At 42.3% G+C, this 121,742-nt stretch overlaps 9 protein-coding genes and 1 non-coding gene across 15 annotated transcripts; 4 read left to right on the forward strand and 6 right to left on the reverse strand.

The window, feature by feature from the left end:
• Positions 1-880: 880 nt before the first annotated feature.
• ubiad1 (UbiA prenyltransferase domain containing 1) lies at positions 881-7,566 on the reverse strand. The gene is made up of 4 exons (XM_053424796.1): positions 7,322-7,566; positions 3,961-4,212; positions 2,524-3,143; positions 881-1,807 (listed from the first exon to the last, which is right to left on the reverse strand). The coding sequence occupies exons 3-4, from the start codon at positions 3,083-3,085 to the stop codon at positions 1,320-1,322; spliced, it is 1,050 nt and encodes a 349-aa protein (XP_053280771.1). The 5' UTR covers positions 3,086-3,143; positions 3,961-4,212; positions 7,322-7,566; the 3' UTR covers positions 881-1,319.
• Positions 7,567-9,681: 2,115 nt separating this feature from the next.
• On the forward strand, positions 9,682-17,111 carry mmp23ba (matrix metallopeptidase 23ba). The gene is made up of 8 exons (XM_053425013.1): positions 9,682-9,972; positions 12,854-12,990; positions 13,640-13,779; positions 14,219-14,386; positions 14,538-14,702; positions 15,464-15,574; positions 16,548-16,674; positions 16,767-17,111. The coding sequence occupies exons 1-8, from the start codon at positions 9,838-9,840 to the stop codon at positions 16,939-16,941; spliced, it is 1,158 nt and encodes a 385-aa protein (XP_053280988.1). The 5' UTR covers positions 9,682-9,837; the 3' UTR covers positions 16,942-17,111.
• A 1,018-nt stretch (positions 17,112-18,129) lies between these two features.
• On the reverse strand, positions 18,130-31,933 carry cdk11b (cyclin-dependent kinase 11B). 3 transcript variants are annotated; one of them, XM_053425011.1, is made up of 21 exons: positions 31,872-31,888; positions 31,161-31,273; positions 30,901-31,031; positions 30,358-30,497; positions 30,039-30,166; positions 29,788-29,932; positions 29,431-29,567; positions 29,019-29,144; positions 28,783-28,881; positions 28,366-28,497; positions 28,186-28,263; positions 27,680-27,903; positions 27,476-27,566; positions 27,265-27,386; positions 27,068-27,173; positions 26,806-26,927; positions 22,383-22,490; positions 21,982-22,098; positions 21,386-21,534; positions 19,106-19,295; positions 18,130-18,651 (listed from the first exon to the last, which is right to left on the reverse strand). In XM_053425011.1, the coding sequence occupies exons 3-21, from the start codon at positions 31,015-31,017 to the stop codon at positions 18,559-18,561; spliced, it is 2,424 nt and encodes an 807-aa protein (XP_053280986.1). In that variant the 5' UTR covers positions 31,018-31,031; positions 31,161-31,273; positions 31,872-31,888; the 3' UTR covers positions 18,130-18,558. The 3 variants fall into 3 exon arrangements, with proteins under 3 accessions (XP_053280986.1, XP_053280984.1, XP_053280985.1); XM_053425009.1 differs by having other exon boundaries at positions 29,431-29,606; XM_053425010.1 differs by lacking the exon at positions 31,161-31,273 and having other exon boundaries at positions 29,431-29,606; positions 31,872-31,933.
• Positions 31,934-32,685: 752 nt separating this feature from the next.
• Positions 32,686-33,950, forward strand: smim1 (small integral membrane protein 1). Of its 2 annotated transcripts, none has more exons than XM_053425792.1 (3): positions 32,686-32,886; positions 33,266-33,444; positions 33,689-33,950. In XM_053425792.1, the coding sequence occupies exons 2-3, from the start codon at positions 33,341-33,343 to the stop codon at positions 33,810-33,812; spliced, it is 228 nt and encodes a 75-aa protein (XP_053281767.1). In that variant the 5' UTR covers positions 32,686-32,886; positions 33,266-33,340; the 3' UTR covers positions 33,813-33,950. The 2 variants fall into 2 exon arrangements, with proteins under 2 accessions (XP_053281767.1, XP_053281769.1); XM_053425794.1 differs by having other exon boundaries at positions 33,281-33,444.
• Positions 33,951-37,156: 3,206 nt separating this feature from the next.
• On the forward strand, positions 37,157-42,974 carry szrd1 (SUZ RNA binding domain containing 1). The gene is made up of 4 exons (XM_053424340.1): positions 37,157-37,306; positions 38,601-38,650; positions 39,561-39,821; positions 41,427-42,974. Exons 1-4 carry the CDS (start codon positions 37,259-37,261, stop codon positions 41,536-41,538), a joined length of 471 nt encoding a protein of 156 aa, XP_053280315.1. The 5' UTR covers positions 37,157-37,258; the 3' UTR covers positions 41,539-42,974.
• An 823-nt stretch (positions 42,975-43,797) lies between these two features.
• On the reverse strand, positions 43,798-62,407 carry atp13a2 (ATPase cation transporting 13A2). Of its 2 annotated transcripts, XM_053424337.1 has the most exons (30): positions 62,322-62,407; positions 60,450-60,578; positions 57,311-57,387; positions 56,405-56,572; positions 55,753-55,811; positions 55,569-55,635; positions 55,405-55,484; positions 55,192-55,269; positions 55,033-55,102; positions 54,793-54,927; positions 54,632-54,698; positions 53,307-53,438; positions 52,808-52,969; positions 51,572-51,682; positions 51,346-51,392; positions 51,045-51,233; positions 50,757-50,963; positions 49,799-49,909; positions 49,374-49,530; positions 49,009-49,120; positions 48,789-48,913; positions 48,426-48,604; positions 47,952-48,044; positions 47,740-47,819; positions 47,193-47,345; positions 46,983-47,079; positions 46,162-46,385; positions 45,858-46,009; positions 45,543-45,712; positions 43,798-44,566 (listed from the first exon to the last, which is right to left on the reverse strand). In XM_053424337.1, the coding sequence occupies exons 2-30, from the start codon at positions 60,460-60,462 to the stop codon at positions 44,399-44,401; spliced, it is 3,483 nt and encodes a 1,160-aa protein (XP_053280312.1). In that variant the 5' UTR covers positions 60,463-60,578; positions 62,322-62,407; the 3' UTR covers positions 43,798-44,398. The 2 variants fall into 2 exon arrangements, with proteins under 2 accessions (XP_053280312.1, XP_053280313.1); XM_053424338.1 differs by lacking the exons at positions 60,450-60,578; positions 62,322-62,407 and adding an exon at positions 58,235-58,463.
• Positions 62,408-63,240: 833 nt separating this feature from the next.
• On the reverse strand, positions 63,241-67,343 carry LOC128442104 (succinate dehydrogenase [ubiquinone] iron-sulfur subunit, mitochondrial). The gene is made up of 8 exons (XM_053424339.1): positions 67,150-67,343; positions 65,614-65,747; positions 65,420-65,505; positions 65,173-65,309; positions 64,867-64,983; positions 64,547-64,648; positions 63,722-63,844; positions 63,241-63,620 (listed from the first exon to the last, which is right to left on the reverse strand). The coding sequence occupies exons 1-8, from the start codon at positions 67,213-67,215 to the stop codon at positions 63,540-63,542; spliced, it is 846 nt and encodes a 281-aa protein (XP_053280314.1). The 5' UTR covers positions 67,216-67,343; the 3' UTR covers positions 63,241-63,539.
• Positions 67,344-75,019: 7,676 nt separating this feature from the next.
• tmem240a (transmembrane protein 240a) lies at positions 75,020-88,454 on the reverse strand. Its single transcript, XM_053424536.1, has 4 exons — positions 88,398-88,454; positions 87,881-87,987; positions 83,531-83,739; positions 75,020-75,174 (listed from the first exon to the last, which is right to left on the reverse strand). The coding sequence occupies exons 1-4, from the start codon at positions 88,452-88,454 to the stop codon at positions 75,020-75,022; spliced, it is 528 nt and encodes a 175-aa protein (XP_053280511.1).
• trnaq-uug (transfer RNA glutamine (anticodon UUG)) lies at positions 81,239-81,310 on the reverse strand. Its single transcript has one exon. It is a non-coding gene; the product is annotated as a tRNA-Gln (tRNA).
• A 4,054-nt stretch (positions 88,455-92,508) lies between the features above and the next one.
• On the forward strand, positions 92,509-97,039 carry otud3 (OTU deubiquitinase 3). 2 transcript variants are annotated; one of them, XM_053424538.1, is made up of 8 exons: positions 92,509-92,650; positions 93,428-93,713; positions 94,162-94,310; positions 94,627-94,739; positions 94,848-94,970; positions 95,185-95,317; positions 95,577-95,764; positions 96,324-97,039. In XM_053424538.1, the coding sequence occupies exons 2-8, from the start codon at positions 93,508-93,510 to the stop codon at positions 96,486-96,488; spliced, it is 1,077 nt and encodes a 358-aa protein (XP_053280513.1). In that variant the 5' UTR covers positions 92,509-92,650; positions 93,428-93,507; the 3' UTR covers positions 96,489-97,039. The 2 variants fall into 2 exon arrangements, with proteins under 2 accessions (XP_053280513.1, XP_053280512.1); XM_053424537.1 differs by having other exon boundaries at positions 92,523-92,650; positions 93,410-93,713.
• The last annotated feature ends 24,703 nt before the right edge of the window (positions 97,040-121,742 follow it).

The raw sequence follows: 121,742 nt of genomic DNA on the forward strand, positions 1-121,742 counted from the left end.
CCTGACAGAGACACAGACAAGACAGTGGAGAACCAAATAAATCAACATCAAACCCACCAGTTACATTAGGGTGCATAAATGGACGTTAACAATAATTCCCTAAAGCACACAACAGCTGTCCGTGTGGATTTAACGGCTGTCAAATATCGCCTCCTGCTGACAAAAACGGCACTATACATATCACATTTTTTATATTATTTATAATTAGAAATTAGAAATGCTGCAACTTTGATGGATATTTATATCATCATTCTCATGAGATATTTGACATATCCTAGCAATATAGGCCATGTCATCCATAGAAAGTAAATTAAAGACAACTTTTCAGTGCAAAATGAATATTTTTAATATTATATGAGTAATAAATTGTCAATTGCATGTCATCTCACAGGGAACTTGCAATGAAAAAATAAAATACTATTATATCTACTCTATTCTACTAATATATTTGTAGTGTTTGCTCTCAGATTTGGACACACATGAAACTATGGAGTGTTTTCTAGCAATGTGTCGTAACTATGTATTCTGCCAATGGTCAAAGACAACTTTGTATTTCTCACTTCACAAACAGGATTTTTCTTTTGGAGAATGTGTGCTGCTCTGATAGTGTCCACAGCTGCAGGTAACAACTTGATGACCTGGCCTTAATCTTTGTTAAAATGATACAGTTCTCCCCATTAATGGATTTCACCCTGCAATTCATATTCCATCAAACATTTTGAATGGAGATAATGGTGTAATATGACAATTCTATAGCTTTAAGATATATATTCTGGTCTTCTTGAATGTAACCTCATGTCAATATTCCAAAGAAACTGTCATATGGGTTTTGTTTTAAAGAAACACGAACTTCCTTGAGCCAGAATGATGACATGGAACATCAGCAGCAGTGAGTTTTATTACAATCTCATAAAAGGTATATTTGGCTCCTAGAAAGAAAATGTCAATGAACAGTATGTCCCGTACAGAGTACAATGATAAAAATAGTGTTTTACTGAGGAAGTATCAATATTACATATTGTGTCTTTAAAATGATGGCAACTGTTGGTTTATTGTCTGTCCTTACTTATGAAAATGTTGCCCACCTCAAAAAATAACACCACCATTTTTTTTACTTTACCAACATGTGGCTTAATACTGAAAAAAAAGAAGCATTTCAGTGTCACAGAGGAGGACCTAAACTCAATCTCTGCTTGACGTATATATTAGACAATAAATTAAAGCCAGTGAAATTCTTCGGATAGCTTTGTACCAATACAAGGAGATACATAAACTAGTCTGTGTTAAAACAACAAAATCGAAATATCAAACCTAGCGAATCACAGTAATGGCAAGCTACCAGGAGGTGCCAGAATGATTCCAAACACATAGAAAAGTCCCATGAGGAGGTTGAGCTTGGCCGTCTTCTGGGGGATCTTGGCGTAGTATCGGCTGCGGAACTGCCTCTCCAAGGGGAAGGCCATTGGCAGCGTGAGCAGAGGCAGCGCCATGCTGATGGTGTAACGGGTGGCGAGGATGCAGAAAAGCACATAGGGGACGAAGAGCAGGAAGTTGTAGAGGACATAGGAGAGCGTAGGACCTATGAGGATGGCCAGGGTGACGATGCCTGCCTGCTTGTCAGAGTCCATGTCTCTGGTGTTGTTGCTGTGGAGGATGGCTTCTGTGTTGAGCGCCAGCGGGACGGCGTACACTAGTGGCAGCACTGAAAGGTATCCGACCTGTACTGCGTGGGCAAACATGACGGCCAGAGGGCCGAAGGTAATGAGGATTACCACGTCCCCTAGTGCCACGTACTTGAGGCCGATGCCTGGGGAAAAGAGAAAACAGAGGTGATATTTGATTATTTGATTAGTGGTCGTTCACACCTTATCATTAAATACCCAAGAGGGTTAGCATCTGTTTTCATCAAATTATTGATTAGCATCGGACGTCATCAGATGATGATGATAAAATGTTGTCATCAGGGTTATTTACTCAGACTTGCAAAAGCTCCTCCAGCGCTACAATAGACAAGTGTTTTCATAGGGTTAGAATTACTTCCCATGTTAACTAAACCAACATTTGTTTCACTTCTTGGATGAAATCTAGTAAACTGAAGTATGAATCACAAAGTGAGCATTAAAACAAGAAGCACAGTTCTGCATTTTGGAAAGTCAAATGTTGACGCTGATGAAAGGTGTGCACTATACACCTCTGAACTACCCGTGTTGACATTTCAAATCAAAGGGTCAAAACTAGACAATTTTTTGTATACATTGCATTTTTGTACCTACACATTGTGTGTACGTCACACATGCAACAAAAATATTAACTTTTTGAGCATCAAACTCAAGTTGTTGTTTTTTTTAAAGAGCAACATTTTTCTGGCACAAGTAACCATTATCATCCAATCTTGCAGAGTGTATTGTAAGTTTAAGATGTATGCCTTTCCATGTGTGAGTTAATGTGTGTGTGCTTTTGGTGACTGAGGTGGCCTATCAACTAAGGCAGCAATCCAAGAGATGCAAGTTTTGATTTACTCACCTCCAGTGTATAAAAAAGAGCTGGATAGTCCCCCAAAGTAAATAAGAGCTAGATGCTCCAGTCTGAGTGTGGACAGGAAGTAGAGCAAGGTGGCACACAGACACCCCAAAGAATATAACAACATTCCAAACATGACAACATCCTGCGGTGCCAGAATTTCGTCCACTAGAGTCCTATCGTCACTCTTCTTGTGGTCAATCCCTTTGGAGAAGTCATAGTAGGTGTTCACAAGGTTGCCTGCCCCGTGGACTACCAGGACGGCCACCGCACACACCATCAGGATGACCAAGTCCACAGAGCCATCAAGTTTGTACGCCAGGACGCTGCCAAGGGCCACTGGCGTGAGCGAGGCACTGAAACTCCACGGTCTCAGCGCCAGCACGTATGCGGCACACTTAAGCCTGACATGTGAGGCGACGCGGGCCATCTTCGACTTGTGGTCGGCTCCTGGGGGGTGATTGGTCATGTTATTCATGCCAGCCTGCCATTGTTGGCCATTGTGACCATTAGATCCAGCCAGAGATAATGTCTCTGCTCTGCTTTCTATCTGCTCTTTGGCCATTTCTGTGCAAAGTGTCTACGGAAGCAGTGATGTTCCCAGATGCCAGAGTTAGATGTTCCTGCAGGAATAAAAACAAATTAGAGCAGCTAGGTTAGGAACTAGAATTAAGACATATGATCACATCACACCTGTTTATCATTTTCACATTGGCTCCCAGTTTATTTTTGGGATGGATTTTAAGATTGTATTGATAACTTTTAAGCCTTTTCTAGGCTGAAAACTAGTGGGACAGACCAAATCAGAAATTCCCTGAGGAAATAAAGATGTCAGCGAGGGTGTGTTCTTTTCAGTCTTTATTAAAAAACTAAATATTTTCAGACAAAAGGTACTTTGACCTGAAAAGTGCTCTATAAATAAAGTTATCATTGTTATTATATAATCAGAAGAAACACGAGATGGTTGACAGTGCATTGGAAACACAAAGCATGCCACACAAACTCTTACTGCACATTGAAGAGAGGACTACTTTTCTGGCCACTGACCAATTCACTCAAACACAAAGTACGCAGTTTAATAGTTACATGTCCACTTGCTGCAGCAGAAGTGGTAATCAGGTGGTCCCCAGCAGACCCAGGGGTTATAGAGAGCAGACCGTTTCTAACAGAGAAAGTCACCAACACTATTACTCCAACGTCATGTGGGTGATTTCTGAGCTAACCTGACATTGGCTCGTTGGTGATCGTATTATTACACACGTGGGATTAAACCGTTATACACCTCCCACTCTCACTCAGAGGGAAATACTCGGTGGAGGCACCGGATAACGACACCGAGAGGTGCAAACAACCCCTGGCTAGCTAGTGAGATTATGGGATTAGAGCTAACGCGCTAACCGCAGAGCTAATGTTCTCTGTGCGGGGACAGCAGCTACTCACCAGCTATGTCCTCAGTGTCCGACACTGCCCGGGCTCCTCTGTGCTTGAAAACATGTTTATGTGACCCGCAGAGTCCGTTCCGTGTGTCAGCGTACGTGTCAACTTGGAGGATACTTGACTGGTTGGCCACTGCTGTACATGACGGGCGCCATTTCCTCCGCTGGAAGTGCAACGTCGCACATGGGTCGAAGACAACGCATCATCGCTCGCACAAGGTTCCGGCTTGTGTTTTACTCCGGGAAATAAAAATAACTAAACAAGGAAACATTAGATATAACGATAGAAAGTGTATAATAATCAGAGTACAGTCATGTTTCATACCACATTGGACTTTATAGACCACAGAACGATAAAATGAAGGCTAAATTAAATAAACCACAGGAGACGGAATATAAAGAAACGGGGGAACTGGTCCGTTGTAACACTTGCTACAAATACAAAAAGGAATGCATATCATCAACATTTTTTGGTAAATCCAGTCAAGTACAGGTACACAAAGCAACAACAAATAAAAATCAATATATAAATACAAATGAGATATCCCAAGTAACCCAAGAGTCCTCACATTTGCATTGACGTAATTTGGTTGCAGTTTCTCAATGTGTATGACTGAGACACATTCATGCAGCCACTTACCAAAGCACGTTGGAGCTGATGGCTTACAGACTGAATATAATATTTCTTGCTATTATTTTGTAATTAAACATTGGAGTGGACAGAAATAACATGTGGGGTTCCGCAAGGCTCCACACATGGAATCTCTTCTTTTTTTATTGAATCAAGTATTTACTCATTACTTAAACTATTTAGTTTATATTAAATTGCATTCATGTATTGTGTTATATTAATTCTACAATCTGTCCTGATGCCCTTTAGACATTATGTAAAGTACTAAGAATTGCCTGGTTGTGGAAATTTGCGATACAAATAAACCACCTCATCTTGCCTTACAATAGGAATTTGTTTTAACAAAAATCCCGCTGTAGTAAATCCAATACAAGGAGTCAAATAAAATAATGAGATAGGGCTTGTGGAATCAGCTTATAATTAAATCTTGTTTACCACATTGTTCAAAGTCCAACGTAGGGTTGAGGGTGGCAGGGTCAGTGGACAGATGATGTATGTTGCTGTGGACAATGGTGGAATACAGCTATGTCATTTAAAAGATGATCTGGACCTTTCAAGAAGAGCTGCATAGTACCATGGGAATAGAGAGGACTATTTGGGATTAGGGCACAGTTCTGGATACAACCCAATTTCCTATGCCTGTAATTAAACAAGCTATTGACCAGTATTGAGAATAAATGTATTTGGCCAAAGCTGAACCATGACATGGCCACATGGCTACCAAAAGTGAATCTGTTGAGAGTGTCTGAGGCAGAATTGCTTTGCTTGAAAACATGCCGTTTGATGCCTGAAGTTTAGAAGTTTCATGCAATAGTTCTTCTGGGATTCTTTAAATGAACATGAAACCACCCATTTCTGAAATGTTGCTAGAGATATTGATCTAATTTTAGAGCAAACATTTGGATTCCATAGCCTTTGTAAGAAAGGATTTGTGTTACTGAGAACATTATCTATGACTTTGTTTTGATGCATCATGACTGCATTACTACTTCACACTATTGTGTTGATCATGCATTCTTAATAATCAGAATAAATATGTGTGATGAGAATGAACAAGACCACACATTGTCCCACACATCAGTCTCTCTGTGCAGGCAAAATTTTAATACATCTATATGCAAGTAGATTTCACAAAATTCGACACATTGAACCTTTAATTAGGGCCCGAGCACCGAATGGTGAGAGGTCCTATTGAAATTGTAAGGATTATTCTAAGCGTAGTGAATGGGCTTTTTGAGGGCTTCAACGTGCTCAAAAATCTTTGAAAGTTTGCAGTAAATTAGAAAGTGGTGAAAATGTCATCACAACAAGATGGAGAACTAAAATTGCTCGGATCGTCATACCGTGTGACCATGGCGTGGCGTCAAAGTTTGATTACACGCCAAATCTATACAGAAATCGTGACTTAAAATCACAGCGCCCCCTGGTGGTAACAGGGAATGTCTTGTTATTGGTACGTCTACCACTTCGATGTGTTCCTCCTCATCCACTTTGCGAAACCATGTCAATCTTTGTCAAATGGGTCTCAAGACATTGATAATGTAGGCATAAGATTAGAGACTTTTCATGTCTCAGATAATTAATGGCGTGGCATCAAAGTTCATCAGCTCGCCATGACACACGAAATTGCTGTAACTTCAGTGTTCATGGGTCCATCTCCCTCAAACTACATGTGTGAGTGGTGTCGCTGGATGCTGAAAAAGGTTTTAATAGGGTAGAATGGGACTTTCTATTTGAGGTGATGGAGAAGTTTGGTTTAGGTTCAGGTTTTATTTCATGGGTGAATTTGCTCTACTCCACACAAAGTAGCTTCTATGCAAACAAACAATACAGTATCCCCCCCCCCCCTCCAGCTCCACCGCGGCACAAGGCAGGGGTGTCCACTATCCCCTTTATTATTTGCCATAGCTATTGAGCCCCTGGCCGTCCGGCTGAGATTTGAGAATGGATTTGAGGGCGTCTCCCGCCAAGGTTCAGTACACCAGCTGTCACTGTATGCAGATGATTTACTTCTCTATATATCAAATCCATCCACTACTCTCCCGATAGTTTTGGACATCCTAAAGCAATTTGGCCAACTCACTGGCTACAAACTCAACTTCGGAAAGTGTGAGTTATTTGCAATTAATAACTTAGTTGGTGACTTGTCAGACAACAAAGTTCCCTTTAAAAGAGTGGATAACTGTTCTAAATATCTGGGTACACTTATAACCAGGGGCCTTTCTAGGATTGAAAGAAATGGGGGGCTTAGCCCCTAAGGATGCTGAATGTTGCTCATTTGGGGCTGCGGATATCCATGTTTCAAACAGTTCATAGATTGGCTCAATCAGAAAGAGTGTGAGTTTTTCCTGTATCTTTAATTGCATTCATTCAGTATAAGATAACAGAAAAGACATAATTTCAGGGTCATTGTGAAATTTGACAACACAAATATGAACTGATTATAAACAACAACATTCTGTAGGCACTGATATTATTGTTTTAAAATACTAGAGATAGATATTAATGCAAAGAATAGAGAGCTGTCGATAGTTATTTCTTACATTTCAAATTTGCTCGTTCACACTCTTGCTCACTGGAGACATTTTCTAACAAAATAGCTAGCTAGCTAGCTTAATGTTAACATAGCTCATTACAATGTTCCCTTTCATTTGCCTCAAGTAAACCTAAATCTAAGCAGGTAACAATCGTTAACAACTACAGATAGCCACATTCTGTAACTTCCTGTACTTACAATTTCACTCCGTGCATCATTTACTATGAGCTAAACTCCTTGGCTGTAACCCTGCTGTCTTGATGAGAGACGTTACTTGGCAGAGTGAGAAAGCCAGCGCAGCAGCGATGCAGACTCCCCAAGGTCCTAGTGCCCGGTCTTTTATTGTTAAGTATGATGAGAGGCTATTGGATTGTAATTTGAAGGGGGAGAAAACATACAAACCAGAAACGCACTTACATATGTAGCATGTTAGAGTTATAAATAACTTGTCCATGTCTAAAACAATAGTTTAATTAAAAAATTTAAAATTACAAAAATAGCTATCTATTATAGTATATTATATTCTATTTGTATTTTTAAATTGTTTTTATATTTCATTGCATTAGTAGAAAGTATTACATGTTCACTTATTATTACTTTTCTGGTGTCTATTTCTGACTGTCCCCTTTACTGCTGTAACAAGGCAGAGGGTGTCGCTCCTTGTACAGTTTGTTGAGCCCTATGAGGCAAAATGTGATTTGTGAATACTGACTATGCAAATAAAAGAAAGTATTGATTTGATTCTGGGTCCCCATCAACTAAGATGCTAAATGGGAAAGACAGTTTAGAAAATTGATGGAATTATTACTCTGATTTATTACTCGCACGTATATAAAACAAGAAACAGTACAAATTTTTCTCAAAATGTTTATTTACAATTAGGACTCAGTAGTAGGAGATTTCTCTATGAACAAAACTCTCCACAGCTCACAAACCCCTATCGTGCACAACAGAACAGATCATTTATAAAGTGGATAGAAGTTTTATATAAAGAGTTAAAGCCTGAAAATAACTTTATTATCTGGATTTCAACTTGAGAAATTTGTAAAGTTAGAGTTTAAATGTGTTATATCATCTTAAATAAAACCTCTATTTAGTTCTCAAGTAAACAAATGAAGAGGACAACATGATCAGATTAACTCAACTTGGAGCTGCACTATCAGAAAATGTATGAATATCAGTCTGTTATCAGGATTTGTTATGTTTCCTTCTCTTCCTTCATAATTACTGGATGCAGCAGTTTTTCAGAAGCACATATTACGGCGATAAGACATCACAAACCAAAATCACACTCTGTGTAATATCATGTCATATCCTTTATTTAGAATAGAAAAAAGCACAAGTGTATTTACATTCACATGTACTGTGGTATACAATAGAATACAACTTTACAATAACAGCGTTCTCCAAAGTCTGTACAGGGTTAAAGTGACAAATGTTGAGTTTTCAGTGTGGATTGATGAAGACGAGGTGGAAACTTTACAAACCGCTGACTGAAGAGACTGTTCACCTGAGCTGGTGAGGATCAGAAACATGACGTAAAAGTTTTGACAACTCCTCCCTTTTAAGGCCTTCAATGTCCTTGCACCACGATACCTTTCGGAACTTTCAGATCTATTGACCTGCCCTCTTGACAACTTAGATCCATGGATGGATTCATTTTTCTTCTTTGTAAAGCAGTCTGTAAAATTGTTAAGAAAAGTGCAGCATAAATAAAAGTTTGTTATCAAAGTTAATTAATGAAATGGTAAATTGAAACACTTGTCTTTGCGTGTATAAATTGCAGAACGAGACTGCACCTAAATTACCAAATTTGTGCTTTCGTAATAAAATGTTTACTGTTTGTACTTTGTTCAACCCATCATCCAACCATGGACCCAGTGTCACTTCTGCATATGGCATAACTCCAAAACCATAATTCAGCATTTCCATTCCAGGGAGAGTCATCCGTATGTACCTGCAATGTCCCTGTCACCCTGTCCTCACTGAACAAAATAAACACTAACAAATCACAGAGGGAGGCTATGCAACTCGAGCGCTTTGACATTTCACAAAACTCTAAACAATAAATTGTTTGGAAAAACGCTGAAGCTGAATTTCCATTTAGATGAAGACCTGGAATGTAAAAAGGGGATTTTTTTTGGAGCCGTGGGTTGTTTGGAGTTTGGGGAGATGGTTCACACACTGACCAATCTCCCTCCATCCAAAGGCCTCTTTCTTTGTGTTCTTCCCTCCTGCAGAAAATGTGTGCGCATGCCATATACTGAAGTACCTTTCCCTTTCCCGCAGCAGCGCTATTACATAAACCTTTGAAAGCCATGTTCAAAATGAGCCATCTGATTCCGCTTGAGCTCTTCTCCAGCGGTTGCAGCAAGTGGTTTTGATCGACAGAGCGCGTTTGGTTTTCATTAGAATGTCTCGACGCTGACCCCCTGCCCCCTCTGGAGTAATGTGAAACCAGCCCTCTGGCAGACGCGCTGTGCGGCCGGAAAGGAGCCGAGTGGAGCTGCTGCAGACTGCGCTGCCTCCACCGCCCGGTCCGCAGGCTGCGCCGCTGCCGCACAGCCCCGCACATTGGTCCGCGCAGCGACACACTGCCGAGACGTGCGATGGCAGAGAAGTAGTGTTCCTACATGCTGAACCTGTGCAGTCTTCCCTGAGGAGATCATTTTTTTTATTGTTATTACTTTTGCTGGAGGTGTGATACCGCAGCCATGGGGAGCTGTCAGACTCCTAGAAGTTTACGCAGAGGCGTCCGGGGCTCCGCTCCTCTACTGGCCGCGGCGCTGCTCACTCTTCTGTCCGCGGGGATGCAACAAACCACAGCCTTTCCCTCCTGGAGGTCCGAGGTATGACCACTCCATCACATGCATGTCATCGCAGCTCCAACACCACAACGTGCACTTTCTTATCAAGTTGTGTAGGTTAGATGCCGTTTTCTTGATCATCTCACCACAAAACTCCATTGGAAATGTTATGACTTATGATTTATTATTTATTTTCTACAAAACGACACACCAGTGATGCTTCTAGTTGAAATGCTTTCGATTAAACAAAGGCCACTTTCCAATTCGGCTTACACAGTATTGTTACCTCATTAGGTAACAGTTATCTAAAAGGGGAAGTGATTTTTTAAACGAGTTAACGAGTTAATACGAGTTAATAACGTTTCTTAATTACTAGTTTATACTCATAAGAATGATTATAATGGCATTATATAATATAAACTTGTAATTTAAAACTATGTATACAGTTGATAACTTCCTGTCCACTATCCCTCCCTAATACACCAATAGGATACTATATCATTTAAGTTTTATGTAAGATAAAGGTAGTGGATCCGTTACACCCCAAATTCTCCAAAGTAGGTACAGATTAATAACCTGCTTCATCATATGCAAACTGTGCATATGTTACAGTGAGTACAATTTAATTAAATTATAAAAAGTGTGGTCTTCCGTATAGAAATAAAAACAGGTTTCAGGATATTCACAGGTAAAACGAGAATAATTCATTCACTCCCATTATTTTTCTTTTGCTGTTATTGAGTAAAAGTCTCAATCTTTTAAAGACTATTAATAAGAACCCACGAAATATCCAATTTACATCACTTCTCTGGTTTCCTTAAACGTATTTTCAGATTCAATCACTCACACTTGAGCAAACGCATTACATTAAATTAACGTTGGTTCTCTTTAAGAAGTTGGATGAATCACATAATTAGGTTAGGAATGGAATGGATCCCGGTGCACTGATGTCTTTGGTGAATTGGATAAGCGTGTTAACTCCACACGACTTCAATCACTGCCACCCACCACTCTCTCACTTTATATGTCAATCAAGCGAGGCTGCTTGTGAAGATTATATAACTGACTTAGATAAGCTTGTGGCAGGCTGGTGAATAAAGAGGTCAAAATGCAGCCAAAGAGCATTTTAATGAGCTCTCTTTTATCCGTACTGAAACTCATGCACTGATATATAGGAATCCGCAGGGTCAGCACTTACTGGTTTTAAAGTTTGGTTTAGCACCCCCGTTTCTGCCTTCATGGCTTATTCATCTGTATTTGTGCCACAGTGTGAGATGAGATTTGCAGTCAAAGACACAGGAAGAACTGAGCTGGCTTTACTGCAGTAAACACCTCATGAATCACTGCACACAAAACAGTGGCAGCTGAGGTCAGGAAAGCAGCTTCTGCCTAAAATAATGACCGTTACGTACAATGCAATATAGAAGCATTATGTCAGCAAGAGGCAAGAGACGTCATCCAGTGCAGCAGCAGTGTCGGAGCGTCTGCCAGACGGCCGGCCCCTGCTTCTCTATTTTGGTAAGGAAATGAAGGAAGTACGGCATCTACTTGTCTTGACTGGGAAAAGCAGGATCAGGAACCACACCAAGATATGGTGTAGAATACAAAGTGGTTGGGGTGGCTTCGATATTTTCTCTACACGTACAGGATCTTTTGCCCCCATGCAGTAGGAAAATGCTGGGGCGTGGGTTTTAAGGGCTTTGCTTCTTCTCCTGTTTATCAGATTTATCTTAGGACGCCTAGGCTCTGAACCACTGCCTTAAAAGTACCTCTGCATTGTTTTTCATACCAGTGTTTTAGTCAGACAGCAATACACCTGAGCAAAAGCTCTGTACACTGGGGGGAGTTTAATTTTTCATCACGAAAAACTTTGTGGTACATGAACCTCACAAATCCACTGTCCAAATGGGTTTTGGGAGGGAGTTTTAGAGGCCGTTGTGAAGTCTGAGACACTTTTCTGAAACATGGCCAACTCTTGGATGTGTCCTGAATTCTAAAAGGACATTTTCAACACGGTTAAGACAATTCAGCAAGTGTAGTTTGAAGCATATTGAGGCTTTTACTCTTGCTGAACCCTGTGTGTCATTGGCAGGCTCTGTATAGACATGTATTCTCATCAGTCTCAAGTACATGATGTTAGGATGAAGTAGTAAATGTGCTCATTTCAGAGAAATCTGGATTCAGGGTATGTGCATATAGCAGTTTTTCACTTTTGATGTAGTTGTCTTTGAATTGATCACTGAGGACAGACGGTCTTCCTGCACGAGCACACAATGGGTTCCTTGGTTTGAATCAGGGCTCGACTTCAAGTGTTGGAAAGTGGATTTACTACTTAAACCCATCTCCATAAAGAGTTATAGATTGTATCAACTGGTGCGAGCAATATTATGGAGTTTTGCAGCCAAGACAAACCACATCTTTACTTCAGTCACAGAAAATTTATGAAAGCCTTTCAAAGCTATGAAAACAGTGCAGAATCCAGGTGTGATTATTTTGAGTCACTGTCGCCCATTCCCAAAGGGTCAGCCGGTACAACCTATCCGTGAAAAGGATCGTATTTAACGTTTGGAAAGTTCTTTTACTGCCGATCACTTCCCTTTTCCAAGAGATGGAATGCCCTTGCATGAAAATAACCTTCACAAGCAAAATGCTGAAATTAAAGCAGTTGAGCACAGTTTTAGCTGTCAAGATAACAAATGTAGTCTAATGCCTGCAGCTACAAAAGTCATACTTTTTCCAAGACATGTAATAAGCAAAGAATTCAATGCATCTCATTGGATTCCTTCAAAAGCCTAACCAAGGAGTAAGACTGCATCCTCTTTCAATTAGAGCACAGAACCAGTTTCAGATGTCACAGATGTCCAGTTCCTAAACTCCACTTTACGGTGCAAGCTGATTAATTAAAGGTTTCTCTTTGTCCAAGGAAGAAGCTTACACCACTGCCTTACTCATCGGGATCCGCAAAGAGGCCCGGTCACAAGTGCTTCACCTCTCCAGGAACAAGCGCTACACCCTCACGCCGGAGCAGCTCAAATGGGACAAGTTTAAGCTGACATACAAGTATTGGTTTGAAACTCTTTCTGTAGTCAGCAAAGCAGGAAAGTGCAGCTTTAGGGAGAGGGTAACAAAAGGTAGACAAATACTTCTGGGACAAACAAACAAACGTAATGCTCCACTGAAGGTTGTCCGACCACCACAAGTTCGGATTGCATCTTCTGACATTGTTTACCTAACAGAACCCTACTTGCATTTGAAAGAGAGGGAGTTATAAAGCCCAACCTTTGGATGGTGCACCAGCTATTTGGAGCAGTTCCAGTGACATTTAATTCTTTCTGGAGCGGTAAAAAAGATGACCGTACAAACCTAAAAGTCCTTTAGAAGAGTTTAGACTGAGCTATAGAGTTTTGATCATGGTGTCCTGCAATCTTAATGGAAGATTCAACTGACAGATCAGCAGATAAAAAGTAAATAGATTCTGAATGAATTAGTCGTCTTCATCTCCTCCATATTACAAACAAATCCATATTAGTCTAACTCTATCCGATACATCAGTGAGTATGAAGCCACACAAATGGAGCTGTACTTACAATACTTGTGGGATTTCTGGTCTGTCTGAACAGTAGCCATTGCGTTTTGGCAGATTGCTCTGCTGTAGAGGGATGTGTGTCGAGACCAGTAATAACTACCCCATGCTGTTGTGTCTGAGCAGGTTGCTCTCATTCCCAACAAACCTGATAAATGCCAGCGACACGCGTCGAGGGATAGCAAGGGCTTTTGGCATGTGGAGCGACGTCTCTCCGTTCAGCTTCAGAGAGGTGCCAGCTGACCAAGAAGCAGACATTAAGATTGGTGGGTACCCCGCATGTGGCTGTATCAGCCCGCAACAGATGTTCCTTGGCTTCGAGTTCCAGACTTCTGCTTTGTCGTTACTGTTTTTCTGTCTGCGCTGTCCTCACTGAAATGCCTTGGCCTCCAAATTCATTAAATCAAGCCACCGCAACTATATTACCAGGCTTATATTTAGCTTGATTCATTATTCTAAATGAAAAAAACACTTCTATGCACGTCAACCCATGGGGAAGATGTCTAAATTAAGTTTATCTGTCCCGTTGGGTGCTAACGCTGTAGTCCTGCATAAATTCTCAGCGACAGTGAAAGAAATGGTCGTCATAAACCTCTGCCTTCAGTAATTCATCATCCCCCTGCTGTAGTCCACACACAGCAGAAGTAATGGAGTGAGGGTTTCCCTCCACGGCTCTGAGGTATGCGTCTGTCTCTGTTTTGGCAGGCTTCTACCCCGTCAACCACACAGACTGTCTGCAGTCCTACTTGCACCATTGTTTCGACGGCATCACAGGAGAATTGGCTCACGCATTCTTCCCGCCAACAGGCGAGATCCACTTTGACGACCATGAATACTGGATTCTTGGAAACATGCGTTTCAGCTGGAAGAAAGGTATGTGTCTTTATCATGTTTGTTGAAACCGCTGATATTTAATCCAGAAGGTGATGGAGGCAGCAGACCCTGAACTGGACATTTCGTGGGGGGGGGGGGGGGGGGGGATGGGTCAACATGAAGAGAAAATAATCACATATCTCTGTTGCAGGAGTCTGGCTCACAGATCTTGTCCACGTGGCAAGTCATGAAATTGGACATGCCCTGGGACTCATGCACTCCTTGGACTCCAAAGCGATAATGCACCTGAATGCAACTCTGACAGGGCGCAAGCTCATCACACAGGATGAGGTGTGGGGTGTGCACCGTCTCTACGGTATGTTCATATCCGATGTTTCTTACAGAGGATAAATGAGGAAGTTCTTTGTAGATAATTGTAAACAACTTTTAGGCCGTAGTCAGTCATCCAAGATATAGATCTAGAGGTAGTCAGTCAAAGGCAAAGTTATTGGGTCTCTTAATATATTAAGCAATTCCTCCAAAAGGTGAATAACTAAAACCTCATTATACCAAGTCCTGTGCAGGGATCAGGCGACTGCTTGTTTTATCCATAGTCTGGTGTCGATGCAGCACCAGGGAAGCTTCATCACATTCGGACTAAAGAACCAGTGCCCAGTGTGACAACGTCCACAACACTTCAACAGAGAAAAACAATAGAAGAACATTGGTGCTGTCATGAGGGACCCTTTACACCATCTTCACCTGTTTGTTATAAAAGATTTCCAACCAAGAGAAGTCAGAGTCCGTCATCTAGTCAGCGAAGTCTGGTCCCAACATTCGAAGAATTCATCTAGATCCTCTTATGACGAACTAGTGGTACAAAACCAGCGATCCATCTTTGGTCACAACCAACCAGAATGTCGACCACAGTCTTTGACAACTGACACTTAGAGCCAACGTGGCATAAATGTATACTATATAAACTACTCATGAGTCATGATTAGTGTGTATTAATAGGGAGTCATTTTCATTGGAATAAAAAGCAGAGCAGGGATCCAGATTCTTTAGCTGCTTACTGAGAGCTGCTGTCTGATACTCCTCCTCCTCTGCCTGAGTCAATCTCCTCCTTTCTTCCAGGTTGTTTGGACCGGTTATTTATCTGTCCAGCCTGGGCTCGGAAAGGCTATTGCGACAGCAAGCGCAGGCTGATGCAGAAGCACTGCCCCTCCAGCTGTGATTTCTGTTACGGTAAGACACAGCAGCAGCAAAAAACAGCAGCGGTCCAAGGGGAAAAAAAGAGAACTTTTTCTCTCAAGTGAGCAGCACAAGGAGCTGCTGTGAACCGTTTGCCAATGGAGCAACGGGAGCCAACAGGTCCAGCCATGCAGAGCTGTGATGGGGGCTTTCAAGAATTTCATTTGAAAGGAAATTGCTCTTACTACTGAAGGAGTGTGCGTTTAGTTCTGGAGAATAGCAGCAGCCCAGAACACAAACAGAGCAGAGAGGGTACCTGTTTTTTCCTGCGTCTCTAGGGGTACTGATAACACATCTGCAATTTAACAGCCTAAGCGTCTTCAGGCTTATTTGCGGTGTTCTGGTGCTGAGCCCTCTGCTGCACAACAGGAAGTGGCTCCTTTAAACCGTCACAGCTCACGGATTGTTGTGGCTGTCTGCGATTTTTGTCAGCAACAAGGGACAGTGTGGAGAGAGGCAAGAGGATACGATTCCTGGCTCGCAGTAATCTGTTCCTCATTGTTGATTGGGAGATGTTGTACGGCTGTGGAAAATTCCTGAGTCAGTCCAAACCCGCTGGAATTTCAGACTGTGGCTTGAGGGTTAGAGACACACAAGGTCAATTTGGATTTTTGTGGCATTAACGAGAGCGACTGCTTTTAAGCAGAATTTGAGTTGATCAGAAGGCAGACTGTTGTGATTATGACAATAAGGCAGTCACTGCATCAGCAGGTCAGGGGTTGTGATAAGTAAACGTGATAAGGTTTGCATAGAAATTTTGACCATAATCGATTTCCGTGGTGTTTTTAAGAGCGTGACAATTTCAGATTTTTTGATGCACTGAGATACATAGTAAAATATCTGTTTTCGCTATTTTACTTCAGCACAGTCGTATTAGATGCTCTATGCCTGGACAGGAACATTGTTAGATCAATAAAGTTAGGATTTGTTTGTATTTTTTGAGGATTTCCTCTCAATCTTCTTCCAGAATTCCCGTTCCCCACAGTGGCTCCCACACCGACTCCACCAAGGACCAAACACAAGTTAGTTGTTGAAGGCAAGAAGCTGACTTTTCGTTGCGGGAAGAAAATAGCATCTAAGAAAGGCAAAGTATAGTGAGTATTCCTCCAGGATCTTCGTCTTCTTGCAGCAATGCTACAGGACAATTTCTCTCTGCACTGTCTGATGTCTCAAACCCTCATTCCAGCTGGTACAAAGATGGGGAGCAGCTGGAATTCTCTCACCCAAACTACATCTCGCTGACAGACGACCACATCACCATTGTGGCCAACGCCATCAACGAAGGCACATACACCTGCATTGTGAAGAAAAAAGACAAAGTCCTCACCAACTACTCGTGGAGGGTACGCGTGCGCTTCTGAACAGGACACATTCACACACGTGGTCACCAGGAGACCTCATTCTCTAAGGCACATAGTTCTTTTCATTTTTTAAGAAAACGTTTTCCTGAATCTACCACACACACGACTGTCTTGTCATTTGTGTAAATGTGTTTTCATTTGTTCAAATAATAAATGATCCATGACCTGTAGTCTTTTTGTGAAAATACTACCTGGCGGGGAAAAGCCAGTAATGACGGACCTTTTATTTGGGGATGAATAATACTTGTTGGACGATGTCCGCTCTGCCTTCGTCGAGCCTGGACCTCTTCAAAGATCTTCCTTCTAAGACAGTCATGACGTGCAAAGCCAACCAGGGGTTCGTGGGGTCTCCTTTAAGAAAAAGGGGGCTAATTTGCTGGATAGAGCTTAATTTAAAATCAAGATCAGATTCTAGAAATAGGTTAGAAGAAAAAACAAACAAAAAGAGTGCCTATGTACCTAATGTGTTTGTTTTCAGCGTTACAGAAGCCCTCTGCGTCGAGGCATGCCATCTGAGTAATTTACACGCTAACCAAACTAAGCTAATAAAGCCAGAATAAGCAATGTTGTCTACGACCGCATATGGAACACCTCAGATGTCTAGCTTACTTTACCAGCCTCGCAGTGAAGCCAGCAGTCTGTCTCCAGAGGCCCAGCAGTCAGCTCCACTAGCAGCTCCCCTTCCAAGCTTATTCAACACATCAGGTGTAATAATCTGCAGAAGGGCTCCGCTGGGGTCTGGGGATAGGTAAAACTGATTAATGAACATTTCCATTCACTGCTGGCTCTAGGAGTCCCAAGACGAGGGTGTTTTTGCGCGTGTATTCAAGCGAAAGCAGCGCGCAGTCTTGCAGGCAACGAAACTGTGCTGTTTATTTTTCTTCGGCCCGAAATCAATGAATTTATTGGTTTAATACCGAAGCTGCAGAGCCATTTAAAAACAAAGGCAGAGCAAATTTTGGGCCTCCTTTCCCCTGAAAGAACAAAGTACTGAGACAAAGTGTGCAGTGCAAAGAATGACATCACTTTTGGACAGCGACTATTAAATTGGGTTCAAGGCTTCTTTTTCTTTTCTTTTCTTTTTAAAAGCTCGACATCCCTTGATTTTTTTTCCTCCCGTGGCAGTGTGCGGTTGTGTTTACATAGCTTGTAGAGAGTTTATAAATACGGGGAAAATGGCAGACCAAACAAAGTTTCAAGCTTTATTTCTAACAAAAACATCGTCCTGCTGTCATCAAGTGAGCTGACAGGCCCAAGTCAATTTTTAACATTATGCTGGAGGGAAAACACAGCCAATTCTGCATCATTATACAGTAGCTCAGGCAGCCAGGAAATGCCAGCCATTTATAAAATCAGCTCCTCTCTCATGAAGTATAAAATGGAAAATAAAAATAAAAGTCAAGCATGAGAGTTGAAGCTCTGACAGATTTATGACAGAGAAGTGGGTTAAAAGTGGAGGGGGAAATTCTAAATTTTTCGGGCCACCAGTCTTGCTGTGAGACAGTCCTGACTACTTGGTGAGAGTTGTAATGGATCAGACATTAATCCAAAAAGTCCCAGAACTCTTTGCTCCCCCTCTTCCTCAGTTCAACAGCCAGGTGTTGTGCAATCCTGGGCTCAGAATTTGAGGCTGAATCCGGGACCGACCGCTGACACGCCCTGGTTGCTGGTCGTCAGGTGAAAGCCTGTGTCTTTTAGATCATCGTCACCCTGAAGAGACAAAGTGGATACAAAGTTAACTTTCATCACATGTGTATTGTTCAACTGATAAATACAATACTGATTAACTTTGGATCACCGGAATAGACCCTAATTAGACATTTTGATTGTATTCCACTGTATGCACGAACAACTTTATCAGGAATATTGTTGTTATTCTTCCTTGGTTTTCAGTGTAAATTTATTGATAAGGCAAAAAATATCACCTGTTACTTCCACTGAAAAAATATCAGCATCATCAGGCTTTATAAAAACAAACTTCAGGGTGGGTAGGACCACTGCTGAAAACATTAAGATCTAAAGTGTGCTCATCATGGAAAACACAAGGAGGAAATACGCGGACACAAAGCAGAAGCCTGTAGGTCTGTAATCTATTTAACACAGGCGGCGTTCGGAAAGCCTGGTAGCTGTATGTAATGGAGAAAGTGGAGCCTAATGTCCTTACCAGTTGACTGTAGCCCAGGCCTCCCTCGGGTGGACGGGGACTGGTGCCTCTCTTCACCCTCTGCTGCTCGCTCTTGGCCGGCCAGGTGGGGAACATGGACGGTTCAATGGGCAGTGGCGACTCTCTGAAGTACTCGTGCTTCAGTGCCTCATCGGACACAATCCTCTTACTGGGGCAGTAAGTAAGGAATCTGGAAAACAGCAGGTGATCAGGTTGAGATTCTTATACACTTAAGAAACATTTCAGTAAAGAAATCACATGCCACCAGGAAGCTCAGACTGTCTGCACATCGTAGGTGGGCTCAAGCGTGGAGGTGATGTCTACCCGAGCCACAGGGCACATGGGGCCGATGCTGGCATTCGAAGGGGATAATCTTCCACTTGTGTCTGACTTATTGTTTGTTTTGAAATTCCAAGAATGTCTGCCTCTTCCTGCACCTGTGGGTTTGATCCTCCCCAGAGCCCTGCTGATTTTTATCTGAAGCATACAGACTTGTTTATACCTAAATAAGGCGATGAATCACTTAGAAGAAGGGAAAACAAGTTATATTCAGCATCTTTAGGCTCAGGATTAAAATCTAAATCTCTTTTCTATCAAATCTTATAAGAATTTGAAGAAGATCAGACAGGCTCAGGCAGAATACTCAATGCCTTGACCTTCAAACACTGCTACACAGAGGGGTGTGATATTCCAAACAGCTCTGTGATGTCTACCTGCCCACCTAAACCTCCAAGCGCCTTTTACACAGTTGTCTGAGGTTTTTCAAAGAGTAATTTTACGTGTTGACCTCCTGCAATGTGAATGTGTCCCTGAGTAAATGCTTCATGAGTCTTCTGACAGCTGGAAAGCGTTGGCCATGCGCCAAACTTCCACTGAACCATGATCCCTCTAGCAGCACAGTGGACATGTTGTTACCATCCTCTGCAGCTGTGAGGAGAAGCCAGCGGTACGGTTTTGTCATTTACAGGTGCAGGCAGAAAAGGCTCTGTGGGTGGGTTAAGATCTGAGAGAGGCAAATGTGGAGAAACGCGTCTCTGCTCTTTGGAGCTGTTAAACTATGCTGATCTCTGGAATGTGCAAGATAGAATTATATTTTCCCCATTAAATGTGAGCTTTCAAAAACATTTTCCTGTAGCGTGGAGCCTCACCATGGTGAGTGTGTATGTGTGTGCTTGTTGGAGAAACAGAACAGGAGGATGGAAAGGGACTGCTGCTATGGTATGCTGATAAATTACCAGTCCACTACAATTGTCATGTTTGAAGTCAACTTGCCAGAAATGCACTGACTGAATGAGAAGCTCTGGAAAGACTGAGAGAATGCGACAGAGTAGCACCACGCTCATCCAAGTAAGGCAACTTCCAGTGTAGGCATGATGCTGCTTGTTACTGATATTAGTGGGTGATATTTGCTTTTCACTAACCTGTGATCATATTAGATTCTAATAGACTGAAAATACTGCCATAAAATATTTTTTATATAATGCATACATGGCAATTTTTTTTTCTTTAATGATCATTGAAAGAGCAGACTCTTAACGCATTTAGAACCCTAAACTCCTTGAAATTTGTTTATTTAAACCAAAAGTCTATAAACTTGCAAGACCCCGCCCCTCTTCTTCCTCTACCTCAAACCAGTCTCCTAAGATGCTTTCAGACATGCCCTGAAACTCTGGAGATTCTCTCCACTTTCTCCTGAGGAGGATCATGTGTGAACGCAAATGTCAGAGTGAGAGCCTCCAGATGTTACTTCCCGGCTCTGCCTGCTGCACCTGACTGTTCCACCTCTCAACTTTATAATGCAGAGGATTTGTTTCTGATGTGATCGCGTCTGTGCAGAGAACCTCCCGCTATGTTGTGTGTGTGAAAGGCAAACTGCAGGTGAAGTCCAGACCCGATTCTCCAGACTTCACCCACAAACCATGTCTAAAAACGGTTTTATCTGAAACGCGGCATTAAAAACTTGTTTGCAGGCTAAGAGCGCTAATAAACAAACTACATTACTCATTATGCATTTTGCCTTTCCTACGAGTATTTCAACAAAAGATGCATTTCATTTGTCACAATTCTTAAAAACAATGACATTATGATGAGACGCGCGCATCATTCGTCATTCACAACCGTCTTAAAAAGATATACACACACATGTCTCATCTGGTCTTAGTCATTAGTTGCTGTCAATTGTTTTAAACACTGGCAGCAACTGCCACACAGCTGGAATACCATGCTGAGCCTCATTGTGGTGCTGTAAAGATGCAGTGCTGTGTGTCTTTAAGAACCTACTTGTTCATTAGGTCAAAGCCCTGGTCTGAGAGCAGTGCTCCAAATCGCTTTCGCAGGTTGTTGTAGGGATACTCTGTGAAAGTCATCTTCTTCACAGCGGGCAGCTCGTTGTAGCCGGGCCAGATCTTCTCACTCGGTGACCCCAAATCCTACAGGCAACACAAACGAGTCAGCAGAAAAACTATGAGTGCGAGGACACATGCATTTCAGATATTTCCATTTTGGGAGAGTAGTTCATCAACCACAGACATGTGGTAATCTACCAGTCCCAAGTACATTTCAATACGTTAATTCATCACCGGTGATGACTGTAAGATGACATAATCTCAGTGACATCAGTCCTCACACAGGGCTGTCACGCCTAATGCAGATCTACTGTAAACTATTCAGCTAACTCTGATGAGCTTCTTGGTTAAATAACTTCATCAGCTGCACTGACATTTACCAACAGCTCTACCATGTGGTGCAGTGCAGAACTGCAGGCTGGTATGCAGACATGGGACACACAAAAGTTCAACCGGCAGTTAACAGAAGAGCTACATATAATTTATGGTGAGGATTTAATTCATTTTATGATGGAAAATGACGACATTTACCTTAAAGATCTTGTTAATTTGGTCAATTTCAGATTTTCCAGGGAACAGAGGCTTCTGGGTCAGGAGCTCGCCAAATATGCAGCCCACTGACCACATGTCCACAGCTGTTGAGTACTCCTGCGGAGAGAAGAACAAACACAGTGGCAGTCCACAGAAACATAAAATCGACAGCCTTCCTGGCAGATTTCTATGTTTGAGATCGTGTAAAAGTGAATGTGCTCTGACAGGCTGCTGGACTTCTGTCACCTGGGTTTGTAAATGATACACCATAAAACTCACATGGTGTTTCTCAGTATTTGGCCTCTTGAAATCAAATGCTTAATGTCTCTAGCTTAAACCGATGCATAGGTATTTCCTCTGCTCCTGTGATGTGGGGAGGTAGTGTGAACTTGAATTCTCACCTTGGCTCCAAGCAGCAAATCTGGTGACCGGTACCACAGGGTCACCACTACAGGCGTGTACGGCTTCAGGGGGGAACCGTACTCCCGCGCCAAACCAAAGTCGCCAATCTACAGTAGAATACAGACGGAGGTAAAAAAGAATTTAAAACATTTTATGTTGAGTCGAGGATCAAGACCTCTGCTTTATTGATGTTCCTCTAGAGGGGTGGATTTTGTTAAAGGGATTCTTCACCGAAATATGTACTCATTATCTTCTTACCACTCTGCCGATGGAGGGGTGGGTGAAGGGTTTGAGTCCACAAAACACATTAGGATTCTCAGAGGCTAAAAACATAGAGTAAATGACCTTGTTTCGGATCGAATATGAATGTCGGGACTTGCGGACACTTTGATGACACCACATAAGCAGTATGGAGAAATGTTATGTTTTTTCTGTGATTTTATTAACTCTGAAGTGTAAGTCACCATTGACTTCAATTGTTTGGCATCCTGCTGCAAAAAGGTTAATTTCTGAGACTCCAGGAGTGCTTTGTGGACTCATATACTTCACTCACCCCTCCATCGGCATAGTAGTTAGTAGATGAGTGAATTTCATTTTTCGGTGAACTATCCCTGTAAGCCCTCAACATTTCATAGAAAATGAAATGACAGCGCCACACATGATACGTGTTGGATTTGAAAAGATGTATCATGGATTGTGATTTTAATTTGCTACTGTCATCTTCCATTAAATTCACACTGTCTGTATGAACCTAGTTTATTTATACATGGAGCCAGCCTGTTGGACATTTTGTAAGAAGTTCATGCTCTAATTGACTTTTAGTAATCATAGGCTGTTTGTGCACCTGGACAGCGGCGCGACTAGCTTGGAGGAAAGTTGTGCACCCTTGACAGACGAATTAAAGGAACCCTTTTTTTAAGGGAAAAACTTTTTCCCCCCATTACTTTTTTTCAAGGTAATATTTATTCAAACTATGATTCCCTTGCTGGACAGGGGGAAATGTCCTAACTACCCCAAAAATTCTATCTATATCTCTATTTAGTACTGTGGGATCCAATACTCAAACTGTAAATTTCATTTTCAGACTTACTTACTGCCCTTTCACAGCAATAAATAAACTAAAATATTAGGGCTGTGAAATGATTAAAATTTTTAATCAAATTAATCACAGGTTTCTATGGATTAATCATGATTAATCACATTACCGATTTTCTCGGAATATTTTTGTGAAAACAAGATTTATGACATTTAACTTTTCTTTTGTGCTGCAACTCAGCAGTTCTTCAGCAGTTATTTTTCCATATGGAACATTAATATAATCTTCATCCTAAACAATATTCGGGCTCCTTAGCCATTGTGTGGTTGAATAAAACTTTTTTTTTTTTAAATCAAACAGAAATTATTTGAGCTTCTTAGCCATAGGATGGTTGACATTTTTTATATTTTTTGTCACACAACCATTAACCACACCATGATACAATCTAATGCCTCTAAAGGCCCTCTTAGCTACTCGGTCTTTAGCCAGTTGGTGAGGCAAACTAACTTGTTCAAATTCTCTGACAGTAAAGCTGACCGCTTCTTTTGCACAATGTGTCCGGCGAGTGAGTCTGGTTTGGCGCATTCCACTTGAACGCCCCTCGCCGACCAACACATGCTTCGCGTTGCGGTGGTTAGGCGGGTATTGCTACGGTGAAACGATAACGTCTTCTCGCAGAGTGTGCATATCACCTTGGTTTTACTGAATGTTCGATCTTTGTTTTTTTGGAACACGATCTTCCCGTCCAGAAGGTCCTCAGGTTCATCAGAATTATCAGAGCTGCCAACTTTTCAAAAAACCTTGGAGTGAGATTTTTTCGGGGGTGACCAACATTTTGCCGCGCACACAGCCACACACGTTGGTGGCTCAAATATCAGGGAATTGTTGGAATTTGGCGTTGTATCCATGTTGTTCGCTGCATTCTGGTGGCCTTTGGGGCCCAAAGTCGTTGATAGGAGCGGCCGACTGGAGATGGACAACATTGGTTACATTCTGTGACGCAAAGACATAGCTGAAGGTCCACCCCCAGGAAATGTTGGTTTAAGTAGATGTTGTTTCCTGCATTCTAGTGGATTTTTGGGTGGTATGCTAAAGATGTGCAATACCTGAACTTCTTCTGATTCATGTTCCTCTGATCATGACTTGTAGGGCCTTCTAGCCTTGAGCTGAACATTCAACCAGAAAACTATTGTTGTGCCTCAATGACCACAATATAGCCTAATTAATAGACCTTTGTTTAAGATTTGACCAAGGTAGGTTGATTTGACATTTTGATTACAATGGTTTTTAACTAATTCTGAACTGAAACCTAACCTATATTTTAAATAATTGTATTCTTAAGAGCAGTTAATGATTTATGTTCGCCTCCCACCACACTTTCCATCAGACAAAAAAGTGCAACAAATAAAGTGCTTAAACAGTAGCCTTTTTAAGCAACACAATGGACCCTCTTCCCCAAAATAAAATTTGTCTGGAGCCGCAAAACATATTTGATAACAAAGCTAATAAAGTTTTATATAAAGTTATACTATACTAAACTATGGTTTGTTGCATTTATGAAATTATCGAACAACAATAAAGAAAACTGTTGACATTTGATTGATATTTTTACCTGTTACAACAAAGGAAAAACCAAACGCTTATGAAGAGAAGAAAATACACAGGCAAGTGTCGGCCTACTTTGAAATAAATTAAACACAGACCTTTGTAGGGTTATTTGAGTCCTCCCCGTATTTGTGGAAAATGTATGAAATAAGAAGTACCCTATTTTTAAATAAATAAAAACATATAGCTGCAGCCTAATAGCTTAAAAATATATATTTTAGTTGGCGAAATATTTAAACGAAAAGTGAGAGCAGGTCAGGCTGGAGGCGGACACAGAAACTGCAGCTCGGTAGAAACCAACTGCAGCTTCTGCTCTGATCAAGACGCTGAGCTCTGATCAGCTGAGACCAGAGAAACTCTGTGTTTTCACTGTTTCCACTGAGCAGCCGGTGAGTCAGTGACCAGCTCCTTCACGTGAAGGAGCTCTGGTCTTGTGTCTCTGAGCGAGTGCGCGGGGCGGGGGGCGGAGCCTCGGGACCGGTGCGCTATCTGGGGCACACACACACACACACACACACTCGCCCGCTCCTGGTACTTCATGATGGCCTGATACGATGATGTTTTAAAAAATGATCGTGACTTAGTCAACCACCAACATTTTCGTCTCGTCTCGTCAACAAGTTAAAATAGATTTAGTCATGCGCTTCACTTAAAAGATCCAGGTTTTTTTTGGCGTGAGAAATTGGATGTGTGGCGTGAGTGCGTGTGAAAACATGCAAAAGCGTGTGTCACACGGCGGAAGCGTGAGAGTTGGCAGCTCTGGAATTATCCATGTTGTTTGTTTGTTTGAATGGCAGCTGCCGTCTGACTGCATTAGAGCGGCAACTAGTGCAGAGGCGGCGGAATTGGAAGGTCCTTCTGCGCATGCGTTAAATGCGTTAAAAAAAAAAACGAATTAATCCTGTAATTTAATCATAACGCGTTAACGCGTTATTTTTCACAGCTCTATAAAATATGTGTTTGGATAGGATAGTCCAATTCGCTTTATGATCATGAACCTAAAATCATGTTGATGCTTTAGATTTTACGTGACAGCTGAATCCAAGAATGAAAAAAAGTTACTACTACAATAACAGATATTGGATAAACCAAAATTCCACATCAAACTTTAAGAACATTTAGGTCTTCTTTCTGAAGTGGAAAAGGAAAAAGGTAACATGTGATATCAAGAGGGATTAGCACAGCACTTGTGCATCCAAAGCACTAGAGCATATAAGTAGAGGTGTTTTATCTGCAACCCTAGATCTACTCAAGGTTTCCTGATGAAATTATTCTACAGTTAGTATACAGTAGGTGTAAAGTACATGTCTTATACATTTTAATTTGTCGTCTATTAATTGCAACAGTGAGGATTAAGAAATGTAACTATAATGTCTAAACTCAAGGTAGTTGAACTTATTGATGCTTTACACAGTATATTAATCTGTAATGTTTACTGTATTCCAAGGCAATCAGCAGTCTGCCTGATCTCACACCATTTCCTACTTGAAATTTGAAGTCTAATCAAACGTGGAGGAGGGGTCATATGATTCTAAGTTGATAACCTAACTATCCCAGACAACTGTGAGAAAGACTAAAACCAATGATGTAAACTTGAACCAAAAGAAATTGGCAGTGAATGTAAAACTACTTCACTTTAAATTACATAATTTCAGGATTAGATTTTGCTGCAGACCCTTTAGATGCTCTCTAGGATCTCAGGAAAGGTATATGTTGACAAGTTAACAGCTAAAGGAGATTTAATTAAACCAAATCAATGGGATCCACAGTCCCAAACATACCTTGAGGATTCCCTTGTGGCTCAGCAGCAGATTTGACGTCTTCAGGTCACGGTGCAGAATCCAGTTGTCGTGGAGATGTCGGACACCTCGAAGCAGCTGAATCATCAGAGTCTTTACTTCACCTTAAAAAAAAAGGGTCATGATTTAAAATAACTTTTTTGAGATGCAAGAGAGACCTTCACTGATAAAGGACACATCTACATCTGCAAGTGAGAACATAGTTCTATCAAATGGACCACAGCTCAATCTTGTCTAAAATCACCTGGTAGGAAGGGCTGCTTCATGGTTTCCATCAGACTCTTCAGGTCATGTTCTACATAGTTCATCACGATGTAGATCTTGTCCATATTGCTTCCAACAACTATTTCCTAGTGTAGGGAAAGAGCAGGTACGATTATTTTCTTGAACACCATCAATAAAAGCATTGGGTTCTATATAAGCATTTCTAAGTCTTCTCACCCTCACGGTGACGATGTTTGGATGTTGAGCTTTTAGAATGGTATTGATTTCTCTTAAAGAGGTTATGGGGAAGCCCTCCTTCTCCTTCTCCATCTTCAACCGTTTCAGGGCTACAATCTCATCTGCAAACATTAGACCGCATTTACTATCTCTTCAAACACCAAGACTGATAATCGTTAATGCAAATCTATCTGGTCAGTTCTTCTCATACCAGTCTTTTTGTCCTTGGCTCTGTACACTACACCATAGGTCCCCTCCTCTATTCGGTTAAGACACTGGAACTCCTCAACACTGCGACAACCCTGAACACAAACAAACCAACAATATGACTGACGGAAGACTTCTACATACAATCACTTGTATTAGGGGACTACATACACATGGGGGATGTAGTTTGTGCTAATGTGGTGCTGACCTGTAAAGCAGGCAGATACTTTGGCAGCTCCTTCTTCAGCTCCACAGGAGAAATTGGGGGAGAGTCTGGGATGTAATTCTCTTCAGGAGTGGGGGAGCGTGAGTGGGTCTGAGACGTAGGAGTGGGGTCACCGTCACCTGCTTCATCCTCATCCTCCTCATCATCATCATCCTGCATGTCTTCTCCACTTTCCTCGGAGTCGTGGTCGAAACGGGACTCAGGCACTGCAACGTGAAGGATTAAGCTAGTTAGTTTTTTTCCCCACTTATATACTGAAAGCAACTAATCACAATTCAAAATGTACGTGTGACTGTAAAATTCAATTGGAAAAAAAGTCTTATATTTTTCCCTGTTGTAATCCAAAAATATTTTGGGCTTTCTAGTGTAAACCTCAGATTTAAAAGACCTGTCAACATGTCTTTCCCACAGAAGACATTGGGCAAATTACAGAAAGTTGTGGACATCGCTGTTTCAGCCACAGAATCATTTCCCAGCTTCAAACCCACCTGCAGGGATGGGATTTCCATTTTCCCTCTCCACTTCACTCAAGTCTTCCTCCGACTGCTCGTCCTCACTCACATCCTCTGAAAAGGAGGAAGATGCTGTGTTAAACCTGAGAGGCAGCAAAACTGAACTTGTCAAAGTAACAGAAGTCATAATAGTGGAGCAGTTTAAAAATGTTCTACCTGCACTCTGCTCAGACCTTTCCGAGCATGTGACTGACTCTCCTTCCTCGCCCTCTTCTTCTGCACCCTCACTCTGGCTGCTGGACTCCTCTTCATCTTCGTCATCCTCTTCATCAGAGCCTGATCCTGACGCTAAACAACAATGAGATGATTGGAGCACAACCGTATTAAATAATCTGAAGAAATGTAACTGTAAATTTGCCATGTCATTATGATATTGGTTCTGTTGGTTATTTATCGACACCTTCTTGTACAGTTAAAAATGTTGCTCCCATCACATTTTGCATTCTAAAGAAGTAGCCATGTCACTACAGATATTGAACATTAACTACTGTGAGATTGCTGTAGTAGTAAAATTGGTCTTTGCATGTGCTGTCATTTGTTTGCTGTAGAAGTGTAGATTAGATGGTCCGTTACCTATGGAGGAATCTGCAGTGCTGGTTCTCCTTTCACTGTCACTGATGTCCTGAAGGTCTGCAAGCAGGTCTTTGATATCCGGCTTCTCATCCTTCGATGCTGCAGAGAAAACCTAGTGTCAGCTATGCTGAAATATGATTTCACACTAGCAAACAATTGAAAGGGTACATTTACAGCCAAGAAATATGAGGAAATAGAGGGTTTCTTAACAGACTGAGATATAACGGTAAACTCACCTGCACTCGTCCGTGGTTCGCTGTGTTCAGATCTGTTTTGGGGAAGGCGGGTAGGACTGCGGCTGCGGTGAATTAGTTTTGTCTTATCATCATAGTCATCGGGGAGCATCCTGTGGTGAGACGGCACTGTGGAAAAGAAAGTCTCTATTATTCACTGCTGTAGACAACACCTTGGAGTCCATGTGTTTGGTGTTCGGTAAACTGACTGAATGCTCTAGGTTGTGCTTAAATGAACTTTTCATCATTTTGGGAAATATGCCAATTTGATTTCTTTCCCTGGGCATATTATTATATAATAAAATCAATGTGATGAGTGTGTGTATTAGCTACAGAGTGGGACAGCTAGCTTGGCTCTATGCAAAGTTGAAAAAAGCCCCTGTTGTCCAGCACGTGTCCGGGTTCGCTCACTGACCTTCTCGTCGACCCCCTCTTTCTTTGCGTCGCTCCTCTGCCCTCCTCTCTCGATCCTTGAGCTCTCGTTGCTCTTTCTGCTGTTCTCGCAGCTTTCTATCCCGTTCACGCTGGCGCTCCTGCTGCTCCAGGCGGTCCCTGTGGTCCAAAAAAAACCCAGGAGATTCCACTCGAGGTCTGTTCAGATAACCAAAGGTCCAGTTTTGTCATTGTTTGCTGTAATTTTTGTTTGGGTTGATAAAGTTTGACACAATTAGTTCATGGTCGTGAAATTGCTCTGGTGGCTTCACAGCTATAGTCAGTGATTGACATATAGACCCATGTGAATTTGTGGTTCCTCTCTGAGGTCAACACTCACCTCTCTCTGCGAGAATGAGCTCTGGCCTGTTCCCTTCGTTTCTGCCTCTCCCAGTCTCGCCGGGCTTTGTCCTCCTCCCACTGACGCTTCCTGCGCTCACTCTCTCGCTCTTTTTCTTTGTCTTTCGGTCGGACATGTTTAACTACTGTAGAAGCAAAAATCATGAGTCGAAAAACACCCACCGAACAACTCCAAAATGTCTTTCATTCAGCTTCAAAACAATGTGTTTTTATTAAAACCATATCTCATACCTCCTTCCTCAGAGTGACTGCGGTGACGTCTCTTATCTTTTCTCTTTTCCTCCTTTCTGTGGTGAGATTTGTCTTTCCTCGCTATCTGCTGTGGAGGCTTGATAGCTAATGAGTCATCTTCCTCTCCTCTGCAAATAAATGAAATACTGTGAGACTCTGACAAGCTTCTATATCATTACCAAAGGATGACAAAACATTAAATGATTACGCTAAATTATCACATGTATACTTGCCTACACCATAAAAATACAATTTCCTGACATTTTATTCAACAACAACTAGTTTAATCATGTTAAGTTTTCAAAAAAATGTCCAGCACCTGTCCTCTGTTGAGTCTTCCCGTGTATACGGGGAATTACGAATTGTTATTTCCATTCTTTGATCCTGTAGTTCTCCTTCCTCCGGAGTGTCTCGTTTGGATTCCCGATCATCCGCCTGTGGAACAAGGCTCTGTGTGGACTGTGCGAAAACCAAAAGAGCACAAGTTCAGGCTGCAGCTACAGATAATTATTAAATATATCCTTAGATAACGATTATGTTGCAAAAGCTTAGTTAATTATCCAATAGAGTATTTATAATCATTTTTATTAAAACTCATCACATTGCCCTGTAACATTACACTACAACAATAATAATCCGTATGTGATTTATGTATGTATGTCAGTGATGTGTTTAAGTGTACAAGCTACTGGGTGATCTGAATATTCCACGGGATTAATAAAGTATCCATCTATATAATAAGTTACAGCTTATAATAAGTTACAGCTTATAATAAGTTACAGCTATGATAAAAGATCATTTTCAACATTGCCTCAACGTGTAGGTGTCATATGGGTGTTAGATTGACTTTGAATTACTTTACATTTTTCTGGCGCTTGGGGTCTGCTTTCTCTTCTAATTCTCTTCTACGTTTCTTCTCAAGTAGGATTTCGTCAAGAGTTTTAACTTTCCAGGTCTCCTTTTCGTCCCCCATCAGCATCCACTCTGCACCGCCTGGTCCACATCAAATACACACAAACACAACACAAGTTTTCTTTACATGTGGTCTCAGCTCAGTTACATGTGAATAGTCAATAAAGAAATGTGGTAATAACAGATCGAGGACAGAGAAGAAGCATCTACCTGTCAGTCATTGCTATGTTTGTCTTTTCACCTGGTGTACTCGGATCGTTTGACTAACTAGATCAACTGTTTATATTCCATTTCACTCTGTTAGTCGTGCATGTTCCAATCACCTTTACGGACCAAAGATCATTTCAGATTCACACGACGCAGACAACCAGTCCAGACGACAGCCAAACGATTTATTAAAACTTCACTTCGACTCACATATTTATGTCTTATTTATATCACAGTTTCACCAATGCATTGTTGCACCGACAACGAAATGGGGCTCGAAGCTCACGACGTGATTCTGGCGGCTATTTGTGTTTATCTGCAGTGCAGCAAAACACTACAGCGCGCGTTAGCTGACAGGCTAATCAACAAGACATGTAGAGGCTGCTAACGTTATACATCTGTTTACATTTACGTGATGGCTCAGTTTAAACCAGCACATGAAGCAAAATGGTCGGTAGTTAATTTTAAACCCGCTGTGTGTTGTGAAGTTCAGCCCGATGCTAACACATTAGCTAACGAGCGGCTAAAGCTAGCACGGGGTACAGTTGCTAAACAGCTCCCGCAGCTAACTAGACGGGTTTAAAAAGAATCATTAGAGTAGCGGTTTGGGGAGTGAGCTACAGAACATATATCCGTTTCCGTAAGTCTCATCAAAAGCCCAGATACAGTAAAAGGTGAAGTTATCCACGGCGCATTGAAAACGGTTCAACAAACCTGAAGTATGCGCAGCGGTATTATGGCACACACCGGAAGTATTTAAGCGATGGTAACGTTTAGAAAACTTCCGGTGTGAAACAACGACGTCCTATAATGTGATATAATATAATTTTATTACCAAATATGTTATATCATATAACATATGTTATATGATATAATATAATATATTTGTGTTTTTCCCATTTGAACCAAAATTGTTATTTTATGTTCAAGAGCATTGCTAATTTAAATTGAAGTATTTTGATTTGGCAGGAGACATTTGATCTGCTGTGAACACTTCTGATTACTTCTTAACTACCATGTGTAACCAACGCTGTTTCCATGGTGATGTGGGATAATGATGCCGCAGAGTTACACAGGATATTTTTTCTGTCATTCTTAATATCTTTTATTTAGTTCATAATTTTTTGCCACGTGTTTTGTGAAGTCCTTTGAAACCTTTTTTAGATAAGTGCTATACAAAAAAAAGTTATATGTAAAAAAATGCTATATTATATTATGTATAGCAACTCTCAAGGCCCTAAGCCCTGGAGGAAGCCTCCTACTCCCCTAACACTGGTGGACAAGTTAATATGTAAACTGCAACAGTATGTTTGATGTTTATCACAGTCATTATTTTGTCCTGATAGTTAAAAGTTAAAAAAAAGAGACAGTTTGTCGCTTCATATTCTCTGCAGGACATTTAAACATATAATAGTGCAGAGGAAGAAGAACTGTGAAATGTATGAAATTGCTTTACACTCCACTATCTGCACAGGATGTGATGAAACTGGAGACTAACCACTGATTGAGTTTCTCTTTATCACTGAGTAGGAGTCATATAAGCCGGTGGAAGTCAACAGTTGGAAAACTACCAATGAATTTATGACAGAGTGACCTTAGTAAACACATGTACTAAGGCCAAGGTCTCTTACCGAGCAGGAGGAATGTCTCTCACCGTCTCAGTGTAAGTCGTGGGTTTAAAGAGCTGGAGACCAGAGCTTTATAGTGGTGTTGACTGGTTCTGACTGAGGTGAGTACAAACTGAGTTTATTTTCATGTGGGGACATGAACTGAACTCTTATTTGAGTGGGAATCATCAAATTGCTGCCTTTTGAATCTGATAATTTCAGTGACATGGTCTGATTAAACAATGTAAATACTGACTGACATGATTTTCTCTAAATATTTTAAATATAAGGGTAATAAACACATGTGATAGAGCTTCTAATACAATATGATGTATATAAAGGAGATGATTAATACACTTGTAAAAGATGTAATATGTTGCCTTTACTTTGTAAAATTACCTAATATTTTAATTAAATATTCGGCCTAAAAAACACTTTATTTTCCACAGAGTTGTCAATGTTTTGTTGCACACAATTCACTCGTCATTCTCACTGTGTCAGAGTTCATGTGTCCAGGCTGAGCAGTGAAGCAGTGAGTGAACAGTGATTCCAGCATTAACCAGCAAGAGAGGCAGGATGTCCAACCTGTACTCCAACGGAGCCGGCAGCGTGCAGTATGATCGCTGGAACGAGGACAACGTCAACATGAATGTGGAGGCATCACAGTCCACTGGGATGAGGTGAAACATGAGGACGTCTGACATGAAGATCCAAAAGTTTCTGTATTGGGGAGAATATTCTGATGCCATTGAGGAACAAATATATACAGTTATAGGAAGATGTATGTGAGATAAATCAGATACTGCATGCCTGGGACATGTCAGGACTTAACTGGCTGGGCGGGGTTCTGGAAAACTTTTATAGTCAAACTTTAGTCAGAAAAGTTACTCTTTGACTCTTCCTCCACTTCTCTTACACTCACAGGATCTACAACAGAGTGTGTGTCGGCAGCACTGGGGTAGCAGTGAAGACAGCAGGAGCTCTGGCTGCACTGGTGTCCATCTACATCATAGGATATGTGACAGGGTACTACATCCATAGGTGCTGATGGTGGAGCTCAGCAAGGAGAGAAAAGCACTCGAACGATGTAGACTAACGATGACGATAAGGCATCTTTCGTCAGAAGAGCACTCAATCCGAGTGTGTTCAAAAATCTGTGATCATTTCATTCTTATTGGTAATACACAAACTCAAGCTTCCCTTGGAACTCTTCAAATTAAATCTTCATCAGTTCAGTCTTTCACTATCCTCATGTAATTTTTTAAATACAGTTAAAGTAATGTAAACATTATTTTTGTAATAATGTCTATTCTGAAAATAAGTTTATTAATTAAGCTGCAGTGGTGCAACCATGAATCCACGAACTGTCAAATGGATTTTCAAAATCAAAAAAAACAAATTGGGTCTTTCTGGTTTTGTGTCATAATTGAATTGCATTCAGAGGATGTGTTGTATTATCTGTTTCACAAAGAGTCAGTGCAGTGACAGCAGCAGTGATGGCGGAGGAGAATCTGAGCTGATCTTTACCCTAACTGACGTCAGCCCACTGCAGCTTTAAGGATCTTTTCTGTCATATTTCTTTGGTCATACTGAAGGGGCCACCTGCTGCAAGAGCAACACTGATTCTATTATATGTGGCTGTACGACTTCTCATTTGCTTCCTCACATTATGTCACTCTTTAATTTATTTTATTCCCTTCCAAATGATATCCCTCTGGTAAGGCGGACTTTTTCTTGTGCAGCGATAGAGCAGCAGTTTCCCTCTCTCAGAGAAACCTCTTCATCCACTGATAACTGGTGGAAGGATGTAGCTGTTGGCCGAATGTCATAGATTACCCTGGTTTACGGACTTGGAGTAATTCCCTAGTTATTTATTAACTCATGGATGTCAGTTCAGTTTTCTGAGGCTCTCAATCCAGGTCATTAAAAGTTCATCAATCTACTTCTCCAAACTCTCTTTTTATTGCGTCAGACAAATCCTCTGCTGCTCATAAAGTGATACCAACACGTCTGATTGATGAAACTGATTTGTTCTGCAATGAAAGCTCAAGTTTGGATTTCAAATAAATCTACTACTTTTCTTTGATGCCTTTTATTTTTCCACAGCAGAGACTGATCTATATTTGCCGCTAAGGGTGTCCACTGACATTCTGGACAAATGGAGCTGGATCTTCAGAGTTTGTTCTCTACCTTCTGGCCTTAATGTGAGTCATTATACAACTTATTACAAAGAAAACTTTAAAGGATAATTCAAATGTTCTATGTAATGGACCTATGACCTGTGAGGAGGATTTCCTGTCTCTGTGCACCCTGAAAGTAGAACTGTGTCCTATAAAATCAGCTGCATACACTTCCATTCAAACTTAAAATTAACATTCATTCTCTGCGGAAGAATCCAAGTATTTATATTTTTGTCATAAGTAGAAAAGGGCAGCTACACCCCAGATATTTCCCGAGCTGAGTCCTGATTCTTTACCACAGTGCCACAGTAATACAATAGTATTCTTATAATCGCCTTAACTTGCTAACGTATATATCCTTCGATGGGTCACTGGGGAGTGGCTGCCATTCCCAGCTGATATTGGGTGAGACACAGGGTACACCACTGACACAAAGAGACACACAATCACACATTAACACCTATGGTCCATTTAGTGTCCCAAATAATCCAACCCCAAACTGCATGTCCTTGGACCGTAGGAGGATGTGGCCCTTGTTTTATGTAAAATAGGGAAATCATACAATAAATACAAGTGTTATTAACTCTACTGGCAATGTGCCTATAGGCAAATTATATATTAATTGTAGAAATAGTCTTTCTAGCAGTCACTGAACATCTAACAGACGTGGTGTTTTCATGTACGTTATTTTGTACAGGTTAAGGTCTATTCCAGGATGGCAGAGGAACGGGAGCGGAGGTGAAGCTTACTATAATCAGTGTCCATGTCTTCTTTAAAGACCAGCTCACTGATCTGTACAGTGTAACCAGCATTAAATGATGAAACAGATTCATCTCTGAAATGATTATCACTTAGGTCTTTGAGTACATTTTGATATCATTCAGCATCAGCTCCTGTGTCTGGTTTTAGTTTATTTCTCAAGTTTTTAAAAGATAAAATAATCTATATCCGTAGAAAAAATAATCTATATTGATATTTGCAACATACGTGAAGGGAAAATATAACAACCTAAATATTCAGAAACATAGATGAACATTTCATTTTCCATCCCAAAAGGAGAAGTTAGTTTCAACAGGTTTGTCTTGTTCTAACCTTATTCTTTACCACCCTGGATCTGCCCCGTACATCTAAATTTACCCATACTGCATCCTTCCATCAAGTTACATGAAATCTGTTCTTGTGCAATCTTGCTCCAAAACACAATCAAATCTGAATGAGAGGGTTTAATTTAAAAGCACACATAATTACAGTAGTAATAAAGTCTGAAGGAGCTATACTGTGCTGCCCTCATGTGTCCAAACAGAAAAAGTATTTCCTCAAAAGAGCTAACACAGAAACTGCTTGAGACAACATACGGCAGTGATGCTCCAGAAGCTGCCATCAGGTCACTGATATGGTGGTTACGGTACAAAGAGAGAGAACGTGCAGACCCATAATGCGCAACACAGGCACATGTGTTGTTTGAAGAGCTTCTGTATGCCCATTCAGACATTTCTCCACTGATGTAAAACTGAGAAGAAAGTTAAGAAATAAATAATTTCCTGACCTGATCTTAATATTGTCATCCTGAAAATGACTTAAAAGATAATAATCCATAAAGCTCAACCCAAGCTAAGATGAATAAGTTCTCAGTACTAAAAACTACAATAGCACTAGTGTCGAAATAGCTCCGCCAAGGAACAGCAGTCTCCCCCTTGGATCAATTGAGCTGCAGTTCTCACACTCACAGAAAACAGTTCCCTAATCATGCCTGTTTTCTTTTCAAGATCAAAACACACCCACAAATGACTGATATGCACTTTGTCTATAAAGCTGAGCCCTAACCCCAAACCAAAATATGCCTATAAAAGAAAAAATACATGAACTATATAAAGTAAACACCAATAATAATCAAATATTGAAAACAAATCACGATAATTAACTCAAACTAATAAATATCTCCCAAATCTGCTCTGCCCAGTTAAGGTAAAATGTTAGTGACACATTACTTTTGCAAAGTTTTTTCTTCATTCTTCTCATTTGAACATTCTATTATAATTATTTGTGTCGTGATGTTTGGTCAAAATAAATCCCCTTTTTGCTGTGTTGCAGATCACTCCGCTGATTCCGTGACGTGCACGCGAGGTCCCTCCGTGATCAGCTGAATGGATAGGAGGAGGGGGGGAAATCCGTCAGTGTGACGTCACGGGCCGCAGACAGCCGGGGGGCGGGTCGCTGCGAGCAGTAGCAGCCCAGGAGGAGTGAGGGGGACTCGGGAGGAGTCAGGGGCGAGCGGCCGCCTCTTCCACCACAGCGTGTCTGAGCAAAATGAAACATGGATGAGGAGGTCGCAGAAAGTTGGGAGGAAGCTGCGGCCAGTCGGGTAAATACCGAAGCGCTCCGTGCAGCTCCACCGCGAAGCTGCCGATCGCGTTGTTGTCCACTTTGTTTCCGCTCTGGTGCTTCCAGAAGTTCTCATTACGTTTATTTTCCGCGTTCACGACTCCCACGGGCCAACAATGTGGCTAATGCTAATGCTAGCGCTGCGAAACTTGGCGAGCTAACGTCAAGTAGCTGCCGAGCGAGACGGGTCTAACACAAGCAAGCCGCGGGACGATTGTTATTTCTCCCTGACTTCACATGGGGTGGCGTTGATGTGCCCGTTTAATGGCTGAGCAACACGCACGAGCTGAGCCAAGTGAAGTTAGCGTCTGGCTAGTGGAGATGCTAAGGCGTCAGCTAATGCTAGGCTAACTGTGGAGTACAGGGCTAACATGGAAAAACGTTCAATTGGATATTGATTTTGTAACCTCCCAACACAGGATCACCCACTACAGCCTCATTCAGTTGTGAGAACATTAATATGTAGAACTGTTATTTGAAGAAAATGTCAACTGGAACACTGTTTCCTAGAAATCCGACCAAGCGGCTGACGACGACTCTTCGCCCCGTGGATCACTTTGAGATGTCCACATTTTGTGAGGAAGATGAGTAACTTCACAGGATCGTTAGCCCTCACTTATCAGATTTGAACATGGACCCTGACTCAACCTGCTCAAATATAGAAACGCTAGCAGGCGGGATGTCGGCGTGCTGAACTAACTTGTTGGCTTCCTGTTAGGTTACAAGGCCATGTAGTTGGTGGACCACATGATCGGCCCTGTTAACAACTCGTACCCGGGCAGCGAGGTAGTTCTCTGGCCACACAGGCGAGCGGTTACCCCCTCCCAGGTTACATTCCTTTAGGCACTAGCAGTCTTGGCGGTGGTCTGGCAGACCATCACCAGCTCACGACGTCAAACAACGTGGCCATGAGAAGAAGTGAACGTCATCAGCTAGTTCCCCCCCCCCCCCCCCCCCCCCATCGAGGTCCAGATCACTAATCTGTGACTTTGGTAGGTTAGTGGCAAACGTGAATAAAAAGCAGCCTCAGCGAGCCCCTTCTTAGAAATTTTCAGTGTCAACATCTGCAGGCTAATGTTGGCTAGCTGAGCGGGTCTCTCCTGACTTGGCAGCTCCCCGACACATGTATAAATAGCCCGTAACTGAATCCTGCTCTTCCAGCCGCTCAACTACTTGCCTAATACCTGCAGAACTTTTCTTCGCATCCACACTCAACGTGAGCCGGTTGTTTGTTTCCACGAATACATGTCTGAGTAATATTCTCACTCCCACAGGAAATGGAAAAACGGTTAGAAGAGAAGCTAAGGATCAGCCAGACAGAAAGGTAAACCTAAAGTTGTAATGCCTTTTTAAAGGTTTATTTGAAAACTACTGTGTTACTTATGATTGGTTTATTTCTCAAGTTTTTAAACGATGTGTAGATGGATAGATAATCCGCATCGTCACACAAAATCATATAACTCCACTCTCCCTGTAGTGTCCATCCAGCCACTTCATCGCTGTAGTCTCTGTGTCTTATGTCCATCATAAAGCTTTCCATTCATCTTGTACCTCTCATAAAAGACGTCTTTGTACGTCTTAACAAACTGGGGTTTCCTCTGTTTGATTTCTTCCCTCGGCCCATTCCATAAAATGTTTCTTACTTGTCTTTAGAAGTACCTACCCGACCACAAGACTTTTTACAAACTACTATGAGCCACTCTTCAGTTCACTATGCATGTGATCTCTGAGGAACTAATAATGCACTGGTTCATTCATATTGCTGGTACTGACTTTATTAGGTAGATAGGATATTAGTCTGACTAGTTTGATGGATGTTGCAGTCTCCAGTTACTTTCATGCATTCCCAGTTTTAGCCTCACAGTAATTCCTGTCCTCATAACTTAAAATGTACACAAAAAAGTTCCATGCAGAGTAAAATGCAGCTTTTTCATCAATGAAAACACTGTTTAATGATTCTGTATTGATACTGTACCTTTAGCTGAGGTGTTTGTATCAGGAGGGTTATAAATTGGATTGTTGCATCCCCATTCTTCATAAACATATTTGTCTCAATTGTTAAACTAAGCTTACTTGAAGAACACATACTAACTATTCCTTTACCACATGTTATATTGATGAGCAAGAAAATACAGAATCACTCCTGTGTGTTGGGGTTTCTTTCACATGTCTTTTGGTCATGTATGTATCTTCTAAGCTGCTGACTTAATGATATGATCTTGTCCTCCCTCCAGGGAGTCCAGTAACAATTCTCCGCTAAAGACAACCATGATGATACAGGACGACTCTCCGCCAGCGGGGCCCCCACCTCAGATACGCATTTTGAAGCGGCCGACAAACAACGGGGCACTGGGATCCCCCTCGAATCAGAACAGACCTACACAGCAGGTCAAGTCTCTGGCTCAGCGAGAAGCGGAGTACGCAGAGGCAAGGAAGAGAATCCTGGGCAGCGCCTGCCCAGAGGAGACAACTCAAGACAAGCCCAACACTGACAGGTAACATTCCACAAATATTGACAGGCTGAGAACTGAGAACTTGCTAGGTGGCAGTTGTAAACACCTGTGGTTGTTAAGTATACAATTATTATAAAAATAGCTGTTTCCTAAGTGAAAAAACTGTATGTAAACACCTATGGGCTTAAATAACGCCAAAATATGTTAACAACCAGAGGTGTCAAGTAACGAAGTACAAATACTTCGTTACCTTACTTAAGTAGAAATTTTGGGTATCTATACTTTACGCGAGTATTTATTTTTCAGTCGACTTTTTACTTCTACTCCTTACATTTTAAAAATAGCCTCGTTACTCCTATTTGGCTTGTTTTCATTCCGGTTTGTCATCGTTCAAAAACACACACTTTTTGTGTGAGACAGTAAACCCCCCTCCTCCCTCCGGAGGAGAGTTTGAGTTGGGTGGCTGCCGCAGACCGAGGCCGCCACATATGCGCACCAGAGGGTTCCGAAAAGGAGGAGAGCAAAGCCAGAGCTGCGTGCGGCACCGTCCTCGCAGCATCAGCCATCCTCCCGCCTCCGCTGACGCGCCTCGCTGTCAGGTCCGTCGGCCATCGGAGCAGGCCGGCAAAGGCGCACAGAGGTGGGGGGGGTGAAAGAACGGAGAAGGAGGCACTGCACGGTAGTGGACAGGGCTCAGACGAAGTGGAGGAGACAGAAAAATAGAAGTAGCGGGGGGGTAGGTGGGAGATCAGTCGCGTGCCACACCAACACAACCCCGGCCTCGGGAGACACACGCTGGCCCTTGACTATCCTCTAGATAGTCAAGTTTGATCGTCTTCTCGGCGCTCCGCCAGGGCCGTTACCGACTCCGGCGGAGCCGATCCGAGGACCTCACTAAACCATCCGATCGGTAGTAGCGACGGGCGGTGTGTACAAAGGGCAGGGCCTCAGCAGCCTGTGAAAGACTGTTTAGTGTTGCAGGGCTCATCTTCAGGCCAGGTAGAGCATGCATAGGCTCAAATAACTTTGAGAACCTGCTGCTTTTGCGGCTGAACAAAGCCTATCGGTAGTGTTGTTGTACATACAGGAATTAGTCCAAAGGTCTCTTGCAATAAAGGTTATTGATAACATTACACTGAAGTTTGACTTTTTGCACGATTACACTACTTATTGGCAACTAGTTATCATGTCTTACGCTCCATGAAACGCATGTTAATGCTCAGTAGTACAAATATGGTACTTTAATGTATTTACATTAAAAAATTCCCCTTACATTACTTTTACTTTTATACTTTAAGTAGTTCTGAAACCAGTACTTTTACACTTTTACTTAAGTAAAAAGCTTGAGTTGATACTTCAACTTCTACAGAAGTATTTTTTAACCCTAGTATCTATACTTCTACTTGAGTAATGAATGGGAATAATTTTGACACCTCTGTTAACAACACATGCTAACATTCAGCTAAAATTCTTTAAAATGTGTCTAAATGCAGTTCTGAAGCTAACTGTCCTAAAACCAAGATGGAGCTCCATAACTAATGAGAGACTGCAGGGATCCTTTAATTCGTGAGACCTTTCTCTCTGGCTGCTGGCATTTGGAAAAGCCTGCTGTCTCTAATTAACTCCTGTTTCCTCTCTTTCTGACAGGCCAGGACGCAATAACTCTACAATGCCTTTAGAGGACACCCGATCAACCAATCACACTGTCCGACAGCCAGCCGGTCCAGACGGCACCCATGGCTTCCGACAGCACAGATAAGTGGGCCGCAGCCATCGAGAGGAGAAGAATCAGGGGCCTCCTGCGAGCAAAGACACATTTTATTCTTAAACTTCCTTCAGTTCTATGATATCAGAGGAGCAGTGAATTACAGAGGAGCACTGCTGCTCCACTCCTCCCACCAGCAGTCGTGTGGAACTGCCAGGGAGCGAGGAACTCCAGGAGGAAGTCAAACATGCTCTTTTCTCTCTCTCCCAATCCCCTATTTGACACTGTGATTATGGACACCTTCTGGACTCACTGTGATGATCCCTTTAAGAGACGCCTCTCACCTCCATCTCGCTCCTCCTTCAGTGCCCGGCGGCTCCTTCTCAGGATGCCTGCAAGGCAGAAGCAAAGACTTTACAGGAGACGTGATGGGCCATAGCAAAATGAGATGAGCTGGTACTTGTGCAGCAGCTTCTCCCCAGCAATAATACCACACACCCCATCTCAAACTATTAGTGTTTTTAGTTTTTCAGATGTTGGTTCGTTATTTTTTTTAGAGTCTTTTTAAGGATGACCAAGTGCAGATTTAAGTATTTAATTATTATTCACCACAAAAACAGCAATTATGAAGATTTTGGGATAATAAACAGCAGTAGCTGCAGTTCGTATTGAATAGACAGCATTCAAAGTTTCACAATTTGTGTTAAAATGGTGTAAAATGCCACATATAGGTTTTTACACAGTTTGAACACAGACCCCAGGGCTGCAACTTGTGGTGTCAGATCTCCCACAGTGAACTCCCCCCTAATGCTGAGTATTTAATTGCTACCTATTCAGTAACTGAGCTGTTAGCATTACCAGTGCACCCCTTATGTGTATATTGCCATTTGTTTTAAAAAACACTGAGGGTAAGGGTGTCTAGTTGTATGTCTGACATGTTATGTTTACGGTGTTTGTTTTTTAATTAAGCTTTACAGCTGTCTTCTTTTGACTGTCACTTCATTATTTCTATTTAAAAGTAAAAGCAACAAAAAAAAAGATTGTGGATGTAGGTCCATTTTTAAGTAGCTTTTCTGCCCTTTTGTATGAGATTGCAGCAATGTCAGCAGTATTTTAATCAAAATGAACCAAAAGCCCATTTAAAACTCAACCTGTACATGCTCCAGGTAAATCGGATGTCATTATTTGAAGGTGTTGTTGGCAGCAAGTCAAGGGAGGTTCAGGCGGGGGAAATGAACTCACTGCTGTACTTCAATGGCCGATTCGTCGCGTCTGAACCTTGTCGTCGGCACGCCCGTCCTTCACTGACGTACAGCATGTAGGAACTCAGGTGCAAGTGATTGAGACTGAATGAATGAAATGAACGAAGATTGTATTTTTCCAGCAGGTTTGATTGCGCAAAAAGCAAATGTCCATATTTGAGTTTGGGTCGGCACTTTGTTGGAAGAAGTGCTTGTGAACTGGAAACAATGTTCACGTCCCAAGATGAATGTTTTATTTTTGTCTGAAGTGTTGGCATCTTGGTCACAACATGAAACGGTAACACTCACTTTGCTCTCGTGTTCAGCACCTGATGGTCCACTCCTCAAATGTAGACACAGCTGGATGTGAACCAGAGAAGTAGCAGTTGGCTCACTCTCCGCTGTGCCCCGATTGACATGACAAGGTTTTACACATTTACTTGTTCAAATGGAGAGATCTCTATAAAGCCATATTCAACGATGCACATCATCATTAGGAAAGTAATAAGAATGGTTGAATTCAGCGTGTGCCTCCTGTATCATGTCTTTACTTTGCAGTTGTTTTTTTTATTAGGGTAGTAGAAAGTGAATATATTTGAGGGAGAATTCACGATCCTGTTCAAGAGATTTTTAGTTGAGGAAGTCTAGCAGGAGACCGACTTAGAACACAAACTGCCTGTAAATACTGATTTAATAAAATGATTTGCCAAAAAAAAATATCTGCTGCATGTTGTGATGCTTGCTCTTTAAAGGAGTTTCCTTTCTGTAGTTAAAAGTAGTTGTAGTTAATATAGTGAATCCATGCCTGGTGTGATTGCTGATAGAATCCATTTTACGGATTTACGAAAGTCTTTTTAAAAACTACTCACCAAGTAGTCTGGGAATGAAACAGAAATCTCATCCCACACAACTAAAACCAGAACTATACCCGGACAGGAGAGGTGAGAGAAAATGTATATGGTTTTGATAGCATGACCCTTTATTTACAACATGCAAACCAATCAGTGAAGTCTACTCATAATCACAACGATCATTGATTGAAAATATGAACACAATTCAACACACACTATGGTATAAATACATAAAAATAGTTTTTATTAAGAGGTAGACACAACTTTGCATTGTTGGGGAAATTGTAGTTGCAGCTCAGACATCTGCATCGTTGATTGACAGTCAACCCGCTCCTGTAGATACATGCTGCACAATATGAGGAGAAAACGCCCCGTTCTCACTCAGGAGGTGGTGTAGGTTCTGGTCCAGGCTCTTGTCATCTCACACTCCCTCCATCCTGGCAGGTCTGCCTGCTCGTACCATCAGACCTCTGCAGCTCATCCCGGATGCAGCAGCTTGACTGGTCTTTAACCTAAATTCACTCATGCTCCTCCGCTCCCTTCACTGGTTACCAGTGGCTGCCCGCATCCATTGCTCCCTCACTGCGAGCTAGCCACTCAACAAAATCACGGCTGTTTGCTGTTCTGGCTCCTAAATGGTGGAACGAAAGAAATCTCTTCCGACTACATTGTGGTTAGAATTGTGTTTTGATTCTTGTTGTTCTGGGTTTGTACTCTCATGGATGAATGCACTTATTGTAACTTGCTTTGGATACAAGCATCAGCTAAATGAAATGTTAAATTGTAATGACTGTCAAGTGTCCGTCAGAGGGGAAGCGGATGCTAGGACAAGCGGATGAGTGTGTCATCTGTGGGAAACAGAGTCTGATTGAGGGGCGGCCATGATGTCGAGTTAGACAGGAGGCTGTTCAGACGTTTGTAAGATTTCTTGGACGGACGCCTCCCACGCAGCAACCGAAGACAGTTCAGGAGACCCAAGTCAACCAGCACCTGGATGAAGATAAACAGAGAAATGTACAGTTAGGAAGGGCTTCGATACCATAGACATCCATCATGAGTTTATTTGTTACTGGTGCATATAAACAATTAACCTTTTTACAGATATTTTAACTTGTCAGAGCCTGGACTTATCGAGCCGATACCAATGTAAAACAAAAACATGCTTGATACCAATAAATATTAAAACGAATATTAAGAAATGTTGCCTAAGATGTTGCTATGTAACCTTAATGACTAAAATGTAATTGAGGCTTGATATTTTATAGTTTAGCCTTAAACTGATTTGCAGAATTTTTATAAATAGGCTCTGCTCTTTGAGGTGATGCTAGAAAACTCATACGGAACATGCCGTGGGTGGGGGGGGGGTCTCTATTGGAAACAATGTGACAATAGGAACATTTATATGCAAATGATGTTACCTCAGCGCATACTTGGCTCCATCACATAAATACATTTTCTTTAAAAAGTAGAAATTTCCTTAGAGAGATAAGACACGACCAGGGCTGAAACACTGAATCCGGCCAAGACACAATTTTATGAGAAAAAGAGGAGCGCATGTTGAGAGTCCAGGATTGACACTTTATTGATCCCCTTTCCTCCATTCTTAAAGAGGTTCAGGATATTATCCATTTAATTATTTAACTTTCAAAATGTAAAGTGTTTTGTTGCCAGGTACGCTACCAATCGCTAAACACAGAAACTCTAAATGTCTAAACACTGAACAAACATGAACATTAGAGTGTATCAAGTAAAAATTACAAGAAAAAGTGTCATAGATCTTAATGTTCAGGAGGATAGAAGCTCACTCATGGAAAAAGCAAGCAGCACCGTAACCTTAAAACGGTATCTATAAATGTGTATCTGGAATGATGAACTCTGGGGAAGTTCTAACTGGGGGAAGCAGAATACAGTGGCAGACACGGTGTTGAAGACAACAATCGTCAAAAAGTTTCACGACCACACTCACCTCCACAATGAAACAGATGAGGAAGTTGAGAGCAGCCACAGCGACGATAAGCATTTTGTAGTTCATATCAGGGATGTCGTACAGTGACAGGAGGGAAACCGCAGGCCCAGGGTGCAACACCAGCCAAGTCATTACGCAGAAAAGGGTGATCAGCAGACAGAGGAAGATCACTGCAAATATGAGATGAAAAAAAAATTGTTACATTTTTCATTATATTCACATTATATTTGATTAACCCATTTTTTGGCACTGCTCTGAACACACACCCTTCCTCGCCCCCCAAAACCCTCCTGATGCTTATTACTGATGACTCACCATTGTAGTAGAGCGGTTTTTTGTGGGGGTAGCTCTTTGTGACCACCACAGCCATGATGATGTACTGGAAACCAGACAAAGCAAACACACTGGTGTCCTCCATGTTGGGTAGATTGTCTACTCCGATCACTGTTGAGTTGAGTGGGATATACCTAAAATGATAAAACAGATTTGTATACAGATTTGTATAAACATAATTTGTAAACAGGATTCTAATTAGTCCCTAGAACTGAGACGGTTGATAAGGAAAAATGTTTTGTTCGAATGTTCTGATGGGAAATAAAAACAACCTCTTTTTACTGACCAGTCCTGTGAGGTGGTGATGAAGAGTGCAGCTAGCTGGCCCAGGATGATCAGGCAGCTGTGGATGAAGAGGCTGCCGAGGACAGGCAGGGCCATAAGGTTGGCTGTGGGTCTGATGGGATGCAGCTGGTTGCTGGGGCCCCCTTTTCCCATCACGATGGCCAGAGTGGTCACCAAAACAATGTCAAAGTACAGGAACTGCAGGTCAGCCACAGTTGTGTTCATCTGGACAAACACAATAAGAAGTTACATGTTAAAAGGTCTGCTAACCCTGCCTGTCGAAAACTGCATGCCTGTCGTGGGAACGTGCACAGTTACAGCTGAAATCACCAATATTATGACAAGGTTTGATAGAAAAATGTGGCCATGTCTACTCTGCTGCTGATATTTGTCTGAACAAGTATTTTTCCCTCAGTTTCCCCCCAAAAAATTCTCTGCCCACACAACCTTTGATTTACTTAATATTTATGTCTAGACTAGAACACAAAAATTACTACAAACGCTCAGGCAAGCATGCCAGACCAGTAGGTGACGTCTTGGTGAAAAATCTGACACCCAAAACCACTTGCTCTAACAAGTCCTCACCTTTGGTAGTTCCATTCCTCCCTCATATCAAACTGGGCAGTGGGCCAACACACTAAACTGTATTTTTTATGCCTGCTGTTTTTTTCCGCAGGTCAAATCAGAATTTTTCTGGTAGTGTGGTGTTTTTTCAGTGTCTTGTGTCAGATCAGTAATCTGCTGATCCAAGTTGTGGCGGACCCACCAGGACCTGAGCAGACAAACATGGCTGCTTCGACAGTGAGGGTTGCTGCTACTCACTGTGTGAAGGATGAGGACGGAGCAGAACTGAATGAGGCTGTACAGGGCCATGTATCTGAAGAGACCGAAGGAGGTGACCAGAGAACACCGGCCCTCTCTGCAGAGACAAGAAGCCAAAGTGTGTTGTTATTTCTTACACTAAAGATACTGTACCACAAACCTCAAGAGTTATGTTGGGTTTCAAAGAAGTCATCACCCATACTTCCTCACCTGATGAGCAGCGGCACACAGCTGATGTTTTGGTTTCTGGAAGTGAAAGGTGAAGCAATCGAAGCTTCGGCTTCAGACAAGGAAACCCCCATATCAGCAGCTCTCAGGGCTCCACAGTCATTGGCCCCATCCCCACACATGCCCACCCGGTAGCTGCAGTAACAGAAGAGGAGCATTATAAATTCACAAAGAGCTTGTGTCTTATTTAAAGTCAGGTAATAGGGCATTAGTGATTGCCACAGTGGCATGTCACTGACATAATGGAGCCGGATTGTTTTTCTAGTGGCTTTAGTATTCAGAAAAAAGAAATGTGTAAATACTGTGTTGTAAATTCAGATTTAAATTAATACAATTTCAATTTTTGCTCATCAATCAATACCTTTCTAAACATGACAGAGTAAAACATGTTTTTACACTATTTTTTTTATTAAAAAAAAAATCATAAATAAATACTGCAATAGCTTGTGATCATCTTGCTAGCTTAAATTACTCTTAGGGGTTGTCTATGACTTGATTGGAGTAAACTGTTCATGATGTTTGAACTCACTCTAGATTCTGCAGCTCCTTCACCAGCTGGGTTTTCTGGTCAGGAGTCATGCGTGCAAATACTGTGGTTCGCATCAAAACCTGAAAAGCCGGAACATCAAGAGAAAGTAGAGTAATGTGTTTGTTTTGACCAAACTATAATGTTACTTCATAATTCTTCAGGTCACAGCTTGGCCCATTCTCAGAATATTTCTGCTAGGATTCTTACATTACCTTTGGCAAATGCTCCGGGAAGTGATCACGAAGCGCAGCAAAGGACTTGCCATTAATTGCCAAGTGATAACCAGACCCCCCTTGGTACAGACCCTGGGAGGAGAGGTAAGAACGTCAGCAACCGCAACCTTAATTCATCCTGACAGTATAAAAACACAAGCCATGATTGTGATTTTATGTGCTAATGCGAAAACTCCTTAATTATCCAATATGAAAAAAGCGGATTAGTAAAAACTGATTTCCACAGATTGGCCACTGAGGAAAAGACAACGATTCCTACTCAGTCTGATATGATGAAGGTCAGCCAATCTAACATTCATCACAGAGAAGCATAGTTGTGGCTACAGTCAAAACTGCCAGGGACAAAATGGCTCAAGAGAGACCTATGATCCGTGATTCTTCCCAGATGTTGACAGCTGTCTTGAACAGCGTGAGGACCAGTGCATCGCAGTGTTGTGTCTGAGCAGGACTAACCCACGTGTTGATCTCTACTGAGATTTCTGAAGCAGCTGTCACATCGTCTTCCAGGGTGAACCTTAGCGTGGGCATGGACTGGGCAGTTTGGGGGGTGGCATGGACGAATATCACCCTCTCATCAGATCCCACCATCCGGCAGCTTTTTGCTACATTTACTGCTGTCAAAATATTGTCACCTGTGTGGACAAAACATAATGATCAATTAAAAATAAATCATATTTTTATGATTATGATTTATATCATCACCCATGATCAATTAAAAATAAATCATATGTAATCGGGAGACAATAGTAAATATGTATAGTAATAACCCTCATATCTTAAAAATTAGTATCCTCTGAGTAACAGAATTTCTCTCACCAGTGACCATGACGCTGCGAAGTTGTGCCTGTCTCAGGATGTTGATTGCATCGGCACTATCTGGCTTCACCAAGTTCTTCATCATTAGTAAACCCAAGAACTGCATGTCCTTCTCTACCTCCTCTCTGTGGACAGACACAAGGGCATCAACCCACAGCTCATCTTTTATTGCTTAAAGAAAGCAAATAAAAATGTCTAGACATACAGACTGGGTTCTCACCGTTTAATGGTCCTGGGGTCAGTGTTGTTATCTAAGGGTTTATAGCCAAGTGCAAGAACCCTGAGGCCTTCACTGGAGAAGCTGCGTAGTTTGCTGGAGAACTGCGCCGGCACTATAAACAGAAAGAATTGCATTGAATATAAATGTCAAAGAAAAATAAAGACACAAAGAAAGTGTATTGCTATACTCTACATTTAGAGAAAGCCTGTTTGCTATTGATGATAAATGATTAAAATGCTGTACTACAGTCTTCTATATATATTTACGCTTTAAAATGACTAGTTCACTTAAACATGAGAAGTAAAACATTTAGTAAGGATCTCACTTAAAGCCTATTTAGTTATTATTATGATAAAGTTTCTGACCCGTTTCTGCTCGACAGAGGCTCGCCACCATCTCAGGGGATCCTTTGATGAAAGCGAATGCTGAGTGACCCCCGCCAACCACAGTGACCACACTCATCCTCTGCAGCGCCGAGGAGAAGGGAAATCTCTGAACAAGAGCCACCGCCTCACTGGCGGACTGAAAAGGAAAAATAAAAAGGAAAGAAAAGAGAAGAGAATAAGCTTTGCATAACTGAAAACTTTTAGTTTTAAATATTTCCTTGGACCATGAATAATACACATGCCAAGTGTGAAGCTGATAAGATGAACAGTTATTGAGATATGCAAACTAATCATACAGAGATTTCTGGAATTATTAGATGGACGGAACAATCAATGCAGGTTCAACAGTGTTAGTTCACTTCAGCAACACATAACTCCCAATTGTTGATGCCAGGGACACTCACTGATCCTTGAGCTTGGAGCTGTTGAGTCGGAGGTCTCATAACAGCTAAAACTTTGTAGCCTCCAAACTCTGCATCCAGCACCTTCCCATCTCCCTCAGGCTCCTGGAGGTTCTGGAAATTATACAAAAATATGGATGTTTAATAAATAATATAATGGAAATTAGCTGTGAGAAGAAATCACACAGTAGGAGAGGGGAAATTAATCGCTTGAAGGGATTTGTGAGATTTCAATTTGTGTAAAATTCTTATTTTGGAGTAGAATAGAAAAATAACAATTGTCAAGTATCAAACCTCAATTCTGTTGTAGCACTGACAAAATGTGTTTGTTGCACCGACTATGCAAAATGAACAATTGCGCAAAAGCTGGCATTAAAGAAACACTATGCGTTGTTTTACATTAAAATAGCCGTTTCAATATTGGTTTAATGGTAAATCAACTTAAAATAGGGTGAATGATGCTGCTCCTCACCCTAAACACTTGTTCTTGCATGTTTATGTAGCTTTAACGATCAGGTTCAATCTCCAGTGGGACTTTACACAGAGCTCATGGCGACAGATTGAGTTTTTTCTCTCTATGAAAACTGCATTATCAGACACGGAGCCTGACAGAATCAGTCACTATGTGGGGCTGCAGAGGGCATGCTGCTGAGTAAAAGTTTACAGAGCGTTTGTTTATATGTCTGGTTAGATTCAATGTCTTCATGGCCACTAAATGGTTTTCAAGTTATACATTTAGGCAACATTCTGGAACTGCTCCTCATCTTTAGACCCTAACATTTACTCCTTTCATTAAATCATGAATTTGTTTCACTAAATGAAACTTTTATTTTTTAATTGTAACCAAAATGTATAGTTCATTACTGGAGTATTACTAGTAAAGACAGATATTGTATGCAAACTGTTATCTAAAGCCTTCAAATTATATCCAGTAAATAATAGGAGCTTTGCACTATCATACCCAACCAGTGGACTCAATCATCTTGAGCTCCAGAGGGTCTCCAATGGGCTGACCTTGCATCAGTGTCACAGTATGACAGCAGGCCAGGCCTGAGAGCATGGGCCCTGGGGCCAGGAATCTGGGTTCTGGAACCAGCTCTGAGAAACTGGATGGTCCCCCCTCCATCACTCCCCACACATCCAGACCTTCTTCTGTGAGAGTTCCTGTCTGATATAAAGAAAAATCTCACTGATGCCATGACTGTTCTCCACATACACAGTAAACTCCAGTTGATGGATTCATCCTCACCTTGTCAAAGCAAAAGAGGGAGACCTTGCCACAGACATTAATGCGAGGTGGACTAATGCAGAAGATGCCCTGTTTCTTCAGTCTTTGCTGGGCGTAGATGGTGCCTGTGGTGATGGCAGCAGGAAGAGCAGGAGGCACTGCAATGGTCACGATATCCAGGCACCTGATCACTAAATACCCCCAAGACACCTAAACACGGATCACAAGTCAGTGACATCACATAATTTGTTGTTGTCGTCCAGTAAAAAAATAAATCACAAGAAAAGAAAACTGTGTACAGTCCATTCAAGCTAATACTTACATTGGCTTTGTAGAGGACAACAAAGTTGTAAATGGTGCCAATAAAAGCTGAAACAGAGGGGCACAATTTTTTTAATTAATGTTCAATAAACGTTTGGTCAAAGGATTGAAATAAATAAACTGGGAAATTCAGCTGCAGAGTTGCTTGTTCTTTTAATTGCAGTTACATTTAACTCTTTCCTTCATGCTTGAAACCAAATTAATCAAGTTGCTATTAAAGTTCTTACCCAAAAAGCCCAAAATGAGCAAGAATTTAATAGCATCTTGGTAGAAACGGAAGTTGATTGGCTGAGGATATAAAATGGAGCTGACCAGGTTTCCCTTGGCAGTGAAAAACCCTGAGGATGAGAAAGAAGACAGAAAACTCGATTTTACTTCTAGTAGAGGTCCTACGAAACAAGGAGGCTGGGGCCGTGGCCACAGAAGATGTGAAACTGGCTGAGACTACTGTTAAGAAACATCAGGCAAATTTTAGTGGAGAGGAAGTAATACTATATTAAATGCAGTCTCCCATGGAAACGATTCAACAGCTTTTACGAAAATTGAAACTAAGATTGATAGTCTGTTCGGTCAGAACCTGTTGAGAAACATCTGTCCCGAGTTATCCGATCACAAGTGGTCAGCGCAAAGCACAGGTCTCAGATGTTCTGGGACACATGTGGCCACATTCTTTTCACTGCATGAATGCAAATGTATCCTTGGCCAATATGAGGAACAGCCTACCCAGCTGGTGACCTCTGACCCAGTACAGGGTCATAATCAATTAAAACGGTTTTACGCTTCGCAGAGTCCATCGTCATGTTTTGTTGCCACAATACCAACACTGATCCCCACATAAGGATTGATACTTTATTCCAATTCTTAGCAGAACTCAAGCTTTGTATTTCTCACTCTCTCACTCATGACACACCAGTAAACTCAGACTGGTTGAAAAGCACAATTGGTCTTCGTGAACCCATACAGAAATGGGGAAAGTCAGAAAGTGAGAAGTGATCACAACAGACACAATTTATTGCCAAGTGTTAACAAACTACTTTTTTTGTAATCTGATCTCAGCAGACAACTGTTAATACCAGGTCTGATTTGGCCTTCCAAAGCTCAAAGTGTGTAATATAGTGTTCTGAAAGCCATTTCGATTATAGTTCCTTCCTTATAAATCATTTGCCAAGCTGATTTTTTAGAACATCTTGAAACAACAATTGTTCTCATTAATGCTTCTTTAATCAATATCCCCCCTCGTTTCCTGCCTTTTTTTTAAGCATATTACTCTGACTTTATGTGTAAGAGATGACAAAATAATGCCCCACTCATTAAACATTGCTCCATAGCGTTACTAGTGGCCAAACACTCACCAAAGGTCATTTAACCTAATGAACAATGGCCACTAAATTATATACGGTTTGACCAGTAACTGATATCTCACTAAGACGTTACTGCCTCAGGTCATCAGTTTCAGTACTCACCAGTGCTCGTCACCACAGCAATAGCACCGCCACTTCCCGCCCCGCCACCTTTGGCCTGAATGAGCTGGGTACCACAGAAGAGTGTGTGTCTGCGCTCAGTCTCTGAGCTGTACCTTCCCTCACCAGCCGGCAGTGGGGTTTTCAGCACCGGGACACTTTCACCTTGACACAGAGACAGGTGACAGGTTCATACACCAGTAGATTTTGCAACAGTTAATGTATGTTTTTACTTTTGCTGCAGGAAAGAACAAGACATTTCTAAATAAATCCCAGGTACAGAATGAAAACTGACAACACTTAAGCAAAGTGAAACTATTCTATAAACCGATTTTACTTTTTTTTTTAGTTACTGTGTGATTTCTGAAAGAGTTTCAAGGGCCTAGTTGTTAGAGGAGAAAATTAACACAAAGAGGAGAAAATGATCTTATATCTGAAGTTATAAAACATAGTGGCTCCAGTTCTATTCTGCCTGGTGGTGGCGTTGAGGGTTGATGATCACCTGTGAGCATGCTCTCGTTCACCAGACACTCCCCAGCCAGCAGGGCAGCATCACATGGAAGCAGCAAACCTTCCTGAGGGATGATTAAACAGTCGCCGGGGACCAGCTCCACCGAGCTCACACACTCCTCCACTGAGAAACACACAATAGAGATAATGTCCTTGTAGACAGTGGATTTAATCCAGAATGACTTGGCAGACACCGGATTCATCCCCTGGCTCAGCTCAGGTTGAAAAGAGCGCTAGAACAAATATGGATGCGTTGATATAACTGTACTTTTGTTTTTGAGGATAAAGTTTGTTGTGCTGTTAAGCATCATGTTAAACATATCTCATACCAAAACTGACAACTGTATCTCAGAGATAATTCTGATAGAACACCTGAAGTTTTACTTCAAGCTTTAAGTACTGAGGAAAGAGGAACTAAAACATTAGCGAGTCAAGGTACAACTAAATTACAGCTACTACTGTCTAACATCTAAAACAACACCTGGTACAGTGTCAGTTAACAAATCAAAGCAAATTATGGTTATTATTATATGAAGCCAGGTTTCCAACAGAATTCCTTAAATCTTTGGTAGTAGCATGGGTGTATGTGCACACATACAAAAGGTCTGAACCTATTGAGAAACTTGAGTTTAATCATCGAGAGGTCAGCAAACCTGGCATTGACATCTGTCCTGAGTAATATGATCACAAGTGGTCAGCGCAAAGTACAGGTCTCAGATGGTCTGGGACACATGTGGCCACATTCTTTTCACTGTATGAATGCAGATGTATACTGGGCAGATATGAGGAACAGCCTACCCAGCTGGAGACCTCTGACCCAGTACAGGGTCACAATCACTTAAAACATTTTTTTTTTTTTCAGTACTGAGGAAAGGGGAACTAAAACATTAGTGGTTCAAGGTGCAACTACATACCAGCTATTACTGTCGAACATCTAAGACAACACCTGGTACAGTGTCAGTTAACAAATCAAAGCAAATTATGGTTATTATTATATGAAGCCAGGTTTCCAACAGAATTCCTTAAATAGTTGGTACTAGCAAGGGTGTATGTGCACACGTACAAAAGGTCCCCCTCATATGCGATAGATTCTGAGGGACAGGTACACAGACTAGAGAGTGAAAGACAAGTTCTCGCACACGAGAGAAAACTACATTGATACCTCTTGCAGGTTCGCACTGCAGCTGAAACTGAGGTCTGACTGTCTGCATGCCAAGTCACTTTATGGACGACAGCACAATGACCCGAAATAAAACAGCCAAATCCACACGCATCATTTTCTGAAACAAGAATTTGACATGCAAGATTTTCACTCACCTCCGGAGCTTCTGCGTATCTTAACATTTGTGACTAACTGGGCCATGTTGTGAAGAGTGAGGCTTTGCTGTGGGGTCAGGTAGCATAACATTCATATACTTCATATTAACAATAAAAACATATAAATAATAATCATATTAAGTATTCCACAGGAGACTCACCTTACGTATCTCATAAAGAGAGATGCTTATAGAGAGAATGGATAACAATAAAATACACGTGGCGTAGTAATAATAATCGTCAATCATCCACAGGGTGATACTGAAGAACTGGAACACATAGAAAGGGTTGAGGACCTGAAGAAGCAGATAGAGAGAGACAGAGAGCGAGAGATAATACTTATATTTTGAATAAAATACTTTGCAACAAAACATCTGTAAAAGAAGAGATTGCCATCTCACCTCCTCAAACAGCAATTTTATATAAGGTTTCACAGGCACATCAATAAGGTTGGACCCATAAATACGTCTCCTGAAAGAATTCATGTTGTGTCACTACTCAGCAGTGTCCAATGAGATTAAACAACCCGCCGATTTCTCCATTTGTGCCATTCTTCCTACCTGAAGCTCTGCTCCAAGTGGCTCAGGCCCTTTTGGAAGCCATACAGGTCCTTGCAGGTCCAGTCCTCATTGAGGACACTGCAGACAAAGATGGAAATGCTGTTAAATATATTCTAGAGTTGAATTTTGAATTGTCCAGCATTTGAGAATTTTCATCCTAATATGCGGCATGAATCCAGTTGCTCTTTCGCTCTGTGTTTCCTCTTTCAATACCTAACACGAAGGAAAGCTCCCTTCCTGTCCAGCCAGACGTAGCGAAGCCCTTCAAACAGGTAGTAGCGTAGCAGCGTTTTCTGTAACATGAAAGAGGGAAATATCAGTCTGGGAGAGAAGAACACGCTGCACTTTATTCTGAAAAAAACACGCTTGTTCCTTACCTCCTCCTGGTACAGCTGAGCTGTATCTCTCCAGTCAGTGACCTCGTGCTCTACCAACAACTCAAAACTAAATGGAAAAAAAAATGACGTAATTAACAGTTAAACCTGTTACTCAGATTCAGTCAATGCATTGTGATGAGATGCTGAAGATGATGCTGTCAGAGAATAGAAACATGGAGCTAACCTGCCGTCCTCCAGCTCCTCTGTAAGGACATCCACGACATGCTGCTTACCAAAAATGTCCTGAGGGGATAAGGGTACATAAATGTGTCTGTGAGAGCTGGAAACAAGGCACTGACCAAACAAGATATCAAGCATCTCATGCAGCTTGTGCTGTAGTTAGAAAAAAACCTGCTACAGACACACTGCCTTTTTCCTTCTGGTACTAACATCTATGTTGGGTGATTAGACGTCATAAGAGATAAAGAGATCTAAAGCATAGTGTAAAACTAAGTCACAGATCAAATATATTCTTCATATATATCCAAAAATTACAAGTACACATTGTTTTCTGTGTAATTTAAATCTACAACAGCATTTCTGGAAACTGAAACTCATCTTCTTCTTTCAAGGTTGGAGCAGCACTTAAAATGAAGATGATATTCACCCACAAAATTGAATTATATTACTACACAGACTGGACTGAGAAACTAACAATTCAGAGCATGTTTTATAACAGATAGGAAAGCTCAGTCTAATAATTTATGACCAGGCTTCATCCACCAGGGGCCTAAATGCACAACAATGTGGGACAAAGTGACTCGCAGGTGAGGTGCAAGTCAAATCTAGACAAACGTAGGATCTGTAGTATTAACAGAAGTATTATATTTACTCACTCTTATTAGCAGAACATGTGCTAAAGCAAGAGGGCAGGAGCTGCAGCGTGCGAGGATGCCGAGCCGTGGGCGCCAGTGGATCAATATATAGAGGAAACCCAAGGTCAGCACGGCAGCCAGGTGAAACATCCACACGCGCCAGCGCACAAACTTATACCCCTGGACGTCCTGGTGAGGAAAAGGAGTCAGACAGTCCATTCAGATTCAAACAGCGTTTCAGTTCAGAGTTAAAAAGGTAAATTTCCATAGACCTGTTAGCATATCAGCTCACATGTTACATGATAAAAAAAAACTACTGCCTCAAGCCAGATTTGAGCAGTGGCTCGGTTTAACAGCTTAGAATTAGTGATGTCTTGTTCACGAATAATCCGATCTCTTTTGTAAGAAGAGAGGAAGCCAAGTCACGGGCTGTTCCTTTTATAACTGTACAAACATTCTGCTGCCCTAAAGCCACACCACTGCCTCTGGTGTGAGCAGTGAGAACCAAGATTTCTGTTGTTGAGAAGGGAACGGGGGAGTTCTCATTAATTACACTGACATGGCATCACCCTGTGTAATATTTACAATGCAGATAATTGACATTCGGTCTAGCAATGAAAGTAAGTGTGCTGTTGAACCTAGTCCACACATGCAAAAAGATTGATGGGATATCGAACATCTCTTAGCACCAAAATTAGATGTATAAGTTTTATAAATGCAGTTAAATCCACAAAAAAAAGTCAATACTCAGAAATGATTGTCATCCAAATCTTACCCTATCATATCATCATGAAAATGATTATATCACACATAAACCAGCCCCCTCCAAAAAAGAATGATGAGCCGTTCCTTTGAGCGGCTCTTGGAAAGGAATGAAGTCATAGGATCCAACTCCTTTAAAAAGCCGAATCTCCCATCACTACTTACCATGTGCGAGTCAGGGGAGAGAAGGGGGTCTCGTGGACTGGGTGAGGGGAGTCCGCTCTGCGGCTCCAACACACTACCTACAAAACAGGTTTACAGGTCATTAACATCAATCTCATACAACACTTACATAAACCAGGAAGCCCAACACACCTACTGAGTCAATATTGACACGGATGGCTAAGCTCTAGTTGATCAAAGTTGCAAGCTTCTGTAGGACGTTTCGGATCATGTCAATTATATGAACTTTATGTTGAAGGAAAATGGAGGTGAACTCCATTATTTATGTTGTCTGTGTTGTCAGACCAACATTAAACTTCACATCACTGCATTGATACTCTGTCAGTCTGGTAAAAACATTAGTGTCATTAAAAAGCTTCATGTAAAAAAAAAAGACATGCAATGAAAGAATGTACTGCTGTACAGATGGTTCATATTTGGATTCTTCAGAATAATTCACCTTTATCAAATTGATGATGTGTTATGCAGAGCTGTTGTATTTATCTCAAAACCTTGAACAAGTGATTATTTTCATTGCATATTATTATTTTGTGTCTGGTTGGTTTATTTTCAACATATAAATAAAAGACTGAGAAGTTTAAAAAAAAACATCGATCTGCTTGTGAGCTCATACAGAAGTGTCCAGAGTAACTCTGGTGGATTAAAAGAGGAACGCGCGCGCGAACGCGCACACACACACACACACACAGACACACGCACACGCAGCTGATTACAACACGTACTCTTTCAGCTCCAATAAAACATTATCTTTACAGGGTTATAAGGACAGTATATATGTCCTGAAGTGTTGTTCATTTGCCTTAGGTTATTTTTAATGCTTCTCATTAACTGTGTTGATAACTCAGGAGATAAAAGGACGTAAAGTCCGGTGGTAAAGCCCGTTGTTCACCTAAATCTAATACTCACTTCCGGTTTCGAAGAAAGTACAAAAACTGCACAAAACCAACTTCGTGCATGTCCGACCACTCAGGAGGAAAAACCTTAACTCAACATCAGCACGACACCGCCAGTTTAAAATAAGTATATCCCAGAAAGGTTGACGTTATCTGGGAGGATAAATGTCAGGGCAGCACTTTTATCTACCGCTGCGGGTAGGAATCAACCTGCGGTTCTTCTACTGCTCCTCCAACTTCTGTCGATCACCTGAGAACAGCGCCCCCTGCGTCTCATACCCGACACATGCCTGATGCCAAATCGTGCTCCACCACTAACTGATGAGCAGTGGAAAACTGACTTCAGTGAGCTGCGTTGTCACCTTAAAGATTTTAAACTGATGGAAGGGCCTGGATTAGTTACAATCTAGGAGATGAGGTATCGTGATGAAAATGCTTATTTGGAAAGTCAAGATAACAGTATAACATCCAAATATTAAAAAGTATAATTAGTCAGACACAAATCATAAACCATAAGAGTGCTTATAATCAAGTAGTTTAAATGTCATGGTGATTACCCTCAAACACTCCTTTGTGATTATGCTATTGTTCAACAACATTACAATTTCATAAACACATGGATTTATAATATCCACAGACAAAGTTCAGTGTGTGTACAAGTTGTGATCAGCTGTAGACATATATACAACTGTGTAATGCAGCTTTAAAAGGCTGCAGTATCACTTTTCGACACAAGTAGCACAAAAAACTCTGACAATGAATAAACCAACGTACACGGCTTGTCAACAAAGAAGCGTGGAAAGAAAAGGCATTTACTGTCCTAAAATGTACAAGATGTATAAAACAGAGATGGATGGTGATGGTATAAGATCCATGTCAGTAGCCACTCAGTATAGTTCAATACACTCTTTATCATCAATAAATACTTTAATATAAGAGTTCGATTTTTTGTAAAGGACACCATGTTTGTTCATATGCTTCACTTTTGTATGGATGTCATAACCTGCTGGTACTTGTTGACATGCACACATATTTGCTTTTGTATTGATAATACTGTTGCTTCTTTGTTCTTGTTATTATTATTTGGCTTAACACTTTATTGTTAATATGATGACACTCATAGGTAGTCATATTATTTTCTTTTCATCAATTTTGAAAATATGCCTGCTGGGTTTTCTGCCTCCCCCTGCACTATTTATTGTTATTTGTAATTTTGTCTGTGTTTATTTATTTAATATTAATTTTAAAAAACTGACTTGGAATGAAACCACTTGTATTTGACAGTAATCAACCCCATGCACAACAGCAGTGTATTGTTAATGTATTTAAAATTTCAACTGGTTTCAAGTAACCAATTCATTCACATACCACACCTAAATAGACCCAGAGTCAAGGCATCAGCATTATGGAACTTTAAGTTACCCTTTGTCCCAGGCATCGATCAATAGCCCTGTGGAAATCCACAAGTACTTATTATGCATTTCAAAATAAGACTTTATGAGCCCTGCTCTGTTCCAAGCGCAGAACTGATCAAGCTGGAGAAAATCTGTTTCAGTTTCATCCTAAATATAACACTATTAAACCAAGTAAACTGTCTGGGTCGTCAAAAAAGGGAAATGACTTGGAACAGATGTGAAGACACAAGATAGTCATATGAGCTGAGGATGCAAAACAACAAGTCCCTTACAAACTCATCTGTTTCTCTGTGCGGCTCTGTTAAATCCTAGTGTGTGTGACTGTGTTGCATTTGTCATGGCAGCAAAAAGCAAGATAACTAAGAGAAGCACTGAAACAAGTAGTGACAGCTGCAACATACATGTACTGGCTGCAGACTGATGGATCCTGGACACTTCTCAGACAGATATACTCACGTAGGACATTTGAGATCTGCTCTCCTATCAATACTTCTATATTGAGAATATATCACATGACTTTGTGTGGACAGCCTGATCTGTTGTGAGGGGTTTGAAGCATCAGTTCAGCCTCAGCTCTTAAACAAATCTCTATATATGTTAACACTGGAGGTTGCTGAGTAATAAAGAAGAGTAGCCAGAGGAAGTGGAACATTTAGTTTCTCCTCTGTGAGCTGACATCAACACGAACCCAGGACAGGTTGTTCAGAGCCTTTTTTAAGCCAAATGTTAGCAAACACATCTGTGTAGCTTAAAGGTTATTCAGCGTTTTTTGTGGATGAAACGGCTCGTGAGCAGAGATTTGAGCGCTCTTACCACGTCTGTCCATGTTTGTGGTCACGACGGCAGCCTCCACATTATCTTTTTGTGTGAATGAGAAGCTTCCTCTTCACACTGAGCTTCTGAGAAACAATGTATCTGCCCCGGTCTGCGAACAGTTCCTCTCTACGGAAAGACAGGGAGACCAAAACAGTCACAAGCGCGCCCACGTGTGGAGACACCACCAGGCTGATCAACGTTTAGTTCAGTCACTGATCAATTCAGCTGACCGGCCCACACAGCTGTGTGTTGCAGGCATAGATTGCAGGCTTGTTGTGCATCGCGGGAAGGATAAATACGTCACTTACTTTGCCACAGTATAAGACATTAAAGGAATCTGTGACAACTGACACTTCGACATTAAAGCAAATTAGCATAAAAGTATAACATGTCAATTCCATGAGACAAACTTTTTATTAACTTTTAATCTCCATAGAGTTGAGATGACAATCACTGAATTTAAAGTTGATCTGATGAAAGTCTAGGAGAACCCAAAAATGGCCACTTAATTTAAAATGGCCGACTTCCCGTTCGGTCTAGCATATCGATCCAAGTGGGTTTATTGTTCGTGATAAAATGCACATTTCACCACAAATGTTTGTACATGTCGTTCAATCATGGTGCTAGGGCTGCTCATTAGGTGGCGCTATTCCGCTAAGTGGCCACAGCTCTTCCTTAAAACCATATGAATGTCTTCATTGAAAGTTGAAGCCACGCCACTGACACATTGTTTGAAAAAAAGTCACAGTTGCCGTAAGACTTCATCATCAATGTCTTGAGGCCTTCTGGTAACATTTGAGATGTTGTAGTCAAAGGACGAGGAGTTGTACTTCAAAGTGCAAGAAGTCCGGAAAAACAAGACATTTCCTGTTGCCACGTGATGGCGCTGGGATTTTAAGTCATGATTTCTGAGTAGATGTCATCACGCCAGAACTCTTGTCATGTAGCCTATGTCCTGTTTGGAGTCAATTGGACCAGGTATGTCAAAGATACAACCTCATGTTTTGATGTTGATTCATCCAAATTTGAGGCAACGCCAGGATCACACCGTGCGACGAAGACCAAAAATTTGAGTTAGTTTTAATCTCCAGGGAGACAAGATGACACTCACGGAATCTGAAGTTGATCTGATGAAAGCTTTATGAGGAGTTCATTAAAATACACGTGTAAAACGGCCAAAATGGCCACAAAATCCATAACGACCGACTTCCTGTTGCATTTATCAAATTTTGTAAAGATGGGTTAAACCAGACAGAATTGCTGCATTTCAGGGGGAGCTGTTGAGCCATTTTGCCGCGCCCATTTCGAATTACTCCAGAATACGTGGATTTTCATTGGGCCTGACGCACCGGCGAGGTTTGGTGAGTTTTCAAGTGAGTTTTTTCAAGTACGTTCAAGCCGTCAATAATGCGATTAATTTTCCTGAATAATCAAACGAAAAGCAATAGAAATCCTGGTCTTCCCCATCTCTACTACCATGTATGTATTTTTTTTTATCTAGCATATTTTTTTATGTTACTAATGAATGTTGATACTCAGGAATTCAGGATGAGGGGATCAGATTTATATTTGATACTAAATCCAGTCAACTCAGCCAGCCTTTGTGTTTAGACTTTGGAAATTTGTGTGGGAAGCTGGGAAGACTTTTTTTGTTGTGTGCCAGATATCATGTTTCAAATGGAGGCTCTATTTCCAATTCAGTATATTTAAGAAAAGATTAGAAACATTATCGCTAAAAGTATATAAAATAGTGACAACCTTCCAGTGGACCCTCCTTCCAGCCTTCATAACAATATTAAAGAAGGCTCCTTTTCACTTAGTAAACCATGGAGCCATGTCAGTGAGTGAGCATGAAACAGGACGGCTCACCTGAATGGAATGCAGCCAGCATTTTTGTCTTGGTGTGCTTTTCTTACCGTCAGAAAATAGAGACAGCCGCTCTTTGAAGCTGCTGAACAAAACATGTTATTCATTCACAGGCTGGGGAAAGAGGGCTCTCACATATAAAGTCATTGATAGCTCAATTTCATTTAGCTGCTCTGGCTAAGTGTCACGCTTGAACTTAGCAATTGTTAATGTATTTAGCAATGCCTGTATTTTGTCTCCACTATTAAAACCATAATTTGCGCTGGGAAGGCAGCCTGTAAGCACACATGCTACATCTTGTCTTAAGGCTATATCATTGTATTTTGTTCACGTTGTAACAACATTATTGCTATGACGCAATCACATTGACTTGCAATAACGAAGAAAGGTTTGTGGTCTGATGTTGTAATTAGACAGCCCATTCATAATCTTTGAGATGCGTTGTCTTATTATGATAGCTTTTAATTTTCATGTGGGTCCATTTTCAACTTTTTACAGTTTGCACTGGTGGCTGGTTGAAGGAGGGTAATCCAGATAACAACATATTTCCCCCCAGGGACCCCATGGTGGTTCAAGGGCTCTCACCTGGAGGCTGTACCCAGAAAACCTCCAATAGGAAAATCAGCTCAACCTGCTGAGCTCCTTATTAATTTACTCTTTTATCTCTTTTAAGTGTAAACCCATCCAACTTATTGAGGAAACAGATTTCTGCTGTATGTATTCACAATCCCATTCCATCACAGATCATGACCATAGGCAGGGGGTTTATAGAAGCACTGGTACACTAGTGGGGCCTTTTGGACATAGAAACTGTCTCATTACATCCTTCAGTTTTTTTTTTTTATTGTAATGTAAGTTGCAAAGACAATTGAAAAGTACTGTGTTCTTTCCTCATTCAAAAACATAGGTTTGACATCCATAATGAGCTCAGCACATCTTTAATGAACACATATACAAATATGTACAGCCTTAATAAGATATTTGTGAGTAATAACAGTAATATCTTTTTCACAAATGCACACAAATAGCAGATATGTGGTCCATGCTCCATCACTCAAAAATATTTAGCTTGAGGCTCCATCACATTTTTCTAACATTAACACATTCCTGTTTCCTTCTGCCTCACAATCACACTCATTAAATGATGAAAGGTGCTTCTCTGCTCTTCGCCTGTTAACTTATATTGAGGTATTCTTCATGGATATTTAGTGAGCATGGTTTTCACGATGCTGCTGCTTTCTTCTCTTGGTAAGTCGCCATCATTTTCTTGATCTCTGCAATGGCCTTTCCTGGGTTGAGTCCCTGTGGAGGAGTGTGACAAACAGACTGTGAGAAACTGAAATTCTATTAACTCTGTATTACTGTGTGTGTGTGCGTGTGTGTGTGTGTCTTTCTATATATACCTTGGGACAAGTCTTCGTGCAGTTCATGATGGTGTGGCAGCGGTAGAGCGAGAAGGGGTCCTGAAGTTTAGACAGACGTTCCTCAGTGAATTCATCACGGGAGTCAATCATCCAACGATACGCCTGTAGGACAGTAAACAGTGTGTTCTTTACTGCATCAGGAAAATATTAATGTTCACAGTGATAGAAATGCTGGTAAACTACAAAAAAAAGAAGAAGAAACTTTGTCCATTATCAGTTAAAATTAACAACATATCTAATATTCAATTCATGACACAATATCATGTTGAACTCGTTACTAAAGTTGTGTTTGCCTGGACTGTAAATTGTGAAAACATTGCCAATGTTAACTTATATAATATTTGATATGACAAATAACAACTCTGGGTCAGCACTGGTAAAACTAATGAAAGCTGAGTAGTATTTTTTCTAAACTGGTATTTTATTCTTGTTAACACATATAAATAGTCTATTATTGGGACACAAATCTCATAGTTAAATGTGTTTTATGCTGCTTGCTGACATGCACTATTCTCCTGCAATGATGCAGAGTCGGTAGCTCGGGCATTCTCCGGCGATTTTGGTGCCAGCTCCCTAGTGAATGTGCGGAGAATGTCCTAGTGAGCTCCTGTAAGAATGCAGCAGGAAAATGGGAAGAATTCTCTTCGGGCGAGTGGTTGATGATGTTTCCAACAAACGATATGAAATAAAAAGCCCCTAAAAACCTCACAAATGACCTTACAAAATAAACAGGATGTAAAAGAGTGCGTGAAATGCAGAATTGTCAATTGTTGCACATTTTCCGGAGTTAGTGTCTGAACCCACCTGCATCAGGACGGCAGGTCCCAGGTATTTGTCTCCGTTCCACCAGTAGCTGGGACAGCTGGTGCTGCAGCAAGCACAGAGGATGCATTCGTAGAGGCCGTCCTGTTGGGTAAAGTACCACAGGTTACTCTGAGTCACTGTGGTGTTTTACAACACGCCATAATGCTATCGTAACAAATGTGGTTCTGCTACATTTCCTTGTGAATGTAACACACCAGAAAAGTGAATGAAAGACAGGTCCGCACATCTGTTATTTGCCAGGGCCAAGATATGACGACACAATGGCTGCCCACTGGTGTGTAACAAGCTGGTTTATTTACCAGTTTTTGTCTGTCCTCCACCGACTGGAAATACTGCTCCTTCCCTTCTTGAGCTTCATCCTTCTTTTTCAGGTAGGGCTCAATGGATTTGTATTGTGCATAAAAGTTGCTCATATCCTGTTGGGAAATTTACAAACAAAAGTCATGACCGACATTCAAACATACAATGTTCTAAATATGAAATATTCCGTTTAAAATGCATAACATTTTTATCGTCATCATGCTCTGATGTTAATGACAATCTGCTAGAGCAATTTCAAATATGGCCATTGCGTATAACTCTTTTTCTCCTTTTGCAGTACTTACAGGCACCAGATCTTTGACCACATACATGTGTGGAAGTGGGTAAATCTTGGTTGGTTTGTTGGTGTTTGTGTCGATCTTATTAAGACACGCCAGCGTGTTGCCTCCATTAATGTTCATGGCACATGAGCCGCAAATACCTGAGGAAACAACACAGTCAGTGGGTCACTGACAACTGAAACAAAGGCTCATGTCTCCATGTTTCATTTGCTTTGTTAAAAGTTGAATGCAGGTGATTTTAGTTTCTTACCCTCACGGCATGAGCGTCTGAATGTGAGCGTGGGGTCCATCTCATTCTTAATCTTAATGAGGGCATCCAGAACCATTGGGCCACATCTGTATTAAGAGGAAGAGGTCAATAAGTTAGGACCAGTGCTACACTATCATAAAAAAACTAGGCTCCAGCTTAGTAATGTTTTAATAATAGACCTGGTCATGATTTACCTGTCTAAATCAATTTCATAAGTCTGCATTCGGGGTTTGTCTCCGGCGCTGTCGGGGTCCCAGCGGTAAACCTGGAACTTCTTGATTCTGGGTTCAGTAACCGGAGCAGCTGCTGTCTGAACTGACCGCCCCATCTAGATCACAGATAAGGAACAGAAGCCATACATAAGACTCAAACCCAAGTATCAATTGAGAGTTACGTACAAAAAACATCACAATGTTACCCAGCGGCAGGTCATACAAACTATCTGCACATCGACACAGCACCTACAGTCAAACACGAATATCAATTTACTCTATACGGCTGCACATGTTGTATAATGTAAGAATTTTGACAAATTGCACAACATTTATAATAAAAAGTCTTGTAAAAAGAACCTCCATTTTTATTTTATATAGTATAAATATGTTATATTTTATTGTAGCTTTTATTACTATAAATATACAATTATTTATAATATTGTGGGTATTTTCTTATTATCACTCTACCTATTTTTTCTCCTCTCCCTGCTACTTTCTTGTGCTGCTCTGTAAATGTCTTCCTCTATAGAGGATAAATACATTATATCTTATTCTAGGGCTAAAATTAAGCACAGACTATTTTACTTGTAGTGTTACTTCAAATAATTTACACAACAATGACACTAAATTTGTATTGCTCATTTCTAAAAGAACCCACAATGAAGTGACAAACGCAAAAGAACAGCATGAGATCTGAATACCAAGATAATAAAATCTTTCTTTTGAAAGCCTTACAAAAAAACACATACAATCATTATTAAAGATCATGATTTTCAAAACGTCTGAAAATAAAACAAATGGAGGCTCACTGTGATGATATTACTAGGTATTATTACACGAGATCATCTGGCCAGTTATTGAGAAGAATCAGACAATTTATATACACCGAATCCTCGTGTATATAATACTGTCTGCTCTGTTTGCATAAGAAGGTATTGAGTCTCCCCCTAGTGGTAGGTTGGGTGAACTGGCATGGCGGTGTTACATCACTGGGATATCTCTGATTACTTAACTGACTTTACAGGACAATGAAAGACGTACTTTAACACAACAAGATCGACATTTCTGCTCAAATCAAAGAAGTATTAAGATATCTATGAGGCTTAACTGCTTAAATAAAGGTCCAGACCTGCTTTATCAGTCTTTAACATGAGGTAGGATCTGCACCACAGCTCGGCTCATGCCCAATGGAGAGGTTAGCTCCTCAACAAGCATTGTGATGTGTTCAGTGTGGAATGTAAACACTTCTACTACATTACTTCCCAGATCAGCGTGTTGCTGTATGTCCTCTGACATTCACACAGAGATACACACACACAAACGGGGTGTGGGAGCAAGGTGAGTAACCACAGGTCGTTCACATCGTCACACACTCTTTTAGATGATGATAGAGTGCCGGGTAGCCTACAATAGGATACATGTTGCATACGTTACCACTAGAACCCCAGTTGTTAACACAACATTTGTCAGAGTTGCCATCAGGAATGTGTGTGTTGTGAATGATGTTGTACTCACCACCATGACGCCACAGCTCCTGGCAACCAGAAGATTCCGACTCAGGGAGACACAGATCGCCGACATGTTGAAGACTGGATGTGTTTGTGTGACTAAAACTGCCACAGGAACACAATAAAGACACACGCACACACACACTCAGCTGCCTGTTGTCTATACTAACCTCTGAGGTGACGCCCCGCCCTCTGCCTGCGTCACCAACGTTGCCTTCACGATCTACCGCTGAACTAACAACTAACACACATGTGTCCCGTAAACAACAGTTCCGCCGCCGGAGTGGAGCGACAGCTAAATGAGATTTGGTCATCAACATGGTACCAGTCATATGTTTTATCATCATTATGATCAAAGTATTTTATAAATGAATGCGTCGTCTATACGCGCACAGTTTTAGTTACCGACAGCACTTGAAGGCACCATATGTAAGAGACTCTTTCACAACTCTCCTTGCTGTGAACCAGGGTCAGTTACATACACCTATACACAACTTAACCTACAGTGACATGCTGTAAGTGACATTCAGTAGCTGGGAAATTATCACACAAATAGTTTTTCATTTACCAGTTGTTCTTATTTGATGACTGAACTTAATAAATAGTGATAGTAATAATAATACTAATATGCTGGCATGTTCCATATTTCTTATACTCTACAATGACCTCTGAGTTAAACTTGTACTCTAATTTCTTTGGAAAGCACTTCTTGTGTAAAGGGAAAGATCAGCCAAAAATGAAGATTAACTCATTATCTACTCAAACACTCCACCCACCCCTTCATCAGCATAGTGGTGAGTAGATAATCAGTGAATTGGGTTAACTATCCCTTTGAGCCAAAGAAATTCTGATTCTGATACTGTTTAGTACTACTAGTAGTAGTTTATTTTTTCAAAATCAGTCATAATGTCTTCATTCACCTTCTCATCTCACCTAATAGCGTTGGTCCAAGTGATAGGTCTCTGATGTGATTTTATGATCATCTGCTGCTGTGTTCAGACAAACTTGCCAGATATACAGTATATGTGATGATGAACCCAGGTAACAGATAAACAGTTGAACACACACCTGAAACTTATATCTGAATTGAGCATTTAATAAATATTTTTAATAATAATCAATTTCTCCATGAGGACAAACAAGGAATCTGTTCAGAAGGAAAAGTATAAATAAGCCCAAATGCACCCTTGTATGCAGATAACTCGTCCACTCATGATGCCGTGTAAAAACTATTTTATTATCCTACTTAAAAATGCAGTAGGATTTGTGCTGCTCCATAGTAAAGAACGACCGCTATATATCTGCAGGGATCAATAAGGTTGCTGACCGGTACCAGTGACTCAGTGATTACATGACTCTCTGTGAGATTTGTGGCCCACAGCACAGAGGCCCAATCCAGCAGAGTTTCAAGACATTCAGAAAATAATACTGTTATTGTTCTTAGGATTGCATATAACAATTATTGTAAATATCAATTCATTATCAATGAATATCAGTTATTTATTATTTCTTGATTAATCAATTATTCATTATGTCTATAAAATACAAGAAATGGTGCAAATGTGTTCCTCAGCCAAAGGTGACATCTTCGATAGTCTATTTTATTTCCAATAAAATGTCATAGTGAAGGATATTAAGTTTACAATCATGTACGATAAAGGAAAAACATTACTGCCTCACCGATGGGAAGCTGCTACCAGCAACTATTTGGAATTACTAGAACCTGCACCAAGGCCCAACAGTCCCATTAAATTCAATTAGGCTGCATCAAATTTCACACTCCCCAAAAATGCTTTATTTGAAAAAAAAAAAAAAGTATCAAGATCCATGGGAAAATGCTGAAAATTTTGCAGTAGTAGGGCTAGAAAGTGTGAAAGTGGAGTTAATTGTTAAATCTTTCTACTCCACAAAAATGACAAAATATCTAAATACTATCTTTAGATAGACAGTATAAGTACACAGAATGTGCTTAACAACACTCTTCAGCTACACAGAGGAAACATTGAGGAAAAAACAGGAGCAGATGCAAAAACATTTAAGGGGCTACATGTACGTTTTTGCTATTGCTCCACAAACAACGTAGGTTTTTACTAGCTGATTAGTTAGGAATCCAGTAGAAATTCCACATCAAATTAAATTATTCTTTTATTACTTTAAAGATTTTTCACAGGGTTGGAAAGCAGCGACAGTGGTCACCCTTGGTTTGCTTCTTCTTTCCTCCAACTGAACTTAGCATGCTAACTGGCTAGCCCCAACCCAGTCAACTCATCTCTTCACTTTTTAATTGGGGTGTCCAGTTTACCCTGAAGGTGAAGTGCTCAAAGGGAATATTATAACTTTTAATATTGTAAAGGAAACAGTGGCTCAAGCTTTTGGCATGTGACCATCCCCACCATCTGCTCAAGAAATTACACACGAAACAATAAACAAGGTACAATTAATAATTACTTTTCCATTTGATTAATATGTATCTCTATACAGAAAATGTTGATCATACGGTAATTATATTTTTACGCATTAATGCATAGGGTTTACATAATTACAAATGTACTGTATCTTTGAATCATTTGAATCCAGTTTTAGCTTGGTGTGATAATAAACCAAGCTGATTTAAAGTAGGCCAAATCCACAGTGCAGTCAGGCATGATAATAACCACATAGTTATTAATATCTGCTTCTTTTCCTCCCAGCTACAACGGAACATGAAATGGAGATGTGACGATGAGTGATTGGGTTGACGCGGAGGCCAAAGTTTGTGACCCGTCGGAGCAGGAGGATGTGAACCTGATCCCGAAACAGATCTGCCTGAAAGCTGTTGAACGCAGGCGAACTATCCTTGAATCTATAAGGTGAAGGCGGAATGACTTTCCACTCTCCTTAATCCTCAGGGTAACTGGCATGTTATCGTCTGAGATCGCTCTTAGCTGTAAGTAGCTGTTAAACAAAAACCCCAGAGGGCGGCAGTGAGTGTCGCTGCCACGGTCGAGGTGTTAACTGTGTTTTTATTTTCCTGGCAGGACGACAGGAGCAGTGTTTGGAGGGAAGGATTCTGAGCTTTCATCTCTGACTGGATCAAGCTCACAGCCACAGGTAAACCCATATCAGACCAGTCACACTTTGACCACAGGAGGAATGCAGAGGATTGTGGGAGATGGTGGTCTTCATAATTGATATAATGTTCATTAGGTCTGAAAATGTCATTTTTTTTCCCCCCCACAAAGGTCACTGGGTTGGCCCTGTTGACAGTAGGAGTGTACTCTGCCAGGAAGGCCACAGCGGCCACAGGGCGCTTCTTCAAGGCTCGTCTCTGTAAGGCCACACCAGTCTGAGAGGCCTCCAGGTGGTCAACAGCTGCAATGGTCATGAAACAGCCAATCAAGGTCAACCTAAGGGGCGGATCCAAGCTTGGAGCCAGGGTTTTTGCCCTTTCCTTATAATAAATATGAAAATTAGTTAAGAATTCTTTGTCAAAGCTATTTGCAGTAGACAATGGGATTGAACACAATTTATTAAATTATGTGTGTCTTTGCTCAAAGCTATAGAGTTAACAGCAAACATTTTATGGCCCAGATAACACCACAATAAACGAGGGACTCTCACAGAATCTTTTGAGCATCTTATGAACTGCCCCTCCTGTGTTCCTCCTTAACGTTTGTGCATTTCCTTTTTAAATTCTTTGTTTCTTTTCTGACCAAGTCTTTTCTCATTACCTTTCAGAAACTCTTCCCTTTTTTTCCAGGGTGGACTATGTTATCATGGCAGGTGGAGATGAGGCACCCATGGGGCATTATGCTGTTACTGTGATGCACAATCTGTTTGAGTGCACTAGCACCAACAGGCGAGGGTCCAGGGCACTTTAGATTGCTCCTTTAACACTCACTGAATTACCACTCTAATTCTAGCTATTAAATGTGGACTCTGACCGTTCAGTAATGTAGACATGTTACATTACATTACATACAGCAAACAATTTCACTTAACCCTTACATTATAGGCCTCAGATAAAATGGCAGTTTTTACGGTAATTGGCTTTGCTCTTTTCAACTGCAGCCTCTTGCTGTTTGCAGATGGAGCCACTGCGTTCCTGCTTAAGCGAGCCACAGTGAGTTCAGCTGCATTGCCATCCATATGGTGATGATGCCCTGTGGTTTCAGCACATATCCATGAGTCATGAGTTTTGCATCGCAGGAGGAAGTCTGCGAGGACCTCGGAGCTACACCTTCGATGCAGTCCTCTACCGCTCCGGGGAACAGAGCAACAAGTTGATGTCTTTCATTATTCACTGTGCATGGCTGCGCTTGTAAAGGTCATCGCCATGACTGAAAAGGTCACCGGCCAGGTCCTAGTAGTCTCATGCTGATTTTGGCCAGTAACCAGAAAGAAAAGTTCAGCTGAACCATTAAAAAATTGCATTTATGACATATTAAACTACGCATTACCAGGTCTGGAGAAGAGGGGAAACTTTTCTGCACAAATTTGCAAACATGTGCTGGGTCCTACCAACACAGGGAGACCTGTATAACCTATTGCTTTCATGAAAAGCTATTTTAGTCCTAATGTAGTAGTAAACACCCAAGCAGAGTGCACCAACGAGTTCATACCACATAATCAATGATAGGAAGCGATTTAGGCAGAAGGCTCACTTACTGTACAGCGGTACCGGGCTGGAGGCTGGACAGAGGTGTGCATAAATTGAAAAATGAGCTGAGTGAATAGTTAGCCATGAAATATCCAATAGGTTGTGGAATGACAGGTGAAGTAGAACAGCCTGTTGACTCAAAATATGAATCTACTCTATGTGGAGCTTTGATCGACTCAAAGGCTGATGATGCCATCAAGCAGCATGCACAGAAAATAGATGATGGAAGCAGGTGTAAGGAGGTTGACAAGGTCAGTGCTCCTCCCTAAGGAAATGGCTACAGGACTCATAACCCGGGAGACTATAAGTCCTTCCACAGCTCAGAGCAATGTTGCCAGGGCAAAAGCAGCAGTGATGTACATATTATTCACAAAGAGGCTGCTGCTTTCAAGGGAAGTTGTAGGAAGTTCAACCTTCAACAGAACCATCGTTGAGATGATTGTCCCATTGGAGCAGGAGGTTGAGGCCATAAAGGACCCAACTGAGAAGACTCTAGGCACAGCAGTGAGCTATAGGGAACTGTTGTACCTGAGGTGATATCGTCACTGTCACGGTTGCTCTTCAGTCGGTAGTCAGGGATTGCATCCTTGCAGAGACCAACCTGAAGTATATTTTTAACATGCCTGTCAAGGCTAATAACTCGCTCCTTGCCAAGGGCATTGCTACAAGGCTCCATTAGGCTAAACAGGATACCAGAATCCACCACACAAGAAAAATAAGAAACTAATGCAAGAGACATAGGCCATAGAAGTAGTCAAGAAGGAAATTTAGGTGGCCCACTTAGATAAGACAGTCTCTGCTGCTGTTCTGGAGAAGGAATAAGAGACGTGGTCTTGAAGTCAGACTCTAGTCAGATTCCCCAGGAAACTGTCAGCAGCAGCCTCTGTTGACTTTTTAGAAGCTGAAGACTGTAGAAGAAGTAGCGAGTAATGTTGCAGAGATGGTGGAAACCACAAATGATGAAGCTGAGATGACTCATTGATAAAGGTTGTAAAAGAAGATAAACAAAAGCAGCTGATGTGACTGCTGTGGCGAAGCAACCATCGCAGAGGAGATGGAGGACAAGCAGTGATGGAAAGTGAAGACATAAATGAGGCTGTAGCGGAAAATGAGTCTGAAACATCTGAGGTGAAAAAAGACAAAAATATTAACTTACTGTAACTCTGTCCACTTGCTATTGGATCTCTCAGGACGGATGTTAATTCCATCTCTGAACAGGGTCTCAGACTCCCAAGACCGAAGAAGCTGAACCAAGTCAGAATAAAATGCCTCTTTCAATAAATAATCTGTAGTGATACCAACTACAAACCTCAAGCCATGTCTCTTCCCTAAAATGTTTCACTCAGGATTTTGACGAAATGTATTTGTCAAAGTGTTTTCTTTTTAACTTTTTCATAACTCTTTGAAAGTGAGAGTTTTAAGGTATATTGTTTAACAACCTGTGTTCATTTTTGAATTACAGAAATTTATAAATGGCAATTTTGGTTCTCAATTATTCCCTGAAGTAATTGTTTGTGCTCAAATTCCAAAATATTCACAGGTTTGATCAGGTCAAAGGTCAAGATTTAAATACAAAAACTCTCTTAAATGTTATATACGGTTTTCACACTGCTGGTCTGACAAGAGAAGCGATTCAAAGCTGTCACCTCACTTTATAAGTAAAAAATGCTTTTTACTAATCGTTCTTTATCGGTAATGTAGCTTACATATCATGAGAATAAGAATACAATTTTCAAACCATGGCGGACAATTTCTTCGGAATGGCCTCTCTGCCTCTGGGACATGTCACCACCGGGTGATAACAGTAGAGGGCTTTACTCAGCAGCATTAGAATGTCATTGGCATTGTTAGTCATTTCAGAAGTGTTGTTACTCAGCGCTCATGAAATTTCTATTTTAATGGATAACAAACAGAGCAGGAGTTATCGGCAGGACCTCGCTGTCTAATCCGTCTGTTGTCGATGCTCTGAAATGACCCCTCTCTGTGAGAATGTGCTCTTGTCTTCACTCATGTGACTGGAATGACACAATCAAACATCAGAGGTCACTGTTGTGCTTCAATGGCACTTTTAATAAAACAGACATTTCATCCTCACAACAGCAATGTCTGGACAGAGAGGGCGAGGGGGGGGCGGTGAGGGTTCCCTCTGCTGATAGGCTGGTTGCTCCCGATAAGTGAGAGGGAATTGGATAAACAAAATTGAACTGTGCTGCTGAGCTCAGTGTGGGGGAAGATGGAGAGGGCTGTCTGTGTGTTTGTGTGAGTGCGTGCGTGTGTGCTTGTGTGCGTGTGTGTGTTGAACTGACTCCTCTCGGCTGGCATTTATTTCTCCCTCGTTTCTTCCATAGCATGGTGATACAGCGAAGAGAACCCTGACCACAGCTGTACACACTCCCCTCCCCCTCACATATTTACAGAAAAAATTAATACATTCAGTTAATTCACTAAGTAACAAAGCTAATTAATCTGTGTTTTTAGCAGAAATCACATGGTTTCACATCCAAGTTCCCAAACAGACTCTGTCTTACCATCCCATTTCTACAATCTTTACCCACGCAAAGGTCTTCTACTGATGACCGACTCACACAAACGCCCACCCCCCACCCCCTTCATGAAGACTGACAAATCCCCCTTTTTTTTCTCCATTATTTATAACTATTTACAGAAGCATCAATCTAACTATCACAAAAACCCGCCCACCCGTCAGTCGCATTCGCCCCTCCCCACACCAACAAAGTCCCCGTCCCACCCATCAGAAAAAAAAAATATCATGACACCAGTCTCGCCACCCGGTTCCATACACTGCCCACATCTTACCCTGTTCTAAAAGAGCATGCCAAGTTTAACAATGAACACAGAAAATGTCTCTATACAGAAAAAATACCCTTAAAAATGTTTTTTTTTTCTTCCTTCCTCCTCCCACAATGGTGGACATGGACATAAGACAAGATTTCAGTGGCAACAAATAAATCGTCATCTTGCTCCATTTGGGGATTTTTTGAGTGCTGACAGGGACCAGGTTTAGTCCTAAGAAAGTCCTGTCATGGGGGTTTAAGGGGGCCATGTAATGAACAGTGGGAGGGCAGTTTTCCAGATGTCTCTGAGGCAATAGCTGGCCAATAGGCTGTTTGGGGAAGGGAGGTGAGGGGTGTCAGAGGGGAAAAGGAGAAGGTGTGCTGGGGAGAAGGATCTAGTTTAAATTTTTTTGTTGTTGGTTTTGTTGTTCAGTTTTTCAGATTCAAAGGTGGCGGGGACTGGGGTGGCCATTGTGGTAGAGCTTCTGCTTGATGTGGACCATGTTGCCAGTGGAGTCCTCCATATTCCGGAGCTGGGCCCGGCGACGGAGGTCTCGGAGGTTGCAGAACTGAGGCAGCCATGACCAGGACGGGGTATCTGGAGGAAAACATTGAAAGGCAAAATAGCTGTCAGGAGGAGGCCAATGATACAATAATTTGTTGTATGTTTAAAATGAACACAATAAAATTCTTCAAAATAGGGATAAGAATCACAAGGTCACCCCAGGCAAACATGAGGGGACCCCAAGCCAATTGTTTCCAAACTTGTTCTGTCGATAAACTTAAGAATCTGCACAAAGCTTCCAAAAAATCAACTGAAAAATAATTGTTATTTAAGATATTAAAATTATATTTTGTTACACTTTACATTCTCACTTTCCAGCCTTGGATAATACACATCTAAAAAGAAGTGTTGTCTCTCAGTTTGAGACCAGAACTTGATTTCACATTCAGATTTTGTAATGCTTTCACTCCAAGCCCTGAGCTAACCCTGCTTGTACTTAGATTTGCTGCACTCCAAATTCAGCTGTTCTCCTCGCACTCGTTAAACATCTGCTCTTGGATTTATCCTCTCCTCTGCTCTTATCACATGATAACCAAGCACAAGCAGGGTATGATTGAGTGCAAGCACAGGGTTTTGAGTGAGAGCATTACAAAATCTGAAGGGGAAATCCAAAAGTCCTGCTCACAGGACATCCCAAGATTGAGTATTATCCCATATTGACGGTATTTACTAAACCAGCAGAAAGCAGAATTTCAGACTTCAAATGTGGGTATATCGTTATTTTGTCAAAATCAAAACACATAACACTAATGATCATTTCTTTTTCTGTTTCCCTAATTCTACTCACAACTAAACACGAGGATGTGCCACCATAGTATGTATGGGTTACTGTTCAACAATCTTGTCTCACTTGTGCAGATGAGCAAAGTCCACTGAACGCAGGCTTTCACAGACACGAGAGTTGAGCAGCTTTAAAACACACTCATGAGATCAGGAAACACAATAGAGTAAAATCCTTCTTTGGCTGATTTTATACATCTAAATCCAGTTAAAAGTAACAAAGAGACGGCAACAAATAATGTCTGCGCTCTGAACTGTCCTTTTCCAAGCCCCAATACCCCTTTTTGGCTCAGTTTATTTTGGAATATGAATGAATTATTTAGGGCTACGCAGATATTGGGTTGTCATTCTCTGATATGATGCTTTTTATATGATATGCTCTGTTTCAGTGGAGAGATGGAAAATTTCCTGACGGCCTAAATACCAAGTTTCTACTTTAACAAGGGTTCTGAGCAAAAATGGTCTAGTGTAAATTTAAAAGTTGCTCCCAAGCTTTGCAGATTGTGCAACCAAACTTGGAATAGTTTTTCTTTTTTGCTTTCCCCTGACATTTTCCTCTCAATATTCAAGTAATATTTTATTAATGCTTTTTGAATTTTTTAAATGGTGATACTCTTAAAGACAATTTAAAGACCCAAACATTTTCAGAATCAGATGCCTAAATCATTTTGTACAGTCGTTTTGAATTAAAGTGAGTGCGCGCTCCATACAAACCCGAGACTCAATCAAGCTGATGTTTAATTTGCCTTTTAGCCACCAGCTCTATCATAGATGAGACAACCTTTAATCCTGGGATGTAGGGGTAACTTTTTACAGTAAGGACAGAGTGACAGAGACAACATAAAAGCTCAGGGCGTTGAAACATTGGATGATAATGGTTAACGACACCAATCTCTTCAAGTGCACCGCGGCCTTGTCCTTGATTCTTCTACATTCATGTTTAGCTGTTGCACATGTAACTACACATTATTTCTGTACAGTCAAAAGGAGGTGAGATTAAGGCAGAACATTCATTTTTAAGAGTGTTTAATTTTGTATTCAAACAGACTGCACAATAGAAAGGCTGGCCTGCTCAGAAATCAGTGGCTGTCTGGAAACGAAGTGGCCTTTCATGAATGTGTGGCATATAGTGGGAGGAGGGGGAACGGAAGAGCAGACATTCGTGCTTGTTGGGTTATAAACTGGAGCCGTCGAGGCGGAGCGAGGTCCACAGAGACAGCAGAGAGAGAGAGAGAGAGAGAGAGAGAGAGAGAGAGAGAGAGAGAGAGAGAGAGAGAGAGAGAGAGAGAGAGAAATGAGTGGAGAGCCCCAGCTGCAAAACCCAGTGGCAAATGGCCCCTGCGTGGAGGTGTGGTGGTGTTGGTGGTGGTAGTGAAAGAGCGGGCGAGATGTTGGGAGGAGAGGAGGAGAGATAGGAGAGTTATTTATAGCTGTGAGTGAGTATGCTGTCCACAAGGACTGCTCTGAAGGGTATCCAAAGGAAAGGGGGCAATGAAGAAAGGTTTCTCTCATTTGAATAAAAGGATGGAGATAAAGTCGGAAGAAATGATAATGAGCGGCAGAAAATGGGAGGCGAAGACGCGACTATTTAGAGATGAGGGAAAGGAGAGGCGGGGCTTAATGCTGAACGCCAAGTCATCATTTGCTCTGTTTTTTGACATACTTTATTCCTTTACGTTTCCAGTGTGTCTTTGCTAAATGAGAGATGTGGGACTCACAACAGGAAGCACTGTGAAGGAAATGACCAGGGTAGATTCAATAAGTGAGAGAGGGGGCGCTAGAGATGAAATTAGGAGAGGAAAAAAAAGCATAAACGTACATCTCAATGTGTGTGTGTATGTGTGTGTGTGTGTGTGTGTGTGTGTGTGTGGGTGGGTGTGCTTCTCACTTGCCATTCCAGCTGCTCTCTCTCAATCTATTTATAGCTCCAGTGAAGAGAATGTGTGTAAGTGGGGGTTGGGGATATGACAGCATCTCCACCCTGCACCCCCAACACACACTCACACACACACACACACACCCTTCCTCTTGCTCTGTCAGCCTCACCTTCACTCCTCATCTCAGGGTAGGCTAAACGACTCTGACCTAGCATCGTCAGATCCGAACACACACACATACACACACACAGGGGATATTCCCTCACAGTACAAAAGAATAATCCCACATCCACTGCTTTATAGCTGCTGCTAATGAATATGGATGTTACCTCCTCTCTGAGGTTTTTTTTTATGATGATGCATTTTACACTGTTATACTAAAGCACTGGAGAAAACAGCGGTGTCTCACCCGCTGCTGTAAAAACCTTCCACACCTCTGTGCAAAGCAGATGCCAGCAGCTATCAAACCTTCTACATTTCCGGCCCCTTGTTTATTGTAGCAGCATCTAAAAAAACACCCTGAAAAACACTGATATATGTTCTGTTGTGAAAAACCCATGTTTGTGAACCTTCAGATGATGTAGAAATAATAACCATCATTCTCTGATTGCTGCTGGAGACTTTCCCATCCTTGCCCGAGGAGCTTTTCCATGGCACTCCAAGTATCCAGGTCACATATCACCTACTTTCGCTCTTTAAAAACTGAGGATCCAGGCCACCACCGCAGTACATGCCTGAATCTGAGCACCTAACAGCCTAGAGCATATACAATATTCAGGCTCCAAATCCAATTATTTGCTTCTATTCAGTATCTCTGAATTAAGCTAATTTGTGTCAGCAGAAACCAACTAACTTCTAAAATGTAATGCTGGCAGGGTCAAGAAGCTTGTGGCACTAAAACAGTGAAATCCATGATGCTCATACACAATTCAATCAAAGAGCATCTTGCCAATCCTCTGCATTGTCTATAGTTGATGTCTCTTCAGCACATGCACCTATTATCTGATTAGCTTTAACTTGTGCAATGGCAGTTCTAATCCTGGCTGCTTTATCCACAGTCTGTGGTGCAGAGGGAAGTTAGACAACTTTCTGTTCATCCTACCTGGTTTGTCTGCAGTGAACATTTTATAGTTAATGTTAGTCATAAAATGATTTTCCTTTATTACTGTTAACGTGTTTCGCTTATATACAAGCTTGATAGATTTGCTTAACTTGTGCTATGTTTTCATTCATTGCATTTCAGCAATGAATTAAACACAATCTTATCTGCTCTATATAACGGTTCTTACTTGAAAGATTATTCGCTAAAGAGGTAGTGATGCTCTGAATGTTGTTGCTATGACAGAGATTAGCACCATCGACACCGGTGTCTGTCAGTGTCAGTTTGATATGGTGAAAAAAATAATAATGTTGAAATGATGTGGCGAGGATTTTGACCCACGGTTTGACCCAGTTGCTGATCGCTGCTGTGGTTTATCTGAGGACTAAGAAGACATGTCCAACTCGGTCCACAGACTGAAATCATGTACTGTCCTGCCCACACCGGCTGCTACAGAGCGCTGGTCGCCTGTTCAAACAATTATTATTGAACAGCATGTCCAAATCCCACGAAAATCTGCACTACACTTTCTCAGGCAATTCAGAATAGACATACCAAGTGAGTGTGGAATTGCTAGGTAGATGTCACTTTTAATCTCAAATTGTATTTATTTACTTTTCTTTCGTCTGCATCAGCCACACAAGCCAAAGACATGGGTGAACATTACACCCTTTGTTCTGCCTCATTAAATCTGCTGGGAGTCCTTTTTTTTTCTACAAAAGTAACATGCATCCTTCATCTGTCAGGAGGAGATGGTACGAGAAATGAAAAAGATTTTTTCAGAGAGAGAGGAGAGAGAGGTTGCTGACAATAGACAGGAAATTAAGGAGCAACTTTCACACTCAGTTGGATTTAAACACATGGTATGTGGGAATGTAGCTTTCACCAAAGCACAGCAGATGGTGGCAGTGCAGTCATTTCTCAATCTCTGTGTCTCAGGCCTGGTTTTGAACAAGTCTCAAGTAACTGCTACTATCACACAAAAGCAATGTTTGTTTTGTACAAATGACAGCTTGGCCAGACTTTCACAATCCGACGACTAATTTTCTATAACAGGATTTGCACTGTGGTAATATACGTTTATATTTACATACATCTATAATCTAAGACACTTGATGTATCAGTGGATCTGGTTTTCTACCAACACTATGATTAAGGTTTAAATCCCAACATGGCTCCACCCACCGTCAACCGGGGAGGAGGTATAATCGGCACGAGTGATGATGTGCAAGCTGTGTCAGAGAAAAGGCCTTTTTTTCCCAACAAAAGATATTTTGACAATTCACAGTATAAAAACCACAGGCGTAAATAATACAATTAATTATGGCTGAATTCCATTTAGCTGCCTCAGTTTCAGGGTCCAGATGTTCCCTGTCACTGTCAGGACTTACTGTAACACTTATAGAACTACTAGAAGAGATTCAGGGTGAGTGTCTGTAACGCCTGAGCTCTTCATACCATGACAAGTAAAAAATGTCTCCAGTGAAAAGGTTATGTGTAACACACTATAAGACGATCTCTGATTTAAGCAAGGGCTCAAAATCCAAGTTAGCTGTCTGTGTAAAATTGGGTCAGCACATCGTCCTGGCTCCTCGGTTCCAGTGCATGTTTTACACACGTCAGCTCTAGGGCCCAATGATGAAATCTGGTTTCTGAAATATAGGATTTCACTAGGATATGGGTTGACATTTTTGAAAATATGCTTAATTGTTTTCTAAAAAAAGAAAAGATGGATGCCACTCTCTGTCCAAAGCTCAAAAAGATAAATGTTAGGGATATAAACCTGTCATAAATAAGACAGTGTTCCAAATTGTTATCCCATTTTTTGTGATGTATTCAAGAAACAAAAATATGCATTGAGCTGTTCGAAATGTTTTTTAGTTTTTTATAATTAGTTTTTATCCACTTTATCAAACATGATTGATAATGTGGGACAGCGTGCTTTAGATAATCTGGGAAAGTCCATTATGTTTATAGATGGGGGAAATATACATTTAGGGATTTCCTGACTTAAAAAAAAAAGATCTGCAGTTGTCAGACAGGAGTTAATGGAAAGTACAGTCTGTCCCTATACTGGTTGTCTGGTTAACTAACTAGCACATGTTTAGTTTTCTCTCTAGGACAGAGATGATCCAAAAAGCACAGAAGAGTCTGTTTTGTGGTCTGGAGCCATTGGTTTCACCAAACATGTGGAGAAGTTCAAAGTTCAAAACGTTTATTGTCATATATACAGTCCTATACAATGACATTGTATCTTTGCCTTCAACTATGAATACCACAGAAAAATATGGATATGTACAAAAGAGTATCTGTTCAATGTAGTGCACTAGAAGTGCTACACAGGTTCCACCGAGACTTGAACTCGGATTACTGGATTCAAAGTCCAGAGTGCTAACCATTACACCATGGAACCATGAAAAGATAGCAGTGATCAATGATTACGTTTCGCTCAAGTGATGGACTGTTTGTCCCTGAATTGCACCAAAATACACAGCAAATTACAGAATGAATAATCAGATTCTTATTTTTGTTTGCTGCTGATAGATTTTTAAAAAAAAATGTGAAAGTTTTCAATGGATATCATAGTTTCTTTATTTAGGTTTGGGTTCCTTATGAAAAGAATATGACGTTTTTGCATGTTAATATGAATTAATGAAATTTCGACGAATAGATTCATCGATTTTTCTTCATTTACTTAGTAAATTTTCCAATTTCTATAAAAAATTGCTCATATTGACCTTGACATGCATTAAGAAATGCGATTTAGGTACAAGTGTCCCAGATACAAAGGGACCTGTCCCAGATTATCAAATTATTTTTTGGCACAAAGAACCCTCAAAGCTGTGCCATATATCCTGTGAGTATTATATATCCAATCTTTCTTCATGTAAGGTGAGAAAACACCTTAAGGATTACAGAAAGGTATAATATGTTGATTTAAGGTGTAAAACAGATATCGGAATAAATTGTTGTAATCAAAATTGAAAAAAAAAAAGATTCCCCCCGAATTCACCCTTATTATCTCTCATTAAACTACAGCATATAATTAAGATGAGATTTTTTTATTTTCCTTGGTACCCTGGAGAAGGTCATTCATGCTCTCCTCCAGGCTTGATTGCTGTGATGTACTTGTGGTCTTTGCAAGAGAAAATATCATCATACTCGGTTAATTCCAAACTCTGCACAGAGGCTAATCACTGTCTCACTGAGAGAAGTGGCCAAATCACTTAAATCCTCCCCTCCACAACCTGCCTGCCAATTTTAGAACAGATTTTGAAGTTTTAATTCAGCCTATTTGTGTGATTTGTCAACCCCATGCAAGCCTGACTGCTGCTTGAGATCCCCACTCAGAGGCCCTTCGAAAGATCCATCTCCTCATCACCATGGGAGACCTGTTAACTCCAGGCCCATTAGCCGAGGAAGTCCTGACTCAAGGCTTTTAGGCTTTCATAGACTGTTCGATAAAAAAAAAAAAAAACCTTCCTCAAAACTAACTTTTATCATCTGCATTCTTTTACTTTCATTTTAGATATAAAGTTCATTACTTTACAGACTTTTTTCTGCAGTGCAATATAAAAGTAGATTCTTCACATACACTCATACATAACAGATCATCAGGATACCTACTCTTCTGTTACTATAACACTATTTTAGCTTATCCCGAAACCAGCTAACAGTGCAGCATTTAAGTACATCGATAACACTTAAAGGTTCAGTGTATCGAATTTAGTGACATCTAGTGGTGAAGTTGCATGTTGCAGCTGAACATCCCTCAACTGACCCTCCCTTTCCAAACATGAAAGAGAACCTGTGGTAACCTTCAGTTGTCATAAAAACTAAAAAGGTGTTTAGTTTGTCCAGTCTGGGCTACTGTAAAAGAGAGGACCCGCTCCTGATGTAAATATAGTAATTAAATATGAAGAGCTAATTCTAGGGTAAAGAAAACAACAATTTGTACAATTAAGATGAAAAATTCTAGTGAAATCGTCACTAGGATTTTTGTATTCAATTTTTGCCAATAAATCCCTTTCACCTGAATCTTATACACTGGACCTTTAAGTGCGGTATCACAGTTTATTTAACAATGTACTGAAGTAGTTCTATCTGTTATTGCTTTTAGCATCACATACCCTGAATGTGTAAAAGGATCTTTACAATCAAGTTTGTTTCATAACACGTCTTTTGGGGGGTCTGCACTATTGTAGGTTTCATTAATGTAGGATTTTTTTCAGAGAAGTACATTTTTTGTTTGATCTATTCAGATTGTAACTACACTAATTGTCGTATTATGAACAAGGCCATTTCCTGAACAAAAATAAAGAGGAACATCAGGGAAATAGGTTTTGAAGTTTTAAGTCTTTTCCCAAAAAACGACATCCATTCAGTTCAACTCTGCTAATAGTCTGAATTATCACACTGCTGGTAAGTTTAGCTATGACTTTCCAAGTCACAGTACAGTGAGTAAATAAATAAGTGACAAAAGCCAAATATGGGCCAAGCGAAGGGGTGAAGGTCATTGACCTGAGCTCCACCAACTGCTGTGTCAACAGGCAATGGCTTTCTGCATGCAAGCATTTTGCTAACAAGGGTTAGGGTTTTAGAGTTTGCGTATCTGCAGTGATGTCCAGCTTACCGTAGTAGCGGCTCGCCCTCCAGGCCCTGACGGCACAGTGTAGGACTCCGTCCAGCCACAGCAGCAGCCAGCTAATGCAGAAGCCCAGCAGCAGCCCCAGCATCAAGTCCATCTCCTGCTTGGTCACGCTGTCACTCACAAAGTAGTTCTCTGATGAGTCCACCAAGGAATGGTCCCCATCATATGGGATTACATAGTGGACATGATGTCTGGAGGGAGGACAGATAGGAAGAGGTGAGTTAGATATACTGTTTGTATAAATGCAAAGATCTAAATCCATTTAGTGTCCTTAAAGAATTATATAATTATCTGAATCAAAGCTACACATTAACATTCCATGGACATCTCTAAGGTGAACGAATCAAAGGAGAACCCAACAGCTTCTGTGCACATAATTCTCTGATCTTTCCTGGACAGATGACGAGGACTGTAACAGAACATTTTCCCACGTTTGGTGTTTTGACGATGCTGGTGGAGAGCTCTGTTTAGCACTTCCTCCAGAATCCCCTCAATGAGTTTGGTCTCATTGAGATCTGGTGAATGTGAAGAATGTAATGTACGATTCACATAATTTTCTTACTCACTTAATCTTACTGACTAATCCATCTTAAAAGCATCTGCAATTGTTAAGTCTCTCCATTCATTTATTCAGGTGTTTCCTTTAATTTACCACTTGTCTTTATATCCTTACTTTGAAAAGGGACTTTTCCAAATTTCTTTGACCATTAGTACCCTGGACAGCATTGAACTAGATACTAGTAGTATTTTACACATTTCCTCTCCCTCAGATGGTACCTGAAAAAATAGACATTTTAATCAGATTGCACTAATCCACACATTGCCGGAGACGCCCTGAAGCATTCTCAAGGACCCATTGGTGTCTCCAAGCTGCACTTTAGGCAGAGAAGTTCATGGTCTACCAACGGTAAAGCTCATGGCCTGAAAAGAGATTGAGTGATCGTTTGCTACCTCCTTTGCTAGATCCTGTTGAGGGGCCTCTCAGCAAAGCAGTGATTCCCATATCAAACAGGGACTCTCTCAATAGAAACTTATCTAAAATATATCTTAAATGCACTAAGTGTAAAAGTATATTTCCTAAATTGTCTTATAGCTAACAGTTTTTTTGTCAGAGTGGCCTTCATCTTCCTCATGTCGTTATGGAATTATGGCCGGCTGTTCCTACACGTGACAGAAGCAGTTGACCACTAGCGACAGAGTGGACTAGCTGGCCAATTAGAGCAGACAGGGCTTTATCTGGAGGGGGGCCTTAAAGAGACAGGAGCTTCAACCGAGTGTTTCAGACAGTGGCTTAAAAGAAGAGCTGCAGCAATGGACATTTTTATGAAAGTGATGTCTTTTCTGAACCTTAGAGCATGTAATAACCCAAATTAAAATTATGATTCATTACATGAGCATAATATGTTGCCACTGTTTCAACTTACATTCACTTAGTTCACGTTGTCGAATAACTGACTCTGCTCCAATGTAAAAACAAAAACATGTTGTTGATATGAAAGTCTCACTTTCCTGGTATAACCTGCTCTCCTCAAAGAGCTATGAGAGCTTTTAGCAAAAACTAACAACACAGGCAATTGTCTGTGGGGGAAAACACTCACACACTTTGGGTTATTACTTTGACAGGTTTGGACTGATGCAGGTTTTCGAAGGCCATTACCAAAACTTTTCATAATGAAAGAGTACTCCAGCAATCGAGTATTGCACTTCTGAAAATTGAAGGCCTTGCAGGAGACAGATTAGAACAAATGTATGCTGGGAATTTAATTTCTGTAATGCAACATGATAGGGTCTTTCATTAGACATTCCCAGCCTTCACATCTCAAAAACTCCACACCACAAGTGTTTCATACACATTTCAAACCCATTCAAATTGCCCGTGTTGCTTATCTTCACCTGTGCTACCTGGAAGTATGTGTAAATGATTCTGTTTTGAAGTGAGTAGGAAGTTAGGATCATGACCAGCTGTAAACAAAGAGTCAATCTCCCCCTACAAAAGAGCAACTTCACCAACAGAAAATCCAAGTCAATGTTTGAATGACAGGTGATCTCTGGAAAATGTAGGTAGCAGCACTTTGTATTAATGTGGAGAATAAAACTGATCTTGCAGTTTAACACCTTAAGCATCTTACTGAAGAGGTATGGCCACATGGGGGATCAAACCCCTCTATTAAACCTGACTGACCTGAGCTACGCCGCCACTGAGGTCCATTAACGCCAAAACATTTTTCATAATAAAACAAAGGTATGTGACAAGATAAGACAAAATCTTCCTCTGTACACCTTTATTTTCCCCTAAGGTAGGCTCTTACACCTAAACCAGTAAATAAAGTAAAGGATTATTTAATGCTGCCTGACTGTCTATCTATAAACTGACTTAAGTCCCGTTCACCTGTGCCCTACAAATATTTCAATGTGTGTCTTCTTTTCAAAAAAAAAGAAAAAGAGAATCATTCTGCAAGAATATTGCCATGGAAATGCCTCAATAGGAGCATTTAGATCATTATACGTCTCATACTGCCTCAAATGACACCATGCCACCAACACTCTGTGTCCATTTCTTGATCTCCTCTCTGTCACAGAGGCAGATATTGCAGGTCAGGATTTAGCCTTTCAGAGAAGCCACAACTGCATCCAAATCAGAGCGTCGAGGCTGCCAAATAAAACGACACTGGCTGTGTCCTCAAGACTGATAAGGTGAGCGCTGTGGGCGTCATGACACCTCCATGTCTAAGGGATGGAAAGACTACACGTGTGAAGGCCAAGCTTTGCTCTATTCATCCAACTATCCTGCATTTCCGTTGCTTATGTGAAGACTTGTAACTAACACTTGTTCAGGATTGTTTTAGGGTTAGTGAAAGACACTGTGGTTATACAGTAACCTAAAGACTAGGAATCTGAGCAGAGGTTGAACGGTGCATACTCTCCAGTGGGATGTTTTATTTGATCAAACAAATGCTTATATAGCAGACAAATGAGCATTACTTCACTATCAATTAAATGATTACTGCTTAATGAGTCTGATATTACTAAACTTGCATTTTCAACATTCTGATCATATTCCCAATCATGGCTCTTTAATCAGCAGCGGGACAATGACTATCAAAATATCACAATATCAGTGATGCCTGCTCTCATCATAACCCCCCCCCTATCCAAACATGCTTTTATTTTGGTCTTGATTAGTACATCAGGTAAATAAATGTGTACAATAGGCCTTTTCAAACATTAATTTAGATTACCTCCCCCTCTCTGATAATCTAAAAGCACCTGATGATGAAGTATTTCTGGGTGTTAAGGCTTAAAAGACCCACAGTGGAACTGGCCTGTTAATGCTGCTAACAAACAGCTAGCCCCACACATCTACCCCCACACTGCAGTAAGCACACCACAGGCTGCTGTTTTGGTTTCATGTGCATCTCTCCAGCTTTTGCACCAACAGGGGTATAGTGACATTTCCCTTCCCTCAACCACTGATCTGTTCTGGTAGCTGTAGCTAGGTTGCCTGTAGGACAAGGGCCAATCAGGATTCAACCTGAGGACAATATAGAGGGTGAATCTATTGGCTAACAGGGCTCTTACTTTAAATCTTCTCCACGAACATTGTCGCCATACCCTCAGGCACTGTGGAGAAACGAGGCCCGCTTGCACCAGTGCTCATCCACACACCCTGCAGCCTGCTGTATTCTACAAACTGTTGATGGGAAAATGCATAATAATGCAGATTGAATCAGAATGAATGTATTAATGAGGGTCTTGCTGCTGTTTTCGCCCTCCACTTCAAACCTGCTCTCACCGTGACAGCAAACAGCAGGTAGGCTGATGACTGTACCTCAGCCCCGTAGCACTTCTCCAGCCACACAACCACCTCGCTCCGGATCTCGTTTGAGCAACATTGGTTTCAATTCCCATCGACACACTGTAAACCTGTATGAATCGCACACTTGATGCTCAGATTGTTTTTGAACGGCCTCGTATCGCTCATAGTTCATTACCTATTTATGGCTCCGACACACACCTTCGCAGGCTGGATGCTGCAGAAGCCGAAGCCCTCGCAGCCGATACATCGCTACGAATATATATATATATATTTCATTTACAAAAACACACAGGGCGATCAAACGAGCCATCGGACCGTGTGTTGGAGCCGATGATAAAAACAAGAGTCGCTGTAAAGGCTCAGCCTCTGCGGGGCTTCACCGCCACAAATCGTCCAGGCCTCTTCAGCAATTAAGAATTGACGGAGAAAGCGGGGAAAAACACCCACACACCCACAGATCCACACAAACCACCACCATATTTATACAAATAATGCTCGAGGATGATGGCATTTACCTTCCACAGTTGCAGTGACAGACGCGGTCCTCCCCTCGTAGATGCGGTAGGATGTAGTTGTGAAAGCGGTCCAGTAGTGCGTTCATGTCCATTAAACAGGCTATCGCCTGCAAAGAACCATGCCAGTCAGCTGGGACATGTCAAGCAATAGGGAAGGCTATATTCCTACAGACAGCGAATCAATCACCTCCTCGGGATTTTCAAGATACACAACAACAGGGAGGGAAAATCATAAAGAAAGGGACAGAAAAACACATCCTGGGTTAGATCCTCCCGATTTTTAAGAGGGGGGACTCTTGCCTCAAAACGGAATTAGATTATTTATTGATGACAGCAGGTAATTATAGGTGAGCTAACCTACTTCCACATGTCATTGATAGGCCTGCTGGAGGGTGGTGTGGCGGCAAAATGTGATGCATTTATTGCACATTTGTATCAATCGGATAAAATATTAGCCTCATTGATGTGAATTAGAAAAAGCACACTGTGGCCGAGGGAGGGGGTGAACGTGTCTTACCATTACAACTGAAGCACCAAGAATCATAAAAATCATGGTGGTTGTGAGCATATGCATCAAAACTTCCAAACTGGCCGCCGTCCTGTGGCCCGGGTTTTTTTTACCCGCGGCGGCGGAGACGCTCCGGCTGCAGGGCTCCTCTGGGCGCTCTGTCCCGGCAGGAGCCGCTCATGGAGCCGCTGCACCGCTCCTGGCTCCCCGGGTCCCTTCGAACCGCCCGCTCCCCCTCCGTGCCTCCGCGATCGAGCCGCTCTCTCAGCCCCTCACTGCGCCCTCTCCATCCAAGGGTTCCCCCCACCCACCCCGCGGTGTGTCGGCTGCGGCGGCCGCTCGCTCCGAGGAGGCAATCCTCTAATTACCGATGCAGAAGTGATCCGTTCTTCCAGGCGCCTTGTGATCTCTATCCCGGTTAAAAACCCATGAGGAAAAACAGAGATCAGCTCCTTCTATATATCATCTAAAAGGCTCCCCTCGGTATCCTCTTCGTCCTGCTACAAGTTATTCCACACCGGGGCTGCGCTTTTATTAGTACCGGCGAATTCTCTCCTCCTCCATGGGCGAACACGGTGGATTTCTCTCGGGCCGGACGTCTCAGACAGCGGCACCAACTCCCCTCTCGGCCATCGCCCTCGTTAACATCGACCTGAGGTCCGGATCGCTCCAGAACTAGACCCACCCAACGCTCCGAGTCCACTCCGGATCCAGCTGCATCAATGCCCGAAGCCAGACACGCATGATTATCCCATCCTGGCTCCCAGCAGCTACACAAGCATCCACTCCCACCCCTGGTGCACGTGCGTGTGTCTGCGCGTGCGTGTGTGTCAGAGCGAAGGAGGGAGGGAGAAAGTGTGTGTGTGTGTGTGTGTGTGCGTGTGTGAGATAGATGGGGGGGGGGGGGGGGGGGGGGGGACTAGCATATAGGCTCATTATTTATAGTGGATACCTGTAGATACACTAGAGCAGGCTTCATGAATGGTACTACTCGTGATGATCCAACCTCCTTTGAGCAATGGCTTAACCCCTTTTATCCCCCAGTTACACACAACCTTGTTATTTTATTCTAGTGAAGACAACCAATTGGCAAAATGCATTCCTTCGCCCCTTACCCCAACCTTAACCGTTACCAATATATACCTAACCATGAAAACTGCCAATTGAAAGTGGGTCAGTAATAAAAATGTCAAACTGTCCTCACTCTGTAAGGTCAATAGGGTCAAAGTGGTCCTCACAAAGATATCTGTGCACACACACCATAAGGGAGAAAAGTCCCCATGACGTGACCATTTAAACAGATTTACTTCCACGTTACATGCAGAACCACAAATACCTGTCTTTCTTTCTAATTCTCTTACAGACATTGCAGCGCTTAAGTTTCTGATTCGGTGCAATTCCATGCCCCTTCTTTTTTTTGGAATATGAGCCACATGACTTGTTTCTTTAAATAAGCAGAGACAGAGGTGAAGACTTTGAAACTGCTGTTGTCCGGCAATAATTCCCCAATCAAACCTGAAAATCATAATAATTTGACAACAAAGCTCACTGAGGCAGGTTTAACTTTTTTAGGCTAATGGTCCCAAAACCCTGGCTGAAGGGATCACCCAGGGCCATGGGTGTCCGGGGATTCTTTTTAAGTAAGAAAGTAAGAAACTAATCAGCCTCGGTAAACTTTTTCACAAATATACATTTGTTTAAACCCATGGAAGTACTTCATGTTAATTGACAATATATAACTGACATGAACAGTGATTTACATATGTCTCAGCACCATGGACAGCGCCCATAAACCATCCTGCGAATGTGGGACACATTTTCTGACTCTCTTTAAAATCGATAACATTTCACTTGCAACTATCAACATGGAAACATTTTAACAAACAAACAAAATAACTACTCTAATTATATTCTTTATTTTTGTGGTGGGAGGGGGTTGCAGAATTCATAAACATCTGCTGTTGCAACCCACAGACCCCCTATAGTTGTTCTATCCTCCTCCAGTAAAGAAAATACAGCCAAGCTAGGCACCAGTGTAACAGAGTTTAATTACAAACTAAAGGGGGTAGAATGAACCTAATGCAAATGTTTGATTGTAATAAAGGGACTTTAAACCAGAGCAATAACATGCAGCTACAAACACAGGGTTGAAAGTGGGTTTACAGTGTTTCTCAGATATGAAAGTGGCCAGCACTCCAAGTAGCTACCCAAACAATTAAACAGAAAAGGGTATCTACGCTGATACGGCTTCTTTTGTGGCAATGCTTGCATTAACAATTAGGTTTACATTAAAAGGGCAGGTTTAATTAGTGGATTTTATAAACATGCAGGTTTATGAGGTTTATCAATTATTGACCGTAACTCAGAGATTTGTTGTTGGTAAGACACTTTGCGTTTTTGAAATAATTTTGATTTAATTTGAGTACTGAAGTTGACTATATATAGAGATATCTGATGATATCTGATAAAACATGAATAGTAACTACCTTCATGGATAAATATCAGTAAATGAGAAGATGCTTCTGATTAAATAAGGTGAACTAACCCTTTAAAATGTTTTTTTTCCCAGTAATTTACCTCCTGAGGCCCGTACCTTTAATAAAATGTCAACATTTACCAAGAAAACGTCCAATATTTGCATTTGGTTGCGTGAAAAATGTTCCTCTGCTAAACTGGAAGAGGCCAAAGAAATGTCTCCGACTTGATCTCATTTGTATCCTTTATGCTTCAGCCGATATGAAATAACGGTCTGTTTATATGTTGAAGCAGCTAGTTTAAGAAAAATCTAGGTTTCACCGTTGTAAATGCCCTCAGGTTTCTAAGTGTACAATGATATCTCCTCATGTTGGATATAAGCACAAATCAGAAAATGGTGTATGATTAATAACCACAGTTTTGCAGATGGTATATATACCAGTAACCTTGTGCCATGGTAAAGAAAATATTTGAGCATGTCAGTGAAGCTGCAAAGTAATTTCTTATAAAAAGGTATGTCAGGTTGAACATATGAAACCCCAGTCAAAGACTTTCCGCTATATTAGTGTCTATTATAGCCTCAGGCCCTTCCTATAACATAATGATTTGAAGCGCCTTGTTCGACTTCACCCACAAACATATTGTACATGTACAGTAAAATGATATGTCGTTCATGCTTGGCTGATTTCTGTGTTCCACTCAGGTGACTGACGCTGATTGCAGCACATGCATGGATGACCTCCGGGCCATTACATCTGCTCACACACAATGCCATTACTCACCAAGGTCTATAATGAACCACATGCCAACGCACATCTGCAGATGTGTGTCCTGTTTCTTTCGCACCAGCTGGCGTGCTGCAAATTTGTATTTGGTTTTTATAGGAAATGGAATAGTCTTACAACGTCCTCCTGTTTTCTGATGCAGTTTTATGTCTTCAGGCTATTTTATTTGTATCAGTGCGCCTGCTGGTTTATTTTACATTGCAAACATCCTGTTTATTGCTTCTCAGCCCACTCATCCCCCACACGCACCAACTGTGTGGAGTCATCAGGAGGAGTTGGTGGTGGTGAGTAGATTTTCTCCGATTTGGGGAGAGGTGGAGATGCAAACATTTCTTTCAGAGTTGTAACTGTAAACTCCTACTTTGTCCTGACTCACCGTCTGCAAAATAATATGACTCATGCACCTCTACTCATGCAATTATCAGAGATATATATATATATACAACGGGACCGACCTGGTTAAATAAAGGCAAATAATAAAAAATATATATATAGATAGATAGATAGATAGAAAGATAGATAGATAGATAGAAAGATAGATAGATAGATAGATAGATAGATAGATAGATAGATAGATAGATAGATAGATAGATATATTGATAGATAGATAGATAGATGGATACAACAAGATAGAACAATTATGAAATGCATTACTTTTATGTATAATACTTGAATAAACACTTATAAACACACTAATGAATTAAGTTACATGGATTTTCTATTTTCATTCACAAGCTTTATTTATACTTCAGAATCCTTGACCCACAATTACATATAATATAATATAATTTAATTTAATGTAGTGTTATGGATTCGTTAAATAGACCTACCATGCCTTTCAGCCCTACGCATGGCCCATTCCCCCTTCCGTAGGATTTGACGTACACTGACGTACGTATGCGGAAGTTCATTTGTAAACAAAAACGACAATCACATAATTTCTCCTCTGAGACAATTCAAAACGGAACAAAAAAATATCGCTTGGAGTATATCTTGTTAAACGTAAGTACTACTCTTTTAACTACGTCTAACTCTTCACTTACTCGAATTGTATTCAGTGCTATAAGCGAGAGTATACGATGCGTTACGTAATATTCAGCTGTGAATGCTCGCTCGCTAGCAAACTAGCTGCTAGCTGATGAACTTCATGTTGGCAAACCTGACGCCGATAATATTCCCTTTGAGTCCGCTAAAGTAATATTACCTCGTACTAACCTATACTCGTTACAAGACCCGGCAAACTAGTTGTATTTAGTTAACGTACGTTTAGCACTGTTGACTAGCTTTATAACGGAACTTGGCGAATTCATATTCAGCAAAAACTGTTTATGTTTTATCACCAGTTATTTAATATTTTATAAAAAATATGTGAAATATTTAAGTCCGATTTCCTTTTTCTTGGGTCGTCAGTCTTCACTTTGGTCAACATTTACACCAAACATCAGTTCATTCAAGAGATCACAGTGATACTGACAGTAGATTAAAAATGTTGCTTAATGCATTATTTATATTCACAGTTCGAACCAGAGAATCAGACAAAAGTAGTAGCGAAATGTTTCCTCCATATTGTTCATATTGATGGTCTGAGAATCCCCTCTTAAAAATGCCTAATGAGCTACTATAATATATATGGTATAATGTCTTCATCTGGGACAGACCATGGAGGTTGTTCTTGTGCAAGGTTACAGAATACACGCTGGATAAACAACCCTGGTGTTCACTCACACACACTCACCTCTGCTCCTGTGTATTGTTAATCAGGTTCCTGATGTGTGGCAGTGCTTGATGCTAGGGCTGGCTCTGTACTGGGAGAAGACGTACTTCGGTGTCGTAGGCCTGGAGGCACGACTGCAGCCAGCATGTCAAGGAAACAGACATCTAAACCTGTGCGGAGCAATAAAAAGAGCGAACTGGAACGCAAGAGGGATGATCGGGCAGCTCGCCGGGCCATTGTGAAAGACCGCAAGAACCGGCCTCAGGATGGTGATGAAGGAGCAGAGTTTGCCAGTTTCTCCATTCAGCTCCAGGCACTGGGACTTAAGCTGAGAGAAGTCCCCGGGGATGGGTAAGAGCCAGAAAGAGATTGTGGCGTCTAGTTGTGCTTTGTCTCCCTCTCTGTTTTTCTTTACCAACGCTGATTCTTTTCACATTTGTCTTTTACATGTCTATTAAAGAACATTAATATAAAGAAATCTTACTAACCAGGAGGAACACTATAGCTCCAGCCTCTGTGTTTGTTTCTCTCACAGTCAGTTAAAATGTGTTTGTGTCTAAACTACAATGTAGTAAAAGCAAAATTTGTCACTCTTCATCAATCATGTTTTACTATTTGGCTGGAGATCTAGGAATCTTGTGTCTCGCAAGACACAAGTCATTGTTATTGTCTGAAACCCAGGACTTCGCCAGCTAATACAGACTCTAACAAAGACACTTGAGGAATATCAAGGCGTTGATTCAAACTTACTGACATCTTTGCCCCTGAGAAACATTCATTTGGGCTTTTTTTTTTGCAGAAACTGCCTGTTCAGATCTTTAGGTGACCAGTTAGAGGGTCACTCCCGGGGTCACCTCCGGCTTCGCCAGGAGACTGTCCAGTATATGACGACCTATCGACAAGATTTTGAACCCTTCGTCGAAGATGACGTGCCCTTCACACAGCACTGTAAGAAAGCTACCCAGTATGAGACATGGACTAACTTGACCACGGAAATAGTAACTTTAGCAAGGGGCCTCTTTAACAGTGAACTGATTAGTGATGCTACTCTACATGGTAATTTCTCTATGCAGCAAACAGGAACAATGCACTGACCCCTGGTGGTGCCCACTTCTGCTTGCAATAGATAAATAAATATAAAAGATCATCAGGACATATTGATGCAACAAAGTTGATTTAGTTTTTCAGACTTGACTCCATTCTTTGCTTCACTGGAGCTTGGAATAAAATAGGAAAAAAAATATTTGTGTTTCTTTCCACCCAGTGTCGAGCCTCTCTCAGCCCGGTACATTTGCTGGCAATGACGCTATTGTAGCCTTTGCTCGCAGTCAACAGGTGAAAGTGGTCATCCATCAGCTGAACACACCACTGTGGGAGGTAGGCACAGACAAAGGATTTCCAATCTAATATAACGGGCTGTTGATCTATGATAGCTAACAGCCCTTTGCTACTTTGCACACATTATAGGTTGTACTTTCTTTGTAGATAAATGGTGCAGTGAAGCAGGTGTGCAGAGAGCTACACATTGCCTACCGATATGGAGATCATTATGACAGTGTCAGGCGGGTCGGAGACAACTCTGAAAGTCCTGCTCAGCTCCGCATAGAGGTAAATACTGTAATATACAAAGACCATCAAATATTAAGGAAGAATCGCTGCCATCCCTTTCATCCTACAACATCTGAAATCATGTGGTATTTTCCACAACTGCCTCTTTAGATTTAAAGAATGCATCATGTCGTGTTTAACATTCACAGCTCAAGTACTGTAATGCTACGTTTACCGATGGGTCTTGGATGATTTCTCGCTTTGCTATCCTCAGAATATGCAGAATTCGCCAGGCCAGCAGCGTGAGTTTGGGGACGGTCAGAGGGAACGACAGAAAAACCCTTCCCCCACAGCCTTCGAGGAGGACAACGTGATCCTGAGCTCCATCAAGAATCGAGGAATCCAGGGTCAGAAGTTACATTTGACTCATTAGCTGCAGGAAGAATTAGACTGTCAGAGCAAAAGAGAACAACGAGGCATCAAACTTCCCTACAGACTTCATAACTATGGTGCATTCAAGCTTATCTCTTCTGCTACATTCCCTCAATCAATATTCTACAGACATCAGCCTGTTTTTCAGTGGACAGTTTTCTCTATCTTAGCAGTGACCATTGCATCACATTGACTCTTTACTATTTGAGTGTTTATTTATGTTTTCTTCCTCAGTTGATGAGGAGAACCTTCTCCAGCTGAGTGCAGCCACCATCAATGCTGAATGGCTTTTCGGCTCGGTGCTGGGTCAGTCCTGCCAGGACCAATGCTCCTCAGGATCCTGCTCAGCCTGCAGAAATACAGCCACGGACTGCAGCGAGCACAAGCAGTCAGCAGAGGGCAGCAACATACAAAAGCCTAAGGTGGAGTTACAAGAGGGATTTGCTAAAGACATCAAATATTTCTCTTTTAGAAATTTCTGTGGATTACCATTTTACTTACACTTTACTAAAACACTTCAGTAAGGATATTTCCATTAAGATGTCTTAAAACAATACCTATGTTATACATTTATGCTGACTTGTGTAACATTATCCAAAATATTTCCAACAACGTTCAAACCCAGAGAAATCCACACTAATTCAAGGTAACAGGACGTTTCATTTAGGTTACCTTTTATTTGCGTCATATCCACTTTACCCTTGGCTTTGTCCCACTCTGCTAATGAAGTATAAAGAAGTCAAAACACAATGCTAGCCTTTAGACTGTTGGCGTTTTATTTCCTACCTCTGTTTGTACTTATCACTCAAAATGAATCGCTATTATTCATTGCTGTTTGCTGTGTAAGAGAAAAACTCCCATAATCCCGCACTGCTTCACGCATCATCAAACTAGGTCTTTTGTTATCATTTTGATTGAGAGACCCCTAGTGGCTGAAGTTACATATTTTTAAAAACACAATTCTGTTTTCCTCGTCCCCAGGTATCAAACAAGCAGAGGAAGGAGCAGCAGAGGCAAGAGAAGAAGAAGCGTCAGGAGGACAGGCATCGGCAAAAGTTTCTCCAGAGCAATGGAAGCCAGGACCAGAACCAGAACCTGCCGGAATCTGTTACTTTAGTACCAGCTCTCAACACGCTCAGTATATAGACTGGAGCATGGCCAAAATTACCTACTGCTATTCTAGCCATTGGTGGCTGACGCTTTCAACAAAGTTTTGCACATAGAGTCAGAGTTGATTGTCACAGTGGAGGACTTTTCCTAAAGAAAACCCTATAGTTTCTTTGCAAACAGTATAACGGTGCCTGCAAACTTGTGTCTGTGTGTATGTGTGTGTGTGTGTTTTTGTTTGTTTGTGAAGAATGTAAAAGTGAAAGAGGAACAATCAGTGTTTCTGCTAGGTTCAACACCTGGTTGGTGTTGCTTTATGTTGGTACTCCTCAGAGCTGTTCAACCTTCCACGCTACCTATCCCCTCTCTCTCTGTGCTGGAATTCTGGCTCTCCACGGTAAACCATACAGTTAATTTCATGCAGCCGGGCCTTTTGGTTTTGCCACAGATTTGAGTTCACGTTTGTTCAGATGTTCAGATCATTCAGTTTGTATGATCTGACCAAAGTATAAAATAACGTCAGGGGGAAAGTTGAATTATGTTCATGCACACTGTGTAAGGAATGTGGCAATAAAACTTAAATCAAATAACTGGTCATGTGCATCAGATTATGTATTTCAGTGTATCTAGAGTGATAGTTCCTCTTTATTTGTTTCCCTTGGTGTTGGAGAAAATAACCTCAATACAACACATTGAACATAAACGGACATAAGTCACATTTTGGAGAGACTGAGGTTTCACTTTATACATAACAAAGATGGTTACTGCATATTCAGAACCAGAATTGACCTCACTGAGTGCATATTACTGCTTCTTGACCTCTGTGCCGCATTTGACACCATTGATGAAAACATTCTCATTAATAGACTGACACAGTGTGTCGGCACTGATCTTGAATTGCCCTCAGATGGCTCAAACCTTTTTCTCAGATTGAGACATTTCTGTTTCTATTGGAAATAACATCTCATCCTCAGCTCCACTAATGTTCGGGGTTTCACAACGTTTTATTCTTTGCTGTACATGCTCCCACTAGGGCACGTCATCAGCCATTTTAATGGGATATCCTATCATTCCATCCTATCATTCCTCCCAGGGAATGGCTCTCCCACCCACGACCTGATTATTACCCTTGACAACTCTGAGGTAGCCCATACCCAGACCTCTAGGAACCTGGGTGTGACACTCTACAGTCAACTCTCCCTTACTGCCATTACTGCAACAACCCACTTGTGTAGATTCATGCTGCACAACATCAGGAGAATACGTCCCCCTTCTCACTCAGGAGGCAGCGCAGATTCTGGTCCAGGCTCTGGTCATCTCACGCCTGGACTACTGCGACTCCCTCCTGGCTGGTCTGTCTGCTAGTGACATCCGACCCCTGCAGCTCATCCAGAATGCAGCAGCTCGAATGGTCTTTAACCTAAATTCACTCACACTACTCCGCTCCTCCGCTCCCTTCACTGGTTACCAGTGGCTGCCCGTGTGTACCGGGCTGTGAACGGATCGGGTCCAGTCTACATCCAGGACATCGTGAAACCTTACAGCCGAGCCCGTCCACTCCGCTTAGCATCTCAGAATCAACTTGCTGCTCCCTCACTGCAAGCTACACACTCAACAAAATCACGACTGTTAGCTGTCCTGGCTCCTAAATGGTGGAACAAGCTCCCCAATGATATCAGGACAGCACAAAGTCTACACATCTTCTGCTGCACCTTGGATAAAAATACGAAATAAAAAAACGTGTAGCACTTTAAATCACCTTCATGTAGCCCCTTGTTAGTTTGGCTTTTTTGAAGCAAATTGTACTTACTTTATTCTTGTTGTTCTTGTTTGGTACCCTTGTGGTTGAATGCACTTATTGTAAGTCGCTTTGGATGAAAGCGTCAGCTAAATGAAATGTAATTCCAATGCCAATGACACCCAAATCAACCTGTCTTTTAAGTCAGAGAACGTCAGCCGTGTCAGTGTCCTATCAGAGTGCCTAACTGCAATTAAGCAATGGATGTGTCTAAACTTCCTTCAACAAAAATAATCATCTTCCATCCCGATCAGATAGCAGGCAAACTCACACCATTTCTCGGTTCCCTGGCAACCATCATTAAAACAACAGCTAAAGATATAGGTGTCACTTTCGATTCTCAACTGAATTTGAAAACAGACGTTAATTAAATCATTAAATCCTGCTACATCCATCTACTTAATATTTTTCAAAATTAAGTCAGTTCTATCTCTCCCTGACATAGAAAAGCTAGCACATGCTTCTGTCTTTCCCCGCCTGGACTACTGCAATGAACTTTATACCTTAGTAACTCGTTTGCAGCTTGTTTAAAATGCTGCTGCTCATATTTGAACTAAAACAAACTACAGGGCTCCTACTTTCACTTCACAGCTCTTGACCCCGTAGCATCCCAGTCGCACCCTGAGATCGGCCAGCCTGTCCTTGTTAGCTGTCCTGAGGTCAAGGCTGGTTACTCAGGGTGAAAGGGCTTTCTTTGTCAGGGCCCGAGGCTCTGGAACTCCCTGCCTGACGAGATTAGACTCGCCAACTCACTTCCTATCTTTAAATCACTGCTCACTTATCTTCAAAGGAAAGCTTTCTTAACATGTGATTTGTAACTGCTGCTACTGTGTTGTTTTAACTCATTTATACCTTTAATCTCGATTTTATTGCAACCACATTTGATGTAGTTTCTTTCTTTCTTCTGACTCTGCTGCCTATGGGAGTAGGTCTTAGTTTAGTTTTTTTTTTAAAGGCATAGAGGAAATGATGTCTGATCTACTGAGAGAGCCACATGGCTTTCATAGCACTCCCATACAAGCCAGTAGCTAGTCAGATTTACCTTCAGCCTCAGTGTACCCTCAGGTACGACTTTTAAGGTTATGGCGATTAAAAGGCTGTAACACCTGGGGCCGGTTTTTCAAAAGTTTTAATCTGGATCAAACTGATCCAGATTTGGAAATCTCTTTTTCTGCTATCCAGGATCACGTAATCCATTTTATTTTTATGCTGGTTTTTCAAAGCAATGTGGGATTGGATTACACTGATCCGGATTCAAACTTTTCAGGATTACCAAATTTGTATTACCTGTGGTCTAAATGGGGTCACAATGTAGCTATGTAAAGAACAACAGGTAGAATAGTCTGGGGTCACTCCAATATGCTTTATTTGAACAGAAAATAGGACTGAACGGAACAGCAAACAAACAATATAAACATCCCCCTACATTGTCCATTTCTTCGAAACAGGCAGTCCACTCATCTGAGACCTACAACAAATAAATAAATAAATACATACTTTACTCACAAATACATTATGGATGTTTCGAACAGGTTTCAAACAAAGATTTATTGAATTGAACTGGATAAAAAAAAGGCTTAAATGTCCAATACTTAACAAAATAAATTACTTTTTAGTTCTTGTTATGAGTAGTTCTTCTTATGAGTTCTCCTTCTTCTTCATCATCATCATCTGCTTCGTCTGCTGTGGAGCGACCAGCTTGTCCAAGCTTGGCCTTTAGGAGGCGGATCTCAAGTCTGGCCTTGGTTTGCAGCAGTCGGGCAAGAATAAGCTGTTCCTCTGCTAGATGGATCTGTACTTCTGCCCTTTCAGTCTCTTTTTGCAGAAGTACCTTATAGGCGTCATCTTTCTTTGGGTGCTTTTAGCCTCTCTCTGGGGGTCCTGTGGGAACTAGGTCTTCTGGCTCCACATGTGATTGACCTTCTCCCTCGATTACAGGGCTGAGATTAAGAATAATTGTTTCTGAAGAAGGCTCACTTTCTGCTGTCATCACAGGCTCACCATCCTCTGCAACATCTTGGATCCCATGCAGAGCTTCCGACTTTTCACCTCCAATAATATCAAGGACTATGTCTGTGTATTCACCCCTCTTATATGGGTTGTTGCCTGTTTGGCTGTTCTTGGCTTCAGCGTGGTCTTTTGTTGCCCTGGCCTTAAGATTCTTCCACCAAAATCTTAGTTGCTCTGTTGTCCTCTTCTGGCCAAACCCCATGGCATTCACATGTTGTGTGATTTCAGCCCAAATTTCCTTCTTCATTTTACTGCTCACTTCACCACCCTTGGCAGAACTAAAAGATCCTACCAATGACCTATAATGGCACCTAACACCCTCCAGTAGGGCGTGGGTTTCAGCAGCAGAGAAATTCAGGCTTTTTGAGTCCATGGTTCCACCGCTTTGATGTAGCAAGCATCATTTTATAGGCCTTGGGTATGATTCCATTAATTGAACACAAGCCAAAGCAATTAAGCTAACAGGTGTGTTTGGGAAGACCAATTTACACAGCCATATGTATATCCAGCCTTTCTCAGAGGACTGAGAGAGAAGGTCACAGAGAGGCAGTGACATGGCAGGTGTTGTCCATCGCCACCACAGGAGAAGATACCGTCAAAGGGTGTATGTTGAGCGTATAGATCCACTGCAGAAATATACCAATGAGGAGCTGTATGCTCGGTTTCGCTTCGGAAGAGCTGATATTCAGTATATTGTGGACCTTCTCAGGCCCAACCTCCAACGCAGAACCCAAAGGAGTCATGGTCTGTCTGTGGAGGAACAGGTCCTCATTGCTCTTCGCTTCTATGCGTGTGGGACTTTCTACCAAGTTGTGGGTGACTACATGGGTGTGAAAAAATCAACTGTTTGTGATGTTCTGAAAAGTGTGTCAACTGCATTGGCCAGCCTGATTAATGAAATTGTTTCATTTCCGAAGGATGACCAGATCATCCAGGCCAAGCAGAATTATTTTCTTTTGGGGAATATGCCCAATACTATTGGAGCAATCGACTGCACCCATGTGCACATACAAGCACCTCATGAGAATGAGTGGGAGTTTGTAAACCGAAAGGGGAGACACAGCATCAACATTCAACTTGTGGGCAACGCTGAGCTCCTCATCACAAACTGCGTTGTGAAGTGGCCTGGGTCTGTCCATGATGCGCGCATCCTGAGGGAGAGCGCTCTATATAGAGAGCTCCAAACCAACCGACCAAATGGTATCATATTAGGAGACAGTGCCTACCCTCTTCTACCATGGCTGATGACCCCTTTTCTGGCTGCAAACACACCAGAGCAGGCACGCTTCAACACTGCTCATTGCAAAACAAGATGCACCATTGAGCGCTTAAATGGAGTTCTGAAGAGGCGCTTTGCATGCCTTAACTACTTGAGAGTGGAACCAGAGAAAGCATGCAACATAATACTTGCTTGCATTGTCCTAAACAACATCGCGACCAGGTGCAATGTCCCTGTCTGTGATGACGTCCCTGATGCACCTGAGCCCATTGGAGACACTGACCAACCTCCGGCATTCTGTCAGAATGAGGGCCCGACTGGACGACCAATAAGAGATGCAATTGTTAGATACTATTTTTGATAAGTCCATGACTGATGATTGTTTCAGTGTGATTAATGGGATCAAAATGATCCCAATCCTACCAAAGTTTTGAAAAACCCAAACTCAAGGTTTGATCCGGATCAACAACAAGATTAGATTACGTGATCCAATCCAATTTCTGAATCCTTTTTTTTTTTGGAAATACCCATTTTCAAGATTTGTTCCAATCCGATAGCCGTAATCCGATCAGATTACTTTTGAAAAACCGGCCCCTGATTAGAGTACAATTGAGGATTATTATTATTGTCATTATGAAAATGTTGACAATTATACAACTGTTCTTGGCTTCTCTCCTCCCCCTATCCCTCTCTCTTTCCCCCCCTTTTTTTCACCCACCTCTCCTCTCTTCCCCATTTTCTATGCTCCCCCAACCTGTCAAGGCAGATGGCCGCCAGCACTAAGTCTGCTAGAGGGTTCTTCTAGTTAATGAGGGAGCTTTTTCTCTCCAAAATTGCCAAAGCGCTCCTCATTGTGGAAACTGCTGGGTTTCTCTATTGTTTTTAAGGTTTTGACCTTATTATGTCATGATTTGCGTCTTTAAATTGAACTGAATTGAATTCCTTTTATTATAGTTCATTCATCTTTTTGCCCTGGATTTTTGTGAAGCACATTGTAACCTTTTTAAGCGAGTGCTATTCAAATTAAGTAATTATTATTATACCTCTTTCAAGGCCCAACTCTCATGAAACCTCCTTTGAATTCAATAGATCTGGATTTTTATATGGATCTGCTTCAAATTCATAAACTCATAAATATCCTTCTCCTAAACGTGCCAGATTTGTTTTCTCATCAAGGTCCATGAATTATTCTCTGGGAAATCAACAAAATGGGAGAAAAAAATGCCCTATCTCAGAAAGAAAGTGAAAAAAAAAAAAGGAAATTGAAAAATAAACTCCCCGATCCACCCCGTGACCTGGATCCACACCAAGGTCTCATGGGTTCTTCTTTCCAAAAAATGTTATTGAAATCAGTTTTTGCATAATCCTGCTAAGACAAACAAACAAAAACACAACATCCCCCCCCCCCCCATGTCACAAGGGTGAGATTCCAGCAATTTACCTATAATCATCAACACATGTACTCACAAAACAACACAAACACAGCAAAAAACGTGGACTCCACACACGTGCATTACAGGTTACTTATGATGTTAGTCATTTACATGTTTACTTGTGTAATGAGTTATCATATTGTCAGTCTATGTTAAGAAGGACGTAAGCATGGTGACCTTTTAAGGATAATGATGGTGGCAAATTGTATAAGTTTGATACTTGAGCATTGAGAAAAGAAAAAATCCTTGTCCATTGGATGTTAGTATGATCCAGTATATCTCTCTTCACAGTTGTGTAGTGAAGCTCAGGTGTTGTTATTCTGGCAGAGACGTGTTGATCCAGTTCCTGATCAAACAGCAGCTGAGGTTGTAGTGTGCTCTGCTGTTGTGTAACTGACTGTATAATTGGAAGTAGTTCATATTATTTTGCCTCTTTATACAAAACAACCACTGACTGACTGTAGTTAATGAGTTACAGATTACACAGATCATCTACTCTTATTATCAGTGAACACACAATCTAATATTCAACTGGCTGTGGTGAAACTGACTGTAGCTGTGTAGTTAGTTAACAGAAAACTAGGGATGCACCGATTTATCGGCCGAACATCGGTAGCGGCCGATATTCGCCTCGTTTACTGATATCGGCTTATCGGTAATAAACTTAACTTTCACCGATATCATTGGCCGATGTTCATATTTGTTGTAAAACCGCTGGGCACGTGCCGCAACTGGGGGAGCAGTCACTCCGTCGCCCTCCTCTCTGTGCCGCCGGAGGCTCAAGGCCGAATTATAGTCGGGTTGCAAGCACGCACGCATGCACGCAAGACACGCAACACGCCCCTTTCGGGCCCTCTGCATGCCCTCTGCGGGCTTGCGTGTGTCGGCCAATTTTTCTAACTACACGACAAAGCGACGCGAGCCTCACGCAGCCCGCAAGGCTTGTGATTGGTCTGCTTACTACATCCCGTCCGGAGTCTAGTTTCCGGTTTCATGCCCTACAATACGCGGAAATCACGGAAGATTTAGAAGAACGAATATGGACCAAATAGAAGAGCACTTGGCAGAAGAGATCCGAAAGTATGACCACTTGTATAACCCGTCACTGACTGGCCGATTTGTCCGCCAGAAATAGGCTATGAGGAGCCGGAGTGGCGATGTAAATAAACAGTCGACGAAGAAGAAGACGTCTCTTCTTTGTGGGTTTTGTCTTTGAAAAAAAACGTTACTCCGCCTAGGGTTCTGGCGGTGAATTGCGTAGCCTTCCGCGGTTGCAGTCGCAGGACTATAATTCAGCCTTCAGTGTGCGGCACCGGGAGGTCCTCATCCGGTGGCACCTCACGGCGTCACTGGTGCAGGGGCTTTCTTTCTCTTGGACCGCGGGGCGGTGTCCATCGCCGGCGCGGAAGGCGGGCCGTTGGAGGGGACCGGGTACTTCTCGCGGATCACCTCAGCTACGGCGACCGCTGGGGGAACCCTGTGCTCGCGCGGGGGGCACCCTGCGGTGCGCCTCGGCTGGCGCCTATCAGCTGACTGAGAACTGGTGCGGACCAGGGGAATCCGACTGTTTAATTAAAACAAGCATCGCGAAGGGCCACGGTGGGTGTTGACGCGATGTGATTTCTGCCCGACACTAAAAACAGGTAAAACTCAGGAGGGCTTGTTAAGTTATCTTGACTCACGCAGTGTAACTTGGCATAAAAAGTATGAGCGTAGCGTCTGTTTAAGTACTTTATTCAAATTTGCATCGGCTCTATTCATCCGTCTCATGCACAGGTGACTAGGGAATTGACAACATACGTCATACACACAGAAGCCGTAACACATCTAATAAACGGGCAATACTGCTACCGTAAATCAATGAGAAGAGCGTTCTCTATAATGATACTTTAACAGGGCGGTTTTAGACAGGGTAAAAAGGTGCTGTTTTAAATTATTCTTGTGGTATTTTGACCAAAATATGTTACAGACATTTCATTAAGATCCCGAGGAACAATTTCAACTTGCGGTAAAATGGGCATAATATGTCTCTGTTAAATAAAGTTTAGTTAAATCAAAGATTGTTTCATAAATCTGATTCAATTTGTGTTCATTAAAAGATAAGAGTGATGAAGGGCTGACATTTTTTTAAATAGTGCTTTCTAAATAATGACTTAATTATTTTTCTGGCACAAAAAGGTGAATGAATAATAACAAAAAGAAAATAAACAAATATCGGTATCGCCTATCGGCCAGATTGTTATTTTAAATATCGGTATCGGTATCGGCCAAGAATTTCCATATCGGTGCATCCCTAGAAATTACCATATACAGTTTGATTGTTTCTAGTTAAATTCATAATTAAAAGCCTAAGAAGTGAATAATAAAAAGTTTAAGAGACAAGTTGAGGCTGATGCTTTTTATTTTTGTGTCTGGTTTCACTTGGTACTCAATTGGCTCATGGGTTTTTAATGTTTTATCAGTTTCCTTTAATTCCAGGTGAAGCTAAAAAGTCTGACAGCTCATCAGATGAAGACCACAAAGACCCCAACAAAGCTGCTTGTCCAGTTCCACCAAAGACAGAGGACAATGAGAAAGACAAAAGAAAGAGAACTTGAAATCAGAAGCTTCTGAGGTCAAATCTCTCAATGGCAGCAGCGTCGCCTTTGATAGCAGCGTCGCCTTTGATAGCAGCTTCGCCTTTGATAGCTGCTATAAAAGGCGAAGCTCCTTCCAAAGGCGACGCTGCTCTCAAAGGCGATGCTGCACTCAAAGGTGACACTGCTCCCAGAGGCGATGCTGCACTCAAAGGTGACACTGCTCCCAGAGACGATGCTGCACTCAAAGGTGACACTGCTCCCAGAGGCGATGCTGCTCTCAAAGGCGACACTGCTCCCATTTGCGAAGCTGCTCTCAAAGGCGATTCTGCTCTCAAAGGCGAAGCTTCTCTCAAAGGCGATGCTGCTCCCGGAGGCGACGTTGATCCTGGAGGCGACGCTGCTCCAAAAGGCGACGCTGCTCCCAGAGGCTAAACTGCTCCCAGAGGAGCAAAACTGCTCCCAGCTGCCTTTGGGAGAAACGCTGCTCCCAGATGCGACACCTCTTGTCCCAAATGCGACGCTGCTCCCAAAGGCAGCGCTGCTGCTTCCTGAGGCGACGCTGCTGCTCCCTGAGGCGACGCTGCTGCTCCCTGAGGCGACGACGCTGCTCCCAGATATGAAACCTCTGGTCCCAGATGCGACATCTCTGGTCCCAGATGAGACACCTTTGGTCCCAGATGAGACACCTTTGGTCCCAGATGCGACGCTGCTCCCAGAGGCGACGCTGCGACCCGGCTCCCAGAGGCAAAATGGCTCCAAGAAGCGACGCTGCTCCAAGAAGCGACGCTGCTCCAAGAAGAACTGACGACTGAACCTCCTGTGGTTAAACCTGTGGAACCAAGAGAAAATGACTGGCAGCCAAGGATAAAAAGGCGAAAGATAAAAAAGATGAAGCTGGCCGTGCAAAGGATACGGAGGAGGTCGCATTGCACCAGGAGAACTCAGATAAGAAAAATGTAGAAAAGGAAAACGACGCAGCAACAGAAAATAAAAAGAACCACACGAGTATTGTCCTCCACCAAAAGGAGAATCCCCATCTCTACCTAGAGATGTGAAAAAGATGTAAGCAGCGGTGAAGTCATCGAATCACAAAGAGTATGAGAAGACAAAAGAGAACCCGGCCGGTACTCTCTTACGTCTGGAAGGACCGGAGAGGTTGAAGATCACCAGCTTGTCCGTGTGAGCCGCCATCTGGAGGAAGGCCTGCAGGCTGCAGACCGACTGGTTTCCTGCCGCTGACGCTCGTCTGCTCCCAGAGAGCCGGCCGTACCAAACGGATCGAGCTAGAAGGGACGACCGTCGATACCCAATTAACACACTGACACAAGCTGGACGATATGTTCTTCACCTGCTCACTGGTGACTGTGTGATGCTGCTGTAAATGCTGATGTGTGATGCACACTTTGATATTTAGTATCTTCATTTAACAGCTATATATTTTAAAATTTGTATAATAAAAACACTTCTCTATATTGTCTACTGTGCGTTTTCTGCAACTCACAGAAAGAAACCAGGAGCCGGCGCTCAGGCTCTGCAGTTCGGCCCAGGTAAACATGACCGCCGTGGTATCGGTCCGGTTTTGGGAAAAACCTTGTCGATGTTGGTCGTCCGCCGCAGCGTGCGGTCGTGCGTCAGGAAGGGGAATCCATAATAACTGTAACCAGGACAACACACCAGCTATCATCACAGTAAAGTGTGTAGAATTACTTTCCACGCCCACCGACCTGATGATGACGTCGGTAATGACCTGGCCATGACTTTAAAGGCCTGATGACTTGGACCAGTCGAGTTGCTGGGAGATTTCGTGGGGCACATCTGAAAGTGCCCCAGCTCCGCCCACCACCCAGTGTTAACTTCGGCCTGTGCGGTTCACGCTCATTGGTGTTCCATCCCAGAGCAGACGGACGGCAAGAGAGAAGCATTTCACAGAGCAAGCACACAGACAGAAACATACACATTACATGTCATTTGGCTGACGCTTTTGTCCAAAGCGACTTAAAATTAGTACACTCAACATTTATGAGGGGCCATTTAAAGGGGTTCAGTATCTTGCCAAGGACACTTCAGCATGCAGATGAGAGAGAGTGGGGTTTGAACCGGCAACCTTCTTGTCGGAGAACCACCACTCTAACCACTAGGCCACACCACCCCAAACAAACAAATGACTCCAAAACAAGAATATAATGCTTGTGAGTCAAGTTTATTCACAAAGACATTCACGCTATTTTTCCATCATTTTTTCCAGCCAATTATTTGGGTCAAATGAAATCAGGGAGTATAATGAAACAGAACACAAGTAACCGTTTTTGAATGTTCATCATCACAGATGCTTGGACTAGACATGAGCATCATCTGTGCCTTTATGCAGCTTGAAGTCAAAATTAACAGTTGAAAAAAAAGATGAAGCACTTTATGGCCAAACATGTGGGCCAGTGTAGAAACTGGGCCAATGTACTGTCCTTGTCCCAGAGGCAGCAGCTGTTCAACTTCTTCAAGTCTTCGGCCTTTTTCTAAAACAATTGACTTAAACAATACACCCATTCAGTGTGGGGCCCTGGTTTGAAATGTTGTTTTTCTGTGTTTGTCGTAGAAGATATGGGTGCATAAAGGATAAGCGTCCATCTCCGTTCTCCCTTGTGCCGATGTTCATCACCACACCATAGCTGTTTCCAAATTCAGGGGTTCCTGCTGAGGTCACAGTCAACAGGGCCATCCCAGGCCACGTACACCTCAAAGGCCAAAACGAAATGAGACTAGGATTTCCTATTCAGCTTATCCCACACCTACCATGGCATCATTAGCTGGTTTGAGCTGCTGTGTTTACTGGAGCTCAGCTACGTCATTCGCTTCGCAACATTGGGGACGAGGTTGGCCTGAGAGGGATCCACCTGTTTGAGCGTCTGTTGCACGGGAATGAAAGGACACATTTGTTGGCCACACTTAAAGAAGCCTTGTCGCGGCACTGCAGTTTTCGCGGCACTGCAAAAATCTGGTGGCTCAATTTTGTATGACGTCATGTCACCGTCACAAAAATAGAGGTAGCTGATTATTATAAGCAGTAGGCCTGTAAAGACCAGTAAGATATGGGCTCCATTTTGAGTGCCAGCAGGGAGCAGAAATCCTATTACAAATACAATTCACATGCTTTAAGATTAACATTAAGATACATGTATTTATCCCAAACACATGCACAGACATGCACAGGCACACTCATGCAATTGTAGGGAAATTTAACCTCTGCTTTTAACCCATCTGGTGCAGGACACACAGAGCAGTGAGCAGCCATGTACGGCGCACAGGGAGCAGATGTTGGGGGAGTAAGGTGCCTTTCTCAGGGGCACTAGAGAGGGCAGGGAGAATCCTCTTGGATTTTTGGACAGAACAATCCAGGTTCGTCCTTTTGTTTTTTCACCGAGGAGTCGAACCAGAGACGACCCAGAGACCTTTTCTGCCCACAGTCCAAGTTTCTGCCACTAGTCCACCGCCTCTCCATAAAGCGCTCAGCGCGACACAACGATGTTGCCTATAATACAGCATTAAAGTAAAATGATTGCAACAAAGTTAAAAGATTAGACAGACACATAGCTTCACATCAACGTCATCATCAATACTCTGAATAAAGAGCTTTAGAGACGTAATGCTACTTTAAACAGCTGCTCTTAAAATGCAGATGTGACTTTAAATACTCACGTTTCAGTTGATCACATTAAATCTGTTTCTGCAGAATAATAATCTGTGTAACGTAGTCAAGTCAAATGGGTTGGTGAGTGAAACAACTTTACGTACCATTAGATATCTTACGTGGTGGAACTTATTCTCCAAACACACTCATCCTCATCAACTCTATCTCTGCGGGCCCTCTGCGGGCTTGCGTGTGTCGGCCAATTTTTCTAACTACACGACAAAGCGACGCGAGCCTCACGCAGCCCGCAAGGCTTGTGATTGGTCTGCTTACTACATCCCGTCCGGAGTCTAGTTTCCGGTTTCATGCCCCACAATACGCGGAAATCACGGAAGATTTAGAAGAACGAATATGGACCAAATAGAAGAGCACTTGGCAGAAGAGATCCGAAAGTATGACCACTTGTATAACCCGTCACTGACTGGCCGATTTGTCCGCCAGAAATAGGCTATGAGGAGCCGGAGTGGCGATGTAAATAAACAGTCGACGAAGAAGAAGACGTCTCTTCTTTGTGGGTTTTGTCTTTGAAAAAAAACGTTACTCCGCCTAGGGTTCTGGCGGTGAATTGCGTAGCCTTCCGCGGTTGCAGTCGCAGGACTATAATTCAGCCTTCAGTGTGCGGCACCGGGAGGTCCTCATCCGGTGGCACCTCACGGCGTCACTGGTGCGGGGGCTTTCTTTCTCTTGGACCGCGGGGCGGTGTCCATCGCCGGCGCGGAAGGCGGGCCGTTGGAGGGGACCGGGTACTTCTCGCGGATCACCTCAGCTACGGCGACCGCTGGGGGAACCCTGTGCTCGCGCGGGGGGCACCCTGCGGTGCGCCTCGGCTGGCGCCTATCAGCTGACTGAGAACTGGTGCGGACCAGGGGAATCCGACTGTTTAATTAAAACAAGCATCGCGAAGGGCCACGGTGGGTGTTGACGCGATGTGATTTCTGCCCGACACTAAAAACAGGTAAAACTCAGGAGGGCTTGTTAAGTTATCTTGACTCACGCAGTGTAACTTGGCATAAAAAGTATGAGCGTAGCGTCTGTTTAAGTACTTTATTCAAATTTGCATCGGCTCTATTCATCCGTCTCATGCACAGGTGACTAGGGAATTGACAACATACGTCATACACACAGAAGCCGTAACACATCTAATAAACGGGCAATACTGCTACCGTAAATCAATGAGAAGAGCGTTCTCTATAATGATACTTTAACAGGGCGGTTTTAGACAGGGTAAAAAGGTGCTGTTTTAAATTATTCTTGTGGTATTTTGACCAAAATATGTTACAGACATTTCATTAAGATCCCGAGGAACAATTTCAACTTGCGGTAAAATGGGCATAATATGTCTCTGTTAAATAAAGTTTAGTTAAATCAAAGATTGTTTCATAAATCTGATTCAATTTGTGTTCATTAAAAGATAAGAGTGATGAAGGGCTGACATTTTTTTAAATAGTGCTTTCTAAATAATGACTTAATTATTTTTCTGGCACAAAAAGGTGAATGAATAATAACAAAAAGAAAATAAACAAATATCGGTATCGCCTATCGGCCAGATTGTTATTTTAAATATCGGTATCGGTATCGGCCAAGAATTTCCATATCGGTGCATCCCTAGAAATTACCATATACAGTTTGATTGTTTCTAGTTAAATTCATAATTAAAAGCCTAAGAAGTGAATAATAAAAAGTTTAAGAGACAAGTTGAGGCTGATGCTTTTTATTTTTGTGTCTGGTTTCACTTGGTACTCAATTGGCTCATGGGTTTTTAATGTTTTATCAGTTTCCTTTAATTCCAGGTGAAGCTAAAAAGTCTGACAGCTCATCAGATGAAGACCACAAAGACCCCAACAAAGCTGCTTGTCCAGTTCCACCAAAGACAGAGGACAATGAGAAAGACAAAAGAAAGAGAACTTGAAATCAGAAGCTTCTGAGGTCAAATCTCTCAATGGCAGCAGCGTCGCCTTTGATAGCAGCGTCGCCTTTGATAGCAGCTTCGCCTTTGATAGCTGCTATAAAAGGCGAAGCTCCTTCCAAAGGCGACGCTGCTCTCAAAGGCGATGCTGCACTCAAAGGTGACACTGCTCCCAGAGGCGATGCTGCACTCAAAGGTGACACTGCTCCCAGAGACGATGCTGCACTCAAAGGTGACACTGCTCCCAGAGGCGATGCTGCTCTCAAAGGCGACACTGCTCCCATTTGCGAAGCTGCTCTCAAAGGCGATTCTGCTCTCAAAGGCGAAGCTTCTCTCAAAGGCGATGCTGCTCCCGGAGGCGACGTTGATCCTGGAGGCGACGCTGCTCCAAAAGGCGACGCTGCTCCCAGAGGCTAAACTGCTCCCAGAGGAGCAAAACTGCTCCCAGCTGCCTTTGGGAGAAACGCTGCTCCCAGATGCGACACCTCTTGTCCCAAATGCGACGCTGCTCCCAAAGGCAGCGCTGCTGCTTCCTGAGGCGACGCTGCTGCTCCCTGAGGCGACGCTGCTGCTCCCTGAGGCGACGACGCTGCTCCCAGATATGAAACCTCTGGTCCCAGATGCGACATCTCTGGTCCCAGATGAGACACCTTTGGTCCCAGATGAGACACCTTTGGTCCCAGATGCGACGCTGCTCCCAGAGGCGACGCTGCGACCCGGCTCCCAGAGGCAAAATGGCTCCAAGAAGCGACGCTGCTCCAAGAAGCGACGCTGCTCCAAGAAGAACTGACGACTGAACCTCCTGTGGTTAAACCTGTGGAACCAAGAGAAAATGACTGGCAGCCAAGGATAAAAAGGCGAAAGATAAAAAAGATGAAGCTGGCCGTGCAAAGGATACGGAGGAGGTCGCATTGCACCAGGAGAACTCAGATAAGAAAAATGTAGAAAAGGAAAACGACGCAGCAACAGAAAATAAAAAGAACCACACGAGTATTGTCCTCCACCAAAAGGAGAATCCCCATCTCTACCTAGAGATGTGAAAAAGATGTAAGCAGCGGTGAAGTCATCGAATCACAAAGAGTATGAGAAGACAAAAGAGAACCCGGCCGGTACTCTCTTACGTCTGGAAGGACCGGAGAGGTTGAAGATCACCAGCTTGTCCGTGTGAGCCGCCATCTGGAGGAAGGCCTGCAGGCTGCAGACCGACTGGTTTCCTGCCGCTGACGCTCGTCTGCTCCCAGAGAGCCGGCCGTACCAAACGGATCGAGCTAGAAGGGACGACCGTCGATACCCAATTAACACACTGACACAAGCTGGACGATATGTTCTTCACCTGCTCACTGGTGACTGTGTGATGCTGCTGTAAATGCTGATGTGTGATGCACACTTTGATATTTAGTATCTTCATTTAACAGCTATATATTTTAAAATTTGTATAATAAAAACACTTCTCTATATTGTCTACTGTGCGTTTTCTGCAACTCACAGAAAGAAACCAGGAGCCGGCGCTCAGGCTCTGCAGTTCGGCCCAGGTAAACATGACCGCCGTGGTATCGGTCCGGTTTTGGGAAAAACCTTGTCGATGTTGGTCGTCCGCCGCAGCGTGCGGTCGTGCGTCAGGAAGGGGAATCCATAATAACTGTAACCAGGACAACACACCAGCTATCATCACAGTAAAGTGTGTAGAATTACTTTCCACGCCCACCGACCTGATGATGACGTCGGTAATGACCTGGCCATGACTTTAAAGGCCTGATGACTTGGACCAGTCGAGTTGCTGGGAGATTTCGTGGGGCACATCTGAAAGTGCCCCAGCTCCGCCCACCACCCAGTGTTAACTTCGGCCTGTGCGGTTCACGCTCATTGGTGTTCCATCCCAGAGCAGACGGACGGCAAGAGAGAAGCATTTCACAGAGCAAGCACACAGACAGAAACATACACATTACATGTCATTTGGCTGACGCTTTTGTCCAAAGCGACTTAAAATTAGTACACTCAACATTTATGAGGGGCCATTTAAAGGGGTTCAGTATCTTGCCAAGGACACTTCAGCATGCAGATGAGAGAGAGTGGGGTTTGAACCGGCAACCTTCTTGTCGGAGAACCACCACTCTAACCACTAGGCCACACCACCCCAAACAAATCAAATGACTCCAAAACAAGAATATAATGCTTGTGAGTCAAGTTTATTCACAAAGACATTCACGCTATTTTTCCATCATTTTTTCCAGCCAATTATTTGGGTCAAATGAAATCAGGGAGTATAATGAAACAGAACACAAGTAACCGTTTTTGAATGTTCATCATCACAGATGCTTGGACTAGACATGAGCATCATCTGTGCCTTTATGCAGCTTGAAGTCAAAATTAACAGTTGAAAAAAAAGATGAAGCACTTTATGGCCAAACATGTGGGCCAGTGTAGAAACTGGGCCAATGTACTGTCCTTGTCCCAGAGGCAGCAGCTGTTCAACTTCTTCAAGTCTTCGGCCTTTTTCTAAAACAATTGACTTAAACAATACACCCATTCAGTGTGGGGCCCTGGTTTGAAATGTTGTTTTTCTGTGTTTGTCGTAGAAGATATGGGTGCATAAAGGATAAGCGTCCATCTCCGTTCTCCCTTGTGCCGATGTTCATCACCACACCATAGCTGTTTCCAAATTCAGGGGTTCCTGCTGAGGTCACAGTCAACAGGGCCATCCCAGGCCACGTACACCTCAAAGGCCAAAACGAAATGAGACTAGGATTTCCTATTCAGCTTATCCCACACCTACCATGGCATCATTAGCTGGTTTGAGCTGCTGTGTTTACTGGAGCTCAGCTACGTCATTCGCTTCGCAACATTGGGGACGAGGTTGGCCTGAGAGGGATCCACCTGTTTGAGCGTCTGTTGCACGGGAATGAAAGGACACATTTGTTGGCCACACTTAAAGAAGCCTTGTCGCGGCACTGCAGTTTTCGCGGCACTGCAAAAATCTGGTGGCTCAATTTTGTATGACGTCATGTCACCGTCACAAAAATAGAGGTAGCTGATTATTATAAGCAGTAGGCCTGTAAAGACCAGTAAGATATGGGCTCCATTTTGAGTGCCAGCAGGGAGCAGAAATCCTATTACAAATACAATTCACATGCTTTAAGATTAACATTAAGATACATGTATTTATCCCAAACACATGCACAGACATGCACAGGCACACTCATGCAATTGTAGGGAAATTTAACCTCTGCTTTTAACCCATCTGGTGCAGGACACACAGAGCAGTGAGCAGCCATGTACGGCGCACAGGGAGCAGATGTTGGGGGAGTAAGGTGCCTTTCTCAGGGGCACTAGAGAGGGCAGGGAGAATCCTCTTGGATTTTTGGACAGAACAATCCAGGTTCGTCCTTTTGTTTTTTCACCGAGGAGTCGAACCAGAGACGACCCAGAGACCTTTTCTGCCCACAGTCCAAGTTTCTGCCACTAGTCCACCGCCTCTCCATAAAGCGCTCAGCGCGACACAACGATGTTGCCTATAATACAGCATTAAAGTAAAATGATTGCAACAAAGTTAAAAGATTAGACAGACACATAGCTTCACATCAACGTCATCATCAATACTCTGAATAAAGAGCTTTAGAGACGTAATGCTACTTTAAACAGCTGCTCTTAAAATGCAGATGTGACTTTAAATACTCACGTTTCAGTTGATCACATTAAATCTGTTTCTGCAGAATAATAATCTGTGTAACGTAGTCAAGTCAAATGGGTTGGTGAGTGAAACAACTTTACGTACCATTAGATATCTTACGTGGTGGAACTTATTCTCCAAACACACTCATCCTCATCAACTCTATCTCTGCGGGCCCTCTGCGGGCTTGCGTGTGTCGGCCAATTTTTCTAACTACACGACAAAGCGACGCGAGCCTCACGCAGCCCGCAAGGCTTGTGATTGGTCTGCTTACTACATCCCGTCCGGAGTCTAGTTTCCGGTTTCATGCCCCACAATACGCGGAAATCACGGAAGATTTAGAAGAACGAATATGGACCAAATAGAAGAGCACTTGGCAGAAGAGATCCGAAAGTATGACCACTTGTATAACCCGTCACTGACTGGCCGATTTGTCCGCCAGAAATAGGCTATGAGGAGCCGGAGTGGCGATGTAAATAAACAGTCGACGAAGAAGAAGACGTCTCTTCTTTGTGGGTTTTGTCTTTGAAAAAAAACGTTACTCCGCCTAGGGTTCTGGCGGTGAATTGCGTAGCCTTCCGCGGTTGCAGTCGCAGGACTATAATTCAGCCTTCAGTGTGCGGCACCGGGAGGTCCTCATCCGGTGGCACCTCACGGCGTCACTGGTGCGGGGGCTTTCTTTCTCTTGGACCGCGGGGCGGTGTCCATCGCCGGCGCGGAAGGCGGGCCGTTGGAGGGGACCGGGTACTTCTCGCGGATCACCTCAGCTACGGCGACCGCTGGGGGAACCCTGTGCTCGCGCGGGGGGCACCCTGCGGTGCGCCTCGGCTGGCGCCTATCAGCTGACTGAGAACTGGTGCGGACCAGGGGAATCCGACTGTTTAATTAAAACAAGCATCGCGAAGGGCCACGGTGGGTGTTGACGCGATGTGATTTCTGCCCGACACTAAAAACAGGTAAAACTCAGGAGGGCTTGTTAAGTTATCTTGACTCACGCAGTGTAACTTGGCATAAAAAGTATGAGCGTAGCGTCTGTTTAAGTACTTTATTCAAATTTGCATCGGCTCTATTCATCCGTCTCATGCACAGGTGACTAGGGAATTGACAACATACGTCATACACACAGAAGCCGTAACACATCTAATAAACGGGCAATACTGCTACCGTAAATCAATGAGAAGAGCGTTCTCTATAATGATACTTTAACAGGGCGGTTTTAGACAGGGTAAAAAGGTGCTGTTTTAAATTATTCTTGTGGTATTTTGACCAAAATATGTTACAGACATTTCATTAAGATCCCGAGGAACAATTTCAACTTGCGGTAAAATGGGCATAATATGTCTCTGTTAAATAAAGTTTAGTTAAATCAAAGATTGTTTCATAAATCTGATTCAATTTGTGTTCATTAAAAGATAAGAGTGATGAAGGGCTGACATTTTTTTAAATAGTGCTTTCTAAATAATGACTTAATTATTTTTCTGGCACAAAAAGGTGAATGAATAATAACAAAAAGAAAATAAACAAATATCGGTATCGCCTATCGGCCAGATTGTTATTTTAAATATCGGTATCGGTATCGGCCAAGAATTTCCATATCGGTGCATCCCTAGAAATTACCATATACAGTTTGATTGTTTCTAGTTAAATTCATAATTAAAAGCCTAAGAAGTGAATAATAAAAAGTTTAAGAGACAAGTTGAGGCTGATGCTTTTTATTTTTGTGTCTGGTTTCACTTGGTACTCAATTGGCTCATGGGTTTTTAATGTTTTATCAGTTTCCTTTAATTCCAGGTGAAGCTAAAAAGTCTGACAGCTCATCAGATGAAGACCACAAAGACCCCAACAAAGCTGCTTGTCCAGTTCCACCAAAGACAGAGGACAATGAGAAAGACAAAAGAAAGAGAACTTGAAATCAGAAGCTTCTGAGGTCAAATCTCTCAATGGCAGCAGCGTCGCCTTTGATAGCAGCGTCGCCTTTGATAGCAGCTTCGCCTTTGATAGCTGCTATAAAAGGCGAAGCTCCTTCCAAAGGCGACGCTGCTCTCAAAGGCGATGCTGCACTCAAAGGTGACACTGCTCCCAGAGGCGATGCTGCACTCAAAGGTGACACTGCTCCCAGAGACGATGCTGCACTCAAAGGTGACACTGCTCCCAGAGGCGATGCTGCTCTCAAAGGCGACACTGCTCCCATTTGCGAAGCTGCTCTCAAAGGCGATTCTGCTCTCAAAGGCGAAGCTTCTCTCAAAGGCGATGCTGCTCCCGGAGGCGACGTTGATCCTGGAGGCGACGCTGCTCCAAAAGGCGACGCTGCTCCCAGAGGCTAAACTGCTCCCAGAGGAGCAAAACTGCTCCCAGCTGCCTTTGGGAGAAACGCTGCTCCCAGATGCGACACCTCTTGTCCCAAATGCGACGCTGCTCCCAAAGGCAGCGCTGCTGCTTCCTGAGGCGACGCTGCTGCTCCCTGAGGCGACGCTGCTGCTCCCTGAGGCGACGACGCTGCTCCCAGATATGAAACCTCTGGTCCCAGATGCGACATCTCTGGTCCCAGATGAGACACCTTTGGTCCCAGATGAGACACCTTTGGTCCCAGATGCGACGCTGCTCCCAGAGGCGACGCTGCGACCCGGCTCCCAGAGGCAAAATGGCTCCAAGAAGCGACGCTGCTCCAAGAAGCGACGCTGCTCCAAGAAGAACTGACGACTGAACCTCCTGTGGTTAAACCTGTGGAACCAAGAGAAAATGACTGGCAGCCAAGGATAAAAAGGCGAAAGATAAAAAAGATGAAGCTGGCCGTGCAAAGGATACGGAGGAGGTCGCATTGCACCAGGAGAACTCAGATAAGAAAAATGTAGAAAAGGAAAACGACGCAGCAACAGAAAATAAAAAGAACCACACGAGTATTGTCCTCCACCAAAAGGAGAATCCCCATCTCTACCTAGAGATGTGAAAAAGATGTAAGCAGCGGTGAAGTCATCGAATCACAAAGAGTATGAGAAGACAAAAGAGAACCCGGCCGGTACTCTCTTACGTCTGGAAGGACCGGAGAGGTTGAAGATCACCAGCTTGTCCGTGTGAGCCGCCATCTGGAGGAAGGCCTGCAGGCTGCAGACCGACTGGTTTCCTGCCGCTGACGCTCGTCTGCTCCCAGAGAGCCGGCCGTACCAAACGGATCGAGCTAGAAGGGACGACCGTCGATACCCAATTAACACACTGACACAAGCTGGACGATATGTTCTTCACCTGCTCACTGGTGACTGTGTGATGCTGCTGTAAATGCTGATGTGTGATGCACACTTTGATATTTAGTATCTTCATTTAACAGCTATATATTTTAAAATTTGTATAATAAAAACACTTCTCTATATTGTCTACTGTGCGTTTTCTGCAACTCACAGAAAGAAACCAGGAGCCGGCGCTCAGGCTCTGCAGTTCGGCCCAGGTAAACATGACCGCCGTGGTATCGGTCCGGTTTTGGGAAAAACCTTGTCGATGTTGGTCGTCCGCCGCAGCGTGCGGTCGTGCGTCAGGAAGGGGAATCCATAATAACTGTAACCAGGACAACACACCAGCTATCATCACAGTAAAGTGTGTAGAATTACTTTCCACGCCCACCGACCTGATGATGACGTCGGTAATGACCTGGCCATGACTTTAAAGGCCTGATGACTTGGACCAGTCGAGTTGCTGGGAGATTTCGTGGGGCACATCTGAAAGTGCCCCAGCTCCGCCCACCACCCAGTGTTAACTTCGGCCTGTGCGGTTCACGCTCATTGGTGTTCCATCCCAGAGCAGACGGACGGCAAGAGAGAAGCATTTCACAGAGCAAGCACACAGACAGAAACATACACATTACATGTCATTTGGCTGACGCTTTTGTCCAAAGCGACTTAAAATTAGTACACTCAACATTTATGAGGGGCCATTTAAAGGGGTTCAGTATCTTGCCAAGGACACTTCAGCATGCAGATGAGAGAGAGTGGGGTTTGAACCGGCAACCTTCTTGTCGGAGAACCACCACTCTAACCACTAGGCCACACCACCCCAAACAAATCAAATGACTCCAAAACAAGAATATAATGCTTGTGAGTCAAGTTTATTCACAAAGACATTCACGCTATTTTTCCATCATTTTTTCCAGCCAATTATTTGGGTCAAATGAAATCAGGGAGTATAATGAAACAGAACACAAGTAACCGTTTTTGAATGTTCATCATCACAGATGCTTGGACTAGACATGAGCATCATCTGTGCCTTTATGCAGCTTGAAGTCAAAATTAACAGTTGAAAAAAAAGATGAAGCACTTTATGGCCAAACATGTGGGCCAGTGTAGAAACTGGGCCAATGTACTGTCCTTGTCCCAGAGGCAGCAGCTGTTCAACTTCTTCAAGTCTTCGGCCTTTTTCTAAAACAATTGACTTAAACAATACACCCATTCAGTGTGGGGCCCTGGTTTGAAATGTTGTTTTTCTGTGTTTGTCGTAGAAGATATGGGTGCATAAAGGATAAGCGTCCATCTCCGTTCTCCCTTGTGCCGATGTTCATCACCACACCATAGCTGTTTCCAAATTCAGGGGTTCCTGCTGAGGTCACAGTCAACAGGGCCATCCCAGGCCACGTACACCTCAAAGGCCAAAACGAAATGAGACTAGGATTTCCTATTCAGCTTATCCCACACCTACCATGGCATCATTAGCTGGTTTGAGCTGCTGTGTTTACTGGAGCTCAGCTACGTCATTCGCTTCGCAACATTGGGGACGAGGTTGGCCTGAGAGGGATCCACCTGTTTGAGCGTCTGTTGCACGGGAATGAAAGGACACATTTGTTGGCCACACTTAAAGAAGCCTTGTCGCGGCACTGCAGTTTTCGCGGCACTGCAAAAATCTGGTGGCTCAATTTTGTATGACGTCATGTCACCGTCACAAAAATAGAGGTAGCTGATTATTATAAGCAGTAGGCCTGTAAAGACCAGTAAGATATGGGCTCCATTTTGAGTGCCAGCAGGGAGCAGAAATCCTATTACAAATACAATTCACATGCTTTAAGATTAACATTAAGATACATTTATTTATCCCAAACACATGCACAGACATGCACAGGCACACTCATGCAATTGTAGGGAAATTTAACCTCTGCTTTTAACCCATCTGGTGCAGGACACACAGAGCAGTGAGCAGCCATGTACGGCGCACAGGGAGCAGATGTTGGGGGAGTAAGGTGCCTTTCTCAGGGGCACTAGAGAGGGCAGGGAGAATCCTCTTGGATTTTTGGACAGAACAATCCAGGTTCGTCCTTTTGTTTTTTCACCGAGGAGTCGAACCAGAGACGACCCAGAGACCTTTTCTGCCCACAGTCCAAGTTTCTGCCACTAGTCCACCGCCTCTCCATAAAGCGCTCAGCGCGACACAACGATGTTGCCTATAATACAGCATTAAAGTAAAATGATTGCAACAAAGTTAAAAGATTAGACAGACACATAGCTTCACATCAACGTCATCATCAATACTCTGAATAAAGAGCTTTAGAGACGTAATGCTACTTTAAACAGCTGCTCTTAAAATGCAGATGTGACTTTAAATACTCACGTTTCAGTTGATCACATTAAATCTGTTTCTGCAGAATAATAATCTGTGTAACGTAGTCAAGTCAAATGGGTTGGTGAGTGAAACAACTTTACGTACCATTAGATATCTTACGTGGTGGAACTTATTCTCCAAACACACTCATCCTCATCAACTCTATCTCTGCGGGCCCTCTGCGGGCTTGCGTGTGTCGGCCAATTTTTCTAACTACACGACAAAGCGACGCGAGCCTCACGCAGCCCGCAAGGCTTGTGATTGGTCTGCTTACTACATCCCGTCCGGAGTCTAGTTTCCGGTTTCATGCCCCACAATACGCGGAAATCACGGAAGATTTAGAAGAACGAATATGGACCAAATAGAAGAGCACTTGGCAGAAGAGATCCGAAAGTATGACCACTTGTATAACCCGTCACTGACTGGCCGATTTGTCCGCCAGAAATAGGCTATGAGGAGCCGGAGTGGCGATGTAAATAAACAGAGGAGCCGGAGTGGCGATGTAAATAAACAGTCGACGAAGAAGAAGACGTCTCTTCTTTGTGGGTTTTGTCTTTGAAAAAAAACGTTACTCCGCCTAGGGTTCTGGCGGTGAATTGCGTAGCCTTCCGCGGTTGCAGTCGCAGGACTATAATTCAGCCTTCAGTGTGCGGCACCGGGAGGTCCTCATCCGGTGGCACCTCACGGCGTCACTGGTGCGGGGGCTTTCTTTCTCTTGGACCGCGGGGCGGTGTCCATCGCCGGCGCGGAAGGCGGGCCGTTGGAGGGGACCGGGTACTTCTCGCGGATCACCTCAGCTACGGCGACCGCTGGGGGAACCCTGTGCTCGCGCGGGGGGCACCCTGCGGTGCGCCTCGGCTGGCGCCTATCAGCTGACTGAGAACTGGTGCGGACCAGGGGAATCCGACTGTTTAATTAAAACAAGCATCGCGAAGGGCCACGGTGGGTGTTGACGCGATGTGATTTCTGCCCGACACTAAAAACAGGTAAAACTCAGGAGGGCTTGTTAAGTTATCTTGACTCACGCAGTGTAACTTGGCATAAAAAGTATGAGCGTAGCGTCTGTTTAAGTACTTTATTCTCATTTGCATCGGCTCTATTCATCCGTCTCATGCACAGGTGACTAGGGAATTGACAACATACGTCATACACACAGAAGCCGTAACACATCTAATAAACGGGCAATACTGCTACCGTAAATCAATGAGAAGAGCGTTCTCTATAATGATACTTTAACAGGGCTGTTTTAGACAGGGTAAAAAGGTGCTGTTTTAAATTATTCTTGTGGTATTTTGACCAAAATATGTTACAGACATTTCATTAAGATCCCGAGGAACAATTTCAACTTGCGGTAAAATGGGCATAATATGTCTCTGTTAAATAAAGTTTAGTTAAATCAAAGATTGTTTCATAAATCTGATTCAA

Source organism: Pleuronectes platessa, chromosome 6 (assembly GCF_947347685.1).
Source record: "Pleuronectes platessa chromosome 6, fPlePla1.1, whole genome shotgun sequence".
NCBI lineage: Eukaryota > Metazoa > Chordata > Actinopteri > Pleuronectiformes > Pleuronectidae > Pleuronectes > Pleuronectes platessa.

Bases quoted from the DNA above. Each gene is read 5' to 3' on its own strand.
- ubiad1 (XM_053424796.1), bottom strand. From the start codon at position 3,085: ATGGCCAAAGAGCAGATAGAAAGCAGAGCAGAGACATTATCTCTGGCT. The intron at 1,808-2,523 runs GTGAGTAAATCA...TCTTTTCCCCAG, and splicing joins CTCTTTTTTATACACTGGAG to GCATCGGCCTCAAGTACGTG.
- mmp23ba (XM_053425013.1), top strand. From the start codon at position 9,838: ATGGGGAGCTGTCAGACTCCTAGAAGTTTACGCAGAGGCGTCCGGGGC. The intron at 13,780-14,218 runs GTGGGTACCCCG...CTGTTTTGGCAG, and splicing joins AGAAGCAGACATTAAGATTG to GCTTCTACCCCGTCAACCAC. The intron at 16,675-16,766 runs GTGAGTATTCCT...CCCTCATTCCAG, and splicing joins TCTAAGAAAGGCAAAGTATA to CTGGTACAAAGATGGGGAGC.
- cdk11b (XM_053425010.1), bottom strand. From the start codon at position 31,017: ATGCTGATGGGGGACGAAAAGGAGACCTGGAAAGTTAAAACTCTTGAC. The intron at 28,264-28,365 runs GTAGAACATTTT...CCTCCTTTTCAG, and splicing joins AAGGTCTGAGCAGAGTGCAG to AGGATGTGAGTGAGGACGAG. The intron at 22,099-22,382 runs GTGAGAATTCAA...TTCTCTCCGCAG, and splicing joins ATTTGCTGCTTGGAGCCAAG to GAGTACTCAACAGCTGTGGA.
- smim1 (XM_053425792.1), top strand. From the start codon at position 33,341: ATGTCCAACCTGTACTCCAACGGAGCCGGCAGCGTGCAGTATGATCGC. The intron at 33,445-33,688 runs GTGAAACATGAG...TTACACTCACAG, and splicing joins TCACAGTCCACTGGGATGAG to GATCTACAACAGAGTGTGTG.
- szrd1 (XM_053424340.1), top strand. From the start codon at position 37,259: ATGGATGAGGAGGTCGCAGAAAGTTGGGAGGAAGCTGCGGCCAGTCGG. The intron at 38,651-39,560 runs GTAAACCTAAAG...TCCTCCCTCCAG, and splicing joins AGGATCAGCCAGACAGAAAG to GGAGTCCAGTAACAATTCTC. The intron at 39,822-41,426 runs GTAACATTCCAC...TCTTTCTGACAG, and splicing joins GACAAGCCCAACACTGACAG to GCCAGGACGCAATAACTCTA.
- atp13a2 (XM_053424337.1), bottom strand. The intron at 49,121-49,373 runs GTCAGAAACTTT...TTCTGTTTATAG, and splicing joins CCTCTGTCGAGCAGAAACGG to TGCCGGCGCAGTTCTCCAGC. The intron at 47,346-47,739 runs GTGAGTTCAAAC...CTGTTACTGCAG, and splicing joins AAGGAGCTGCAGAATCTAGA to CTACCGGGTGGGCATGTGTG.
- LOC128442104 (XM_053424339.1), bottom strand. From the start codon at position 67,215: ATGTCGGCGATCTGTGTCTCCCTGAGTCGGAATCTTCTGGTTGCCAGG. The intron at 65,506-65,613 runs GTAAATCATGAC...CTCTTAATACAG, and splicing joins TATGAAATTGATTTAGACAG to ATGTGGCCCAATGGTTCTGG. The intron at 64,984-65,172 runs GTAAGTACTGCA...ATTTCCCAACAG, and splicing joins TGGTCAAAGATCTGGTGCCT to GATATGAGCAACTTTTATGC.
- tmem240a (XM_053424536.1), bottom strand. From the start codon at position 88,454: ATGCATATGCTCACAACCACCATGATTTTTATGATTCTTGGTGCTTCA. The intron at 83,740-87,880 runs GTAAATGCCATC...TCCTCCCTCCAG, and splicing joins TGTCACTGCAACTGTGGAAG to ACATCATGTCCACTATGTAA. The intron at 75,175-83,530 runs GTAAGCTGGACA...GTTTTCCTCCAG, and splicing joins GAGGGCGAGCCGCTACTACG to ATACCCCGTCCTGGTCATGG.
- otud3 (XM_053424538.1), top strand. From the start codon at position 93,508: ATGTCAAGGAAACAGACATCTAAACCTGTGCGGAGCAATAAAAAGAGC. The intron at 94,740-94,847 runs GTAGGCACAGAC...CTTTCTTTGTAG, and splicing joins TGAACACACCACTGTGGGAG to ATAAATGGTGCAGTGAAGCA. The intron at 95,765-96,323 runs GTGGAGTTACAA...CCTCGTCCCCAG, and splicing joins GCAACATACAAAAGCCTAAG to GTATCAAACAAGCAGAGGAA.